Source organism: Cygnus olor, chromosome Z (genome assembly GCF_009769625.2).
Source record: "Cygnus olor isolate bCygOlo1 chromosome Z, bCygOlo1.pri.v2, whole genome shotgun sequence".
NCBI classification, from domain to species: domain Eukaryota; kingdom Metazoa; phylum Chordata; class Aves; order Anseriformes; family Anatidae; genus Cygnus; species Cygnus olor.
In genome coordinates this window covers 53,571,741-53,715,919 of record NC_049198.1, presented here as the reverse complement: position 1 = coordinate 53,715,919, position 144,179 = coordinate 53,571,741, and the positions used below count along the sequence as shown (strand labels likewise).

The following is a 144,179-nucleotide window of genomic DNA, read 5'->3' as shown; positions in this document are numbered from 1 at the left end:
CCATCTGCATGCTGGCAAAAACGACCTGCATGCAAGGTGGCACAAAGGCACAGTAACAAATACAGATCTAGCAAGCAGCAAAAAGTCTTTGAAAAAAAAAAAAAAGAATGAATCAAGAACTGCCCTGAACAAATAGTTCTGTTCCAGTAAATATAGGTACAGAACAAAAGCTGATTAATTATTTCGTGGCATCATATAAGGGATTGGGTTGGAAGGGGCACATAAGGATCATCTAGTCCAACCCTCTCCTATGGGCAGGGCTATCTTTCACTAAGATCAGGTTGCTAAAAGCTGCATCCAGTTTGACTTCCAGTGATGAGGTACCCACAACTTCTCATGGCAACCTGTTCCCATGTCTCACCACCTGTCATTGTGAAAAATTTCATCCTTATATCCAGTCTAAATCTACCCTCAATTTAAAACCCTGTCTTCTTAGTCACACTCCTGTAAAAAGCGTTTCTCTGTCGTTCTTATAACCCCCCCTTTATGTATTGAAAGGTCACAATAAAGTATCACCATAACGTTCTCTTCTTCAGGCTGAACAGCCCCAGCTCTCTCTGTCTTCGGAGGGGAGGTGCTCCAGACCCCTGATCATCCTCATGGTCCTCTGTTGGACCTGTTCCAATACGTCCATGTCCTTCTTGTGCTGGGGGCCCCAGAGCTGAATACAGTGCTCCAGGTGGGGTCTCACGAGAGCAGAGCAGAGGGTGAGAATCACCCCCAGCGAACAGCTTTTGGGTCTTTTTTTTTTTTTTAAGAAAAAAAAAAAAAAAAAAAAAAAAGCTTGGTAAAGTAAACTAATGTAGTTATTACCTGAAGACTCATTTATATACAGGTCACTTATGCATGTGCAAAGACTTCATCTGCTGATACTTACTATGACAGTTTTTAGGGGATCATGCTACATAGGATTTACAATAACATCTAGGCTAGTTTTGGACTCTCTTAAGTGGTGGTGTATTTAGCATTCTTCGTGATCGTCCTCCGTGGCTCCTTAGTATTATTTAAAACCACACATAATATTTTGAACTGGAAGTTGTCAGGAGCCATCAGAGGTCAAACTGCCCACTGCTAAGCACGCTAACCACAAATACTTTGAAAATGACAGAAGGTGGTCCTCCGCCTTTCCCTGGGCAGGCTTGGGGAAAGCAAGGTGGCTCAGTACCAGGCAGCTGTAGTGCCCTATCTGAAGGGACTACTGATGGGCAAGACAGCAGAGGCTGTCTGTGTAGAGAGAGAGACAGATGTCACCAGCCTCAGGGCCATAAATTGCACAGCCTGGGGTGCTGCCCTAAACCATCCGGGGTAAATGGGATTCTTTCTGAAATACAAACATAGGTATCATATTTATGAAAGCACATAAAGATTCCTCAGTAGGTGGTATATTTGAACTGTAATGTAAGAAACAAATTTTGAGAGCCCTCAGAAACATTGCTGGGCATTTTCACATTAACTGGTGCAGACAGACTTAACCTTGATAAAATATATCAAAAAAACAGCCTCTGTGAGCAACATCACACTGCAAGTTAGACATGATTTGGTTCCAAGTATTGCCACCTAACAACACACAGATGGAATAGCTGCAGCTGTATTTCCACCTCATTAGGTCCCAGTATTACTTATGACAATAACGGAATTCCACAGCAAAGCCGCACTTCACGGCCTGTGTCCGCCCCCGGGATTCGAACCGGCGGCTCCTGGCGCTCGAACACGCCGCTCCCGGGACTGGAACCCGCATCCTCCGGGGCTCGAACCGGCCCGCCCCCGCTCCCCTCTGCGTGCGCACTGAGCGGGGCTGCCAGGCGCAGGCGCACTGGGAGCCTCCCCCCACACAGCCCCATGGCTGTGGCCGGGCGCCGCGCAGGCGCAGTTGCAGCCGGGGGCAGTTCTCTCGATGGTTCGTGCCGTGGGTGGTGTTCCCACTGGAGTCGGTCTGGGCAGATGCACACGCAACGCAATTAACTCCTTTAGAGTAGAGCGAGGGGTTAAGCCATTACCAAGGGGTAGAGACTTAACCTCTCTCGATTTTGAGTCGTTAGTGACCTCGTTACCAGCTCAGTATGCGGAGATCCATCCGAGGACACGCGTCTATATGCAGCTGCCAGGACCCCAAACAGGCTCCGCCGGTCCGGGCGGAGCAAAGGGCGGGGGGGATGCGCATGCGCGGTGTGTGCGCGTGAGGCCCGTCAGACCTGCGCCGAGGGTGCGGCCGCCATGGGGAAGCTGAACGTGGCCGTGCTGCGGTACCTGAGCGGGCAGCACTTCAGGGTGCTCACCGCGGTGAGGAGGGAAGGGGAAGGGGAAGGGGAAGGGGAAGGGAAGCCAAGCCAAGCCAAGCCAAGCCCCGGGGGGAGGCGATAAGCTCAGTCTCTGGGATGATCTGGCGCTGTGCCACCCGTGAGCTCCCCTCCTGAGCTAACTGATCCGTTGTTCGCTTGCCCTGCTAGGTGGAAATGGGCATGAAGAACCACGAGATAGTTCCTGCCAGCTTGGTCGCGCCCATCGCCAGCCTGAAGCACGGCGGCTGTAACAAGATTCTGAGAGAGCTGGTGAAGCACAAGCTCCTGGCTTACGAACGGACTAAAAGTGAGTTTGGTTTTTGCGTTGGGATCCTTCTCTTGTTCCTCCCAATTTTTCAGCACCATAGCTTGGCGGAAGTATTATAGCTTAGCTTGGCAGAAGTATTATAGCTTGGTACGTTCAAGTATCCAGAGCATTTGCTAGCCTCATCTTGTCTTGGGCCTAGCTTGGGAATGTGAATTCTTTCAGCAACAAATGGTGTTGCTGATTTCTGAACTGCTGGTGCCAATAAAGATGCCAAGCCAAAAAGAAAGGAACAGTTAAGGATTTTTTGCTCAGTCAACAAATTAATGGAAAAAATAAATAATTGTTAGCTAATATAATGTTCAAGTTCATGTGGGAATCAAGCCGAATGTGTTACAGTCTTATAGCAGACAAACTGGAACAGATTGCAAAAGCCTTATACCTTCACCGAGTCAGAAACAACCACTAAATTAGTACTTATTCTGTCCCATTGTGTTAGTAGTGTTGGATTTCCTTCAGTGTTACACTTCCATCTGGCTTTGCAAGCATAATGTGGGAGTCTTCATGAAATTCATCTCCTTTTAGTCTCCATTTTTCAGAGCATTAAGGCTTGGTTTAGGTCTTTAAAACAATCCTGAATTCTTGCAGTGTCTCCTAAGTAATCATCCTTCAGAGTAATCCCATGTTATTTGAAGTATTGTCATTGCTTGCGTTAGCAAGGGGTTAACAAAATGTCTACCTTTTATCCAGTTAATTTTCATAAGGCATGCAGGAATTTAAACTTACTGTCAAGTTGGGTTGATGCTAGCCGACAGCAAAAATACTATTTGGGTACTGTGTAGCATAAGCAGAAAAAAGAAGAGAGACCAAAACGAGAAGTTCTTTTAAAAGAAATGTATCCATAATATGGAATTAAATGTTGTGTGATTTATTTTTATCTAGCGGTCCAGGGCTATCGGTTAACTAATGCAGGATATGATTACCTTGCCTTGAGAACTCTGTCTTCCCGGCAAGTCATCAGTTCTGTTGGAAACCAGATGGGTGTTGGCAAAGAATCAGGTAATTAAAAAAATGTTTTCAGTATTTAATTTTTTTAGAGGAAACATGTCTGTATTTTTGCTAATGTTTTGTTGGAAACTGGGTGAATTTCCCTTTGGATAGTCATATCAGTTAATCTGTCAAACCCCAAAATTTATGGGTCACTTGGAGTTCTGTGCGAGTCTTTTGACTGCATTTGAATTTTTCCGCAAGCGTTGTTCTACTCTGACCGTTTCGTACAATTCTTGGATGATTCCTTAAAAGGTATTTTGCAGAGAGGTGACAGTTGTCTCATGCCTTGCGAAGAATTTTGAAGCCTTTTGTCAAAAAGATTAACATCAGATTTTTCATCCCACCTAAAAAAAAAAAAAGTAATATGCAGTCCAAACTGTTGGAGTGCTATCTTGTTTTCTCGTGCTCATATGTTGATTGTAATTTGGCACAGCATGTCTTTTGTCATTAAAAAAATGAGCAGAGGATTACTGAGGACAAATAGTAGGAATGAAACATTAGCTAATTGCTAACGCTGCTTGAAGTAAGAGGTCCTTTGAGTTTTCTGTCCAGTCAAAAGAAGGAGGTCTTTTCCAGTGAGTTATTAAAACCACTGGAGTTCAGCATTTGCCCTGTGTTTCCCTTTTGGGGGAGCTTTTATTTGGTCTGTGCTTTACAGGTAGTCTGGAGAAATACCGGTCTATCCTGAGTATAGGAACGGTAAGTCAGAGAACTTGAATCATCTCAGTTCTTCATTTCGGTTACTTCTTATCTCCTAGTCTGAAGACGTTTCAGATCAGATTGATATTTCTACTAATGGAGCAGCATATCTTCAACAATAATTTCTACTTGTTTGGATCTTTAATGTATAATATACAAGTTTAGTTGTCTTTTCTGTTAGAAGAAGTGTAGTTGCCATTCCAGAAATAGCAGTTCTGAGAAGTCAAGTAAGATTTCTCACTGCACTGTTTCATTATATACCTGTCAGATACCATTTATTTATCAGATCTATGCTGCTGTTTTCTCTCGTAGATATTTATATTGTTGCAAATGAAGATGAGCAGCAGTTTGCAATGAAACTGCACAGGCTTGGAAGAACTTCCTTTCGCAGCCTGAAAAATAAGCGTGACTACCATAAGCACAGACACAAAATGTCATGGCTGTATTTATCTCGGCTAGCAGCCATGAAGGAGTTTGCCTACATGAAGGTAGGTAGTTGTTTGCACCATATTAACAAGGATGTGATAGACTGGAACGTACTTCTCAGATTATCTTCTCATCACTTCGTATTTGCAATACTGGTAGGATTTATGCTTTTTTTTTTTTCTAGTGGACTTAAATTTTGCATTTCAGAGAATGACAGTGCTAATGTATCTTGTATACTTTCAAGTGATTAAATCAAACTTTGCCATGGAAGTCATATGGAACTGAAGCAATTTCCATGAAATTTCAGGTGAAGCTGTCCAGTCATCTGAATCTTAATAAAGGCAGTGAATAAACTAGCGTCATTTCACTTAACCTTGTCTTAGAAAAGCAATGAAGAACATTCCTATATGCTAGGGAAAATTCGTGAAATATCTAGCGGTATTTTAGTCTTGTCAATTTAGATTACTTCCACAAACATAATTACAGAGTATTTGTTAGGGCTGTAAGCAGTGAGTTTCAAACTGGGAGGAGAGCTCACTGAGAGCAGCCCTGCAGAGAAAGACTTGGGAGTTCTGGTGGATGAAAAGCTCGACATGAGCCAGCAGTGTGTGCTTGCAGCCCAGAAGGCCAACTGCATCCTGGGCTGCATCAACAGAGGTGTGGCCAGCAGGTGGAGGGAGGGGATTGTCTCCCTCTGCTTTGTCCTTGTGAGGCCCCACTTGGAGTGCTGCATCCGGGTCTGGGGCCCCCAGCACAAGAAGCACGTGGGGCTGTTAGAGCAGGTCCGGAGGAGGGCTACAAGGATGATCAGAGGGGTGGAGCACCTCACCTGTGAAGAAAGGCTGAGAGTTGGGGTTATTTAGCTTGGAGAAGAGAAGGCTTAAGGGAATGCTAATAGCGGCCTGCAGTACTTAAAGGGGGCCTACTGGAAAGCTGGGGAGGGACTCTTTTTCAGGGAGTGTTGTGACAGGACAAGGAGTAACAGTTTTAAACTAAAATAATGGTAGATTTAGACTAGATATTAGGAGGAAATTCTTTGCTCAGGGTGGTGAGGCACTGGCACAGGCTGCCCAGAGAAGCTGTGGATGCCCCGTCCCTGGAGGTGTTCGCGGCCAGGTTGGATGGGGCTTTAAGCAGCCTGGTCTAGTGGAGGTGTCCCTGCCCATGGCAGAAGGGGTGGAACCAGGTGGTCTTTATGGTTACTTCCAACCTGAGCCATTCTATGAATCAAGTGAATGATTTGGTAAATATGGTTAGAGCAAGCTAACAGAGCTACAAAATACTATGGCCTACCTTTAGTTAATCTTTAATGTAGTGTAATACTGGATATTAATATTTAAGAAGAAACTTCTGCCTTACTGAAGCTGAGTGTGGATTACCTGACCAGGCCAAACTGTATTTACAAGAACTGTGGAACCTTTTTCTAACACCCTATTCCCAATTATCTGCTGGTGGTTTCTTAAGCTAACAGACCAGATACGATTCTGCTGTTTTTCTATTCCATTGTGTTTTCCTGCCACATGCAGGATAACTAAACTCTGGAAAATACAGAAGCATATTTAGTAGTGAAAGTTCAGATTGCTCTTCCTTCTTAAGCACACGATTTGATTTTTACAGTTAGCACTTGAATAATCTGTAGGATGCTGCTTCCACAATGATGCTGCTTATCTTAGATTTGTAGTTTGTCACGTATGTAATGTTTTCTTAATGGTTATCTTTTATTTTTTCAATATGTTGTCTTTTTCCAGGCTTTGTATGACAGAGAATTTCCTGTTCCAAAACCTGTAGACTACAACAGGCATGCAGTTGTTATGGAACTCCTTGATGGCTACCCTTTGTAAGTTTAGAAGCTTGAAGTCTCTGTTTTACAGAAACCCTAGCAATGATAGGTTCAGTAAGGCAGCAGGGAGGGCATTTTTCCTTATCGTATGAGTCAATTCTGACCATGCTGAGTAAAGCTGTCAGGCCCACGATGGCTAGGGTTCTGCCTCATTATATTTGGAGAAATTGGTGAGAGAAGGAAAATTAAAATGATATTTTTTTTTGTCCAAAGAGACTGGTGAAACGGACTTAATTTTTTTAAGTACAAATACATAGAAAAGAGCGATGTGATACAGAGGTTAGTGCTACAACCATTTTCTACACAGAAATGTATGTTCTATATGTTAGTGGTGATATTCAGTATTGAGTTGTATATCCTTCATGTTCTGAGCCCCAGTTCATGATCCATGATGTGGTAAAGTTTCAGGAAAGATCAGAACTTGCCATTCTAGAACTTCTGTGTTGTTTTTTTTTTAAAATTTGTGTGTATTGAACACCATGTACACTCTGTTTTTTGTTCAAGGAAGATTACTTTTCTTCGGTTGTTCAACACCCAGAAACATGAAAAAACGTTGAATTTTATATGTGAATGTTTTGTTTTGTTTCCATAGCAGAATGCAAAATACCTATTTGATACTCTGTATCATGTACAATAACAAAGGTTCAGTGTAATTAATCCCAAAGTGTACAGTTGAAGAGTTACATTGAAGAAGAGCCTTTTAAGACTTATCCTGTTTCCCCACCTTTGTTTGTTAAATAGTTCCACATCTGTCCTGTAGACAGAAAGCTTTAAAGTTACATGTGGGCATCTGCAGGGGAGGTTTGCCATGCTCTCCCTGTTCTGCAGTTTTAACCTGAAGGAGATGCTGTACTAGATGAGAATTATCTCAGATGATCAACATCTCAGAAGATACCAGTTTAGATCACTTCCAAATTCAAAGAACAAGGGATACAGTTTATGATACAGACCTCTGGCTATAAGAAATGTCACCAATTAATTTTGCTATCAATATTAAAATATTCAATAGCAGCCTATTACAGAGCTGCTAGAATTCCCTTGTGCTTTCTGTTAGTATGTGCAACTGATATATTCTCATAACACTGTAGTGTTGCATTCAGGCCAAAATATACCACAAAATAGCTGTAAATGATGGCTTCTTCTTGACAGTTCCTGGTATAATGAGACAGCTGCCTATTTACTCTGCTTGTAAAAATAAGGTGACGTGTATTTTGCCCACTTCTGGGGCAAAATATATACTTTGCTTTTACTGGTGTATATTCTGGAGTGCTTTAAGCTTTTTTTTTTTTTTGGCTTTTCCTCACCACCAACTTAGTCTTGAAAATATGTTTTTTTGTGAGGTATTTGAATACAGGAAGACCTGTTACCTAGAACAATCCAGACATAAACATTTGCGGATCTATTATTTAAATTAGGCAGCATAACCATCATGCGTGGTAGGAGGACAAGAGACAAAGGGCTTTAGTTAAAATGAGAGATTTAGCCTGGAGATAGGAGAAGGTTTCTCCCCATGAGGACAGTGAGGCAGTGTGGCAGAGGTTGCACAGTATGTCTCCATCCCTGGAAACTTCCGAGCCCTCATTGGGAATGCTCTGATTAGTCTCATCTAATCTTAGAATTGACCCAGCTGTGAGCAGAGCATTGGACTAGTAACTTCTGGAGAACCCTGATGACTCAAATTACCCTGTCATTCTGTCAGCTGTAACTCATATGCCTTGTCTATATTTTTAAATTAATTCCTTCAGGGTTCAGGAGATTTTCTTCTTTATTTAACTTTCCAGATGCCAAGTACACCAAATAGAAGACCCTGCTGCTGTCTACAGTGAATTAATGGATCTAATTGTAAAACTTGGCAATCATGGTTTGATTCATGGGGATTTCAATGAATTTAATCTCATACTGGATAATGATGATCATGTCACTATGATTGATTTCCCTCAGATGGTATCAACATCACATCCAAATGCTGAATGGTATGTACAAAGTTAAGGATGTATGCAAAATGCAAAATAAATCAGTTAAGTGCTGATGCCAACAAATACTCAACCATGATGTGATTTCATACGCCTGCTTCAAATTCTAATGTTTTCACTGTACATTACAAATGCTGCTTGTTTTATGAATGAGTGGAAAACTCCTTAGGATAAATTTGTAATTATTTGCTTCTCAGATAAAATTATTTCTTTCAGTTAAGAAATTAATAGAAATAATCTGTATTTATGTTTGTATACCTATACGTATGCTTTTTCACATGGGATCACTGATGGTTGTTAATTTTCAAATAAAAGACAAGAAATGCAGAGTAAAAGTTTGTCATACCAATAGACTTGATTACCTTGATTATTGCATTTGTACAGTTCTGTATTTTTTAAACAGGTATTTTGACAGAGATGTTAACTGCATTAAGGAGTTCTTTAAGAAACGCTTCAACTACGAGAGTGAGCTCTTTCCATCATTCCAAGATATCAGGTAAAAAATGCCAGCTGACTCTTAGTTCCCCCATGTTATGGTAGTTATGTTGGTTTTATGAGAAAAATGGATGCCTCTGAGAGATGCTTTTAAGAGAAGTGAAGAGGGGGAAAAAGAGCCTAACTATGCAATTTGAAATATTTTTGTCATTCTTACAGTAAAAAGGATTCATATTGTCTTCATGTCTTCATTGGCAGTTACTAAAAGTGGTTTCCAAAAGCTGAAGCACGTCTTAAAATCTTCTGCTGTCTCCTTTGTCTTACCTCTTGCAGCTAAGGGAAGGAGATCCATCCAAAAGCCATAAGTGTTACGGTGACGCAGAATTAGTTTCTCTCACTCTTAAAACCATATTTAACAGTCCTGGTGTATCAAGTATTAATTTAGTTTTCAATTTTAAATTTAATTTTCAAAATGCTAGTACACGTGGTGGCTGCCTCTTCAAATATTATCATCCTCAAAGTTCTCTTTCTAATGTTATTTGTCCCTTTTGAGAAGCAAACTATTTTCTTATGTATTTTAAGAGCAAAGCTGCTTCAGTTAAAGGGTTTTATACCACTCTGAGCCCTTTCTCAAAGGGGAATTGTCTGTGTGTGTGTCAACATATCCTTCATGGTTCTGTTTGCACAAGCATAATTTAAGTATTATATTTGTTAAAATCAAATCGTTTACTTTCAGTAAGTGCTGATTATGGAGATGGAATCATCTTGAATGAAAGTTTGGTTCTGTCAAGCCACATTCTGCTAACTACCCAAAGCCCGGCACTGTAATGTGTTGCCTGTGTTCCAATGGAGTATACTGTCTTTGTTAATAGCGTGGTAATTATAGTCTAACTTGATAGTATTTTTAATCCAAAATCTAGGATAATGATTTGATATGTTAAAAGAAAGCTTACTTCTGTTCCTCTCAGGAGAGAGAGTTCTCTTGACGTAGAGATTGCTGCCAGTGGTTATACAAAAGAAATGCAGGAAGATGATGAACTGCTTTACGCAGTGGGTTCTGATGAGGATGATCATACAACAGAGGAGAGGGAATTTGTAGAAGATGCTGAAAGTAACGCCAACATCCTCGGCCAAGATAAAGAAAACAGTGCAGACTTCATATATGAAGTGGTTTCTGAAAGCAGAACCTCCGAAGACTTGTATCACAGTAAAGATGCTGAAGCCACTGAAAGTAGTGAAAATTCACGAAGACTGAGTATGTCAGAGTTGAGTTCAGCCTTAGAAAAGGTTGAAGGGCAGCCTGTGCTTTGGAAGTCCAGTGAAGATGCAGAGAGTTGTGCAATTGGATTTTCTGAGCACAAAAGAATACCTGAAAATGCTGCTGAAAATCAGACGGGTCCAGGAGAGGACTGTAGTGGTAAGGACAACGAAGATGAATGCCCTGATCTGGTTGACTTGTCAACTTTAAATAAGGAATTGATGTCTTACAGGTAAATACTTATATTTACTGTCTAGGGGTGTGGTGAAATTTTCTTCCTTTTTTTCTTTATTTCTGGTAATAATGTTAGTAAAAGATTTGTTGATATTAAAATGCTGCTGCTGCTAAGTGACTTCTATGAATAAGTTTATAATTAGAATGCTCTTTCTCAGCCTCTGCCCCTCACTCAGCTGAAAACAGCAAGAACAAACTCTTTGGAATATATTATTCAAATATATTTTACTGAATGTCATACCATTTGGCTTTTAATGCCTTTACTGACACACTTGGAAATTCTTGCTTACCTTTAGGCTAACTCCTTTTTATATGAAATTCAAACTATAGTTAGCAAGCTCCCCCATGTACCTGAATGCATGTACAAAGTTCATACACCCTCTTTTCTTTTTGCATTTTTCCTTTTTTATGAAATTCTATGCCTAGGCAGTGTACAGAATCTGAATTAATCTTTTTAGTGTTCTGAAGCTTCTTTTTCTTACACTACTTTGTGTAGTATACATGTGGCTATTGCACTATAATCCTTCCTGTCATAACGTGTTTTTTGAACTAGTGTTAATATTTCAAATGTAAATGTTGTGTAGTACTCAAATGTTCTGCTAGCAGTTTGGATTATATCTCAAAAAATTGACTAAAACACGGTGGTCATAAAGGGAAATGATGTTTATCTCACTAAATGGAATAAAACATTAATTTACATATTTTAGAAACGAAGACAGTATGGTTCATATTGCGGAGCACAGAACAAGAACTAAAAGTACGTCAGCCAGCAGTGTTGGGAGCTGTTCAACCATTCCACCGGTAATTATTACCTAGTTTACTCTGATACTGTCTTGCCGTGTAGCTGTTAGTAGGTATTTGTAAAAATATCTTCTAGCAGTAACTGTGTTTAATTGATTACTACTGCGTACCTCTTTGGTTTGTAGTTCCTTGCTCACAGAAAAATAGGTCTGATACTTTCTAAGTGTTTACAAGTGAATTATATCCAGTGCTGTACTTCATGTGTTGCTCTTTGCTCTTTCACAAAAGCTCTACTCCAGCCTTAGCAACTTGAATTTCGTTTTTGTTGCTAGAAATGAATTCTGTTCCCAGTAATTGTTTTTGTATTTTAAATGTGCATGCTTGAGTAAAGATTTACCTTGGCCTTTTTTCGTCTGTCTTTCTAACACATCTCTTAACACATTTCTGAAACATATATATGAATTCCTTGTAGTCGTAGTGTCTTTGGCAATATGAATTTGACTTTTCAGCATTGTACAAACTAATACTTTGTGGCAGAATTTTACATCTTTCTTCATCCCTACTCAGCATACTATCCAGTATGGCTACCTCTATCACATTTTAACAAGTGTATCTAAATTTTAAATGGAAGAAAGGCCAGTTTTATGTATAAATAAATGTGTTAGGGGACAGCATGTTTGCAAGTTGTCTAAGACATTTTTACAGGACTTCATGTGAAGGAAAGAGAGAGACTTTGTTAGTCATCCCTGTTCTCGCTGGAGGACATGGCCTTGTATCTTCTTAAGGAGAAAAAAAATTAGCCTTGAATTATGAAATGAAGTAAAGAAGAGCTAGGATGACGGCTAGGAATTGCCTGGCTTCTGATCCACGCAATATATATTTCTTCCCTTTCAGTTTGCTAACCAAAATGTGTTTTCTTTTGGATTTCTTTTGGAATCTCCTATAGATCTCTATTTGAAATTATATTTCTGTACACCAGTAGGTGGTAGCAGTGGTCACTCACTGTAGAAACCTTCCTGATTGTTTAGCAAATGCGTGTTTTCTCTGTAGGCAGACACATCAAACGTGTTAAAATATTCAAATGGCATTTAAGTACCTAATATTCTGTTCTAAAAGAAAGATAAAAGCAGAAGCAGCTTTCGAGAGATTCAGCCACATAACATCCTGTGTCAATTTACTTTGTGTGATCTTTCCATTTACATGCTCTTACGCTAAGTAAAATGTTTCTGTCCATTGTTAAATCTTATTTGAAGTTTTGAATACTAGAACTAAAGGAAGGATATGCATGATGAGCTATTTGTAACATAAGAACGTGATTGCAAAACTAAAAACACAAAAGGCACTGCAGTAAGACCCACTGAGCTGCTTAGAGCCAATGCCTGTTATTGCTTCTAGCACTTCTCTGTTGTTTATACAGCTTTCTCAATGGAGAAACATATTAAAACATAAGGAGGTTTCCAGATTAAACACACAGAAGGAATTCATATGGGCATGTATAAACAATAGTAGTAATAGCAGTAGGTGCAGTCATAGCTGGGTGACTGTGCCAGAAAGAAAGCCTTATGAGTTACAGACAATAAGCTATTCCAGACAAAATAAAATGTCTTGTTGTGCTTGTACAAATCTTTGTAGGGACTGCTGTAATTTAATTATAGGAAACAATGCGAATTATGCAAAAATTTAAATAATAAAAAAAAATTGTTTATTCCTTTTGCTTACAGTCAGGCTTAGGATGATGGAGAGACTAGTGAGACTTGCATGCTGTGGTTGAGCAGTAGTATTTTGTGAATTTACATTTTTACATAGTGAAAATATCTGGTATTTGTATTGCAAAATTTCTTCTAGCAAGCCTTGTATGAACTGTGAAGGAAGTCATCTGTCCACCAAAGTGGGAGAAGTAGAGAAGCCTTCTTTCAGAGCTCTGCCTGTAAAAAGCAGAGGATGACAGTTGTTTTATTAACAGAAGAAAAACATCAGTGGACCAGTTTAAACCAGTTCTTATCAGCTTTCTACAGGAATTTCTTCAGGACTATTTTTAAAGAGCATTCACAGATTTAATTTCCAAAATGCTCTTGGTTAAATACTGAGTTCTGCTAAATTTCCTAGGAAAGAAGGACAGATCATATACTACTCTTTTTATTCACATTTTTGATAGTCAACCTGCATGTGGTAAAGCTTAGGAAACTACTATTCAGGTGAATACTATGTAATTACTGCAGCATTCCTACTGAAATCAGGATTGGGTACCTGGATTTATTGACTACCTTGTGTTTCCTTAATTTAGTTGTATTAGTCACAGCAATTTTTAAACAGTGTAACTTGCCAAAATAATTCTTTCTGGTTGCTGACTTAACTACCAACTTACTACTTCATGTGCTGCACTGAAGTTGAGCTGACAGTGTGATAAACAAAAACCAAGGCAACAGAAATTGGGGTAAATACAAAAGAAATGTTACTAGATCATGTGGTGATTTCGCACCAGTAGGTACCTTAGCTCCTCCATGCTTCTCTTAGCCCCATCCTCAGGTGGAAAAAGGGGGAGAAAACATGACGACATAAAAAATATTCGTGAGTTGTGATAAGGACAAGATCACTCTTTGTGCTGGAGCAAACTGCTCCAGCACGGGTCCCCCATGGGTGGGCGGCAGCTCCCCCCAGACCCCCTGCTCCTGCTGCGGGGGCTCCTGTCCACGGGCTGCAGCTCCGGCCCGGGGCCTGCTCCCGCAGGGGCTCTCCATGGGCCGCAGCCTCCTCCAGGCCACATCCACCTGCTCCAGCGGGGGCTCCTCCACGGGGGGGCTGCAGCGTGGAGATCTGCTCCGTGTGGGACCCGTGGGCTGCAGGGGGACAGCCTGCTCCACCAGGGGCCTCTCCCTGCACAGGCCGCAGAGGAACTGCTGCTGCCTGCCTGGAGCACCTCCTGCCCCCCTGCTGCACTGAGCTCGGGGGCAGTCCTGACCGTAATGGGAGAGTGCCTCACAGCAGATGAAAAGCAGAGGAGGGATTCCACATCACTGACTGCTGCTCTCTTAGCCGCACTTGTGATAGAGTTGTTTTCGGTTAGAATTGTACTCAGACCGTTTGTAATTCAAGTATTGTAAAATCAAGGTGCTAAAAAAATGTAGCCGCAAACCCGGTTATTATTGTAGGGCATAAAATACTCTCTTGGTCCCTTTTCTACTTACAAGATGTTTGTCAAATCTTCAAGCACAAGACATTATCATTTTTGTTGAAGGCACGTATTTTGCACTGAAAAGTACTGGTTCATTATGATTCCTGTAAGAAAGGCACTTAAACCCTGCAAGATATCACCTAAGATGCTTTTTATTAGAGCTAACACTAAAAGAAAAAAAAAATAGCACAGACGATCTTACACCCCTTCAAATGCTGGAGCCCTGAACATGACTCCAAACCACATACCAACAGTGCAGACCTTGTCTGTAGCAGAGGTTCTCCCCTTTCTCTCAGTTGAGATAGTTAAATGATCTTCTTAGAAGGAAACAACTCTATTTCTACTGTCAAGCAGAGGTGATGCTCTTATGAGAACTTCTTGCTGCTCTGTTAGATAAAGGCAAGACCACAGAGCAGTGGTAATCACTGGTACCAAGCGGAAGCTGCCTGCAGGCTCCTCTGTCACAAGGAGCTGGAAGGAGTTGACTGAGTTTGCTTCAGGCCAAGGGATTTGTGCAGCCCAGCACAGGGCAAGCCTGGGCAAACTCGAGTTAACCCTGGTGTGGATCACCAGCTGCTCAGTGCATGGTGGCCTTCTCGACAAGTTCACTACTACCACATGTTCATGTTAGTACTGAAAATACAGCATCATTATGATATGTCTTAGTATTAAATGATCTTCAAAAAGTTCTGATACTGAATTGTTTGTTTATTTGTAGGAACTGGTGAAAAGGAAGATAAAACGCCAGCTGACGAAACAGCAGAAGTCTGCTCTGAGGCGACGACTACAGAAAGGAGAGGCAAACGTTTATACCAAACAACGTCGAGAAAATATGCACAACATTAAGTCAAGCTTGGATGCAGCTAGTTTCTGGGGATAATTTATCATAGCTGCCACAGAACATGAGAAAACTCACAGTACATACAGCTGAAACAGTTACTTAATAACCAACAATTCTTTTATACAGTGGAGGAAAAGTTCTTTACAACACAATGTATTTCTGGAAATTAATAAACATCACTCTGGTTCCTCTGATTTTGTTTGCATGATTTTGTTTTGTGTTTCTAGTTAAAAACTATTGACTGTAATTTAAAAATAAATTAGTAGCACTAGGTAAGATCATTTAAATACAGTATTTCCAACAGTATCTTAAGTCAGTTTTACTGTTTTTGTATAGATTAAGAATCTTCTACTGTGCAGAGGATCCCTCTTTAAAATTTTTCCTTTATTCCTTAAAACTATTTTTTGCAATGACATGAAATTTAAATTTGAATTCTGCCCTCGTGTTACAGATATTTGATTTAATTAAAAATCACATGAAAATACGAACTGGTAGCTTGTAGTACCCTATAAAATTTCTTTTGAACCTGTACGAGGATCATCAAACAATATAATACACATTCTTTGAAGCAAGCAATTCTTATTTTTCCTTTCACTCCAAGATCTCGTATAGATCTTGTCCAGAAAGAAAAGAAAGAAAGAAGTGCTGTACAGATCTGGCAGTCACTCAGGTTCTGAATTTGCCTGTGCAGTTACCAATAAATTTAATTCATTTAACAATTTACATGAAGTGGTAAGCATTCTGAACTCTTTTCAAAAATATCAGCATGCATTTTATTATGTTATGTCCTGGCTCTCTGAAGACCTAGAAAAACAAGTACCTTGATGTATCTGTGATTTAGGTGAAGTAAGAGCCTTCCTACCGATGTATGACATGGTAAAGTTTGTCATCAATCTATAGTTTGCAACGTTTTAAATCTTACTTGCCTGGGGAAATGAGGGAGTTTGGATTTTGAGGTTGATTTTATACTCACACCTGATACTATCTATTCTCCTTCGCCCGAACTGAAAATCAGCTTTTAGTCTATTGAGGAGTTGCAGCCTCTGTCCTGTCTTGCAGCATACTCTGCTTTGAAAGTTTTTAACTTCTGTCTTCTTGCTGTTACAATAAAAAAGCTAGTCTTAGCTAGCAGCAGTATACATTCTTAAAAGCATGGCAGGCCAGTGCAGACATGTGATAGGTAAGAGTTTCTTTAGCATCAAAGCTGCAAGAAAGTCTGGTGACAGAAGTTAGGAAGTCCAATTAAATCTTACATGTAAGTGATTGTTAACAAGGTATGTAGGGCTGTTTCCTGATGCAGATAGCTCTTTTTAGCACGGGCAGAAAAGCAGCCTAAATGAATTTAATTTTATTTCCGTTTTAAATGTTAAGGGAAAAAACTTCTTTTTATGTTTCTACACTCCTATCTGTTAAGAGGTTGTTTCGGTGACTGCTTAACAAGATTTTAGTTGCCGCTCTTTGCATAAGATGTGCACGCACTTTTTGGCTTCTAATTTAGAACTTTTCACAGTGAGTGAATTCTTTCTGGTGCATGACCTTAAGTCTGTCTTGGTAATGGGTTCCAAAAATATACAAAGCCTGTCCCATTTGATTGTGCTCCATGAGAATAGAAAGGATGGAATGATGGAAATCTATGCTGTTTATTTTCAAAATGTTCCTTTAAAGCATCCATTAGCTCTTTTAAAGGTATTCTAATGGATGGCTGTAAGTTATCATTTTCATTTACTCTGCCAGACGAGACTTTTCAGAGAGTAGAGTTAGCGAGGGAGTTACAGCTTAATATATCTTTATTAAGCCTTTTTTTTTATTTTTTTTAAAGCAGCAGAATTCCTGAAATATCTGAAGTCATCAAAGGTCACAACAAAGTTTACACATGGAATGAACTTTAGAGTTCTCTTCAGAGTAAACTTAGGAAAATGCAGAGATTAAGACAATAGCATTATTGACTATCTTAGCAAATTCACCTAGCAAGGAATGTGTGGGTTATAACAAAATGGGTTTTAAATATTTCAGTAAGTGTTAGTTCATTATTTGTTTGTTCATTATTTTGTAAACAAAACCTGAAGATAAAGAGCAGATACACATTGTACAATGCACACTCTATAGATGAAACAGTATGTATTGAAACTTGCAAGTGATGGAGGTACAAGGTTGCGTAGCAGTTTTCCACTGCTGCATCCTTAAAAATAATAATAATTTATTATTATTATTATTATTATTATTATTATTACTGTTTGGGAAAGACTGGCCAGTAATTAAAGAACACATCCTTGCTTTTGGATTTTTTCCAGATCAGAAAGACTTTACTGGAATTGAAATAAAAGTAATCTGAGCAAAACAACTAATTTGTACAGTTTATGCCTCTTACAGAAATGTGTATAACAGCAGTGTATCTGCATTCGTGCTTCAAGCTTTTGCCAGTGCATCTGTGTCTGTCTTGATTGGAGTGCCTGTTCAGACCTCTGCACATCCCACAGGTCCTTTTATACATAAATAGTTTAATTCACTGGCATTTTATTACATTTATTGTATAGGGAGTGGGAAACTGCTTTTCAGTAAAACAGATTCAAGTTGGGTTAACCTAATACATCACAAGTTTAATTTTGCTAATTGGATTAATTTTCCATTTGCCGTTAATATCGTTCTTCTCCTGTTACATAGTTAGAGGAAGAAAAAAATCATACTTTTTATTGACTTTGTTGTTTTTAAACAAGTCTGCATGCTACCTTCATGCTATCGAGTTTAGTACAGCTTTACATCTTAATGAAGTATTTCCTTATATTTGCAATATCTTCGTACACTTTGAGAGTCTTGGTGAGCAAAGGAGTTTCTTTATTCACTTGGTATGAACCAGAGCAGTCTTTGTCGCAGCACATCGTCAATAACCTGATGAAACACAACTTCTTTCTCGTCGTGATTAGCTTCTCTCCCTGGCCTGTAGGTGGGTGTGTTTAACAAGGAAGGAGTAGGAAAGAGCCTGTCAGTCTGCCTTTACAGCTAATTAGCTCAGCATACCGCAAAGATAAGCAGTCCGGGGAGGTGGACCCTCCGGGGGGTCGTGGAGGTTGAGGCAATGCCTGATTGGGAGACGTGGGGAGATTCCTCAGGAATTCAGCGCATCAATGAGCTGCAGAAAGTTGGTACAGGACTTGCCTGACTCAGGCATGAGGGCAGTGTGTGGCTGCTTTCTGGAAAAGCAGAGCAGAGATGGACAGAACCTGGGAGTCTCTGCAACTTGTAATTGCCCACGTTCTGCCTCATCGAGACCCTGCCCTGGTATTTAAAGACTGTAAGTACTAAAGATAACTGTTTTACTTCCCTGATAGTGAATTTATTTAATTCAAATGTCTGTTGTAGCCAAAATATTAAGAGAGAGAAGTAATTAATTTGTTTGTATTTGTGTGCAAACCGTGAACTATCATTATTTTATCCTGCCTATTGAAGGCAGTGTTGCTGCTTATTTTTTAAGTTTGCATTTTCAGAAAACTGATTCACAACCTTTTCTTAGGATATTTAATTACATTCTAGTAACATGGTAAAAACTTTACTGCTTGACAATTTTGGAAAACTTTATGCCAACTCCTTTTCTGTGGTTAGTTTGTCCTATAAATTGTCTTTCTTAACTGTAGAACTGCAAAATGTCAAATATTACAATCTTTGTGTTTATACAGATACAGTGCAAAATGCTGCTTCTCAAGCATAAGATGTTTTCCTGCAAGTATTTGAAATGTGATTTACCTCCTCCCCCCCCGCCCCGCCCCATACCAGACTTGACTATGGATGCACTTTTTAAACCTTGCCAAAACTCTTCACTTAATTATTCTCTTTCTCCCTCATTTTAAAAACTGTCCCTTGTGAAATGTTCTGAAGTACTTTTCAGTAGGTGGCACATAATAAACTGGCCTGATGCATCCCTTGAAACAGTTCGATGCAGCTCACATCATGGAAATATGAGTATTTAAATGTGAATTTATGATTTGAGTGGGGCTATGCATGGAATGAAGTGCTATTTAATTAGCAATTGCTTAGAAAATACATCCACAGATTTCATACAACAGGAAAAAAAAAAAAAAAACTCTTCAACAGATCGAATGAAACAATAGTTAAATTCCATTGTTCTCACAGTTTTCTTCACAGGTGAATGAGATCTCTTAATCTCGTGCCCCCAAATCCCATACTACATAAACATTTTGATTGTAAAATTAGTATTTTGCTGGGTGCCATTTCAGTCTGAATCACTTAGTCAATCATTTAACATGCAGACGATGCTGGAGCAATGTTAGATTTTTAGGAGGGAGTTTTATTTATTTATTTATTTAACATTCACTTCTAATTGTAATCTGCTGTGTGACCTAAGGTACACTGCAGAGACATTTATTTAATCTCCACTTCATTCATTTGTCAACAGCTCTGTTAGAGTTAATAAAATCAGTCTCATACAATCAACTGTTCCCTTTTAAACCTGCTATAGAAGGAATAAAGACTTCAAGACATGGCTAGTGATGGACCTAGGGGAAAAACCCACGTACATCTGCATTAAACAACTCCATTTGCAAGATTCTTATGCTCATAGCCACACTGAAAAGTCAGAGGCTGACCCAGTAGGTCCCTGGGACTAAGTTGGATTTACTCTTGTAGAAGGATGCTACTCTTGTGTGACTGTAGTGTAAGGATCTGTCCCAGAGTTTAAGAGTCTGACATCTGTTTCTCAGGCCACCCCGCAGGAGGTTTTTATGCTGCTGGGTAGGTTTGTATTACTGTTGGAGTCTTGGGACCTCATGGTGCAGTCTGTGAATGTACACACATCACAGGAACAAAGAATTTGATCGGGGTGCAGTGTGGGGGGTGGGTCGGAGTAGAGGGGCATTCCCTTTCATAAGTTTCCACTGGTAACCAGTTCCTGCAGATCTACTGACAAGGCTTCTATTGAAAGTGTATGTACAAGCTGCTTGGACAATGCGTTTGTGACCACCCACAGATCTAAGGGAAGGAGAGATGATTAAATAGAAACAAAAGTGCAAGTGGGTTGGAGTAACTTTTTTTTTCTCCTTTAGATTTTCTGAGGTATGAAAAGAATTTTGAAGGCATTCTAATATAAATTTAACCTACGTAGGCTTGAAGTTGCTGTGAGTATGTGCCACCAATTCTGACTGGTGACAGACATTCATAGTTCTTTGTCTAGAAGTCAGATGAGAATTCACATGCATTCTTTTTATCTTCAGCAAAAAGTCATCTTTAGATTTAGGTGGTGACCATCTCTGACTTTTAATCAGATTTAAAGCAAGCAAGCAAGTATTAGACTAGAAAGAAGATAATGGCTCATGTTGAAGATAATGGCTTCAGTTCTCTATTCTTGGCGAGGCCAGGAAGGGGACCAGTAAAACTGCTGTATTGGACTTTCGGAGGGCTGACTTTGAGCTGCTCAGGACGCTGGTTGGCCGAGTCCCTTGGGAGGTGGTTCTGAAGGGCAGAGGAGTCCAGGAAGGCTGGGCGCTCCTCAAGAAGGAAATCTTAACGGCACAGGAGCGGTCCGTCCCCACGTGCCCAAAGACGAGCCGGCGTGGAAGAAGACCGGCCTGGCTCAACAGAGAGTTGCGGCTTGTGCTTAGCAGAAAAAAGAGGGTTTATAATCTTTGGAAAAAAGGGCGGGCCGCTGAGGAGGACTACAAGGATGTAGCGAGGCTGTGCAGGGAGAAAATTAGAAAGGCCAAAGCTCATCTGGAGTTCAACCTGGCTACTGCCGTTAAAGACAACAAAATATCCTTTTACAAATATATCAACGCGAAACGAAGGACTAAGGAGAATCTCCATCCTTTACTGGATGCGAGGGGAAACCTAGTTACTAAGGATGAGGAAAAGGCTGAGGTGCTTAATGCCTTCTTTGCCTCAGTCTTTAGCGGCAATACCAGTTGTTCTCTGGATACCCAGTGCCCTGAGCTGGTGGAAGGGGATGGGGAGCAGGATGTGGCCTTCGCTATTCACGAGGAAATGGTTGGCGACCCGCTAAGGAGCTTGGATGTGCGCAAGTCGATGGGGCCGGATGGGATCCACCCGAGGGTACTGAAAGAACTGGCGGAGGAACTGGCCGAGCCGCTTTCCATCATTTATCGGCAGTCCTGGCTATCGGGGGAGGTCCCAGTTGACTGGCGGCTAGCCAATGTGACGCCCTTCTATAAGAAGGGCCGGAGGGCAGACCCAGGGAACTATAGGCCTGTCAGTTTGACCTCAGTGCCAGGGAAGCTCATGGAGCAGATTATCTTGAGTGTTATCACGTGGCACTTGCAGGGCAACCAGGCGATCAGGCCCAGTCAGCATGGGTTTATGAAAGGCAGGTCCTGCTTGACGAACCTGATCTCCTTCTATGACAAAGTGACGCGCTTGGTGGATGAGGGAAGGGCTGTGGATGTGGTTTACCTTGACCTCAGTAAGGCTTTTGACACCGTTCCCCACAACATTCTCCTCAAGAAACTGGCTGCTCGTGGCTTGGACTGGCGTACGCTTCGCTGGGTTAGAAACTGGCTGGATAGCCGGGCCCAGAGAGTTGTGGTGAATGGAGTCAAATCTGGTTGGAGGCTGGTCACTAGTGGTGTCCCCCAGGGCTCGGTACTGGGGCCGGTCCTCTTTAATATCTTTATCGATGATCTGGATGAGGGCGTCCAGTGCACCCTCAGTAAGTTTGCAGATGACACCAAGTTAGGTGCGTATGTCGATCTGCTCGAGGGCAGAAAGGCTCTGCAGGAGGATCTGGATAGGCTGGAGCGATGGGCCGAGGTCAACTGTATGAAGTTCAATAAGGCCAAGTGCCGGGTCCTGCACCTGGGGCGCAACAACCCCAAGCACAGCTACAGGCTGGGAGATGAGTGGCTGGAAAGCTGCCTGGCCGAGAAGGACCTGGGAGTATTGGTTGATAGTCGGCTGAATATGAGCCAGCAGTGTGCTCAGGTGGCCAAGAAGGCCAACAGCATCCTGGCCTGTATAAGAAGCAGTGTGGCCAGCAGGTCTAGGGAAGTGATTGTGCCCCTGTACTCGGCTCTGGTGAGGCCGCACCTCGAGTACTGTGTTCAGTTTTGGGCCCCTCGCTACAGGAAGGACACGGACGTGCTCGAGCGAGTCCAGAGAAGGGAGACCAAGCTGGTGAGGGGTCTGGAGAACAAGTCTTACGAGGAGCGGCTGAGGGAGCTGGGCTTGTTCAGCCTGGAGAAGAGGAGGCTCAGGGGCGACCTTATCGCTCTCTACAGTTACCTTAAAGGAGGCTGTAGAGAGGTGGGGGTTGGTCTGTTCTCCCACGTACCTGGTGACAGGACGAGGGGGAATGGGCGAAAGTTGCGACAGGGGAGTTTTAGGTTGGATGTTAGGAAGTACTTCTTTACCGAAAGGGTTATTGGAACGGGCTGCCCAGGGAGGTGGTGGAGTCACCATCCCTGGAGGTCTTCAAAAGACGTTTAGATGTAGAGCTTAGCGATATGGTTTAGTGGAGTACTTAGTGTTAGTTCGGAGGTTGGACTCAATGATCTTGAGGTCTCTTCCAACCTAGAAATCTGTGTCTGTGTCTGTGTTTCCCCATGGGACCACGTCCACATCTCTTACAAACACATTACTTTTAGACCTTATTGGAAAGAACAAAATAAGAATGAAAGCCATTCAGGATCTACTTTGCTGCAGCAGCATCTACCTTTTTCACAATGTGGTCTGACTCAGTATGTCAATAGGACTGAATTTTGCTAGGGCAAGATGTCAGAGCAAGTCTGTTTGTCACTGCTCAGCACCACATACACTTTTTGTTCCCATTCCAATCAAGGGGTCTTTGCTTGCTCTGGCCCAGTGCTTTGTTCTGTTGGGAATGCCTCCACAGAGAGTTTTCTTCAGCAGCAGCAGCAGGGAGAGACAGGAGGTTAAAAAGTCCCTGTCCTCCTGGGTGCGGCTTGCAGGAGCAAATACAGTGAGTGGTGCTGTGCCTGCTGCAGCAGTGCTCCTTCTGGGCTAGCATCTCCCCAGCAGAGGCAGAGATGATGGGATTTGGGAAAGATTTGGGAAAGACCATGGCTGGGTGCCCTGGCAACAAGACAACAGGGATAGTTTGTTTCTCCCAAGTCCTCCATGCCATTAGAATGCTTCATCCTTATAGTGGTAGGCAATCTTTGGGAGGAAAAAAAAAAAAAAAAAAGAGAGAGAAATTGAAAAAATGTGATCATCTTTCCTAGGTTGTCCTGTCAATCTATAAAACAGAGAGGCGAGTAGGCAGTTGCCTTGCCTATTAAAATTTTGTTCTTACTGTCTGCACTGAGCCCGAGTGTTTGAACTGGTCATGTTCACACTGAAACTTCCAACTGGCACTAGATTTAAAAAAAAAAAAAAATTACCTCAATTTAACAAATTATTAATCTCTCTTTGAAGAGCTGTAATCTGTGATTTTTGACAAGATCTTGTGGTTTACCAGCAGAAGGGACCTTCTGTAAAAGGATGTGAGTTAACCACATTGCTGGTTTTGGAAAAATCTCAATTTGCACGTGTTGAGTGGAGACAATCCTCAGGTGTGAAATTCCTTTCCCTGATAACTGCCTGTCTGCAGGGAGGAACCGTGCCCTTGCAGTGTCTCTGGGCTGCTGTGAAGGAGCACGGTGGCTGCAGGGGCGCTCATGTCCCCGCACAACCACGCAGTGGGCAGGGCCGCGGTGCCCATGGCAGAGAGCAGGGGTCTGACCAAGGCCCTGGGGTGCAGGCCTGTCACCAGCCCACCCATGGGGGACAGGGAGCAACAGGCTGCAGAGGGACTGGCAGCTCCAGCAAGAATGAGACAGGCAAAGACATGAAGGAGGAGGAGGCCAGAAGAAGGAACCCAACGCTCAACTCGTGCTACTGCAAGAGTTGTGTTTGCTTTTTTGTGTGTGTGTTTCCCTGAACCGTGCTCTTTATGTAGCTTCCATCCCAGGTAACACAGAAATCCTAAAGATAATGCCTTCTACCATGCAGTCCCTAATTAACCCCAGCACTGGTCTAACTCATATGCTGACCTTATTACGGCTTTTTTTTCACATCAAAAAATATTCTGGTATCAGGTAGAAGTTACGATACAACTTGGAAAAAAGCTAAGTACTTCCAGAAAGTCTTTTTAACCCCTGACTTGAATTCATGGTTCCTAGCTGGATTGCTACTTGGTTGGTTTGTGAACATTTAGCAAAGTGATTTTGCATCAGCTGAACAGCGCTGTGTCTCCATTTCTTTTTACTGGCAGCAACAAATTGTTTCCTTTGCACATTTTACCAGCAAAGGTTTCAGGTCAGCGATAGATGGACAGGTTAGACTGTAGATGTTTTAATAAGAAAGGATGTTAACTTATGGGGATCTGTCCATAATTTTTAGTAGAATCAGCCCAGCTCACTTATCTTCATTTAACTTTGAAATAGATTTGTCAGTGGGTACCATGTTAGCTCTCTGATGCAAGCTTTTAAATTGAAGTGCAGCATAGCCAGAGTAAGTCAGTTGCCATGGAGAAATATTACAAGATTAAAAGTTTTATCCAACAGTCTTTTCCTTTCTAGATTACTGTTATTATTATTATACTATTCCTGTGCAAGTCAGATATACTTCTGATTATCACAAGAGATTGACCAATTTGTAATTATTTATTGCTATTTTCAGATATTGAAATTATACCAAAGTTCTTATCATTTTTCCTATGTAATGCTAAATAAGAATGTCGACCAAGCTAAGCTGCTCAGCAATGATTAACAGTTGTCTTCAGACTGTCAACTTGAAAACACCTGATTTTAGTATGCCTACTTATTCTGTTCCAAGTGATAACCTACTTACTCAATTCATAACACTGCAGGGATTGACTTTTTGCCTCAGTCCAACAGTGGTGTCAGTGAAACCCTCCCAGTCTCTACCCTTCCTTTCCCTAGCTGCATCTAAATCTGCTGTGACTATGAACATACCAATGGTTCACAAAACCTACACCATTGTCTGAGCTGCTTACTTCCAACGCCTTCTTCTTTCTTCCTTTACTTGGTAACACGTTCAGAATGGCTCAGGAGGCCATCCAGTTCATTTATTTAATTTTATTTTGTTCTTTTTCCAAATCCTTGAAGTCTAGGAACCGCCAGTCAGTGCTGGATTTAAGGTATTCAGTACCAATTAAAGACGTTGCTTCTCACAAATGGAGTCTCACCCCACAATCAGATCTTCTTTACCTGAAATAACATCTTGCTACTATTTGTGCCTTTTAAGGGCTTTAGACAAGATCATCTAGCAGTCCACTGCTAGATCAGCTCACTCATCTAGCACCCAAGTCCATTATGGAGAAGGAAGAAGGCCCCCAAAGTCCTCTCAGCATATTGTTGGTGTCCCAGTACGTGGTATTTGTTAATGTTTTTATATATATTTAACAATATGTCTAATTTCATTCTGGTTTAGTAGGGATTTGGGGCTTTTTATTTTTGTACATATACATGGAGAACAGAAATTATAGCATAGGGACCAGAATATCCTAATGAAATCACTGCTAACATGCTAATATATAACATAATATATAAGATAAATGCATAGTAAGATCATGGGAAAATTAACTGATATTGCCTACTCACATTTGTACCTCTTTTTCCTAAAGCTATTATTTATATGTTTAAAAATATGCAAAATGAATCAAAAGAGAAGCAATAAAACCTTCCCTCAAAACAGCTGGATCCCACTCCAATTGCTGCCCTTTTTTTCTAGAGATTTAAACAGTATCTCTTTGCTAGCCTGAGCCCAATTTAACAGCTTCCCTAAGATGTATGCATTAAGTTACAAGCCATAATAGGCTACAGCTGGGGAAGAGTGCACTTGTAACTTATGAACTTTGTTTAAACGATATAGTTTTACTGATTATGTGCCATGGCTTGATTTAAGACATGTAAGGCAACTTTACTAGCCTCTCACTGAAGAATCTTCTTTAATAGATTTCATATTACATATTTCTTTCTTTCAAAAAGCTTGTATTTTTCCTCTGCATTCACGTATTAAATTAAATCCACAAAGGCAGTTAAAAGGACTTTTAGAAACAGCTGTTTTAAGTTTTAAAATGACAAAGTAGGTGGTTATCTCGTGTGTGTTCTTTATACTCCACTCTCTCAGCAGTGAGACGTTGTCAAGTATATGACTCCATTCCACTTCAGTGGCAGAGTCACTTGGCTCCCACTCCCATTAGCCCTTCCAGTCTTGGACAAAATTCCCCCCTCCCAGTTGGCCAGCCTCCTGTTTAAGGCATTATTTGTTTGCCTTGGTTGAGGTGAATGGCTAGCCAGTATTTTTAGCAGAAATTCACAGAAACCTGGAGCTAATTTTTTTTTCTGGCATCAGTGTAGTGCAAACTTACTGACATAATCCAAGTTGGAGAGTTCTGTTTCCCACTTAGAATGATATTTAATTTGACCCACAGACTTCCTTGAGCAGAGGCAAGACTACTAATCGTCTGGAAAACAATGCTGTGTTATAATATGTGTTATCATTTCATCCTCTTCCAAACACGGTTCACATCAAACTGTATTTCTGAACTCTGTAAAGAGCTCAGGGTTCATTTAGGGTAAATGCAACAGAATAACCCACATATTTGTTCCACAGAACTTGCAGCCTGTCCCACATTCAAAAAAGTTAATAAAAAAAAAAAAAAAGTAAAAAAAAGTCCTTGGAGTCTAGGAAAAACTTCAAGCAGTCTACCAGGATTTGCAGTCTAGGACAGCTTCACCTGGTACAATGCTCAGCCCCTGGGCAAGAGGCTTTTCCAGCTGAGTAAAAAGCAGAGTAGAGAAGAAAAATCACCTTCTCACCTCTTAACTGGGCATTACAGCCAGGATCAAATAGACTATTGTGGAACCCTTAATATTCACAGATGGGAGAGTACTAAAGGAGGGTATATGGAATTCTTGCTCTTGAACTTGGTGATGCATGTACTACTATGAAACTCTAATTGAGAAAGATCTGGGGTATACAGTGGATAAAATATTGTCTGAATGGGGTCTTGGCATTGCCTACAATAAAATCAATACTGTTAACTAATTCAGCAACTGACAGTGTAAAAAATAAGTTGTTTGAAAGCATGGATGATTTAATCCTGAAGAAAATTGTTTGTCAGTGCATACAAATACTATAAGCATTATCTTAAAAACTCAACCACTTCATAGGTATCTTTCAAAATACAAAAGTCAATTACAAGAATGAGAGAATGGCCTTTCAAAATGAGATGTAAATTGCAGTATTCTGCTGCGTTAAACCTCTCAGATAAAAGCAAATCTTGCTGTTTCATTTATGTACTTCTGAAAATTCTCATTGTTTTCCATACTGCATTTTTAGACTTAAAGCCAGTTGGATGCAAAATACTGATATACAGCATAGAGATTGAACAACATTCTGCCTGGAATGTTTAGAAATGAAGGCAAACAATGCATGTTATTACAGGAAAAATGAATATTGAGAGATCTTAATATAACATTAGTAATCATGGTACTATCTTAGAATAGTAACTTAGTATATTTGAATGTGCATCTGAACATATGTATACATTTTTCACATCTTCCTAAACTACTACAAATCTATGTGACATATAATGAAAAAAAAAAAACACAAATTAGTGGTTGTCAGGCATAAATAAAATCAATTTTTTTTAAGTAGAAAACTATATACTCACACACGCACAGAATTTTTACTAGTTTACCTGAAATTGTTTTAATTATATATTTGAAATTGATATGCTGTTTTAATTTCATGATGATAAACATGCTGATTCAAGCTAAACAGTTGAATAAAATAAAATTAATTAAATCAAAACATAAAGAATTCTTGGAAAAAAAAGTTTGAGGCTTTGATATCATGTCTGCATTTTGTAGTTTAACCTAATGCATCTTCATGTTCATCATTGTTTTGAGGTGCTAGCTTTGGCTAGGGTTGAAAAAATCACAGCAAAAACTGCAGTGATAATTTGATGCTGCTACTACATATATATCAGCAAGTATTTCCTGCTACCATCCTCACAGCTAAGCCAGGTGTTATGTTTATCCAATTCAGTACAAACCCAGGCACCTTTAATTACTTAATTACAGAGATATCCAACTGCAATGTTGGATAGACACATAGTTTTCATTTGACAGAAATTCTAACCAGAATAAAAATGATGCTGCTCAGCTACTGTTTCGGTGTTAGTCGTATTAATTTAATCTGTAGCAGCTACTCACTTCTTAGTAGTCCTCTGGTAAAATATTGCTTTATCTGTAAAATTTGAGACAGCTCAAAGCATGTTTGAGGATTTCAGCTAGGGGAGGGAAATGTATTTCTGCTGGTGTACTGCAGTGAAAGGATAGCACTAAAAAAGTCTTTCGAGTATTAGTTTTCAGAGTGGAAACTTTCAGCCAAGTGAGAGGTGCAGGCTGTCCAAATGCTGAATTACCATCAAAAGGACTCATGAACAAAAATGGAAATTAAAACAGAAATTTTACACTCTGAACTCTTAATTTCTGTAAAACTAACAACAAAAGAGAAGCAAGGATCAGACACACAGCAATTTAGAAGGTCTCCTATTGCTACCATTGGTACTAAACAGTTTAAATACCTGTTTCTTTTATAGACCACTATACCAGTATAATTTCCTCTCGGTAAGCAAAAGCATGCATGATATTTATGGGTAGTTCCCCCCTGCATCAATGAGGGGCACAGGATGTTAAAATCTAGGGACTTGGACTGGACAAAAATTGATCAATAATGCTTGGGATTTCCCTGTGCAACTTTGCCAATTGCAGTGTACATCTTCTTAAAAGACTCAGCAGTTTATTACCTACAGAATAATCAATCTCATCATGATGTGGGAGAAATCAAGCTTTATTAAAATTTATTTATTTATCATTTTACCAAAAGTTGTAGTATACAGGTTGAATGATGAGACCAGAAGGAGTACTGTGGGTTACCTAGACCACCAAATTTGTTATTCCTGTGGACTTTGCATTATTGTTTTTAAAGTCTGCACTCTTGGACAACAGTTGTTTCAAAAACCAAAGCACTTTATGGAAACATCCTAAACCAGTGGTATTCTTAAAGCTGATACTTTCTGTTGCTGTCTACTTCAATACCAGTAAAGGACTGAATGTCACCAATACTGTTCCCCTACTGAAGCAACAGTGTCTACTGAATAGTCATGTTTAAACTTGGAAATTTTACATTCATTAATTTTATGTGCAAATATCAGTTTTCACTTAATGGGTTTAAAATTAGGTTGTTACCCAATATGTGTGTGCATGCTCTGTGGAGCAGAAGGTCTCATAAAAAAAAACACTCAGATGTTTACATCAGTGAGGTACTCAGCCAGAGACCAGTTTCTGAAGGTGGATTACCATTTGGAGTCTGTACTGGTAGCAGTTTCCCTGGCTAGTAGACCAGTTTTTCTCCCACATTCATCATCATTTAGAAAATAAGAAGTCAGTTTCTGTGGTTAAGACTTCCTCTATATTTCAGTTTTTCTCACAGCTGCACTGTGACAGTGGTTATCCCAACGTGTTTCCTGTTACAAATACTTTTATTCAGGTAGCTTTCTTCTTTATGGTGAAACAATATTCCAATGCCATGAGAGTTCTGCAGCTTTAACCACTCAAAATGCCAGAACTGGTAGGGGCCAACACTGCTGCTGCATCTGTGACACCATCCAGTGGCAGAGAGCAGTGTGCTCCAACCACCCTGCCTTGCCTCCCCAGAGCTCAGACCACGCTGCCTGCACTTCCTCATGGCTTGAGCACAGCAAGAAGGGAACTGGTGATGACCACACTCTGTTCGTCTGCCCTTGTCATGGCTAAATGCCAAGAAAAGCTGTTGTGCCAAGAAAAGCTGTTGTGCAGCTGCCAGAAGTAAGGAAACGGGCAATGACAATATTGGAGCTCACATTGCTCACCCTGCAGCAAACAGCAATGCCCTGTCCATAGATTGCATGTGAGCTACCACCTGGGTGACACTGTCTCAAAATTGATCACTTTTCCATTATTCCACTACTAACGAGCTCAGATGAGATGAAGAAAGGGGAAAATTATCTCTGCCAGTGATTCCTGTATGAACTAATACTTGATAGCATCATGATACTGAACCAGTATCAGTACTCTGAAGTAGTAACATACTGTTGCCTAGGGCTTCCATACTCCACTGGAAGGTCCAAAGTAAGAAATAGAGTTCTTACCTTCTGAATTTAAATTTTCAAGTGAGAAATGATGAATGTCATACACAGCTGTTTGGTTTTTTGTTTTGTTTTGTTTTTTCTTTTTTTTTTTTTTTTTTTTTTGCATAGTGTTGTGGTTTAACTTATCAGACAGCTAAGCACCATGCAGCCATTTGCTCACCCTCCCCCCTCCCTCTGTGGGATGGGGGAGAGAATCAGAAAAAAAAAAAAAAAGAAAAAAAAAAAAAAGCCTGTAGGTTGAGATAAAGACAGTTTATTTGGACAGAGAAAAAAAAAAAAAAAAAGGAAAATAATAATGATGATGACAACAGCACTAATACCACTAATGTATACAAAACAAGTGATGCACAATGGAATTGCTCACCACCTGCTGACCAATGCCCAGCCTATCCCCAAGCAGCCAGTCCCCCCACCCCGTCCAGCATCCCCATATTAATTGCTCAGCAAGACACCACGTGGCATGGGACATCCCTTTGGCCAGTTTGGGTCGGCTGTCCTGGTCCTGTCCCCTCCCAGTTCCTACTGTACCCCCAGCCTGCTCACTGGCAGGACAGTGTGAGAAGCTGAAAAGTCCTTGGCTTAGGGTAAGCACTGCTCTGCAGCAATTAAAACATCAGTGTAGTATCAACATTATTCTCATCCTAAATCCCAAACACAGCACCATACCAGCTACTAGGAGGAAAAATAACTCTATCCTAGTGAAACCAGGACAATAGACTGGTTTCTATGGCAAGATCTAAAGGAAAGACTGGTAGCTTTGACACAGGTAAAATGAAAATGTGTATGGTGCTCTTCCTTCTGTAGTCATTTCCTAGAAAAGTAACTTATCTCTAAGCTACAAATGGCTTTGTAAAAGGAGTCTAGATAAACTACACCTAAATTCTTTTTGAGTCCAAACCAAAAAGTGTTGAGAAAACTCCACCACAGAGTGTAAAACTTTGGAGCACTGGCTCAATAGTCATGTCAACTGGATTTCTGGTTTTCACATTTCTATTTTCACAATAGCCTGCAACTATTATCATCATAATATACAACACCTTTTCCCAGCTACTTCATAAAGTTTTGCATTAAAAGTCAGCTGCTTTCCTTGCATGACCATGTGGGTTTTTTTTGAGAACGGATAAAGAGAAATTTGAGTATAACATTTTCTCTTGTTTGAAAGTGAGCAGCTCAATGGCTGCTGTGATATCAAAGTTCCAACATATTGACTTAATAGTACAATGTTGCTGACCTGCAATTTATGTTCTACAGTAGCCTGTAATCCCAGAAAGTCCAAAACTGCAACAAAATCATATTTTCACACCAGCAGAGACAATCACAGACATTTTATTATTGATAATGATTTATAAATGTATCAAGCTCATATGTCTGCATTTCTTGTGTAACACAGAAAACACTAAGATCAAGGACTTGTAGTGCATCCTACATTCAGCATTTTTATGTCTTTGACAGTGAATGTCGTAGCAATATTGCAGGAGTTCTGGGAAAGCAAACAGAAGCAGAAGGCCATATTCCCAAGTGAAGGCATCATTGTGTATGAATCACTGAGCTCCCTGGGCCCACCATTTGTGAGCTATGTTACCTTGCCAGGAGGAAGTTGCTTTGGTAACTTTCAGGTAAGTGTCAGCTTCCAATCTTTGCCGGGGGAATTTTATCTATTTATTTACATATTTATTTATGAAAATTGTTTTGCTATAAAAGACACAGGGCAACTACTTCTGTAACAATGAATTCTACACTTGACTTCTCCAACCTCACTCTGTCCCAGCCCTCACCGATTTGACAGACAAGGTACCAGAAGGAAAACAACACACAGTTCTAGGAATTAATTGAGTATGGAATGATTTTACCAGTCTTGTCTCTGGTTTCCAGTCATATCTACAGCAAATGGAAACATTATGAGTAACTCAAGCATTTCTGTCAGTTGAATCCAAGACCAAAGTGTGTGTAGTTTCTTTCCTTCAGAAAATAGTAAAATCTTTTATGGTGGAGAAATAGCTTTGTGTGTGTTTTTTTTTTTTTTGTTTCGTTTTTTTTGTTTGTTTGTTTTTCAATTAAATGGGAAGATATTTCTCACCATAATGTAATATGCAGCATCCAATCCATGCTAAAGCTGTGCTAAAATATACAGAACAGGGATAAAAACTAACCAGATACAGATCAAATTTCACTTTCAGTGAAATAACAATTGAAGCTAAATTTGACGCCTTCAGTCTCCAGGAGGAGGAAGGTTGTTTTGTAAAGCACTCCACCCTCTATCTTTCTTTCAGTAGATAACAATAGCTTAAACTTTCGCTCCATCAGTATCGACACTATGAAACACCTACTTACTATGCAGGAATTAGGCCTGCGCAGAAGGTCTCAGAATAGCAGTTGAAGAATAATCTTCAACAACCAAATATTTGACACAGAATTAGAATTCTTCCCAGAACATCAGTTACAATTTTAGTAAACTACTTCAAAGCTCCCCTTTTTCACCAGGAAAATAATAGCCTCTTCATGGACTCTTCCGAACATTCCAGGCCTATTTTTCCTAATGATTCAGCCCTCACTATGAAACTGTTGGAAGCACAGTTCACAGAGTTGCTCCTAGAACTTCCTGAATACCAAACATTTCAGGAACATGTGATGACGCCAAAGCAAGATAATTGTCATTATAGTCTTTAAACTGTGATGTAAGAAAGGAAAACAGCATTTTTTTTACAATTTTTCTCTTTGCTAAAATCTTATGCTGCCTTGTGTGTCATTGACTTTATACATATTTTGCCAACATTTTATCAAGACCTGCTCCCTCCTTTTTTCTTTTTCTTTGTTTCTTTTTTCTTAAAAAAAAAAAAAAATATTCCCTGTGCATTACAAAATGCTGAATCAGGTATTTCTCTTATATAGCTGCACTGTTACATTCAGCCAGGAATACAGTTCAGAAGCATCTGACTGACACAGAAGCCGAGGCAAGCCAGCTTGACAGTGCAGTTCCCATGCTAAGCTGTTGCAGACAGACATCAAGAGATTGGTCTTATTAACGCTTTCAGGAAAAAAAAAAATATATATATATATTAGGAGCGTACAGAGGGTCTCATTGAAAATGTTTCAACAAAGACATGTACTGAATAGGTTTAGAACAATTTAGTAATAAATTTCCAATATCTTAATTTAGAGATATAAAGGATTTCAGTGTCCAGATCACTTAAAAAATACTGTAATTATATTTACGACACCACTAAATAATGGTAAGAAACACAACACAGGACAAAATACAAATGTCCCTGCTTAAGTCTTGTTTTAAATAATCCTTATAAAAATAATGTTCTGAATCCTTAACCCGAATGCTTATCTTGCCTAAAGACAAGCAGATATGTATTACATTATATACTTCATGGTACTTCACAGTCAAAATTGTTCATTTGCTTAGATATTTTAAAGATTTACTCTCCCGTTTTTGTTCTGGGTACTTAATATCAGGAATCATATACCATGACTAACTCTGAAAACTGCAATAATTTTCACTTATGACAAAGGGACCAACATAAGGCCCATCTAATCGGCCTCTGGCACCCCTCTTGCTGAACTCAGGCATCAAACTGCTCATGGTTTTAGCATATGTTTTTGTTTTTAATACCAAAGGGAAATATGCCGAATATTTTGACTTTATAAATGCAGTGAAAAGGGTTTGAAAGTCAAGCCTAGCTTTCATCTTTGCAAATGAGATCATCTACAGCAATGAATTCTTTTGAACAATGGGTTTGTAGCTCACCAAGGATAGAAGCAGTAAACATTCCCTGAACTGATGATTCAAATATCAAATTATTGTTTTCTTATGTACTTGCTGGCATTTCTCTGCTACTATTAATCAAAATAAGCTTTATAACGAAAGATTATATCTTTTATTAGACTAGGAAATATAGCTGAGAGCAAAAAATAAAAAATACAAGATTTTGAGTGCATTAGCACTTTTTGAATCTGGAGGACTTGAATACACACAGGTGTATGCAACTAAAATCTCATCCTTTTTTTTTTCCACGTTAATGGAAGTTTAATTGATTAAATAGAAGGTCATTACCTAGTGAATATTCCCTCAATTACATCCATAGATTTTGCTCACGACAATATTAATGCTATCAAAAGTACTACTAGTTTAAAGTAGTACTACAAGTTTAAAGTAGTACTACAAACACTACCTTCACTAAAAGTAAAAAGTACACAAGCTTCAAAACGTATGTAATGGTCATTGGTGACATTCATGGCGGTACTTTCAACTCTTCATCAACAACTTGTGAAGACTGGTCATAGCTAAATACAGTGTAGGAGATGTAGAATAAACATCCCAGACAGATATCTGGGACAACACACCATTCTTTAAGTTGAAGATTGTTTCGAGCTTCCCACAGAGTAAAAGTCTCTGTGACACTGTCACATTTTTCAGCTTCACAACCAGGAGGCTAAGAAAGTCACCTTTTATTTATCTATCTTTTAAAGAAAATCCAAGGCTGTATTATCTTCTCAAATACTAACTCTTCAACAAGATACATTATGCATGCCTCTGCATTATTTTAAATTTTCTTGTCCACTTTTGCCACAACATAAATAGTTTGCAAAGAAACTAGAATACGAGTCTGGAACATGGCTTCCTATGCCTTCATCAGTACAAAAAAAAAAAAAAACAACAAAACAAAACAAAAAAAAATTGCTTTTCCTAAGATCCCCATACTCTTAAAATAAGACCTATTCATTTACTAAGAACCCATAACACCCAAGGAGTGTCTTTTGTCTTTCCTGGGTCCCCCTGACTTGGTCCACAGCTTCAGTTCTGTAATGGACTAACCCACCACCAAAGTAAGGTAGTCTTATTCCACAAATGACCACACACAAGAGATGATCCTTTCTCTACTTTTCAGTGAAGAAAGGACTACAGGACAAGAGCTCCATTAGCTTTTCTATTAATGTAAAAATTCTCTAAATTATCATCAGCAAAGTGTTGGACACTTCTAAAAGAGATGAGAGTCAAAAAGAATGGAGACACTTATGAATTTAAAAATGAAAGAACTGCTAACTTCAGAAATTTAGAATAATGTTGTGGTAGAAAATCAGTGAAAGTTTAAGCTTTATGCATCTATTATTGTCTTTGGTTTGAAAATACCACATGTATTGCAAAATAGGGAAAACGTTATTCTTCTGCAAGCTCATTAAAATACTGATAGTACACCCAGAAAGTGCTGCACAGCTAGTGAAAATGGCTGGTAACTAGTATTTGAGCTAGAACACTTTGCAAGTGCTGGTATGAAGACAGACATGAACTCTATATATAGCCAATATAAGAGCTATATAATAGCCAACGAATTTAGAAACTTTTTAAGTCTCAATAAACTGGAATTATAAAATTAAATAACTCAAAGGAGTTATAAGTAAACAAAGTCTTTATTGTATGAATAGTACATGGTTCGTGATCTGGCCTGAATATTATTATATAATCTTAATTTAAATAAATTATGACTTCATATTTAATTCAAACATTCCTAACACCTTCCTTGTAAAGCCTGAGCAGGTCTTAGCTTTAACAAGGGGTCTGTTTAAAATACTGTCTACTGTCTAGTAAAGTTACTTTAATGCTGGTCATTTCCATCTGGAGACATACAAAAAAAGGAACACCTTTTTTTTTTTTCCCTGAATTGATGTACTCTATGATTTTTTTGCACTTTAACAATCTGAAGGACATTAGTTATATGTTACTAGCACTCCCAAGTGATATATAGCCGAATTAACAGTTTAAAAGACCACCACCACAACAACAACCAACCATAAAACAGAAGAACCATATCTTTCTACAAAGGACAGAATATTTACTTCTATATCCAGCCTTCATCCACACATGGTCTGGCTGACCCTTTACCATGAAGCAGGGTGAAAGATGGGAACATCTCTAGGTAGAAAAAGAGAGTGCAATGGTGATAAAGGACATTAAAAAAAAAGAAGGGCAATGAAGAAGCCAAGTAAATACATAAAGCTCCAGTGCTCTACTTCCCTCCCCAGCTCCAGGTTATAAGTTTTTTTCTGAAATTTACCTTCATAAAGGTATGACTAAAAAAATAAATAAATAAAATAAAATAAAATAAAATAAAATAAAATAAAATAAAAACACCTTTTCGTGCAGCCTGTGTGATGTCACTAGTTAAGGTCTCAGTTCAATTCTTGTTAAGGGATTTAACAAGGGCCAAAAATCAGCCATTTAAAATCAACAAGTACTGTCTCCCTGATCTTAAAGGTTTGAATAATTCAGTAGATGTTTCAATATTTTTTTCACGTGTGTATAAATAAGACAGCAAATATGGGGCATGAGGAAACAGCATAAATAGCATAGTGTTTGTTACCAGTATTGCCTGCAGTCAGCAAGGACCAATTAGGCTCACCCACTGTGCAGCAATATAAATTTGATGTTTGTTAAAACTTGCTGTTCAAAAGAATTACATGAGGCACAAGCCAAGGTAAGGCTAGTGTCTAAACTCTGAAACCACAGCACTACAAATGGACAAGGAAAATGTTAGTTTTCCTAAAGTGGCTGGCTCATATTGGTGATTAGGTAAAGAGGCCATGAAATCTTCCCTCACTGCTGCCGTAACAGTGGCAGCAAACACTTGTGTGGGCTTTCAGCTGCCTCAACTACCAAGCTGTCCAAGATGGCTGACGTAGTATTAGGGAGCTGCAGCAGTTCCTGTCCTGGATGTCAGGGTTAGGGAAGATAGCAGCAGGGCAGGAGGGACTTCCTTTTTGCCATTAAGGACAAGTGGGACTCCTTTTATTCATCCAGGTGGACACAGCTGGATAGCCAGCCCCTAGAAACAAAGGAATCACTGGAAAGACTATTGAAGCAGAGGTAGAAAACTTCACAGAGGGCAGGGGAAGTCTTCTGGGTCTGAAACGTTACGCCCAATGTTTTGGTCTAAGTGATTGCTCCACACACTTTATTGTCCAATGTCAGTTTTTTAACCTCCCTTTAAAGGCCTTTTCCTCTTTTCTCTGCATCACAGAATGGTTGAGGTTGGAAGGGACTGTCTGATCCAACTTCTGCTCAAGAAGGCCCACCAAGAGCGGGTTGCCCAGGACCATGTCCAGGCAACTTTTGAATATCTCTGTACCTGTCTGGGAAACCTATGCCAGTACTTGGAAACCTGCACAGCTGAGAAGTGCTTGTGTTCCAGACTGTGACCATTACCTCTTGTCCTGGTGCTGGGCACCACTGACAAGAGCCTGGCTCTGTCTTCTTTACACCCTCCGACCACCTCCCCACTGAGCCTCCTCTTCTCCAGACTGAGCAGTCCCAAAACTAGTTTCACTGGTTACAGGGATGATGCTTCAGTGTTTCAAGTCCTGGCAGGCACCCAGCAGAAGGGGAGGAGACAGCCAGGAGGTACCTGGCTTTGACTGTGATCCTCTAGGGTGACTTCAGGTCTTGCTGTGACTGGCAGCAGGAGGCAGGTTTTATCACAGTGCCCCAGCAGCGCAGCAGCAGTCTGCATGGAGCTGTCATGGGATTAGACGAAGCCAGAGCTGACTTGTGCACTTTGCATGTGCTCACATTGCAGGGGGTAATTGACCAGCAGAAGTGCATTTTACATACACAGGGTTTGGCCAGTAGCATTAATGCTTACAGCACCATGGCGTATGGGAGGTAAACTTGCTGTTTAAGACAGATAGCAATTATCCAAGTAGAAATGGGTTACAATGAAACATTCATGCTTTTTGAATATACTCACCTACTGAGAACAAAACTATCATCTTTAAACTAAATGTTACTTTCCTCGTTTTCTGCTTTTCAGAAGTACTGTGATGTACCTGCTTCATTGGGTCTTGCTCATTGCCAGCCATATTAGCCCAGTCAACGTCATCTTTTCCCTGTGGGGACCGAGGCTAAGGCTTTTTTATCCCTTTTCAGTTAAAATATCAAAAGTCCTAAAAAACAGCATGTTAAGAGTGGGCATGACTACCAATATTTCAGTATGTGTTATAGCACAACATCACAGAAGAAATGTCCCCTACCCTATCTTTTCTGGAGGCTGAAGCTCCTGAAGAGCTAGACCATTGGTATGGCTGGCTGTGAGATCTTCGCTGCATTTTCCACCAAAGCTTCAGCTTTGGATAATGCAAGGCTTCTTTGTAAAACTGAGCCAAAGAGTCATTGAAATCTTTGCCCTCTGAGAAAATATGTTAAGATTTTACCATTTTATTCCCCAGCAAAAATGAGCTCTAATCAGTTTAGTCCTTTTAGGACTGAGAAAATAGTATATAAATTAAAAGAAAAAAAAAATCACAGAGAAAAGTCATATGTCATCTCTTTAAAATATAATCTCCATTTTTGGTTTAGTTCTTATATCTCCCATTAAATTTAGTAAATTTTAAGTTGTTGGGTTTTTTTGTTTTGTTTTGTTTTGTTTTTTTCACTTCTTACAGATTTGTAAATCTCTTGATCTCTCAAGACTTACCATTTGCCTATAAATATATGCAGACTGCTTTTCTGGTCTTACTTAAAAGTGAATAGTATTCTTTTATATGTCATTTTACTAGTTTTCATCTGCACAAAGATGGTTTAAATCCAAATTCTTTGGCTTGGTTTATATTATAACATTTATTATTGAAATCATAAATCCATGTTCTGTTCTCAGATTTTTGGAAAACAGAGTCATGTGCAACCTGCAAGAGAATCTTTAAGCATAATGAAAGAAAAATACACAGTGATGAAAGACTTGACCTGGGCATCTTTAAACAGCTATAAAAGCATTAGATATTTTGCAAATTCAAGGAGACAGCAGCTTCTGAGAGAGCATGATAGGAATAAAATTAAAATTAAATTAAAATAAAATAAAATAAAATAAAATAAAATAAAATAAAATAAAATAAAATAAAACTCAATTTTCTTCTAGAAAACAATTTTTTGTGAATAAACTTGTAAAAAATATTATTTTAAATGGGATGGTAAAGTGGTTTTCTTTAAAATGAAAAAAAATATTTTACCATAAAATACAACAAGCATTTTAAACTTTACCATTACTTGTTTCAGAGTATTATGCTTCCATTTTCATTGCATATAATACAGTTAGCAGTTTGTTTGATGGAAACCAATGATTACATCATAATTAGAAGCCTCCCAGTAGTAAGTCAATACAGTGTATTCACACCTCTTATTAAAGTGGATAGAAGCAATCCAGCAGAATTAAATAAAAAGTTTTAGCTACTGAATATGTTAATGCCTGGAGGAATAAATAAATAATAATAGTAATAAAAAAAAAAAAAAAAAAAAGCTTGTAGAAGAATCTGTGGATATTGCTGTAACTGAACACAAAAGAGTATGCAGTTTATCATTTCAAGCATTGCAAATGAAAATGGATAACTAGTGGATGTATTAATTAAAGTAAGATAAAATCTCCAAGTACAGCACAACTTGCCAGCCATGAAGAAAGTTAAACACTCGAATTGTAAATGTGTTTATCAGTGTTTCTTGCCATCTGAAATACATTTAGGTATTTTTAAAAGTTTGCCTTCCTTCATGTCTAACAAAAATGTAATCAGGACATCTTTACAAAAATGGCTTTGGTCTTGATAACCATGGCAGGTTTTGATTTCCCCTGTTTTTTCACTCCATTCATAATATAGTAGAGGAACACAGTCACACATTGACTTAATTATATCCATAATACTTCATTTCTATATTAAGACAATTGAAATCAAATGTCAATTAGTTGTTTTGAAATACTAGGAAATTGCTGTTATAATTATTATTATTACAGTAAAATATAATATTTTTCTCAGCCCATTCCCAAATGAATTATTGTGTATACATGCAACTGGTGGGGTGGAGAGGCAGCAGCTGGAAGAATGGACAAATCAGATTTTGAGAGTGACTGCTTTTCATTGCAGCATCAGAGAAGGGCCCTGTCTGGTACTGAGTCACCAGCCAGGACAGAGCAGTAACTTAAAACAGCACAGAGCATCTGCACTCTGCTCTCCATCTTGAGTGCCTTACTTGCTTGTTCAGGTCCATACTGTTTCCCAGATTTGAGATTCCAGAAAAGTTTCACCCATTGGTCAGGTTAACATAAATCTTTGAAGGCATTTTTAAGCCTGCCTGAAAGCCCAGGGTGCAGTTTCATATGGATTTAATTCCCTGTAGTTGCTGAGACTCAGGCATTGTTGGTACTTTGATTTTTACTTTTAGCTGTCCATGGACACTATTTAGTCTTGTAAAAGCTGTGACATAATTAAAGTCTTGGGCTTGATGTAGGGTGTGTGGAAGAGTCCTGGTGACATATGTAATGCAAGAGGTTGGGCAAGATGAAGTGGGGATGTCTTCTGACCTTAGACCACAAAACTAGCAGCGTGACACTTTGTCTAGGTCACCCCACAGAGTTCATGTTTAAGAATTTCCCATACCTCCTAAGTGAAAAAATCCCAACCTTAATAAAATTATGAGCACATTGTTTGCTTGTTGAAAGAGCTAAGAATTTTTCATACCTTATTACAAAACCAAAGAAATTTAACATGAGCTGGAACGTCTGAAGATTAGACTAAATTAGTGAGTAGCCCCCTGTAAGACGTGCAAGGACAGCAGGTACCAGCAGCTGGTAACACAAGCAGCTGCTAGTTTAAGGAGCTCTGCAGCAAGGTGGAGTGAACAGAGGGTGACAACTTTGTTACAAAGTTGTCCCTTTCCAGTGGTCAGACCTCCTCAAAATTCCTCGCACGGTATATTTGGCTTAAAAGAAGCAAAGCACAGAATCACCAAGAAATCCAGTGTGACTCTACTTTACAGATGGCAAAGCAGACTCTTGTTCTGAAGAAAAAACAAAACAAAACAAAACAAAAAAATAAGATGCATTTTCACTGGAATATTTTTTTGAAATTTAATTCACTCCCAACATGGCTGTAGGTAGAAAGTTTGATAAGCAGTAAATTAATGCAGTAACTATTTCAGTAACTATTTACAAATTCAATTAAAAGCTTACAAAAATTACAGAATTTTGATAAAATAAATTAATATTTACTTAAGCCAACAAATTTTATGAAAATTTATGGTAAAGCTCTTTCCTGCTTGAAGTGTTGGTTTTCAGAAGTCAGATTTTGTGAGAAAAGCAATTAATAAGTAGTAGAAATCATTTAAAAAAAAAATCTAATTTATCTTTCTGGTACTGAAAGACAAAAACCACACATAAATGCAATGGGAAATACAGACTACGCCTGAGACCTGCAAAATTATTTATGTGCTTTTTCAGAGCTGCTTAAGCAGAGCAGAAGCAAGGCGAGATGCTGCAAAAGTGGCTCTCATCAACTCTCTCTTCAATGAACTTCCCTGTCGCAGGATCACAAAGGAATTCATCATAGAAAGTGTTCGGGAGGCTGTTTCCTCAACCAGTGTAAGTACAAAAAGAATAATAAAATAAATCAGGAGAGAAAAAACAAGTGAACGTATGTATGATCTTGTAGATCATCAAATCAAAGTTTCACGTAGCCTACTATCTCTTCTCTACCAATGATCAACAGATAGCGCGTGAGAAGAGTGTTAATGAATGAAATATACATTATTATTATTCTCCAAAACTAGTGGATTTTCACCAGCCAACAAATAAGGTTTTAGTGATTTTTTTCACCTTTGTGGTACTAAAGATTGTCCAAGTCAATTTTATGTTTAATATAGTCGTATTAAAACATCATTTTTGAAAAGCTGTGTTAGTCCTTAAAGTCTGCTCATGGTTTGTTTTCTCTGGTATACCTAGATAAAATATTTACAGTTAAAAAAAAATATTTACAGTTTACAACAGTACAATGTAGCAAGTATCATCTGAGGGTATTAGAAATCTTTTAAAATGAAAATATTGATTTGCTAAAAGGCATGTATCATAGATTAAGGAAAGATTAACTGATTTTCTCATATGTTTGCAGAAGACATTTTTGATAATAAATGTGGAAGAGATATTTAAAACTTTAGAAGCATCACTATTGTATTTTGTGACATGATCTGTAGTGTTCACCTTCTGAGCAGAAAGTGTTGTAGTCCCTCATGAGATGTACTTGGGGAACGATATAGAAACAGATGAGTGTAAGGAGGTCTGGTCTGTATCTGTTTTACAGATGAAAGAATGTTTTTCTTTTCCAGTATTGTGAATTTTATACATTTTAGAGGGACAAAAATCCATAAAAGTTAGGAAAAATAGAGCATGATTTATTTGCGTATGCAATTTAAAGGGAGTTTTGATTCAAGTAATTTATCATTTTTTATGGAAATTTTTGAGGTAAAAGGTTATATGCTTCACTGAGTTCTGCTTGGATTTCCTTAGGGATATTTAAAAGCCAGCATAAATATTGCAGAAGTGGTGTGTTAACGCTACAGCATCCAAAAGCCATAAATTTACTTGCAGTTCAGTGGAACCATATTGGGTAGAAATCTGTTTAACTTTCTTAAGTTGCCATTGAACACCTGGGGTTATGCAAAGGAATCTGTCCAAAATTATCTCATTCCTTTTTCTAGGTTTTCCCCTACAAAAGAGAGGGGAGAGAACGAATTTAAGTGAAACTCAGCCCCTTGCTCTACCTGGCTAATTCATACAGCTTTTGAATTATATTGAAAAATTAAATGTAAAACTATGGACCATGTCATCATGCTTCATCAGTATGGTCATAGATATACTTTATTAAATGTACTCATTCTATAGACGTACATTATGAGATACGAAACCTACACAGTCAGCATTTGGCTATTAGTATTTGGGTACTATTTGGGTACTAAGAATTTCTTAGATGCCTGAAACTAGACAGAACTGATTTAATTGAAGGGACATTTTGTTGACTCACCTCAAACTGTTATACTTAAGGCTTTAGATGGATGAGCAACATTACCACAGAGATTAGTAAATCCTGGAGCCAGGAGATGACTCTCCTATCAATAGAGCACTGGGACTTCAAAGATCAGTTAAAGGGCAGCAGGGCATTAACATAAGAACATTATATACTGCTGAGCCACCAATCACTGTCAGATTATTTCAGAAGTGCTCAGGAGGTTTGCTTTGGTTTATAAGAAAAACCAAGAACTGCTTCAAAAATCTAGTCCCTCATTATAGTCCCATTACAGTCAATTTATGTTAGGGCTGTCAAAGCAAGAGAGTATTTTATCTTTTTGACTGAGGAGGGAAAAACAAGTCTGGACAGAACAATAACAGATTGTTTCCCTTTCTTTTCTGCATCTTTTCCTTCCCCAGTCTCATATTTCCTTTTGTCTTTACACCTAGTATAAGCCTTTGTAGGAGCTCCAGGATGACCAGTTACTTCACCTATACAATTTTTCTTTTTGTAGAGAAATTAAAGCTTCCTAATGGCCTTTTTTCTCTCAAAATTATATGTCTTCTTTACAATAATGCCAGCCTTTTTTGGGGGAGTAGAAATAATCAGACTAGTGGCAGCCTGGCTAGACAGAAATGAAAGAATTCTTGAGCAGGTAGTGTGAAAATCACACCCACGACGAAGGGCACATCAGATAAACTATAAATATATCAGCAGAAAAAATATTTAAGGGTCAGTAGGAGCTGCATTGGAGGCTAGCTAGGGAAGCCTCTGGAGTGCTAAATGCTTACTGCAAAGTAAACATTAAAGCATTTCTGGTTAATCCCACAATTTCTTTCCTCCTACCAGTGACCAACAGGTCATTAGGCACTTTAGCACTCTGATTTTCTGTCACTCTGGGAAGACCCAGAAACATGTGAAGGCATTGAAATCTCTAATGCTAAATTCGTCAGTGTTTAAAGAGAAAGAAACCAGAGTTTACCAGTTGCCAGGGTCATTTCACAGTAATCAGATGGTACACAAAACGTTGGTGAAAGCAATAACATCCAAGGTAACTATGATTTACAAAAACAGACTCCCAAACAGTTTGCTGGGGAAAGGAATGGAGGGGCATTAAAAATGACTCAGGATTGCAGGAATAAAACATGTTAATAACTATAAAATATACATCACATCAAAAAGCAACCACTTGCATTCTAATCACATTCTCTTGTTTCTTCCCTAAGGGTAACCTAAAGGATGCTGATGACCCCAGTACTAGTATTGGAGCCTATCATTACATGCTAGAGTCAAACATTGGAAAGACAATGCTGGAATTTCAGGTATCAGGATAACAGTGCGGCTTCTGCATCATTCACAGCTGAATGAAGCAACTTAATTTCATTACTAATATCTAAAAGAACAATAAAATGCGCTCTTTTATTCCACATCCTGATGAAAAAAATGAAGATAAATATATATAATTTGAGAAAATATTCTGGACACTAACCTTATACTAGATGTATACTGGACTGGTGCATCCTAGTGAGAGAGCACCTGACTTCCTGCACTGGAATTTGAAAGAGAACCTAGAAATACTGTAGGAAGTGGTTGAGTCACCATCCCCGGAGGTCTTTAAGAGACATTTAGATGTTGAGCTTAGTGATATGGTTTAGTGGAGGACTTGTTAGTGTTAGGTCAGAGGTTGGACTGGGTGATCTTGGAGGTCTCTTCCAACCTAGACGATTCTGTGATTCTGTGAATATGGGTGAATAAATTGTCACACAGGGCCTAATGTAACATCTAAGGGCAAATATTCTTGTAATTCTGGTCATTTCAATGGAATGTTGACCACTTCTGATCCTCTGTCAGAGCCTTTTCAAAATTTTACACCAATTGAAAAAACCTTTCAGAACTGAAAAAAACACTTCAGAAAAGACTATCAAGACAATATCAAAATATCAATATCAAATATCAAGACAATAACAAAATCTCCAGTTGCTTTTTTGCAGTTTTCTAAGTTAACCAAACCATACGTAAAACCTCCATCCACAAACAGTTATTTCATATAGGTACCAATGTAGGTACATATTTCTATGTTTGCTTTTCCTCCATTTGATGAAGTATGAATTGGGGTGAAGTCATATAAACCTTAAACAGCCTGCAATATACTGTAAAGTTTTGCTTGAGGTTAACGAATAACACAAGGTAACCGGAAGTAGGTGCTATGTTATGGGGGGCCATTCTGCTTCACCTTACTGCTGCAAGCAAGACACAGCCGCACACAAATTTCAAATGAGTGGAGAGGGGGAGCAAATTTGGGAAAATAGTATGAATATTCCTAGAGCATGCCCATTTTGCACTGCATTTTTGCAGAAGCCTATGCATTCTAGCTGAGTTATAAGTAACATTTCATTGTGGCATATCTAACCCAGAGTGAAAAATGTCATCAAGGGAAAAGCTGCCCTATTTATTTAATATCATAAATAAAGATACTGCACTGGAAATCATATACTTTCAGGAGAGTCGCTGTGGCTTAAGTTACATCCTTCTGATGTCCAATCTTACTCCTTCTCCCATTCCCAAGATGCACTTCATGCAGGGGTGGAAGCCAACAGGAATTTGAGAAATGACTTTAAAAAATCAGGCTTTGAGAAAGAACACACTCAAAATGCAACCACATTTAAAGGAGTAATATGCTGTGGCCTACAAGAAGAGAGTTTTGTGAAAGAAAATATGTTTATAAATCCAAATCCAAAATTATCCTAATTAAAATTTAGAGTCTTTTCCTCACCACTTTGACAAGTAAGACAAGAAGCTTTGAGTGACTCGTGGTGAATGGAGTTAAATCCATTTGGAGGCCAGTCACTATTGGTGTCCCCTAGGGTTCAGTACTGGTGTCAGTTCTCTTCAATACCTTTATCAATGATCTGGATGAGGGGATCGAGTACACCCTCAGTAATTTCCCAGTAATTTCCATCTCAGTAATTTTACCACATCACAATGAAGGTTAGAAAGTAAGTAATTTAAAGCTCTAAATACCACAGCACTATGATTACAGACAAGGTTGTAGTGGTCACCTAAAAGCAAGTAAGAGCTTCTTTGCAGATCAATCTTAAATCTATATTGCTTAGAATATGATTATGGGTGGCCATCGTGCGTGCCTGCAAGTAATTGCAGTCCTGGAAACCTCGCATGTTTCACAGCAGGCCCCTGAATGTACACAGTTGTTTAAAGCTTCCAGTGTGGAAAGAGCAGGTGTCTCCCTTTTTGATTCAGGATCCTCAGGCAAAACATTCCTTTGCATGTAAAACGCCGCCCGCTTGGCGGTCACATTTTTTAATTGACTGCACATCCTGCATATGTGTGAAAACGTAACAGCCTGCTCAGATGTAGGAGATCTAGACCCCCCAAAGATTTAACTATCTGGGAGATAAATCCCTCAGTTTTAAACATTTACATCCCTCATCCCCACCACCAAATCTGGCTTTTCAGTGCTGAGCTGCACTGTCTGATTCCTCCACAAGCCTAGGAGGATAGCCTAAAACTTAGTAGCATGGTTTAGTGGTGGACTTGTCAGTACAAGGTTAAAGCTTGGACTAGATGATCTTGGAGGTCTTTTCCAACCTGAATGACTCTATGATTCCATGATTTTTAGTACTCTATTTGCATCAAAAGAAGAAGTCAGCTCCCTGGCTATAAGCCTTTCATTTTAACTTCTAATGGGATTTGGATTAATATTATTCCTTTATGTCATCACCTTTAAACACCAAATCTGCTCTATTTCTTTTTTCTCTTAAGTGAAAAGGTGTGTTTTTCAAAAATTTCAATCTGTAATCAGTATGCTTCCATTTTGCAGGAGCTGATGATTGTCTTTCAGCTTCTACACTGGAACGGAAGCCTTAAAGCCCTTCGTGAAACAAAGTGCTCCCGGCAGGTATGACATAACTAACATCTAAAAGTTGGCTGTGTGAGTGGGTAACTACCTGAGGTTAAAATATGTAAATCTATATACTTTCTGAAGTTCTGAATTAATGTATTTTTACTTTATTTTGATATAAGCAGGACTTCAGACAAAGCTAAATTTTAAAATACATTTACATGTTCTGTATTTGTCCCTTGTTATCACTGCAAGAAGCCCTGGACTATTTTCAGTTTTATCTATCAAGAAACAGGTAGAAAATTGACTGGAGAAAAACTGTTACCCCAGCATGGTTTGACTTCCATTTTTGGGAAAACATTTGTAAATGCATTAGATTGAAAAATTTCAAGACATTTTTTAACTTCCGAAATTAAGTTTTGTACTGTACTACAATCTACAGAAAAATATGCATTCGGAGTTTTCCAAAGGGAAGAAAATTACTTTTAGCATTTAAAAAGTCACCTCTCTTCAAGAAAAATCATAGGCAAATTTAGTTCCATCTTAATATTTTAAGCCTCTTATAAAGTAATTCAACATTTGATGGACATTTTATTCCCTTGTAGTGATCAGCTTATTAAAGATGTATAGAATGTTACAAAAGGATTGCTGTGTAATTTTTGCCCAGCTGAATTGTTCTTGAGGAAACTGTTGGGAAAAAAAAATAAAAAATTGTAACTAACTTCCATATCTGTTGTTACTTTCCTGAATAATAGGAAGTAATTTCCTACTATTCCCAGTATTCCTTAGATGAAAAGATGAGAAGTCACATGGCCCTGGACTGGATTATGAAGGAGCAAGAATCTCCAGGAATTATTTCCCAAGAGCTGCAAGTGGCTCTTAGGGAACTGGAGGAAGTCAGGAAAGCCGGGCAAGAACTGAGGTTCTACAAAGAAAAGAAAGAAATACTGAGCTTAGCACTGAGTCAGATCTACAGCGATCAAGTTATCACTTCTTCATGGGATGATCAAATGAGCTTGGCCCTACATGGCTACCAGTAACCTTGAAGAAGGTGTTTGACTTCAAACTGTAACATATTTGTCTAGGTTGAAAATACCCCATGTGTAAATTGGTAACATTCTTTTCCATGGACGTTTTAATTTCTGTATCTAAAAGCACTGATGTCTTTTTTGGTTTTCATTTTTATTTGGTGGATAGAAATATTCTTCAGGTCACACCGAAGCTACCACGAATATTCGATGTAGTACTGGTACTAAGATATATGTAAACCTAAATGGAGACAAACCACAGAAAGGTTTTCTGGTACTCTGGATTTTGAGTTCTGCAAAAAGGCTCTATATTCTCTTTACTGAAGATGTAAAATTGTTGTCAGAAACCTACAGACTGTTAGCAATAAAAGACAAAAAGGGCAGTTTAGGCACTGGTGCCTTTTTACTCTCAGACTCCTTCACAGCATCTGTGTGTCCTCTTGGCAGTGTTGAAGTTCATTTATTCTGTTTATTCAAGGGTAGCAAGAATCTTCCAAGCAGAAAAAAAAAAAAAAAGTTGCACACAACTATTACTCCGGATTCGATGTGCTTCAAAACACTGTTGCAGCCAACAAGATGTTACAAAGCTGTAAAAACATAAAGATAAGCAAAAATTAGTAGAGTATGGACAAAAAATGGTATGTGGTAATAGTCTGTCAATCAGACTTTTTCTTTATCTGCCTTTTCAAAGAGATTTGACTTACTTGCACTGCAACAAATGCCTACTGAGATTCAAGATCTTTCCTTTCCCCTTTCTGACTGTGAACATAATTCCTCTGCCAGAAGGTGCTGCTCCTGGAGCAAAGTCAGCAGCGTATGACTGCATCAGGCAAGGGCTCATAATAGCCGGCATGTTATTTTAGCAGATGATGAAGGCAGAAAGGTGCTAAGACACTGGACAACTAATCTGAGCTAATTTCTTTCTAATTCTGCTTCCCAGAAGCTTCTGCCAGAAGAATGGACACCTGGCAGAGCTGTAATTTAAATCAACCCAGTAGTATCAGAAGTAATTTGTAGCATTATTACAATCTATTTTGAACGTTGCATATTGTCACATAAAAGAGCCAAATAGTTCAACTGGAAGAGAAACAGGCTGGGAAAAAAACATTTTTGTCCCTTGTGGAAGTGGGCACACAACTATGTCACGTCTCATATTAAAAAAAAAAAAAAAAAAAAAAAAAAAAAGCAAGGAAACAGGTCAGCAGTAATAATCCTGCTGCAAAACTGTTCACACCACTGCTAGGGAAGTGGTCAGCAGTAACAATTCTGATGCAGAAGTATGCACTCCACTGCTAGCGAGAGGATGTGGGAAGACTGTACAGTACAGATGCCTAGCACAGGGGGAGCTAAGCTGCCTTTAGAGCCTACCTACGGAAATCACAGCTTGAAAAGGAACAGGAGTAGTGCAGAATTTGAGAAAATTGTGATGGAATTTTATTTCTGAAGGAAGAAAAACAGACATTGCTGTGTTCCTCCCCGCCTCCCCCTTCTTGTCTACTGTACATGAATTTTCCAGAGGAAAGAAAAGAAAGCAGCCTCCCTCCACAGCAATCTGAGATCTCTGCCTAACCTGATAGTGGCATGGACTTTAAGAGTCTCGGATTCTTTCTTTATGGCCACTGAGGAGGGAAGAATCTTAATTTATTGGCAGGAACCAACAAGTCCCAAGAACAGAAAATCATTTTGAAGCAATATTATTATGTAGGATGAAAAATGGGAAAAAAAATGGATATTGAGCAATATACTAGTTAATAGGAAACTTCAATTTTTTCTTCCTTTTGAATGACACATCAAAAGAGTGTACACAGCTGGCTGACTCTATTACTCAAAAACCACGTTTTATTAACTGGAGGAGTAACTTTTTCTGACTTCTAATACTTTGACAGGACTGTTTTAAACACACTCCTCTTTCAGGACATTCCAAATATACAACATTAAAGTGAAAACAATTTTCACATTGCATCAACAGGTTATACATACTGCCTTGTGCATTTAGGTTGAGTAATTTATGTAATGGTTTGTCTCCCATCAATGCAGTATCTAAATTATTTAAAACAGCAGATTATACACAAAGTACTGAGAAAAAAAAAAAAAAAAGGATTTCTGTTTGTTGATCTGATGAAGAAATAAACAATTACACTACAATGGACTGACTGATATTTCACCATTCAAGCTTTATTTTTCCTATTAGCTACTTCAGCTCTAAGGATTTCTACATAAATCAACGCATCAACATACAGACAAATAAGTCAGAAGCCACATCCCAGCTCTCTGTGCACTCTGAGCTAATGGGAAGACACAAACTAGAGGCTGCCTTTGCCAGGTTGCATTTAACAAGTACTGCCTACTTTCCCATTTGCACTATCCTCACCTCACTCCTGTCTCTCCTCATCATATTTTTATCTTAATATAAGCCTTAGCACGAGATGAGCCCAGATGTGGTCAGCACAAACTATGCTCAGGTACCTGGCAGAAGATAAGTGAAATGTTCCTTTGGATTACATGCTGTACATGTAGCATGGATTACACTGGCATTACCCTCAATAGATACATAGACACCTGCAATTTCTGGAAGTAACTATGTGTTGAGGGAACCAGACTCCATCCCAACTTTTCTGTAACAAAATACACCCATTTGCCAGCTGTTGGGAAGATGTATAGTCATCTTACTGTGCAACCACATCATTCCTTCAGAGGGACACTCAGATAAAGGATGCTTTGAAATTTCATAGAAAAAAATTCCTGTTCAGGGCAGCTGAGAAGCAAAGGTTATTGTAGTTTCTAATACGAGCCCTCTGAAGTGTTGCCCCTCTTGCTCTTTATCTTAAATTCTTAGCTACTTGAGGAGAGAATGGTACATGTGTATTTCATCTGTTTACATCACAAAGAGATGAAGTTGTATCAGGAGATGTAATGCCGTGAACACAGTGGAATGCGTCCAGAAAGTTCAGAAGTGATGACAAAAGTTTGCTAAATAAACAGGCAGACAGGGAAAACCAGAATCCTTTGACCCCAGACGCACACTCCTGTCAGGAAGCTTGTATCATTTACTTTGGATTAAAATTGGCAGAGAAGGCTTTCCCACCAGGCTATTTCACCATCTGTTTGTGAAAATATCCAGAGTATTTTTGCCTTCACCCTCTTAAAGAGAGGTATATGGAAGCTCTGCTTTGCCACATTTATCCTAGGTATTGCTGTTCCCACACACATTAAAAGATGGATTTTCAGGACCAAAACAGTGGCCTGAAAGAGGAAAAAAAGAAAATCGGTGTAAATGTTGTTGCTCACGGTAAGATGCAGCAGTTTACTGTGCCTTAAAACTTAGCTTTATTTTTGGTATATCCCAGTTAGTGCAATATTAACAACAAAGAACAACTGTGGAAAAAAAAAAAAAAAAAGCCAAACACTTTGAACACATTGGATTTAACAATCTCTTAGACATTTGACAACAGAGGTTGCCAAAAGCAGACACCAGGCTTTTGCTGACTTTGTTCAGATGAATGTTCACTACTGTCATCTACAACCTCAATCCTTTTCAAAGGAAAACACTGTGTAAGACTGACTGATGATCTCATCTCAATGAAACCAAAACTCTGGGCATATTTGATAATGTACCAAGTCACTGTCACTAAACTTGGAGCACCTGAGCCTGTTCCTCCCAGTCTTAGATTCATTAACCTTATCTCTCTCCCCACTCCGCCCCCCCCCTTTTTTTTTTTTCTTGAAGTTTATTCTTTGTTTTCTGTTGGTCAAGGTATTTCCTAATTTAAAGGAACAAGTAAGTAGGGGAAAAGGTATGTAAATCACAATTATTTGTACTCTCTTTGTGTGTACTTATTGTATTAATCTTTTAATTATAGCTGAGCTTTAAAATTACATATTAAGCCAGATTCTTCCTCCTCATGTTAAAGTGCCCTGGTTGTAAGATATAAGACATTGGCTTTTTCACTCTTCCGCACATGTAATTTTAGCTCTGCCCTTTATATGCATCACTTCTATTCACAACTTCTCCACAGCTTTGAGTTCCTGTATGACACTTCCTGCAAATCATGTATGGAGAAGTACATAGTAAACTCTAACTGTTTGGTAGGAAATATAGATATAAAACCAGGAATTATTTCCTGTGATCTGGAGGCCAGTTAGATTCACAGCCTACTTGGTTATGACAGCTATAAAAAGTTGTGGTACTGATTTAAAAAGCATGTACATTGGATTAATATTGACAATATTACTGTAAAACACAACTCAGATAAAAAAAATCCATGCATTAAAAAGTCAAGAAATACAAGTAATCATTGTGGCCATTACAGACATAAAAAATAAAGAGATTCTGTACAACAGTGCAAACAGTAAGGAAAAGGGTTTTAAACACACAATAAGTGAATTAGCCCAAGACAGCAATTGTAACCATTATTCATAAAGTGGCAGAAACCATAAGTCAAGGACCAGGAAGTCCCTGTGGAAGGCAGGTATAATGTATAAATGTATTACACATTTATCTATATCTATCCATATATGAATACAAATATATCTACATACGTATCTGCCTTTGTCTATGAAATATTTATAGTTAGGAACATATAGAAAACGTTTCATAGATTTTTGATTCTGATCTGAATTATTACATGTAAAATATATAAGCTGCCTGCAAGGCTTTGCAGTATCTTGTGCTCTCCTCCCCTACAGATCTCCTGAAGGATGCAAGTTTTCTACTAAGGCAGTCACAGAAGAATGATATTCCCCTATGCAAACTTTAAAACACTTAGCTACCCTTCTCTGCCTTCTGGAAATCTCCTCTGTGATTTTTATTTTTTTTTCTTTTGCACTGATTGATAAGGCAGGTAGAAAGTTTTATCAAGTTTCATTGACCTGCTCATCAACCGACCAATTGGAGAACACTTGTAATAAATAAATAAATAAAGCATGGTCCTAAATGCACTAATATGAAACTTACCTTAAATCCAAACATCAGTATGCAGATGCCCTCCAAAAATGTCTTTTATCACAAATTTTGAAGGGAACATCCTGTCCATTTAAAAAATAAAAAAAATATTTTTTTTTTAAAGAAAAGAAAGGAATTTAGTTAATCTGTGAATTAGGATTTACTTTCCTACTTTCCTTCTTTATATTATACAGGTATTTTACCTCAAGACTTGAAGGATGGAGAAATTGTAAATCCAGTAATTCCCTTACTATAAATGTAGTTAACAGTATAAATTGTCTTACCATTACCTGATTTGCTTCTGAATCACTTTAGATGTAGTACCGTTGAATCAGTAGTGTCTGTGCCATATTATGCCTGTTTTGGAATATGTAGAAATATCAAAACAGCTCTCATCCCCAGAACACATCTCAAAATATGGACTTCTCAGACAGCTGTCAGATGCAGACTGGTCTGAGCTCCACGGAATATGAAGAAGGAAGCCTGTGAAACCTAAATACATAGCATATTGACTTAGCTTACTACAAAGCAAGCACAGGAACTTCTTACAAACAAGGTGCAAGTAAAAATAACCAGTAAGTAGCAGGAAAATGGTAGCTTCTTTCTTTCATGCTGATCTATTGTAAGCGTTACTCCAGTCAACCCTTAATGTTAAACTGAAACAATACTGCTGTTATTTCACTCTCTGCAACAGAGAAATAACAGTCTGTAGCAGACCGCAAAACAGGCACTTGTCAGCGAATCTCATACTGCAGGCTGACTATCAGTCATGATTTGATCTGATCTGATCAAGTGCCACTGTAGAATGTATTAAGTTTTGCCCTCACGCCTTGCCTCCTACATCACTTTGGAAGGTGATATGAAGCCCTTTTTCAAGACAAAAACATGAGCAATTAGAAGTATGCAAAATATGATATGGGGAATAAAATTCCAAACATTATCCAGTGTAACTTCTCCAGCTTCCAGAGCTGGAAGGGAATCTGGCAGTGCCTTTTATTACCCCCCCCCTTCTTAGTTCCAAAAGGAGATGAAAAGCCACAAAATACCTGGCTGCTTCACCCAATATAGTGTTGCAAGTCACTTCTAACAGACAACAAGAAGACCCCATGTTATCAGTCAACAATGAGGTTACTCAATCCAGAAAAGGATAAAAAAGAGACCTCAGTTTATGCACAGGTGAATCACTAACTTTTTCTACAAAGCCGAACTTTTCATAAAGAAGAGTTATGGCAAGTGCTTGTCAAAAGATTTCATTGTTCAGGATTTGCTTGGCTGTGGAAACTGAAAATTTCAGCATACACTTAGGCTTCAATCTCTCATTTCGGAGGTGGATTGTCTAATATTTTTGGGTTACTATATGTGACTAGACAAAGAAAAAGAACTTGAAATCAACATTTTATATCTGTAACAAATTCATATTCCAAGATAAATTGAGTCCAGATTGAAATTCGCTTTGCAACTTCACGTGGAAGAGTAGGAAAAACAAAACAAAACAAATCCTTCAGCACTCACTGAATACAGGCTCTAAGAGAAGTAGAAAATATATCTGAATTCAAATCACTGCCCCAGACAATTTCAATTATAGATAAACCATACTGACAGATCCCACAGCTTTCAAGACAATATGCATTTAGATATAACTATGCTTACATCCTTTTCTTAACATCAGATCTATCCATCAGTTATTGCCGCCTTCTAATGTATTTCAAAACTGTTACCATATATCCGAATTTAGCCCTCATGAGATGATACAAACCCATGTCCTTCGGTATTTCCCTTTTAAATCTCTGATGACCCTTGTTATTCATCCTTTAGACTTTTTCCAGGAAAGACACATGCTAATTTAGTGTGGCATCAGAAGCTGTATAGAGTGGTTTGGTCAAAACCTTACCAATATAAAGCAGAACAGTTATTTTCTATGTCTAATCTAGAACACTCCTGCGTACAGATCAACTTGAAGCTCAGTGGGCAGGAGTTTGCAGCTGGATGACATTCTTGGGTGTTCTGGGTGTCCACTGGCTGCATTGTAGGTACCTCTAAATAGCGTACAGTGGCTATAAACACCTAATTTTAAATCTCCTGCAGGCTGATGGGGGAGAAAAATGAGGAAATAAATCATTCCGTTACAAAGCTGTCATTTCTGCCCCCAATATGCTGTCTTTTGTAAATTATTTCTGTGCTGGGAGTAAAGTACTGTGCTGGGAAGGACACATTTTTGTCACTGTGCTGTGAGTGGAGTACTGTACTGGGATGGAGCTAATTCTTTTCACAGCAGCTCATACGGTGCTGTGTTTTATATCCGTGACCAAAGCAATGCTTTATAACACAGCAATGTTATCAAGCAGTGTACCAAGTCACAGGTTTAACTAGTGTGTAGTAATGCAAAGTTCTGTCAACAACTGAACTCAGGAGGAATAACTTTCTTGTGGACTTCGTTCTTAGTAGCTTTTTTCATTTAGAATAAGAAAAATTTCAAAAAAAAAAAAAAAAGATACTCAAAAAGTCCTCAAAAATAACTTCTTGAGATGGTTACGGAGTATAGGAATTGTAGATAATGTTTTTCATGAAAGGCATAGCAATCAGATCTTTTTGTATAACCTGGCCTCCAAAGATTTGGTACAGAACTCTTGTTTGCTGGGCATCACCTGCAGTACACATTGAAACAACAGAATAATTAAGGCTTGTTGTGGTTTGACCCTAGAAGGATGCTTAGCACCACACAGCTGCTCGCTCACTCCCTGTCAGTGAGATGGGGAGGAGAATAGGAGGAGTAAAAGTGAGGAAAAATGTGGGCTTTTAAAAAGACAGTTAACTAGGTAAAGCTGAAGATGCATGTGCAAACAATACAAAATGAGGAATTCATTTGCTACTTCCCACTGGTGAGCAGGTGTTCAGTCATTTCCAGGAAAGCAGGACCCATCACATAGAGTAGTTACTTCTGTACTATATTTTCCACAGTGAAATTTTGCATGATACTTAATTCAGTAATGACGCCTCAGAGCTGCAACTTTTGACAAAAACTGTTCCACACCACTTATAATTTAGGAAGACACATTCTTTAAAATAATAATAATAATAATTAAAAATAATAAATAAAATTAAAATAATTTTAAAAAATCAGAAAGTAGACTCCTCCCCAGAGGACATAGGACAACATTATAAATCTTATTAAGAACAATTTTAAGTCTACATTTATTTGACAAGTTGATGCCATCTCTTTCAGAGTTATTTTAAAAGTTGTTTGGTGATACAGCTCTAAACAATCAGTATCATAGAGTCATAGAATTATAGAATCATAGAATGGCTCGGATAGGAAGGAATCTTAAAGACCTGGTTCCAGTCCCCCTGCCATGGGCAGGGACATCTCCCACCAGACCAGGTTGCCCAAAGACCCATCCAACCTGGTCTTGAACACTTCCGGGGATGGGGTGTCAAAAACTTCTCTGGGCAACCTGTGCCAGTGCCTCACCTCCCTTAAAGTAAAGAATTTCTTTCCAATATCTAGACTAAACCTACCTTCTTTTAATTTAACACCTTCCTCCCTTGTCCTATCACTTTTATGATAGGACATCTTTTTTGTAAGGCCCCTTTAAATATTGAAAAGCTACAATGAGGTCATCCCAGCCTTCTCCGTGTCTGTCATTACCAGTTCTCCCTTCTCATCCACCAGAGGGGGCACACTCTCCTTGGCCTTTCTTTTCCGGCCAATGTACATGTAGAATCCCTCCTTGTTATTCTTTGCATCCCTTGCCAGGCTCAGTTCCATCTGTGCCTTGGCTTTCCTGATCCCATTCCTGCACATCTGGACAGCATCCCTGTCCTCTTCCCAGGCCACATGTCCCTGCTGTCACTGCCTGTGCATTTCCTTCTTGTGCCTCAGTCTGACCAACAGGATCAGCCATCCCAATTTCCTACCCTCCATGCTTGCTCTCTTACACAGGGGGAGGGAGAGCTCTTGTGTTCTGAGAAAAACATCCTTAAAGAGCTGTCAGTTCTGTTCAGTTCCTTTGTCCTTGAGGACAGTGTTCCAGGGGATCTCATCCAATAGGTCTTTAAACAGCTAGAATTTCACTCCTCAGAAGTTCAGAGTCCTGACTCTGCTCTTTGCCAGGGCCATATTCCTCAAGACCACAAACTCAGCCAGGCACGGTCACTGCAGCCCAGACTACCTCTGATCTTAAACTCTTTAATGCGTTCATCTGCACTGGTGAGCACCAGGTCCAGTAACACTTGTTGGTTTGTCTAATACCTGGACAAGGAAGTTGTCCTCAATGCACTCCAGGAGTGTCCTGGATTGCTTACATCCTGCTGTGGGGCACTCCCAGTAGACATCCGGGTGGTTGAAGTCCCCCATCAGGATGAGAGAGTGCGAGTGTGACACTTCTTGTAGTTGAAGAAAGAAGGCCTCATCAACGGGCTCCCCTTGATCAAGTGGCCTGCAGTAGACCCCATCCACAAGGTGCCCTTTATTGGTCTGGTCCTTAACTTTTACCCACAAATTTAGAAATTACTCTTTTTGCCTTGGTCAAAAAGAAAGTCTAAATTACCATATCACAGTATGTATTCCTTAATTTCCCAGTTACACTTGGGATAACAAAATATTTCTGGTACATCACTCCTAACACAGAAAACAGAGGGATCTGTAACATCCAGGCCAATAGGACGGGAGTAGATTATGATTACTCTGTGATGGCCTAAGAGTTCTTCTAAAATCTGCAGAGAGGTGACTATTAGACTATGCACCATACTGACAAGTTTTCCACTGGCCGATAGCCAAAATTAGGGGGGTTGTATGTTTTTCTCATCACAAGAAGCCTTCTACATAGGAGTCAGGCTTTTTTTTTTTTTTTGTGCCTTTTGGCTCTTCCCAAGGAATCTCCAAAATTCTGAATTCAGCAGAAGTCCAAGTCACAAGTAGGGAAAAATTCCTTTTTTACAGCCCACTGTGTCATTGACTACAAATAAACACACCTCACAAAAATCCAGTTTAATACAGGGGGAGGGAGAAAAAGAAGAAAAAAGGAAATTTAGTATCTTGTCCCCTTCCCAGAGAAATGAAATACCTTATAATCAGGAGCCGCTGTTATTTGATCAGGTCTGCTGCTAGCACCAATGCAATTCTCTGCTGGCATTGCTGGCAGCTGGTTTGGCTGACACACCAGCCTCTGAACAGCTCTTGGAAGCCATTATTGTCACTTCAGGAAAACAGAAAATAGAGGACTCAAAACTCAGGGAACGGCTCACTTACTGCTTGTAAGCTCTGTGCCAGGCAGTAAAAGCAGTGCAGCTGTGACTGATGAGCACTTCCCCGTGCAAGCCTGCGCACACGCTTGCTCACTCTCGTTTTATACCTAGTGACTCATTCTAAATATTCTCTCTTACATGCTTGTGAGCAGTGCCTGTCTCTGCAGGTGGCCTTGGCTTCCCAGTGATCTCAGCCAAAAGATCTTCATGCACCAGGTGCTGGATATACCTGCCTCCATGCCCATCTGTCAGGGATGTGAGCATGGCAAGGACACCACTCCATGCATTCCAGCCTCCTCTCTGGGCTGTTTTTCACAGCTGACCCTTGAGAAAGGCCTGTCCCCAGCTGCTAGTGAGGGTCACTGTTGGAACGGCCAACTGTTTCCAGATTCTGAAAAATATTTTTTTCCTCCTCAGGAACATAATACATCACGGGAAAGAAATCCTGCTGCTCTCTCATCTACCCAACACACTCCACCATCCGTCCAAGTTTATATTATTCCACTCTTCCTTTATCTCACACAACCTACATGGGCAGCTTTCATTCTTAGCAGCCACACTTAGAGAGTATACCCAGGTAGACTTACTGCAGTTTTTGCCAATATCAGCAGACTGGTGGGTGAAAAGTGGATTCCAACATCTAGAGCTAAATTTTAAGCCACCTCACGCATCAAAATGTACAGAAAAGTAAGGACCAAGAGAGCTGGTCTGAGCATGGAGTCCTGCAGGCCAGCACAGGCCATGTTTCTCAGTGGCACTGTGTGCTAGTGCTTTCAGAAGAAAACACTTCTTCGCTTAATAGCAGTGGGTCTGCCTTAATGTGAACAAAGAATGAGTAGTACAGCTTTTGAGATCTTTATAGATTTGACATTTTAACTGGGAGGCGGTAATGATTTTCCCATTGGTCTGTTTTCCTGCCCATGTTTAGTCTATGGGCAAGCTGTCAAACTGTTGCAAGATTTAAGTGTTTTCTTCTGCTCTGGCAATGTTTGAACTATATACAGTCCCTCCTCAGATGCTGAATCTTACATTTTGCATAGAACATATATTAAAAGTCAGACCTCACATGATCATCAAGACTGGATTAATTATGCAATTTGTTACCAACTTGTACTGAAGAAGAAATAGGGCAATAATCAACACCTTTAAGGTCCTGATAAGCATGGAGGAGCTGATGACTGGGCTGCTTTTTCCAGGATGTTCTATACATAGATTTATGACAGGGCTACAGGGAAGGCACTTCCCTGGAGCAGATGTAGCTGTGATACAAGGAGGAGCTGGTGCAATCACACAGGTCACACAAAACTGAGCAGCAGTGGGACAACTCTTCACAGCAGGTGACCAAAGAGAGTCTGGGACAGCAATTGCGCTTTCTTTACTCCCTTCCTGCAACCACCTCAATGTCTTAATTAACTGGGTAATACACTAAGGTTACCCTTAAGAGAATTATTAGAAGGTAACAACAGAATTAAATATTTAGGAGAAGTTTTTGTATAAAGAGAAATTCTGTACAGCATCATACTGACAGACTTATTCATTGTTGTGAAGCAATTTAATGACCACCACCATAAGCTGAATAAATTACCATATTTTGCTCACAGAACTGAGCTGGCATACAACTATTTGGGTTTCCACTCCATCTGTAGACTGAAGCAACACTAAAAATTCAGACATTTAAATCCTTCCCCCACCATTATGGCCCTCGTGACAGATGCTCTAGATCTCCCCAGGAGTCCTGCAAATTGTGTTTACCACCCCCTCCTTCTTTAAACTTCCAAGTAGCATCTCCGTAAAAATCAGTAAGTACAAACAACAGTGTAATGTAAGAGTAATTACAAGCATACATATCTTTCTGTACAATATACCCAGATGTGGAACAGTAACATTTACCATGTGGTGGAATGAAGCAACTGTGTGAAACATGATACAGGAACTCTGAAGTCCAGCACACAAGTCCGGATGCATGAAACTCATACAAAAATGTATGGTTAGTGAGACAGCATTGTTTGAAATTTCAGAGTGCAATGAAAGATAACATCTTCCAGCATTGAAAAAATCCAGTTCATCAGAGGAAGGAATGTTCCATCTAATAGAGAACAGGTGAAAATAGGGAGACATCAAGAAGAACTCACTTTATGGATCAAACTTCCTGCAGCCCCTATGTGGTAAGCGAAAATAACTAATGCCACCATCATGTTTCATGCAATCTTGGTTTTATAATGCATGGTCAATTTTATCTGCCTCAGACACTGCAAGGTATTTCAGTCTGCTAGGAATATTTGAAAATGCAACGACAAAAAATAGATCACCACTGGATGTACAGTAAGTTCTGCAGACAAAGGCTCTAGGATGAGAATGAGATGCTAGTGTTTGGAGACAGAAGAATTTTTGTTTAATATTCCGATATAATTTAGTAGCTTAGTGATTATTTGAGAACAGGGGAGCATCAGTGCACTGTGTTATTCTGTTGAAATAGTAATTAGGTGTCTGTAGACAATAGATTGCATGTCAGTTTATATAAGGAGCTCAACATTCCCTATAGGTGCAAGTACCCAAATATATTTTTCTATTTTCCACAACAGATTTTTCATATTTGGTCAAAGTTATTTCCTTTATTCCAGCACCTGTTCCTGTCTCAGCCATAAAGGGATTTGCTCATAAATGTAACACCACTGCTCTAAACTAGGAATCCACCAGTTTCTCTCTGCAATAGGTTTGTCTGGTTAAGATAAAAATGACACACTTTTTAGCTCTGCAATTCAGAACCATATAACCCATATACACCCCTTCCTGGAGACCAAAACCTGCTGTGCCAAAATTCATCTACATGAAACAGAAGAAAACAAGCTACAAATACAGTGAGGAAAGAATAGGCCTCTCACACTCATGCCAACTTACTATTCTATGCTATTCAGGGCAAACTACAAGTTACTAAAGAGGTGTGGAAATTTTGCTTAAAGAACAACCTTTGGTATTCAGTGATTCCCTCATTTCTTCCTGTAATTTCATTATAGCCCAAGCTAAGAACAAACAAATTTTTTATCTTATTATTATTATCGTATTATCTTGCCAAACTTGCAGCTAAGGATGGAATCCTAATTTATTTTTTAAGCTCCTTAGTGAACAGCAAGTCTTTCATTTCCATATATACTGACAGAATCTGAGCGGAAGCATCAATATTTATACAAATTATCACACAATTTTAAAAAAGATCAAGAAAAAAAAAAGAATGCTAAAAGAAAAAAAGAATGTTTTTGATGTGCATGACAGACATAATTGGTCCCACTGATCTAGGAATGATGCCAAACAGCCCTGAGCACTATTCACTGGCACCATCCCTGTTAGCTACTCACAAATACAAAACAGGCTGCAAGTAGTGCAAGATGACAGGAATCAGAGAAATAAATCCATTAGAACAAAACTGGAGTTCGAAATACATGACAAAAAACAGTTATAGCTATGAGTTATGGTGTTGTCTGTGAGGGTCAGGTCTATGTGAAGGACCACAATAGGTTTGCCTGTTTAACTGTGGCCCTTTCATCCGGTGAGCACACCAGAATACACAGTGGTACAGGACGGAATTAAAAGTGAGTGGTGAATCAGCAACCTGAGTCATCTATGTTCAAAATAAACCTTCTTGTTTACAAAATAAAAAAACACATCATGCATAGTCTTCAGCATCTTCCAAGAGAATGTGTCCCCACTTCCCCAGCCCTGTTCCCTACAGCCCCCATGCTGCTGCTGCACTGAGCTCTGTTGTCAAGGATCACTCCATTCCTGCTTCCCATCTTGACACAAACTGCAATAAATTACTTCAGCCACCCTGATGTCCCTTGGAGAGGCAACACTCTGGGACAACAGCAATCCAGAAGGTTCCTGGAGTTCATTGATAATCTCTTCCTCACAGTGATAGAGGAGCCAATGAGGAGAGGTTCTGTGCTGGACCTCATATTCACCAACAATGAGGAGCTTGTTGGGAATGTGAATGTCGAAGGCAGCCTTGGCTGCAGCAACCATGAGGTGGTGGAGTTCAGGATCTTTTAGGCAGGGAGAACAGTGAAAAACAATCTCACAGCCCTGGACTTCAGGAGAGCAGACCCTGGCCTCTTCAAAGTTCTGCTTGGAAGAGTCCCGTGGGATAAGGCTGAAGAGGGGCTCATGAAAGCTGGTTAAAGTTCAAGGATCACCTGCTCCAAGCTCAGGAGACATCTACCCCATTGAACAGGAGGCCAGTCAAAAATGCTGGGAGGTCTGAGTAGATGAACAATGAGCTCCTAGACAAACTCAAAAATACAGAGGGTGGAAGCATGGACAGATAACACGGGAGGAATACAAAGACATTGTCTCAGCATCCAGGGATAAAGCTAGGAAAGCTAAAGCCCAGGTGGAATTGAATCAGGCCAGGGATGTCAAAGATAACAAGAGCTTCTATAAGTACATTAGCAACATAAGATTAGGTCAAGTGTGGGCCCCCTACTGAAAGAAATGGAAGACCTTCTTACTCAGGACATGGAAAAGGCTGAGGGAGTGAATGCCTTCCTTTCCACAGCCTTTACCTGCAAGAACACCCCTCAGGAATCACAGATTCCAGAGACCAGGGAGAAAGGATGGAGCAAGGAAGATGTACTCCTGATGGAAAAGGGTCAGGTCAGGGAATACATAAGCAAACTCAGAACAGATCTAAGTCCATGCCCCTGATGGGATGTATCCATGGGTGCTGAGGGGGCTGGCCGATGTTGTTGTGAGGCTACTCTCAATAATCCTTGCTTGATCACAGTGAGCGGGAGAAGTGTCCAGAGGCTGGAGGAAAAAAATTGTCACTCCTCTCTTCCAGAAGGGTAGGAAGGAAGATGTGGGGAACCACAGGGCAGTCAGCCTCACCTCGATCCCCGGGAAGGTGATAGAGCATCTGATCCTGCAAACCATTGGCAGGCACATGAATGACCTGAACTACAGAAGTGAAATTAAATGCACATACGAATCAAGAGATGCGCAGAATTTCACTAAAATTATGTTAATATACAATTGAGACACAATGATAACAAGAGACAACTTATCTTCATGCCTTTAAAAATTATGTCTCTTTTCTGTTTTCCTGAGGGAGCATAAAGTGGGGGAGATAGTCAAATAAAGGTTGCCAGCTGGACTGCAGAGCAAAAAAGAAGTATTTTATTTATACATATCTTTTTGTATGAATATCAGAATGCAACATCTAACCACTGGGTTTTTAAAAAAGCATCTAGAAAGAGACTAAGATGTTTAAGAATATTAGCTAATGGAACTCCTCCTGCCTCCTCCCCCTACCTGCTACTCTGAGGAAAACTGAAGCATTCTCTTCTCCCTGTGATGCCTCTACTTATTCCGCATTTTGATATATAGGTCTCATATGTATTCATACTGAACCTAAGTGTTAACGACTTCTCTGAAAGCCAAGACAGAAACCGAGAACACTTTACATCTCACTGAATGCAAACTGGCATTCTGCGTAATAATATGTGGGGAGAGCTAAGAGCAGAAATATTTTGAACATGCATTAAGAAGTGTTTTGCTTCTAGTGGCTGGGAGGGTTTTATAAGTTTCCCCAAAAAGGCAACAACCATTTTTGAGAGTTAAAGATACTGTGCTTCATTGTAACTCGAAGCATTTGCCCTCCAACATTGTCACAAAGTCTGGAAATTAAAACACCTGCCACTGGTTTTTCTCTGACCTCTCAAGAGCACACATGCCTTTGTGATAATACAAGCCAGGCAGGCCTCTAGGCCTCTAACCACTCAGTCACGGAGATTTTCCTCTGCCGCAGAGAACAGGTCTCTGCCCTTGGAAGCTTCCAGCTTATTTGCACTGTGCCGATACGTGTCTGGGCCTGTGGTGGGACTTCAAATTTTCTCATCTCCCTAATGCGCCGCATGTTGAGATTTTCACTGCAACGCAACCTACTGGATGCTGTGGAGCTACTTGTGACAATTTATCCCAGCATAGTACTAAGGCAAGGGCAGGTCCTGCTATGTTTTAACACAAGCAGCTTTACTCTGACTGTTTTGTTCTCAATTTACTTTTGACCTGCAGTGGCTAAGAAGCCACTGTTTTCATATTAGATGTATGATCTCTGGCAGTTTCATGTTAATCAGCTTTCTGAACTGTAGTTCTAGTCAGAGATTTAAGCCATTCAAGTGTCTCACTATACTACTTATTTATTTAAGATGGAAATATCAGTAGCCACACAAGGATTTTACTGGAATAATTAAGAGTTGGTTTTCATTACGACAATTTAACTTGGTGTTATCAGTTCAGCACAAAGCCATGCGAGGCATATTTATACAGTACACAGATACAGAGTAGCAAGAGATACACATACGGTGAGGCAGAAAATCTGGCAGCTACAGTAAAATCACTTAACCATTCAGAAACAGATTCACCTGACATATAAAATAGGAAGCTTGCTTAGCCAAAACGTGTCTGGCTACAACAATTCCTGCCTCTTAGAAACTGCTTGGAAGATTTCTCCTTACCTTGTTACTCTAGAGAAGCAATTTTCACTAGTATGGTATAGTATCTTGAATGTGCCTGAACTTCCCTCTCTGTGGGTTAAAAATGCAGCCTATGCATCTTTACCAGCTCAGTTCCTTTTTTCTTGGGTGGTTAAACCTCAGAAGTGATGGAAAAGGGTTGAGGGATGATAGCACGTTACAGCGCATGTCCTTCACCTTTCCACCAGTGGGAGTGAGCTTGCATCTCTTGTTACTGCGCTACAAAGCCTTACCCAAATAAGCATACTAAGGCTTTGTAGCACAGTACAAAATAATCAATTATTTAATAAGTCTGTGGGTTTTTATTTACATGCTGTACAGTACATTCAAAAACATTACAAATTGACACAAAACCAGCATATGTGGCTTACGTAGCAAGGGTTTGGTAGTGGAAAAGCTGCAGGGGTGGCCTCTGTGAGCAGAGCCCAGCAGCTGCCCCATGTCAGAGCAGAGCCAGCTCCAGACAGCTCCAAAGGGACCTGCTGCTGGCCAGAGCTGAGCCAGGGAGCAACGCTGGGTGGGCCTCTGGGAGAGCAGATTGAGGGAAGGGAAAAGACTGCTGTGCAACAGCAGCTGGGAGAGAGGGGTGACAAAATGTGGGAGAAGCAGCCCTGCAGCCCCCCAGGTGAGTGCAGCAGGAGGGCAGGAGGTGCTCCAGGCAGGCAGCAGCAGTTTCCCTGCGGCCTGTGCAGGGAGAGGCCCCTGGTGGAGCAGGCTGTCCCCCTGCAGCCCATGGGTCCCACACGGAGCAGATCTCCACGCTGCAGCCCGTGGAGGAGCCCCCGGTGGAGCAGGTGGATGTGGCTTGGAGGAGGCTGCGGCCCATGGAGAGCCCCTGCAGCAACACATGAGCACTCTGTTCCTGATGGACTGCAGCCCATTGGAAGGACCCGCACTAGAGCAGAAAGAATGGCATCTCATGGGAGAAACCCATGCTGGAGTAAAAGAAGAGTATAAGTGGAGGAAGGAACAGCAGAGATGAAGTGATAGGGACCCAACCGCCATCCTCCGTCAACTTACACTAGGTGGCAGAGGAAGCAGAAACATTGGAAGTGAAGCTGGGCCTGGAAGGATGAGTTGTGGGGGAAGCAGATGTTAATTTTATTTCTTACCATCCTACCCAATTTTTCATTGGAAATAAATTAAATTACTCTCCCTAATCTGGGTCTCTTTTGCTTACCAAATACTGTCATGGGCAATCTCCCTGCCTCTTATCTTGCTCCAGAAAGATTCGTCCTACCTTCTCCCTGTGTCCTGCTGAGGAGGGGGAGTGAGAGCAGCTGGGTGGGCACGTGGCGGCCAGCCAAGTCCAATCCACCACACCCAGGTTATTGCCAACAGCTGATTTAAAGAACATGAGAGTACAGACCTCTGCAGACAGAGTGTAAATTGCTTTTGCTAGGGTACCGATCACTCCTTGTTTATGACAGGAACTTGAAAACCTACTGCCTTCTAGGTCAGAAATCCTTCTTTTAAATAGAGCTCCTCTCCCGTATGAACAGTATGTTTGAATGTGAAAAGCAAGTAGTTAATGTATGGAGCTAACACTATTTAAGAGTCCCTATGAGTCAGAATAGAACTAGAAAGGCAGTTTGTGTTACTGCGTGAGGAGGAGGAAGTCTCAGGTTCCTGTGTCCGTCAGTGCCTGAACAAAGAATCCCACCGCCATCAGCACAGGGGGATGAAATTGTGTCCCTTTCTATCAATTGCATTGGGTGCAAAACTTCATCCAAAGTATATTATGCTTCAAAGAATTCCCTATTCACATGAAAATGCAAACAGCTAAAACAGCTTTCCACTTTCGTTATATCTTTTATGGACTTTCTCAGGTTACATTATATTTTTGTGTGTTATTCAATCTCCTACCCAGCATCATAAATAAATACATCAATATGCAGAGATTATACCATCCTACCCAAAATATGTTTCTCAAACCTTAATTATACCTTTAGCCTGCCACAGGCTTCAGTTCCCAATCTCTCCCATGCTTTTCTCAGTTCACTGCAGGTTTTTTTTTCTGATCAGAGGCCCATGAAACTTTTCACATCCTCTTGAGCACATAGAATTGCATGAACTTTCCTCTGTCCTATACCTGACAAAAAGCTTTCTCTGCTCCTTACTGCTGCCTCCTGGGAAAATTTGACAGTGCATACTTCCACTCCCAGCTGCTCCACCTGGCCTCCTCCCTCAGTTTGGAGATGTCAGCATTTTTTCTTTTTACTTTTTCCAATTTCTTTCTGCTGCTCTCCTAGGATTCCACTTATCCCAACCTTTGCTTAAACAATTTTAAACACAAGTGCCAAGACCTATCTTGAGACTAAGGACTGCGAGCTCTAACGCTGAGAATCTGTGAACTGTCAAAGTACTCTACTGTTCAAGCAATTCAAGTTCGTATGACGATCTTTTAGTGTTATTGTCTTTTGGTTAAGATAAGAAAGAAATCCAAAAATGGCTTTTACCTTTTAATTGTAATTACATACTGGTGAGATTTTGATGGATGGAATTTATCCATAAAGTTCTGCTGCAGATAAAATAGTGAGGTACAGAGTTTGTAACACCTTAAAAAAAAATTAATCAAACTTTCAAACAAAACTTGTTTATGACATTTTCAAAAATATCACAAAGAAAAGCTTATATTGAAATACTTTATTTCCATCTCACAAAAAGCAATAGTGTTTGCAGTACACATGCCTTTCAAATCAGTGCTGGTAATATGCAAAAACATTTCTCTGAAATATAAAGAAAATAAGCTTCTCTTCCCTTTACAAATGAAACAGACAACTTATTTTATATCTATCTATACATACACACGCACACACACACACAAACGATATTCAAATCCCCATCTGAAGGCAGGTATTTTACAACCTGAAATGTTACCACTCACAGTTCAGACACCTGTGAATTTACATTGTCTTATATATTTTTACAGTGTTTAAAATACAAAGACTAACCCATTACAAGTACCTACGGTATACAGCATTTCCAAATTAACTTTTAAGGTATTTTTCAGGGATACATAACTTAACCTTGACTTAATGAAGACAGGGCTCAGTTCTCACTGCAAAAATTTGTTTGACATTATATACTCAAACTCCTCCAGTCTCCAATTCTTTGAATGGAAAATCTGTACTTCGTTTTTACAAATTCAATTTGAATTACTGTGTTTCAATCCATTCAAGCCACTATATATATTTTTTTTTTATAAAACTATATACTTAAGATTGTATTGTGATTTGTTTAATGCCACCATTACTAATTCAGAAAAAGATGCCTGCCTCCTATTCTGCATCAAAGTTAAATTGTCACATATAAAAGTCAATATATCTACTACAACAGCAGATTTAAATAACACAGCAAAATTAGAGATTTAAATTCTTTAGCAATATGACCTGAGAGTTTACTATGGTAAAGGTACTTTCTTCCCCCCAGAAATCATGTGACTCCATGACATAAAAAAGTAACAAAAATCTTTGAACATTTAGTAGCATCTTGATGAAAATGATAGGTATAAATATAACTATTAAAAATAAGTTTATGTATGCACTTGTCAAAATGTCAAACAATAAACGTTTAGCATGTGGAGAACTGAATGTACTACATGACGCATGAATCAGGAATATGTGGAAAAGCTAAAATATACATGACTGAATGCAACAAGTGCATACAAATAAGAATGGTTACTGAGCATTAATTTAAATTTCAGAGTGCAAAGAAGAATATCTTCCAGCAAAGCAAAGGAAGGATGGTACAACCTGTCAGAAAATGGAATGTTCCACCAAAGGTAAAAGATACAGATTCAAGTTACACTTCCTACATCTGTTAGCCAACAAAAGAAAATTATTACTCCCATGATTAGTTTCTTCATAGATCATTCCTACAATGTATGTTCAGAATTAAGTGTCTCAAATACTACAAGATCTGAACAGTTCTCCTTTCTATGGTAGACAGTAACTTTCTACACCTTCTGAGTGCCAAGTCTGATAATTAATGCAGAAATTCCAGTCCAAACAAGCTGGCTCTCTAGCAAATGAGTGATTTCCATATAGGAGCGGACAAGAAGAAAGTTTAAGTTTCTTCTAGAACGATTAGTTTACAACAGAATGAGCTTGACATCAATACAATACTTAGGATGAGATGCAACATTATTTTATGAAAGTTTATGTATGTAGTAGTTCCATAACTGGAAAATTTATATGCTGAAGTACAGTTTTATATCATAGTTATAGGACGCAACAAAAGCCAACACTGCTCAGTGTACTCCCTCTGACAAATTTCAGCTACCTGTGAAACAATCTGTATAATAAGGACGAACCCTCAGCAATTGTAGTCTGCCTTCCCGTTAGCAACGCTGAATACTGCTCAGAAAAACAATTCTCATCAACCTCTAAGAACAAGACCTCAGTTGGCTCCTGCAAGAAAACAGGATGTTTGTTCTAACATACTGTCTAGCGTATCACTTCAATTATAAGCCATAAGGCACAATGACTATCTCTATCTCTATGACCAGTTACACAGAAAAACTAGACCTATTTTAAACTCCTTCATTACATGTTACTGTCTTTTCACATATTAGAAGAAGTCTCATGCTTTTCCTACACTGCTTGCACTTTTTCCATCTCTAAATAAAAATAAAAGCTGAGCTGGCAGAGGGAGCAATCCTTTTTCCAGAGACGAAGTTAAGAGCTCAATTGCTTGCTTACACTTTTCCTGGTAGGCTAATTTTACATAGGAAAAGTATTTATTTATAGAAGTAAAAAATATATACATGCATATTTGCTTTTCACCACAATTAGCTCTTAAAATAAGAAGTGCATTCATTATAAACAGAGGATACTGGAAAATAACAGACAATCAGTACATAATGGCTTTGAAGACGGTAATTGATGTAGCCCATCTGAACATATACTGTAGTTCCAATTTATTAAACACTGTAATTTTACATTGCAGGACATGATACAAAGCTAGTAGCATTTGAACTCACAGTTTTTCCCTGCAAAGCTCTTCTGCTGTAAAATAAGAATGGCCTAAGATATATAAAAAAAACATTAGCTCGGTAAGTTTTAGCTAGAAAATACTACGGAAATTAAGTAAAGAGGTCCTATTGGCTACAATATGTTTTTCATTTGACCAGAAGCCAAAGAAAACTCAAGGAACTAGCAAGATTTCATTCCTTTGCAGTAAGGCATGACAGATGTGGCTCTAAAGGGCAATTCATTGCTCATGCCTTAGCCATTCCAACCTTCATCAGTTCCCAATAATCTCACTAACAGAGGAGTATATTTAAGCATTTAACTTGGAAGAAGGACTCCAGCACAGTTTTTATTAAGGTTATAGACTCCGTGACAGAAAAATAATTTAAAAACCTCTACAACTGATACACTGAAGTTATTACCTATTAGAAAAAAAAAGCCATCAAATGCAGCAAAAAGTGAAATGAAAAATTATTCAAAAACCATCCCCCCCCCTCCCCTGACTTTCCAGACATTCTTGGTACAGTTTGCAATCTAAAACTCAGCTGCATGCTATTTCCTTGCAAAGAACTAATTATCAGTCAAGCATCTGAATAAAACCTTACACTTCTATAATCCTACAGCAGAAATCAGGAGGAAGATGGGATCTTCCTCCGGAGTTTCCATTTGAAATTTTATATGCCTCAGTACTATAGTCAGGGCTGAAATAAAAAGAAGTGTGAGGGGATAGAAAAGTGAAAGCATACTACTGTCTCCTCATTTAATATTAAGAAGTGACTGTAAAGGAAAATAGATGACAACTACATATATACACACAAATATACAAATATGGAATTTGTATTTCTGCAGAGAGCATAAAGGTTTAAAATAAACAAAGAAATAATACCACAAGACATGGAAGTTTGTAAAAAAAATAATCAGAGAGCATAGCTAATTACCATTCTAATTGCATAATTTATGGAATTAGGATAGTATGACCTATTTTCAGCGCTTACATTCCTTCTTCAGTACTTGTGAAAATTGCTCTTTTCTGGGCCTCTGGGGCAAACAAATGTTTGTGCACCCTCAGAATCTAACACACTTCCTAATAATTTCAAGATTAGAACTGCAGACATAGTTTTTAAATGTGAACTGGTGAAAACATAAGGAATTTCTTTTCCAAGAAAGAATTTCCCATTCTGGAAGGATGGGAAAAGTATGGCATGGCTTAAGCAATCACAGCTTACAATTTCTTCTGATTAAATAAGCAGCCAATGCTGCAATTTCATCAATTAAAGCCTTCAGTTTGAATTGCCTGTGACAAATTTTCACGTCCACTAATTTAACTCTCATTCAAATTATTATCTTCTTCAGAATTTGCTGTGACTGAAATTAAAACTTTGTGTTGTTCAAACTTTTCAACTTTTAACTGTTAATGTTTTCATATTGAATCACATATTGGATGCTGATAAGACAACGGGTCTGGATCTGCTTGCATCAATCCACAAAAGGTGCAACAGTAATGAAATGAACATTTGAAACATCAGAACTCCACATAAACAAGTATGATTACTCTTGCATATGTTTTATGTACATGCTATACCTCAAAAATGGCCTTTCTCACTGCTTTTGAAAGACAAGATTGTACAATTGGTATTTTGGCTTTCTAATGTGGCCCGTCTCTGCTTTTAGATCCCCCTTTTTAAAAAGAGTATGATGATTTAGATCCCCTTCTTTTAAAGTATGAAGATTTAGATCCCCTTCTTTTAAAGAGTATGAAGATTTGTCACACAAGGTTTTTCACAACAGTAGAACAAACCATTAAAATCTAAATGAGAAGCTTTCTAAAGCTATACTGGGTAAGCAATATACACAAATTATACTGTGATATCAAAGGTAACAGGCAAGGGAAAAAAAGCATAAACTTAACCAAATGAAGTGGCTGATACACTGACTTATTGCAGGACATCTGGAACAAGTGGTGAAATTAAAAATCAGTAGTCAGAAGTAGACAAATCAGTAGTCAGTCTAACAGATAAACCAGCCTGTTAACAACAACTCATGGCAGTTTTATGCAGTTGCTCACAGATCTATGCAGCAACATCAGTTACACTCCAATGTTTAACAACACAATTCTCAAAAATGTCTAATAAATTCAGAGTAAAAGTTCCAAGGCCCCATCAATGTTTTTGGAAATTCCATCTCTAAAACATTTGTTTTTGCTGTCTGGCTTTCTCCTTTCCATGCAGACTATTAGTGCCCAGCCACTTTAAACATCAAAGTGTGTATGATTAGCATGACGTATTATTCTTATTTTTCATGTAATTCCTCAACAACACAGTGAAAAATCAGAAGTCCAAACTGAATTCAAATCCAGACCTTATTTACCTCTCCTCAAACCGCTGTACTTTATGAGATCCTCTAATACTTATGTATCCTACGCATGACTTTGTTTCACAAAGCTTCTCTATCTACAAATGTGGAAACTACCTATATTTTTGCATTAACAAAGCCCTACTAATTACCCAGCAGTGTGCAAAAAGCTAACAGTTCATGGTAACTTTCTTTCTTTCTGCTCTTATCTGTCAATATCAACACGCTGCTGAAAAACTAGAACATGACAACCAAATGAAAGGGTATTAAATTTCATATATATAATATAATTTATGGAGATGTTTGGTCTATAGATGAAAACAGTTTCAGAATAAATACATCCTGCTCATAAATGCTTCAAGGGAAATCAAAATTTATGTGAGACATGCCCTGAGCTATCTAGACTCTCTAATAGTGCAAACAATGTTGCAGCAATGCCTGGTTTCACCCTGGCTTTTGCAAAAGAAACAGAGCAACTGTCCACAGATTTCCTAAATGGCTGACACTCCATAGTGTAACATGCACTACAGCCATTTTTGTAGCTTTGCTAAGTTCCTCTCCATCCACTGGATATTGAGCTGAATCGTGTCAAGTGCCTCTTTTACACAACGCAGTTTAGAACTCTCTTCTGACTTTGATTCAAAAAACGTCTTCACCTGCGTAACAAGAAAAAATAAAGAAAAAGAAAATGTTAATAAAAATCAACACAGACCTCAGAAATAGGTACAGAAGCAAAGGCTACACATGTGCTGGAAATAGAGAACCATACACACTTACGCAGCAAGCAAAATTCTCAGAGTTGGCTTCCCAAAATGCAAGAATGTCTTTCATGAGAACAGCAGCAACAACCCATTTGGTTTCAATAAATTCGTTTACCAATAAATAGATACTCAAACTTATCACATTAATTACAGAGCAATCACAGAGCACTCAATGTTCTAGAAAGAGAGGTTTTTTTGTGTGTGAAAAAGAAGTGATTGTTGCTAGTGACCCCATGCAGTCCTCTGGAATGACCCCCGCTTCCACTCAACATTTTAACTGTCAATGCTTACATTTAAAATACTATTGCTCATACAATAAGAAGCCATTTCTACCCCATTTTCTGAATGAAACATTAGACTAAACCATAAACCACTCTTGACACCATACATTCAGGGCCTTGTGAGGTAAGACTCAAATTTCTAACAACCAGTACCTGGATCTCAGCTTATACTCAACCTCCACAACAGCTCTCTGGGATTGTTGACGGCCAAACTAATCTAGAACAAATCTTAATGGCTCTCTGTGCCATTCCACAGATGCAGAAAGCATAGATTATTGACACTGTCTAAACCAGAATTTTGTTATTACTATTTTGGGAGACAGAGTGTTCCAGTGAACAGGAAACCAGAGCAATATGAACAGATAGCTGTGCTTGACTGTGTATATTCAGCTCTACCGCTGATTCAGAATGTAATCTTCAACATGCTTATGTACATACTTCCCATGTCTGACACAGGGATAGAAATAGCTGTATATCCTTGCAAGAGGGCTTTAGTGACTGTAAATAACTGTTTTCCTCTACGCCAAAATATCTGAGGACAGCACTGGCACTAGAAAGTATGATTTTCTGATTGATTACGCCACCGACCTCAAGTAGATGCGCCCTTGTAGCAAACTGAGAAGTTGATGAACTAATGATGTTCTGGATAGTATATGAGCCTAGATGAAACCTGAAATACAAAGAAGAAAAAACTTAGAAGCCATTTTAACATGCAGGTTCAGTATATACACACATTCTTATTTCTAACTCCTCTTCTGTTTCAGTATTTGGAAATCATTAGAAGCATCTAAATTCAAGTTTACATCTCTCTCTCTTTTTGAGGAGATACAAGGTGTTAGCAGCCCAAGCCTCAAGATGCCTAACCCCTATAGGGGTTAGGGGAATCCAACTTCAGAGCCAAAGACAAGAAAAATTTTCAAACTTCTATTCCAGCTCAAAACACTAAAGAACTGAGGACACCAGGCATCGAAGAAAAATGTCTACATTTGTGGTATGTATTCAACAATTAATCAAATTGTTGAATAAGCAATCAAATTTGCCTCCAGAAATCATTTCAAGCCAAGTAATTTTGTAATATTGATTATTAATTACTCCTGCTTTAGCAAGCAGGAATTTTCATCCAGGAGAAGCATTTTTAACAATGTGAAACTGTTCCAAATCACAACTAGGATTTAGAAATAACATTTTCTAAGTACTGTCAGCTTTTTGAAGATTCGTAGGCCAGCTCTGCAATTTCAAGAACAGTTAAGAGGAACATATTTCTAAAGCAAGTGGATTTTTTTTTTTGCTTATTTGGTTTTTGGATTATATAGAAAGGTAGAATAAATAGATGCTGAATGAACTGCCTGGGTTTACTTGTGAACGCATTTGATCCACAAAACATCCCACAGCTCCAGCAGCCATCTTAGTCAGAGACATCACTCTTAACAGAAATTCAAACCAAGATTTTCTAGAATAACTGTGAGGTTCTAAGAGGCTTCAACGTTCCATCAACTGTTAAGTGAGATTTCAAAATTTATTGTCCAAGTTACTTTTGCAAAGTCTAATCTTAAAACAGGCTTTAAAGTTATAATAAACATCATCTTATATGAAGCAAACTATTTATTCACTTGCACTTGATAATAGTGGTCCTTTTGGCAATGTAGGTGTGAAAAGCCATATCAAAAGCCTTACTTTCTTGTAAGTTTTTCCCAGTTCTCTTTAACAAAGTCCCAGGCCAACAAATATCCAGGGAAACTCTGGCTAACAGTTGCTACGATACGTGAAAGCTCCTGTGCCCTGATGACTTCTCCCTCAAGGCTGTTCTGCATTAACCTAGAAGACAAAACATACGAAAAAGGACAGGAAAAAAAAATCCTATTTATTCATATTTTCGTGTGGTTCTACTAGTAGCCCTGAATTCGATGGAAAAGATTATGTAAGAGATCAAACAACAATCACCTTCTGGCATCTAAAGCACATGGATGCTACATTTTATAACCACTGTATTCATTTAGTTTGAGTTTCCAAGAACACAGTGATCTTAGCTCTAAACCAAGTACCTGTATTTTCATTGCTGTTGGAAAAGATGGAGTAAATTTTCACAACTTGTAAGATAAAACAATTCACTGGTAAGTTAAGAGAGAAAAGCAGGAGTAACAGTAATCGCCTACCAGGACACACTTAGTGTCCTCCATGTAATACTAAGATTTAGTCTATAAAACGGTGTAAGAGCATAATATAAGGTCAAAGAAAGAAAGAAATATTAAAAAACAGCGCGCGCACACACAACCAGTTATTGTCTTGGATAAGAAGATGTAACAATCTCTGAAGACTCAGTGAGCAATCTGTTTTACCATTATCACAAAGTCTGCAATTTTCTTCACCAATAGCACAAAGCTTTTAAGTCCATTTTTTTTCTTCGTGTATATTCCACCTTGCCACAGTTCATCTTTTTAACCTACTCTATTATATACATTATTTTGAAGTGAAAAATAACAGGTTCGTCATGTTTATGGAAGCCCGTACAAGATGTCTGGCTAGATTTTCTTTAGTATTCAGATTTTTTTTCCTTTTCAACAATTAAAAAAACACACACACAACATTTAATTTACAACATAGAACTTTGTGTCTTTCATACCAGATGAGCTTTCTGACATCATCTGTGCTCGCCAAGGCTTCAATCATTTTGCTTTTCTCTGCTTCAGAAACTGAAGAGGAGTACATCTTTAGGAGGAATTCCCAGCCTTCATTAGTTTTGGCTCCAGTTATAAATATGGCTTTCATAAGATCACTAGGCAGACTACAGGGAAAAAAAAATCAAAAAAACAAAAACAAAACAAAAAAGGGGGGACAAAAAAAGTTCATCTGAGAAAAGAAGGAAGAAAAGTTACAAAATGAAAAGATTAGCTTGAAAGAGATACCTCTCATTTTTGCAATTTATTTCTGTAGCAATTTTAAGTTTGCTGGACACATGAATTCATGCCTTTCTAATATTTTAATTCACTGGGAAAAAGCAAATTATATTAGTCATATGAAAGCACAGAAAATGGTACAAAAATCAGTGTCATTTTCTATGGCACAAAACAGACAGGAAACCAGAGAAGAATGAGTTCTGCAAGAGACAAAGGTATACTTTGATGCTGCTACTAAGTAATTATCCTTGAGTATGCAGCTTAAGAAACACAGATGAAAACAATTTGTAGATGGTTTTGCAGTCACATTGGAGACTGCAGAACAAAATTTTAAAATCTGGCACAGTTTTCCCTCTCATCTTAAAACAGCAACTACTTTTAGACAAGCAACAGTAAGTGACAGAATGAAGAGCTTTATCAATATTCAGATAGCAGAGTAACAGGATAATACGTAGGTAAAATAGTGGAAGCCCATTTTTGTGGTACCTCATTGTTCCATTAGACTTCATCCACTTCTCAAACATCTCAGTGGCAGCTGTTCTACATTGTCTTATATCATGGGTGCAGGCAAAAGCTAGTAGTATTGACCGGAGCTCTCGTTCAGACAAAGTCCCATTATCTGTCCAATGCTGTTGGTCAATTTTATTTCCAAGCAGGTATTCTATTCTATACTAAAGGAGGAAAAATTATTAGCAATAACTAATTCTTCCCAAGAGAATTTTCCACATATAAAACTTAACTTATAACTTTGTAACTGTGCAAGTTAAACATAGTAGTTTTGCCCCATTATCTATATGAATAAATAACAGATACCACATAGATCTGAAAGACAGGCCAGGTCTACATTTATGTTACACAGTCAAACTGAAGACCATTTTTCCAGCTACTGGAATTCAAAATCATAGTCAGCTCATGATCTCAACTAACTACAAGTTCTGTCTGTTTAACCGCTTTTAACACCATCGAGTGACAGTTAACATTCCTTAGTTTAGCACAGCCAAAGCTTTATGCCTTTCTAGTTTTGTAGCTTGGAAAAAACAAGGTGCCCCACCAACTAGCACATCTCAGCTGAGACATTCCAATATAAACTATTATAAATTAATAGAAAATGCAGGCAACCATAGCTTGGGCTGCTTTTTACAGTAGATAATGATTGGTAAAATCCTTGAATAAATACTAGGTAAGAAAAAAAAATATAGCAGTTGCTTTTTTGTTTCTTTCAAGTTTCCAAGGTTCGTTTTAAACCTGTGGATAAATACAGAAAGGAGCCTTCTAAATATCAAGGCAGAACAGACAAATGAAAGACATTTCCACAGCAAGAACTGAGACTACACTGTTATGCCTGTAGCACCGTATCATGTTAGTCTAACACACATCTGGAATGGGACAATGTGTATTGTCACATGACATGATGTGTCCATTAGTGTATTTTTATTTTCACAAACAATAGTTTTGCTTTTTTTTCTCCCCTCACTGTGTCTATGTAAAGCAATTGGATCAATGATCTCCATCCACTTTAGTGATTTTTGGAAATAGCATTTCCGTACTAGAAAGCGTCATAGACTCTGTATTGAATTGATCTTTATACCCATTGCTGTAAATCCCCAGACAACACTGGGTTAGCACTGCATTACAATCCCTAAAAAAAATTGAAAAAAACTAAAGTCAGTCCACAAAATGTAGCATTGCAGTAGATCTTTTCTATTTAACAAAAGCATGTAAGACTAAGAACTGTCTAGAATCCAGTCTATCTTCATGAAATTACTGAATAATACATTCAACAGGCAACACTAATTAAACTGTAAACAACTTTATGACAAATTATTTTAAGCCATATTTTCCAAAAAAATAGTACATACCATCACACGTGCTGCCAGTTGTTGCTCACCCTTTTTCTCTAAAAGGTTGTAGATAAGACTCAGCTGAAACAAAGCTTGAGTGAGTGGTGCAGTACTGCTCTCTTCTGTAAGGTAATCGATCAGCTCAAAGGCCTTTTCCAAAGGCTCTTTTCCTAGACTGTAGGTCAATGAACACAAACATTAAAATGATTTAAGTGATGCTGCCTGCTTTACCCAAGTTACAATGATCTTCATTACACTAGCAGAAGAATTGATAAATAAAGTAGTAAGAAATGGTTTCGATGTCAAGGTTTTTATAATATAATATCAGCAAGAAGATAGTGATGCTAACACGCCTTCAATTAACAAAAATGAAAATAGATAAGAAGAGGTAAAACTGATTTCAGAAAGTATTTATCATAAAGAGGGTATTCGGATACAGGAAACAACTGTCTAAAAGGCCATCCAGAACATTTGGCTGTAGTGCTAATGGAGAAAGACAATATAGGAGCCAGTAAAAAAAATGAGAAGCAAACAGCTTCTCTAAGGTGAAATATTCATTAACAGAGTGCAGAAAAATAGCCTTCTATGCAGACTATAAGACACCAAAGGAAACAACGTCGTCCAGCAATGGAAGTGATCATATGTTTATGTGATTTAAATAAGCGGATGCTGATATAAAAAAAGTCAGGGAGATAACACGTAACACCAATACGGATTCATCAGTGAAATAACTTTTTTTCTTTTTTAAGTTGGTGATGGTTTCAATAGGCTAATGAAGTCTGAATTAAAACTTCTCTGAAGCTGTCTTCATCTGAACCCAGATCTGATTCTCATTTGACTTGGAGAAAACTTAAACACATATAAAATACATTTTCCAGTATAAAAACCTTACCTTGCAAGGTTGAAGATATTGTTGATCAGATTAGCTCTGTCTTTAGCACTCAGAGCAGTGTGGTTTTTTTTCAGCAGATCAATCAGTGTTTTCCAGTCTTCCGCATAGTGTACTATGTAATAACCATTCATGTCCACGTTGAATTTTATCCATTCCACCTCTTCTGGAAGTTCAATGACAGCTAACAAAGACAACCAGTTAATAGCAGACAAAGGTGTAGCACCTGTCCTTTCAAATCCAGATCTGTGAAGTAGACTGGTTCTAGAGAGTTAACAAATCTTTTCTGGCTCACTAGTTCCCCCTACTATGAGAGGGAATAGCTAGCAAAAATGTTCTAAGTGAAAGCTTTATAATACTAGTCTGTATATCTTCCTTCAGTGCTACATCTGACTGACTGAATAATATCATAGTCTGACCCCAGTTGCATCTATGCACTCTAGAATACAACAAAGGAAAACAAAGGAAAAACAGGGCACATAATGCCTTGTGGTCACAGCACAGTGAAGAATTTTAATAGGTAAACCTGTCCTACCCAGAAACAGAAATCGGAACATTTGTCACTGATGAAGACTGTACAGGATAGCTTGGACACATCTTACTGCTCTGGAGATCAGAATAATTATTTCAACATGCCAGATCAAACCTCAGGCTCAAGAAGACAGTGAACAAAGGGAGCATGATTATTTACAGTCAGGGCTTGCGAGTAATTTTGTATTCTACCAATGATCCTACCACCAAAAAGAATTAAAAGGCAAACGTAGCTTACTGAATACTGTTGTGGAAGCTCCAGTATGTACACTAAGTAGCTTTATTTGGTAAAAGTAGTTTTAGATGTGGAAAGAAAAATAAAAACAAAAAGCGACAAAATGCCCAGGGCACACAGGTTTTGTCATTATTTTTTGTTGATTTTTCATTTTAACTGGAAAGCAGCTTGCATTATGTCAATGACACTGCTGGGTATCTACTTAACAAATTTTCTGTCATGACAGTTAACTAACTTATCCAAGGGAATGAGAGTACTGTTTCCCATTCACTGGCACTGTTTCAGGAGAAATCTGTCCCACTTAAGTTTTCATGTTTAAAACAAGGCAACAATCAGAGAAGACCATTCAGAAAGTGAACAAGCTAGCACCTTAGTCACACAAAGTGTTTGGATGCTATGGTTTATTCAATACAGCCAAACTATTCACAGCAAAGTGAAAGAGGGATCTCATAGTAACACAGCACTATAGTAACCCAGCAGTAGATGATAGAAGAGAGACTAAGCTATGCTATCTCAAATGAAAGCATGCTTTCAAATTAAAAAGGTAGATAACACAGGATAGGAACAAGTTAAGTTTTAAGAATTTTGACTTGATCATAAGTAAATTTATGAGGTGCTTTCATAATGAATCCATATCCAGTCTCAAGTCTATTAACATTGCACAAGCAAACCAGTTAATAACTCATAGGCCTTTGCAGGCCTCACTAGTTAAGAGATTTGCTGTCCAGTTCTCCTTTAAAACAACCCGGTTTCCTCTCTGCCCACTAACACATACAACATATAAACAGTGACACATATCAGAAAAATAAATAGACAAATGGTGGTGACATTAAGTTGGATGAAAGGACATGCTCTAGATTCAGAGTCAGCTAGATACAAAAAAAAGGGACTTTGGGGATAAAGGAAACAAAATTCTTTATTTCAATTGATTCTATAATTCCTGCCAAAAATGTCAATGTACATAGCATTTGTGATGCCTCTGAAATTTAGTGAAATTCTACCGCAAACTCTTTTGTACTATTTTCCTACTCTCATATCCTACACATCCAAGTATCTGCAGCCAATGAGGAATTAGTAAGGTGAACATGAGAGTGCCAACAGGGACATTTAAGGTCAAAAAGATGTAATCAGTCTGGTTACCTATTCATTCTAATAAGATCAAAAACACATTCTGTTAAACAGCTTTATTTTTCCATTCCGATAATTCATAAAAACTGCTTGTAAACCTCCAGCTCAAATTACAAAGCCCAGGAATAAATGCGTGTTTTGTAAAAGCAATGTCATAATAATAAAAAATTATATATATATTTTCTTTAATTATAATATTTCTAGAGTCATGTTGGAGGGCTGGTAATTTGTAAAAATCAGTAAATGGCAAAAATGTCAGGATCAGCTTTAAGCATTTTATTTTAATTTTCTATGGTTTTATTTTGAACAGCAGAGGTGGGAGATAGGTTTATGCGTTAAATATAATTGCAAGTTAAATACGCTGAATTGTAAATTCAATGAAGGAAATACATAAGCAGATGTAAAACAGTGAGCCAGACCAGCCTAAATAAGAGAGAAAAGCTACTCAGTCAATGGGACCAACAGGGAGACGGCCAAAATGATTTTTACACAGTACTACATAAAACTGTATAGAAGCTATTCACTTGGCATGGAGAAAAACAGGACTGAATTAAACAAAAGTTATATGGACTAGCAATTTAGGATTCAAAAATTTTGCTAGGATTTTGCTGCAGCAAAAGCAGGGTTTATGTGAAATGATCTAAGAGTTTCAAGTTGTACAACAGCTTTCTGAAGAACTTAATCTGTTCCAGGTGGAATACTTTCTTGTAACTTTAAACAAAGTAATATTTGAGCGGAAAACGACTTCCTTACATTTCAGTATATTGGCAGAGCAACTGTCACAGTACTCACTCTCCAGAAGACATGCAGTTCAAAATGTTTTGTGCATGCACTGATGAGAAAAGTACAGGCTTTAACAAACTGAAAATCTGCTTCTGTCTCAGTTGCTGCCTTTTACTTGTACATAAAATGCTATGGGCACTCAACTCTCTAATGACACTGTTTGATGACACTACTAGTAGTACCTGGCTCCAGATGTCTGCAATTACTTTATACTGTGTGTCTTCATCTTCACATCTTACGCAAGTGTGTGCTCAGAAAGACCTGCAATCTGTAACACATACGTAACTTGCTTCCAAAGTTAAGCCACATACCTGACTTCTGGTCCAGTAAGTATGCGTTAATACAATGGGTAAAGTTGCACCTATTAGTCATGTAGGTGAGAGGAATATGCCACAGGTAACTGCAAAGGAAAGCAAATATTTACGGACATATTATTTACAGTTTATTATTTGTTTTGAAGGTTTGCTGAGATTTTAATTTAAAACATTTTAATATAATAAAAGTACCAGAACCACATAATGCTGTGTGACAAAGTGTAAACCCAACACACATGGCATCAGAATGTGATCAAAGAAAACATGTACTACACATACAGCAATTTCTTTTCTTTTATTCCCACCATGTTGAGAAGTGGATGAGTTTCCTAGTACTTCTTCCTCAGTTCCAGCCTGCTAAGTACCTTGTCCAAAGTCATATGGACAGAACATCTCAAAAATTTAGCCAGTACTATTTTTACTTCAGTCCAGTGTTCAGTCTTCCTTAAGTTTTACAAGTATCATTACTTTTCAAAAAAAATTTAGGTCGATTCAAATACAAGTCTCAAATTCCAAATCATGGTAATAGAAACCATAGCTGACTGCACACCACCAAGACTGACCCAAGTGAACTGCAAACTGGAAGAATAAATGCTAACTTGTCTCACAATGATAATGTCTTGTGTATTTAGAGGAAAATACAACTTTAAGTGAGGCAAAACAAACTGTACATGTGTTCCCATTTTGACAGGGACCATTACTGTGAATGACTCAGAGTACTCTTCTTCAAAAACTTTTCATGCACTTCAAAAACTTTTCATGCACTTCCCCAATTGACATCCACTAGACAGAGAAGAATAATTAAGCCTAATAATCCTTTCCTTCTTCCCTTCCCTTTCAATCACACATTGTTTTCCTTTTTTCCCCACAACAAAAATAAAACATAGCCCCATAGCTTACAGCATTTCAAAAGACAAATCCCTTTCACAGGCCTGATTCTGCAAGATGATGCTAAGGACTCAATTACTGTTAAGACCTCAAACAACTGAATAAAACCCCCAAAATCTCAAAAGGATTCAAACTTACATACTTTGGTTTGCTATGAAATACAGTTAAGGTTCATAACATAAGATACCATAGAATCATTAACACAGAATCATTAAAGTTGGAAAAGACCTTCAGGATCATCTGGTCCAACCATCATGTATTTGTAACAGATTTATTTTCACTTCAGCGTTTATACATAAACTTTTTATTTTTTGGTACAATGGAAACTCAATGAGGCAGCCATCTGCTGTCACGCATTAGTACCCTCTTAAAATTTTTACACCAAGAAAGTTTTGATTCTAGCTTTTATACATTGCTCTAACAATGCACAAGACGCACACTGAATACTGACAGAAAGGAGCAGAAGCTCTGAATTAAGTGCATCAGCAACTTCTGCAATGTACCCTTTTAATTTAAATTTAAAAGCTTCAGAAAAACATGTAAATGAAAAACTGAGCTTACAAAGGAAGCCCACAGAGTTTTAGCAGTTGCTAGGGTGGAAATAGGCATGGATAATCAGTTATTTTTCAAGGCAGATGCTAGGTGCATACACTTTTATGCCAAATTATCTTTATTACTACCAGCATTCAGACAAAATACCAGAACCCCTGAACACAAATAAGAAAGGTACACGATACAAAAAAGTTATCTGCAGATATATTTTAATGTACGGAAAGTAGTAAGAAGGTGATTACTTTGCATCTGATGTCCAATTTTCTGGTTCCACACGATATAAAAATTTTTCCTGCTGTATAGAGATATTCCTTCCTGTTCGGACAACAGTCACCAAAGGAAATCCTTTATTCAGAATCCACGTTTTCATTAACTTTTTTACATCTAGCGTTCCATTGGTGATCTATAAAAAACAATCATAGTATAACTGGAAAACGGCAAATTTTAAAATTTTTACAAAAATACAAACATTTTTAAATCTCCTTCCTTAACTTACCACATAAGTAGTAGCAACATTCTGTATTAGTAAAGAGTCACTTTGACACTGAGACTATAAATTTCATGAGCAATAAATTAGGGGAACAAATTGTTTTTATTTTCTCAAGCAGAGACACTCCTTGTTAAGCAGTGGTAAGAGAAATTAGAAACATTCGATAGGTGAAACTGGTATGTTGAGAAAATAGAGACAAGAATGCTCTGGAAAATGAAGTTATGGTAAGCTCCCCAGACCTAACCCAACTTCCTCACTTTCTCTTTCACTATTGGTATTCTGGTATTTTATGCATGTTTCAGATCCTGCATGTCCTATGTGCATGTTAAAGATCTTTTTTAAATTCTGAAATCATTATTAGAAATTGAATTAAAGTGATGGTGTTTGTATAATAAAACACTAAAGCAATTCTTTACATTCAGGGCTTTTTTTTGTATTTTTTTTTTGGCATCCCACCTACCAGCATTTGTATAGCTTAACCTCCTACCTCTTCTAATCTTTCAAGAACTGTCTGCACTACAACATCGCCACTGAGGGTCAAGTACTTTATACTGTCTACATATCACTGCCTCTTTACTAGCAGAGATGATCGTCCAACCTGAGAAAGACAATGCTATCTCTAACTTACAAAAATACATTTTAGGTGGGGCTAACAGGAGCATAAGGAAATTAATACATTATTATTTAAGTTGCATATACCTTTTACCAACCCATGCTGTCTTTCTCTAGTTACCTTTGTCAGCATCTTATTACTCACTGTACAGATTCAAGTCTTCAGTTCAAGTCACATTCAGCTTTTCGGTTATAGCCTGAAGAGAATGCTCAGGTCGATCTCAGTGTCTATAAAGACCTTATGGAAGGGTGCAAAGAGGACAGAGCCAACGTCTTTTGACTGGTGCCCAGTGGTGAGATCAGAGGCAACAGGCACAAACTAAAACACAGGAGGTTCCTGAGCATCAGGAAGCACTTCTGTACTGTACTGGTGACTGAACATGGACACACACTGCCCAGAGAGGCTGTGGGGTCTCCCTCCTTGGACATATTCAAAAGCCATCTGGAGATGGTCTGTACCTGGGCTGGACCATGATGGCCTCTAGACATCCCTGTCAGCCTTAACCTTTCTGTAAAAGCAATGAGACGTACAGCCTGGGTAGGTATGACTGTTAACCAACTGCCTGAGTGTGACTGATTGAGAGTTTGAATGTGAAAGACTACCTATAAAAGCAAAAGAAACTAAGAATTCGAAGTAGAAAAATAAAAATAAGCGGACAGAACACCAAAACAAATGAAAATGGATACAGGGATAGTACATTTCAGTGAATTCAAGGAGGCAACCGGTGAAAACCAATGGAAAGAAAGTGCAAGAAATCTGGTACCTTCTCAGGGAAGGACTTTTATTACAGGTCCCAATGTAAGTTAATGTGATGCAATACCAGACCAGTCCAGTTAACCCATAAGCCTTTCAAAAAAGGACATAGGAGTGTACATGAGGTGCAGGTTAATCAAAACAGAATTAACAGTATTTACACTTACATAAAAAACAACACAACAACAAAAAACAACCAACAAAAACACATATACAAACACAAAAATCCCAAACCCCAAAGACTCAGGCACAAAACAAGGTACAACCAGCTATGGACACACAGGAAAAGGGGAACAGTGTAAGCACATCACAGAAAGGCAACTTTCAGCAGATGAAGCTGCCCCTGCAGTATGCATGAAGGGTTGGAGGGTTGGTCAGAGGTTTCATTTAGGAGAGGTGTATCTACTTTTCATTGTAAAAAAAACACAAACAAAAAAACGTAACACTTAAAACAAGAGTTCTTTACCACAAGAGAGTCAGTCTGATACCAAAAATAATCCATCACTAGCTGGCAAACTAGTGACTGTGGATAACTACATAAACAAATTTAGAGCCACCCCGACAAGAACTAACAATGGCTCCAGTTCTGCAAAAGTTTAGATATCATATGATGGATGCCAACAACCACAACTAAACATTAATATCCTGCCTACCACTCAGTTTCTATGAGGGAACCTCATACGTATTTCAGAGAATTTAATACATACCACACAGAACAGAGACAGAGAGATGTGTTCCCTTCCTTCATCCAAACAGCTTAAGATCAGGGATACCTAGCAGCTCACTCTTGTTGGCATCACAGAATGGTTTGGATTGGAAGGGACCTTAAAGATCACCTGGTTCTAACCCCCTGCCATGGGCAGGGACATCTTCCACTAGACCAGGTTGCTCCAAGCCCCATCCAACCTGGCCTTGATCTCTCCTTCTCTCTTTCTCCTTCATGCCCTCCTTCACACTCTCCCCATCAAGTGCTCCGTTCTTTGCACTCCCTCCCTCTCACTCTTCCCCCACTTCTCTCATCCTTGCTGGCACACTACCCCTACCCAAAGCTCCCCCCGCCCTCTCCCTGCCTCCTTGTGCCCTCTTCTCCCCCCGACCCTCCCTCCCCTGCTCACCCTCCATTACACATCCTCTCACAGCCTTGCTTTCACACCCTCGCCCTCACTCTTGTGTACCCCTCTTGCCTGCCCTCCCATCTGAGAGTGGCTGAACTAGGCCATCTGAAAATCTGTTTCCATATAACCCCAGCTCTGCTTGTTGAAACAGAAGCTTCCACTGAAACAAAGGTACGTGAAGATTGTCTCAGGATGCAAATATTTATCGACAGACTTTGGATTCAGCTCCATTATGAAAGGAAACTTTTGTCCTGCATTTAAGATGACCAGTTTTATTCTGGCCTTAACACACTATCAGTGTAGCTCAGGGAAGGATATATATATATATATATAGACGCTGATATAGACGCTGACATGTCCACACATGGTAGATATGGTAGTGTTTACCCACTTCCAGCACTTTTTTCGGATGATACTGAATGGAGTCCTAAAAGCTACAACAACCTCCGTATTTATATGATGGAAATACAATAAGCAAGAACTTCAGAATATTTATCTGGAGTATATTATCCCATTTTCTTCATAAATTAAGAAATAAACCAAAATTCACAACACATTTTGAGAAGTGAAAAAAACACAAGCAGAATATTAAAGATGAATACCTCATTCATGCTGTCCCACAAGTCATCACTCTGAGCAGATCTGTAGTCATGATTATGCAAATATACCTCAATGCCAGCTTGGAAAACATCCTTTGTGAGATAGTGCTTCAGCATCAACAGAAGTGAAGCCCCCTACAGGGAAGAAAAAAGAAAACATTGGTAAATTAAAAGGTACAGGTACTCTTTCACACTACAATAAAGGTATAAAAAGGTGGCAGAAGGTGGCAGATTTTATCCCCAATTTTTTTTTTATTTTATCCCAAATTTTATTTTGTCAGAATAATTACCTTTAACATCCAATTGCTTTGGAAAAGTATTTTTGAGTATTTCATAAACTTCAAATATGCTTACAAAAAGAACTAATACCATTTGAATTTTTTTTTTCCCTGTTGCTTTGGAAAAAAAATTTTTGAATATCTCAGACTCCAAATACAGATATAAAACAGGCTAATAATGCTTGAATTCCCACCCCCTCCCAGTTATTATCATCTAAAAAATACTGCATTCTAATTGGTAAGTCTCTGCTGGCTGATTTATTTCATTAGCAATACTCTTCTTTATGATACAGAACTGCACTTATGAGACAGCCTTCGAGAGTTATATGACTTGCATCTACACTGAACAACTCAGCTAAGAGTAGTTCCAGTTTCAAAGTGGACAGGAATGCATAGACAGAAAGGTGTTTTTGTTGTTGTAGATGTCTGAAATAGCTGAACAGCTGCATTTCTATTTCCATATAAATGGCCTTACATCACAGCCATGAGTAAATAAGTTACCTGAGGATTTGCATACTGTACACCTAAATGCAGATGAGCAGGCATATCACAAAGATAAAGGTACACTAAGTTTTTCATAATATTTTAAAGAAAGGATCAAGAAAACATAAGGTAGATTTTCATGAGAGCATGTACGGTTCTCATACACTCTGAATTCTAGTTTGGAAAGTAACGTGTTGCCTGAAACAGAAAGTTGCCTGAACTCGGTTGATTTAATTATTCACTAAACTGTAGGAATACCCCTTACTATAGATTTTCAGAACATGGTCATCATTTCCTCTCTTGCATGAATCCATACTTAATCTATAGCTCTATGTCTTTGTTTTTCTTTCTGCCAAAGATAACCAAACACACTGTTGTTGTAGGTGGATTGTTCTCCCACCATGATGGGTTATTGACAGCCTGTAAAACTACCAGGCTAAAAGAATTTCGTACAACAATTTCTATTTCAGATAATAAAATGCAGAGGCCACCTATTCATCTGTATCAGTTTGTAGTACAGCAAAATAAAGTTGTATAATTCAGTAACAGTCACCCTATTGGCTGATTAGGAATCATGTTACAAATGCCTTCCCACTCAAATTGCCAAGGGCATTAGCTAAGATACAGGGCCAAGAGTAGTGGAATACAAACACAGTGTGAATGTAGCAAGAACTGTGCAACGAAAGCCTCTGAAACAAAGAAGACAGCCATGAAAAACCTGTTTCTAGCAACACAAGGGCTAAACTTGTCGTTTAACTCCTAAACTCCAAGATGTAGGTTGCTACATCTCTATGGAGGAGGCGCACATACTTGCTAGTACCAGTAAACTAATAAAGTAATTGTCTGAATATAACGTTTTACTAATGGACTGAAACTCCAGCCTAATCACTTTGAGAATATTTCCATTAAAATCATACAGTTTTGATCAAAGATTGACAGCATTCTAATTGCATAAGTTACACAGCTACAGGCATGATCATGAATGTTGTGTAGCTTCCAGAAGCTCACCATAAAGGCAACTAATTGAGAGAGAAACCCTGAAGCCTGAAATAACAGCCATGCCTTCTGACATACAACTTAGGGACAGAAACCAAATTTACTTCAAAACCATGGGAAGCTGAAACATCACATCTCTGTTCTTGTAATTCAGTGAACACAGACCAAAAGAAACGGATGCACATCACTGTGGTTAAGACCATCTGGCATCTCAGAATGCTCAGGGATGCCAGACAACAGGTTGACCAGCTAAGAAAGCAGAGAAAACAAACCAAGACAGCTTTAGGAGGTGCTTTTCATCACTGAGCAGAGAAAGATGCAGCATTTGACAGTTTTCTAATGAGCAGTAGCTCATTAGAGCTAGTTTCATATTAGATGAGACTACAACCATGGTGTTGAAAAAAATGACAGCTAATCCAAAAGAGCTTTCCTCCCATACTACCAAACTCAAGGTACACGACATCTAAACCTGAGACACAGTGAGTAAAACTTTGGCAAATGCAACTATTTGCTTTCCCACGCATTTCTAAGTGAGGCACTGTGAAGTTTAAAAAAAAACAAAACTCATACATATCCCTCACTACAGATTAGAAACAGATATAATATAGTTGTAGACAACCAGGATATGCTGTAGAATCATCTTACATTCCAGAACGCAAGTCTCCACTCAGAAGATCTCTAAAATATCGTTTTCAAAAAGCAGAGTAATAAATAAATAAAGATGGGAGAGGGTCAATAAGTGCCTTTTTCTTACTCTTTTCTTAGGATCCTGTGATACTGTTACAATCTGCTATCACAAACAGAATATATAATCAGCTGGACATTTGTTTCACCCATTGGGTTCCTTCTTACATCTTCATGAATATTTTACTTTGTGCTGAACCATGCACCAAACAGAAGTACGTTAAGTAAAGACACAAATGCAAGTACATAATTTTAAATGCATATTTAAAAAATAAATGAATAAAACTATGTAGATGCTCAGAAACACTTCTGAAAGATCCTAGGTATTCCCAAACAACTGCCAGTACATGCCTACTTACTCTTGATCCCACATTCATTTTTACGATAGCTAATACATCACTTTCTGATTATTTTGAAATATTTTTGAAGTTACCTTGATGTAAGAAAGTGCATCGAACATTTCTTCAATTTGCTCTGATGACTGAACAGCCGAAGAGACTGGATGTGAAGAATTCATGGAATCCTTCATCATAGCCTTGAATATTAGATTTAGGAAATCTTCATCCTACAAGAGAAACATCTGTGTCTGAGAAGGTAGAACATACAAGCGTTTGAGAAGCTAGAACATACATGGCAAGCAGAACAGTAGAACTCGTCTTTGCATTGCTCTTCCATTAGTGTGAAACACCATTGCTTGCCTTCTTGCCAATGGAGGCAGCAGAAGAATTATCAGGGTAGTATTCATGATACCTAATCTTTTCCTTCCAGATTTCAGTAGTGGAATCTCACGCTGGTGTTTACATTATCATTCAGACCCTTAAGCTCTTGTTCCAGTAATATATCTTCAACACTAGGGATAATAAACGTAGCTAATAAATAAGTATGTGCTCAATTTGGCTCAATGTTTTTAGTTCACTTTGCAGGGAATGCAAAGGCATTATTTCTGTAGACTGCTACAATGTTAATGCCCGAAGTCTAATAAAATTGACTACAATGATGCTCATGCACATGTAAACAGCATCTTATGTAGCGATCTCAGTACCAAAGCCTCTTCCTTCTTGATGAAGGATATGGGTATTTAATACGTTGTTACCATAATGCAACATCCCTCAACAATTAAACATTTAAACTATTTTTAAAGAAGCTGATTGTATTCCTATTTATTTCATTTCACTGAGATTTAACCAAGCAATTCTCTTTAAAGTTTCCATACAGCAGGAGTGAATCTTAATGGGTTACAGAAAATGAAGGAAAGACCTGTTTTATAGGACAATCAAGAAATTCTTTGAAGTTGAAAATTTAAAGCTATTCATTTTGAATGCAGTTGTTTGGATTGATTTTTTTTGTGTTCAACAAAACACTTTTTGGCACCACCAAGTGGTGAAACAAGATGTAGGTGAAGGTACCTTCTCAGGCACCTTTCAGAACGAAGTACTGAAATGGAGGTGTGTTCTTGTTAGAATACCAGGCTAGCTTTTTGTCCTCCTCTCACCACACGTGCTCAACAAGCAGGACAACTTTGCAAGCATACTTCCAGTGAGCACCAAACAAAAAAAACAAATGAAAAAACTTAACACCTAGTTCCAAGAAAAAACTCTACTGAACCAAGTTTGCAACCCAAGTTTCTTAATGCAGTAAAAGAAGGATGAATTAAATACTCAGAATTCACACCCAGCTAGGATGCTGGGGACACAATCCAGCAAGTAGGAAACAGTCAGTACCAGTCAGGCTTTTAATCCCATGACTAACGCAAATTGTGTAAGCACTCCTTGAAGTGGAATCTGGAGCCCTGCTATCTCCTTTCCTAGGAGATACTCTTTACCTAGGATGAAGAGGTAGTCTCTCCACTGCCTCCTCCATGTAGTTCCACCAGTCTTCCCTTCTTGGCCTGAATTCAGTGACAGGAATGCTTTACAACAAGAGGGGAATGATCAAGTTTAAATCCCTTACGTTTTCCAGAGCTTTTCAGAAGCCATAGAAGCTGAGTGAGTTTTCAAACCAACACTAGGTTATACCAAAAAGCTTCCTTCTCTCTCCTTCAAACACATCTGTAAAGTGCCTGTTGGAGCAGTGCTTTGTACAATGTGGTGTAATTCCACGCTATCAGCATCCACTGGGTCGGACTATAACATACTTTTAAATCCAGTCCCTGACTCGTGAATCCCAAACTGATTCAGACACAATTACCATAATGATGGAAAGACAGAAGTGACTCCGGGCATATTTAGTAACCTAAAGCTCTGGTGATGCCTAAGGCTACTGGAAAAAGTGGAGGAAAAAAACCTTGGTCAATGACATACCTGGGCTTTCCTTGTAAACTTTCAGTTTTAACCTATCTATATATAACACAAAGACTGTATTTACACTACCACCAAAGTTTAAAAAAAAAAGACCCACCCAAACAAACAAATGAAAATCTACTTCCAATATAATGAAAGGCCCTATGAAGGAGAGGTATAATACAAAATAAAGAGATATGAGTGCTACTCGAAGTGGACTTCTAATATGAGTTTATAAATATCAATCCTTTATGGTCAACATTAAAAAGCAGATCTTATTGAAGGTACAACAAGTCTAGTTATAGAAAACACTTACTGAATGTAATTCTGGAAAAATCTCCTCCATGGCAAAGTACTCCATGAAAGTGGCAAATCCCTCATTCAGCCAGAGATCATTCCACCATTCCATAGTTACTAGATTGCCAAACCACTACGAAAGACCAAAACCAATTATTTTTCTGAAATAAAATCAAGGAGTACAGTGACACTCCATCCATCCTCAGCTTTATTTTGTGACAAAAACAAATTTACTCGAAACCACAGTAATGCTGTTGCATGAACAACTCTGTAATTAGACGGTGACAGAATTGCACTTTGCCTGTTGCACCGGAGAAGAATACTCTCGCAGGTATTCTGAAAAGATAAAATGCACAACCCAGTAGCAGTGGAGGCAGAGGTGAATTTAATAAACAGGATTGCATTCAAAAACAAACAAACAAAAAAAAAAAACAAGAACAAATAATGACCTCCCCAATCTAGTAATACCTGATGGGCAAGCTCATGAGCTATCACTGCAGTTATTAGCTTTTTATCCCTTGCTGAAGAAGTTTTACTGTCATACAACAGTGTTGTTTCTCGGAAGGTGACCAAGCCCCAGTTTTCCATTGCACCAGACTGAAAATCAGGAATTGCTACCAGATCTGGAAAAGATTTGAAGGAAGCTATTGAAAACAGCTAGTTAAAGCTGTTTAAAGCTAGTTAAAGCATATTTCAAGTCTATCTATTCTATGACATAATCCATAAAAAAAACATTATTTAAATCCTGTGGTGTGGGCATGCACTCACATTTCAAGCACAAAAGCCTCATGGATTTATAGCCATGTTTCTTTAGCAGTATTCTTACACAAACGACTTAAAGCACTACACACTGACTTTAGATCTTGCATGCACATGACTAACCAGGAAATGCAGCTGCCACTACTGAAGGTGGCATGTTAGATGACTGCATTTAATAACCTTTCCAATCACAGTAATACATGCAGAGAAGTCAGGTTACAGATTTCACACTGGTGAACACTGTTCTGTCTGAGAATTCTCTATCTCCCTATCAAAGGGCATCACATTAAATGTACACTGAATTGTTTCTTTGATGTTACATACAAGTATAAATAACCCATTCTCAAAAGTTAACAATTTTCTGGCTTGTGGATCACTTGGCATGTATACTTAATCAAACATGTAGTGGATTTTGAAAATAATGTTTGGGCAACCATATTTCAGAGATGTTTTATTCTATCTTATGTATTTATTTATTTAAAAGACACCTGAGAAGAATTAAAATTCCCCTGCATTTCTCAGAATTTATTAGGGTTTCTTTTTGTGCTTAAAAAAGAGTTCAAAAGAACTTACCTAATTTTTCAAGAGGGTAATTTATTGAAAAGTACTTTTGATAAAATTCCAGAAGTTTCACTGCTGTGTTTAGAGCATACTCTACTTGGTTTATATGCTGTGGTATGGCATAGACAGATACCTAGTCAAAACAAAGAACAGAATAGACTTTGAAACTTAGAGCTACAAAAACTTTAGATGTTGCTCTATCATGAAAATAACTTTGATTAGGTTACAGGTTCATCCACATTTAGATGCATACACAAACACAAAAGACAGTCTTACAGTCTGGAAGTCTTCTTACAGTCTCCCTTGGACTATCAGACCCTCTTGGCAAGCAAAGAACTCACTAGCTAGACTCTACCCTGAGTTAGTATGATCATTTTCAGACTTTGTCATTAAGCTAGTAAATACTACACATTGCTAGTCTGTTTCTGTCTGGTGCCTTCTAAAGCTCTACTAGACTTCCTTAGTTTTGCTAAACCTTGCTTGGTAAGAATAAAGGAGAAGGACAGTGAAGAACCACCCTCCCTCAGACAGAATACATCATTCATTCTTTTTCTCTTCTCCTACATAGTTCTATGATACCAATAACCCATGCAAATAATTCTGTTATGGAGAAAGGTAAAGCACGCCATATAGACAGTTGTTTCTCTCTGCAAATATGAAACATTTCGTAGAGCAATCAATTTCCTCCCAGGAAAAAGGCTATAGAGCTGAATAGTAGCCACAAGGGAAAAAGAAAAACAAAAAATTCACCTTTTCAAGTTACATTATATGCAGTCAATCCTATTCAGCTATAATTAGAAATACTTGTCCAAAACAAAATTAAATTGTATTGACCAGCATCCTTACTTCTATATACTAGATTAAAGAGATATAGATCATGACATTGCTTCACTAGCCTGGAAGATAGCAATTTTTAGTAGTTTTGGAAAGGGCTTCTTCTCCTTCTGTAGTGCTACTATTCCCTCTACAACACCACACAACTCTTGGCTCTTTCTAAGTACCTACTGACACTTCCAACATTTCTACACACAGTTCCAGCTACAGTCATTAAAATCACTGCCTACCTGAAACTCCTGCATTTCTTAAAATAAGATTAAGGAACAACTCCTAGTACTATCATGTTTTCATATTTACTTACTTAAATGGCACACATCGCAGAAACTGCTCACTTACTCTGCAGTCCATATCCATAAAAATAAATAAATAAATAAAAACTGACTTATTGAAAGGCACAGTTTTTTTTTTAGTTTTTTTTTTTTATGTAACATATTTGCTGCTCTACTTGAACACATATGACAAAGTGTCTTGTGATGTACATAGTATGTTTGCTTCCCTTGGGAACCATACTGTTTCTGTACATCTTTTGAACAATTCTTGGTTCCGTGACATTAATCCTTCACAGATCAAGTATTAAAACCAAATGTTTAAAAAGCTTCCAGTTATGAAAGCTCTTAGGAGTTTTAGATTTTGTGAATTTCTACTATGAATAAGCCCTGATGTTGAGTCCCACGCTGTAGAAGTCTTCTCAGTCTGGTATAAGCCTTGACATCAATCCAACCTAAAGCATATGGTCATTGTCCAAGATAAGTATAATACTGTACCTATGATAAGTATCAAAAAAAACAAGAAAATAAATAAATGGGGTGGGGGTTCATGGAGGGAGTCACTAGGTCTTGTAGAAAGTTTGCGTTTGCTCGTTGGTTTGTGGATTTCTTTTTTTAAATGGTTTTGTTTTCTTTGGCTGCACTGGGAAGTGGGGGGGGAACCTTACACGAGGAATAAACGTACCAGACTCCCATTAGTTTCTCTACTGACGTTTTTCAAGTCTGCAACAACAAAGGCTACCAGGTAGGTGCTCATCTTCAAACTCACAAAAAATTCATCTTGGACAATTCCATTTGTCACACGAGTAGTGGCTTTCTGCAGGTAAAAGGAAAGTATTACTAATGTAGACAAAAGAACACTAAAGCATGCAAGGAATCAGTGTTAAATTAAAGAATTATTTCACAAGTGGCTAGGAACAGTTTATAAGCAAACCTGAAGAATAAATTTATATTTTGGTTATGTTTCAGTAGGACAGGTAAGATCCAAAATCTACCCATGGTGTAACAAAGCTTGAGGAGACATGGAACATGTAAGCCTATATAACCCAAAATTACTTATCAAGCTTTTAATATGCAGTATTAGCAGACAACCGCATTGTTGGAGATGTCCTCTATCTCTTTTAATTCATACTTAAATCCGCAGTATAATCCAAAATCAACAGCAGGATTAGCATTAATCCACTGTAGGCACAGTTCAGCACAGGCTGTAGGCACAGTTCAGCAAAGTAGGCACAGTAGGCACAGTTCAGCAAAACCTGAAAATACAGGCACTGCACAGATTAAATATTTGTCTCTTCCCAGACACCTCTTCAAGAACAGGAACTAAGCATACTAAATAAACAAAAAAAAAAAACACACAGCATGACTCCTCCCTCTGCCTAACCCCTACCAATTGGGAGAAATTTCATTTTAAAAAGTTAAGAAAACCTAAGGTCTCATTCACTTCAAAGCACAAACATGTCCAGTTTAAACACACACTGTCAAATATAACTGCCCACTCAACCTTCTGAAGTATGATACCATGGTGTATCTTAAGAATACTTCTTAAGAACGCAGAAGTTTTTCTTTAATATTAGTCCTGGAAAGCCAAGCTTTACACCTAGAAGTAATTCTTTGTATAGTCCTTCACAAAGAAATTACATAAAGACAACAGCTAAATGTATAAAATCACTAATGCAGAACAGTAAAGGTTTGGAGACAGTGACAGTAGTACGTGTCTTCTGAAACTTCATAGATATGTTTGTTTCCAGAAACCATGAGCATTTAAGAAAAACATCAATAACTCTAGCTTTGGACAAGACTATTTCAAACCAAACAACGACCTAACATTTAACTGTCACAAAAAATTAACTGCCAGCCTGAAAGAGGAATGTATGTTTAATCCTGAGCAGAGCAATACAATCATCTTGTCTGGCCACTGTGTACGAACAGAATTTCCTTCTTGAATTTCTTGAAAACATTTATAAATTTGTCTTTACTACAGCTTCATTATCATAAAAAGTGATACTGTACTTAAGGGGACAAAGTGTTTGCTGTGGCTGCAAATAAACTGTTTCAAGTCAGTTATCCTCATTAAAAAATAAAAAATAAAAAAATAATCACAAAACACAAGCCCAAAACTCATACAGTTTACTTCTAACTTGAATGTGTGTCAGCCATTAAATATTGCCATATTAGCTGTGCACACACTAGTTGAGAAATCCTGCTTCTGAGATCTCCTGCTCATGTAAGTATTTATAGAAATCGACGAAGCTCACCCTTTAACATTCTCCTGGATAGAGTAAAGAATCTGATTTTAATTGTCTCCATCCAGTACAGCCTGTTCCCAAGACGTGCAGTTATTACAGGAGAAATTTCAGTTATTTATTTTTCCTAACAGAAGTTTAAGTGTTTATTTTCAGAAGAGGGCCTATCCTAGTTATGATCTCACCAATGGAATATGCTTTATGCAACAAGATACCCTTATCCACATTTGGTATTTCTTTCTTTATGCATACACAAATCAGCTCACTAGCCTGAAGTGTTGCATTGGGATCCCATGCTACCTAACAGAATATCTAATCCAGGCTAAGCCTGAAATGTAAGAGTTCGGCATGTGCTAGAGCACTTGGAAGATGAGGGACAAAAAACATGCCAATAAAAAGAAGGTTTGCATATAAAAGTTGGTACTGCTACAGGAGAACTCATTGATGCCAGGAATGTTCTTGAGGTAACATACTTTTCCACAGAAACTCTTGTCTAATTTCTTTGTTTTGTACAGTCACAAAAATAAAGATTTTACTGTAATTCATAAGCATGGGAGAGCAAGTTTTCCTGACAAGTTATGAAACCCAAAGGGACCACTTCTAAACCCACTAACTGCATGTTTAGATATCATATAACAACAAATGAGGAAACATACAGGATCAAGTTATCAGGGTATCGAGTTGAGGAGAGAGGAAACAAAACAAAAGTAAGAAATGTTGTTTGCAGTATAAACACAAATGAGTAACTGTTCTAGAGATACTGTCCATTAGCAAAACTATCAATTCACTTGCTCTGTGTGTTCTTATAACTTCTTGATAAAAATCAAATTAAATCTGACTTAACCGTTTGACATGAGAACTCGCCTTTGGTTCTCAACACTAAACATACAACTTCACTGCTGTTAATGTCTTTCTCTGATATTCTCTTTGTTTTACGTAAGGACGCCTTCTCAAATCTTTATCATAAACACAACATAATAACCGTATTTTAAAACGGAGATGGAAACAACAAGAAAAAAATGCAAATTATAGTTTTTGAAATGTTTTGTCTGCTGTGCTCTTAAAACATTTTGACTCTATCAAGCTCAGTAATTGGTACAGAGAAAAAAACAGTGGGCAAACCAGAAGTGCAGCAAAAAGTATCAGATACCAGGAACAAATGCAGCAAGACAGAAGTGGACTAAAAAGCAGAGAACCAGATGATGGAAAAAGCCTGACAAGATGGGAGAGAAGGAGAATTCTTAGCTTGAAAGGACAGGATCTTCTGCCTATGGCACTCATAGGTAGTTGAAGAGATGTTCAAGGCAGAAGCAGCAGCAGCAGATTTGAAGGTAACTCAAGTGGTATGACAAACACGAGCAGTAATCAAAATGCCAAAAAGATGCAAGAGACATATTCAGAAGGGAATTTAAGATGCAGGAGTGCCATAAAAATCACTTGAGGAATGACTATGTAGATCACAACGCTGGGAACAAGGAAAGGCACGCACATTTTCGATGCAGTACAGGAACCGCTGAGTATGTAGTTAAAGCAAACAATAGGGAAAATCTGTAATATCCATGTTTAAGATGATGCAAATGTGCAATACCAACCCATTTTTCACTGCAATTAGGAGTAAAAGGACAAATTTCCCAAATCTCCATTTTTCAAATGGCTTCCCACCTCCTTGAAAAATGAGCAATGCAATGAATACGACACTGCGGCTAGGAACTTATATGTAAATGTGTCCTGAAGTGAGGTGGAAGAAAAAAGATGCATTAATGATCTAACTGTAAAAGCACCTTATCAGAATGTTTTCTCCATGTGGATGATAACTTGTGGCACATACACACACAGAAAGAGCTACCAACTGCTTAACAGCGCTTAGAGCTGAGCAGGAACAAATGAGGTGGGAAACGGCTCCCTCCTCAGTGCAAAATGCCACAGGCACATACCTTGCAGGACTGGCAATACAAGGCAGGCGTTATGGAAAGATGCAAGGTGAAGGCAAATAACTGTCATTCTTTCCACATTTAAATCGTATGTCTTAAGGTGTGGGAGCCTGACTAATTAGAGGAAGATCCTCTGACAAGAAGCAGTAACTCACTGAACAGGAAATACAGAGTTGCATTTTCAGGCATATTAGTTGGATCAGTTGAACTCAAAAGTCACAAGTCTTGGCAACACAGAGCCTCAGCTACAAGCAGCTCATCTGCTGATTCTCTCAGGAAGGTAGAAAAGCCTGCTTATACATGCTGATGCTTACTGTTGAGTGCATCAAGTGACCTATTTGCATAATCTACAAGAAGATAGTTTGAACTTTCGAAGCCTTGCCCGATACCACAAACAAATGCAGTAGTTTCCCAGGTGACTTCTTCCTGCACAAACAACATTGCACAAACACCTTGCACAAAAGACATGAAATCTAAGTGAAGTCAAAAGAGAAAGGGAAGTCAATGGAGCGGCTAGATTAAATGACAAAACAAAGCATTTACTGAAGAAAGCAGGATGGAGGTGCTGCACAGACACACTGTGAGAGAAAAGCAAGGGAAGTAAACATGCCTTGTGTTACAGTGAGGGCCCTTGCTTTCCCTTCTGGAGAAATCTATTATCAACCACAACTGGCATTAGCAGACATACTAAAGGACAGCAGACCAGTAATTACTTTCAAACTTCCAAAGAGGAATTAAAGATTCCTGAATAGGGGAAATTTCCAAAATGAAGCAAAAAGTCAAGCAAATAAGTAAATGTTAAAGGAGAACACAGAACTTAAAAACAGATAAACTAAAATAGTAGCACCCAGCAACCCCCCAAAATACCATCCTTGATCTTGAATTATCCCCAACCATTTTCCTTAGATACCTAACCACATATGACAGTGAAGCAGAGTTAATCATTATTTTTCCCCCATTTCATCTGCCAGTCATTACCAGTCAAGAGGGCAACTAAGCCACTTGATGCTATAGGTATACCAGGTAATTCTAATAGAGATGAAAACTGTCGCGTTATAGAGATGATCATTCCACGAGTTACTGAAAAACACTTTAAAGACAATGCAGTCATTGGTCATAGCCAGCATTGGTTCATGAGAGTCCTGCTTAACAAACTTTATTTCCTTTTACCATGAAGTTACCCATCTAGTTGACCAGAGGAAGACAGTAGATCTGACTTGGGGGGGGATTTTAGCAAGGCTTTCTATGCTGTCTCACACAGTATCCTTCTGGACAGAATGTCCAGCATACAACTAGATAAATACATGATATGATAGATAAACAATTGGCTGACTGGTTAGGCTCAAAGAATTAAAGTAAATAGGGTTTACATCTGGATGGAGGCCAGTTACTAGTGGGGTCCTCAGGACTCCATTTTGGGGATGGTCCTCTTCAATGGTTTCCTTAATGACTTGGATGCAGAACTTGAAGGTAAGTAAGTTTAAAGGTGAAGTTTAAGTAAGTTTAAAGGTGAAAATAAACTGGGAGGAGCAGTTGACTCCCTCCAGGGTTGAGAGGCCTAACTGAGAGATCTTCACAAATTAGAAAGCTGGGCAGTCACCAACAATATGAAATTTAACAAGAGCAAGTGCTGGATGCTGCACCTGGGACAAGGGAAACCCTGGATATAGGCAGAGAATAGGGATAAGAGGCTGAAGAGCAGCCCCACAGAAAGGAACCTGGGGGTTTTGGTCAACAGCAAGTTGAATGTTAGTCAGCAGGGTGCCTTGGCAGCCAAAAGGGCCAGCCATATCCTGGGGGGCATCAGGCACGGCATTGCTGGCTGGTCAAAAGAAGTGATACTTCCTGCTCTGCGCATGTGCAGCCTTACGTTAAATACTGTGTGCAGTTTTGGGTGCCACAATATAAAGAGAACATAAATCTATTAGAGGGCGTCCAAAGGAGAGCTACAAAGATGATGAAAGGTCTAGAGGATGGGATGCATGAGGAGTGGCTGAGGTGACTGAGTTTGTTCAGCCCAGAGCAGAGCAGGCTGAGGGGAGGCCTCATGGCGGCCTGCAGCTCCCTCACAAGGGGAGCGGAGGGGCAGGCGCTGAGCTCTGCTCTCTGGGGACAGCGACAGGACCCGAGGGAACGGCATGGAGCTGGGACAGGGGAGGGTCAGGCTGGGTCTTAGGGAAAGGTTCTGCACCCAGAGGGTGGCCAGGCACTGGGACAGGCTCCCCAGGGCAGTGGTCACAGCACCGACTCTGCTGGAGCTCAAGCAGCATTTGGACAGTGCTCTCAGACACATGGGCTTATTTTTAGGTAGTCCTGTGTGCAGTCAGGAGTTGGACACGACGATCCCTGTGGGTCCCTTCCAACTTAGGATATTGTGGTGCAGTAGAAGAGTTGCAAACACATATATTCTTGGCAAGTACTCATGATCTGTGGAAGGTATGCTTAAGAGCAGAATAAATTTTAAGCAGCTATTTGCAATTTGCTCAGCAATATCTAAACACAAGCAGCAATGACAAACAATAGTTTGTCTGTATATAAAAAAAGATAGAAGCTGTTTTATGAAAATTACGTTAACCACTTGTCCAACTTCTGGCAGAGGAAAGCAAGTAACCGCCCTTTCTTGTTTACAAAAACAGACAAAAAAAGGAGAGTTGTCAAGCAGCTTGTATAGTGATTCTTTCAGTGAAGAGAGCAGCCAATAATGTCCTCTTAGACCTGGATATAAACCAAGGTGCTGGAATCCTATTAAAGTAATTGTTGAGAATCACCACAAATCCATGAACATTCATTTTATATGAGGAAGACACTGTTTCACATAGGTACAATTATCAGTTTGCTTTTCAAAAAAATGTGACAGCTACACCAGCATCTGAGCCTTTGACAGCCTACTGGCACAGTATACATATATGTTTCACCAACACTGAGGGCATAATTGTTTTCACTATTAATTAGATTAATATCAATATTCATGAGTTTCTATTGGGTGATAAAAGGTGGTTATGCTTTTGATGAGAGAGGACCTAGTTCAGATACAGACTAGGAAGTAAGTTAGTCTTGATGGTCTGTCTAAATGAATTAGGTTTCTATTAAGGTTTCTCCAAACACTTAATGGCATCAAGCATCACCATAAAATTCAGATATGCTCGTAGAAGATTTTAACTGAAAGGATCTACCTGAAGGAATTTCAGATCCTTATTTGAATTCTGGGGTTGAGACCAGGGGTTTACACCCTACTTTTGAGCCTCATTCATGCTCAAAAGTCCACCCTTCTATATCAGGCATAGCAGAGACTGCTCCTAGTTACTAATGATACAGAAACTGTTGATAAAGACATTCCAGTCTTCTGCAAATGTGCAATATCAGCAAACACAGAAACCTCCAAAGAAAACCTCAAGTGCTTTTGTGATTGTTATAGCCAACAACAAAATCCTACAAGATTACAACTCATTTACCCTGAGCAGGAATCCCTTCTATAGCCATTCAACTGTCACTACAATAACATCCCTACATTATATAGTGCGTTAATCAGTCGTTCCCCTCCCCCAGGGTTACTTAGCTCAAGTCCTTGAGGAACAGACATTTGTTTTATAAGAAAGTCAGAGTGTACAGTTTACCTTCTCAAGGCCCAAACTAGATGATCCTATGATTCTAATTTACCCCCCGAACATTAATGCAGCAAACACAATGCAAAGAACCTACACAGATTACCTAGGAGATAGCTCTACTAAAATTCCTGTATAAAAGTAAGTACCTTTGGCATATTTGACAGAGCAGTAAGTTTCTCATCTCTCTTGATCTTGATTAAAAAAGTAGCTTTCAATGCTGGTTCATCAAAGCATGGAAAAGCAGACCTTGCTGCCAGAGGTTCAAACTGAGTTGCTGCAAACCACCTAATGAAGAGAGTAGAGAAGGGCAAATTAAGAGTTATGAAAAGGATACATGACAGTTTATGTATGATTGTACACAGTCATCTTTCCCCGCAAACCTTGTAACTGCTTGCTATGGAAGAAACTTTCCAAATGGCAGATGATATGGTTGGTCCATTTAGAATAAATGTTTCATTAGGATTATAAAGAAGTCTTTTTGAAACCAATGAAACTTATCTATTGGAGAACTAATCTCCTTGGCTGTTTTTTGTTTTCTTATCCTATACCTGGATTAACACAATTAAAGAACAGTCACCAGACCAGTGATCTTTCCAGAAAGAGGGAACAAAGCTTAAAGGAGGCAGAAGAATTTAATCAGTGGACATGCCCACCATATAAAATGTTTGAAACCTCAGCAGCAGACATAATAACAGGGAAGCTTTTCCATCTAACTGTTGTGCCTTCAGCTGAGGATGCTCTTGCAGTTCAGCTGTCTTCCTGCTCACTTTGCTAGCTAGCGTATGTAAATTCATGCACTATTGCCTCTAACACAACAACTAGTCATATCACAAGAGAACCTCTCAAACATCTGTGTTCCTCCTCAAGTGTTTTGATATTAACTAACTCCAGAAATTACAGCTTTTTCTAGAGAGTATCTCTGACTTGTGTTCTGCTCCCCCAGGACAACCCTGGGACCTAAACATGAAGTTCACCAATTTGTCTTCCATTTACCAGAGATAAACAGTTTCTATTTTAAACCTACTGCCAAGCTCCTCACGAGCTTTTGCGGGTTGTCTTTTATTTTTCTCTGACTCCAACATTTTGGACCTATAGCTTTTCTGAGGAGGCATGTCACTGTCAATTCATAAGATTTATTCTCCTAGTCTGCTTTCAACTTTAGTCCTCTTTCCCATCAACCACAATCTTGAAGTTCACAAAGATCCAATCTGCATAAAAATATAAATAGGATGCAATCTGTTTATGTTTTTTTAAATCATATGTTATCAAAATAGCCTGTATTCCTAAAAACACTGACCGTAAGCATACAAACGCAACACCCTGGGAAACAGAGGCATGCAGGGCAATGGAAATGATGATAATCAGTAGAGTTTACTGGAAACTATTTATTGAAAAATATGTAAGTTAAAGCATCCTGTCTTTGAACAGAAGCAGGTAGCGCTAGACTAAAGGTGGACAAAATCCTCCAAACTTACTCAGATTATCTTTTTCCTCTCCACATACAAGCTCTTTCTACTACTGCAAATGCAAGATGACAAAGCTTCAACTACATCAGACTACAAAAAAGTATGAAATCTCAAGAAGTAGCTATTAACAACGCTTGATGTTATTTTTGCCTTCTGCAATCTTACTGCAAGACTCTACTCTTATCACCATGAAATATGGAGTGAAATGAGACTATGTCTTTCAGGGCTTGTGATAAGCTATTTATATCTACTTCATTTCATCTCGTAATTACGTTCTGATGCAATGTACAGCCTTTGTGATTTTTTATTACTTAAAGAATTCCAACACAGAAAGACTTTTGGCATTTTTGTTATATTGTCAGAAGATTGAGGCACAGCAGCAGTTTCCCAGGAAGCAGCAGGTTCTCACTAATCATTACACATACAATATCATGTATTAGTATATGAAAGGGCTCCTCCTGAGCATAAGAGGCTTATTGACAGTGTGCTACCTTAGGGATCTGAACCTTTGTACCTCAGTAAAGCATCTTCATCAGACCTGGGCAAATTGAAACAGATCAGAAATGCTTTAAACCAAAATTCTGTCCTTAAAATCTTGACCTCTTACAGAAAGCCTCCCAGACCACCTCACATAAGGACCAGCTGAAACACATGGGAGTAAAGGGGAGAAAGTTTCTGCATCACTCCACAGCTGCTGATCACTTCAAGAACCCAGTTCTATTCCACCAGTTCTTGCATATATTTGAAGACAGCTGCTGCAGACAACCTATTTTCTTGTACGTTTCAGCAGTATGTTACAGATCCACTAGGACTTAGCTATGGGAAGTTTTAACAGCAAACTAAGTAAACTTCTGAAAAATAAATCAGTTTTAGTTTAAATATCTCGTCAGCGCCTAGAGAGGCCTGCTGAATCTGAAACAAAATGTATTTATTATTATTCTGTAAATAAAAATAGTATATCTTTCACACGTTGTGCAGCTTCCTAACAGTCCATGAAATCTTTACAACGAGCAGTTTTTATTTTAAAAGATGGCTACCCTTCATGGACTTGAATAATTCAAACATGAGCAGCGTAGTTATTGTATTTCACTGGAAAAAGAAAAATTATAACCAGTTTGCCACGTTTTATTCTTCAAGGAGTCTCACTAAAAAAACAGAGCAATAACTAAGAGTCTTGTTTTAAGTCAGTGAAAATAAGTAAAATATCAGTGTGATCCCTTCTCCAGAGGACAATTTCAGTGGTATTAATTATAAAGTTTGCCTTCTCCTTTCAGGAAACAAAATCTACTCATAAGTATTTGGGGCATTTCCATACAAATTCTCTGCTGTTGCAAGAATGTGTAACACTGATAACATTTTTTTCCCCTTTTCCATGCTTTTCCCTTTATGTACCATTTCACTTTTTTTTTTTGGTTTAGGTCTCAGCATTTCTTAGAACAAGCTGGTAAGTGTTTATTCCATTTAACAGCCATTTTGTAGGCCCCTCACATCTACTCTCCTGTCAAAGTGAACTTACCCATAGTGCTCTTTTCATCTTTCTTTTGCACCGTTTCTAGAAAATCTGCATGGACTATTATATGCTAACGAAGGCATGAAAAATCTTAAGTACACAATCACGCTAAGGACCATTTGAAGTAGCTGGTGGTGGGTAGCTATTTTTGTTAATCTTCTTGGTAAAAAGCCCTCATTCTCCACACTGGTGGTACTATCAACTAGCTAAGGACATTTCCAAAGAGAGAAACTAACAATTAAACAACAACAATAAAAAAAACCATGCTATAGCTACCTGTAAGCAGCATACAGCATTACATTAAACTGAGGAAGAAGCTGCCCTCGCTTAATGAACTCATCCATGAAAGACAGTTCCCAGGCATTGCTGATTTTAAACACTGATAACTTGCATCTCCCTAGCAGCTTTGCTTAAAGTGTCAGCAACATAAGAATAAAGTGTTTTTTTTTAATCTCTAGACTTAAAACATCAGGAGGTTAAAGATTCACTTTGTTCGTCAGGAACCAGTCGTACAAAACATTCAATAGAAAAGCTACCCTTGTTATTTCTACTAAAGCACAATCTAGAAATGACAGAAGAGAGTAGCAATATTTGCATGCATACCTTTGTTTAGATTTCTCATCCTTGTAAGAAATTTTGTAGAAGCCATAGTAGGTGTCCGATAAATTAGACGAATATTCTATGTTGACAGTATAATTCTGTCCTACAAGGAGAGCCTCAGGAGCCATGACTGCAATCTGGTCATGCAATGGATATTCCAGCAATTCAACTGGCTTTGCTTGACTTCCTCCTGTTGAAGTAAGGGATGCCTTGGTGATATTAAGTCCTGAGCTGTGAAGCACAATCTTCCTAGTTACCTGGAGAACATTAACCACTATCTTTACAGATCCTGAAAATTTCAGAGTAGTAAGGTTTGGCTGCAACTCAAGATCATAGTGCAGTGGTACAACATCAGAAGGAAGTCTCATTTTCGCCCACGGAAACAGTTTTCCATTGGTTGCCAAAGGGTATATTAGTTCCATTGTACGATTTTTTTTATGGCAGCCTTCTTTGGTAAAGGTACATTTGGGAAGAAGATAAATCACCATTATTACTGAAATCGCAATCACAAGAACAACAGTGCAAACCGCCATGGTCCTTGTAGAGGGCACCGAGCATGATCCATCTGGACTTTGTCTATAGCCAGCCATGTTATTCCGGAGACCTGAGCTTCTGTTAATGAAGGACATTCCCAGCAATTTTGCTGATGACTCATAATCCTCTTCATCATCATCCATTTCATGCTCCCCAAGGCCACGCACCAAGAGCCGTGAGCTTCTTGGTTCATATTCAACTTCATCAGGCTCCAGGGGATGTAAACAAGGCTCTTTTGCCAAGTCAACCACATCGGGCTCTTCCTCAAACATACTGTTTTCAATCATATTTCTGGGTAACTGAATTTGATCTGAAAAAAGAAAAGAGCGTATGTTACGTCACAAACAAAAGGCATGACTATAATACCTTATAGACAGTTTATTAAGGTAAAGAACAGGAAACACTGTTACCACACATACTATCATCAGGAGCTCTTCAATTTTCTTCCTCGGGCTTGTTTTCATTAAACCTTGCCAAGTTTTTCTGCCTTTTGGTTCAGTATCTTGCTCCCTTCTGGGCTTCAAGATGCTTCCGTTGCGCATACTCAGTCACATCTTGCACCATAGTTTGGGATCACCACATTTCATTCCCAGTTCACTAATGTCATTGCCCTGGCTACGTATCTCCTACCCCAAATAACTCTACTTGTATTCAACTAAATTAGGTACACTGAAATGTTTTTTATGTTGCAGGGTAAAGAACGGGCAGCCAACACAGTTCTTAAGGTGCTTCTAAATATGCTAGTTACTAAGTCGTTGTTAGAGGAGAATATTTGCCAAGGTGCTGGCAGCTATACAAATAAAATATCCATTTTACATTTTTTAAACTACTGTTTTTAATAAGCACCCAAAATAAAGATGCATCTCCCAAGGCAATATAAATATTATAGTTAAAATTGATGACTTCATTCTACCAGCATCAGGTACCTTCATCCTTCATGTGCAGTTATATTTTGATCAAACTTCTGCACATCTGTAACTGTTTATGTAAAGTTACCTTTCAGTTAGCCCACTCAGTGAAAAGTAGAAAAACACTGTTAAGAAGAACTGTATACAGGTTATTGGACATGGAGACAGAAGTTGCAACCTTAGAAACTAGGAGTTTTGTTTTTGTTTTTTTTCCTCCTACTGTATTTCATCCAGAGCACTGTAAACAACACAGAAAGGTTGTTGATAGGTTTTGTTGTTGATAGCTTTTTTCTCTGGACACCACAGAGCTGTCTGGAGAACAAAACAACTCAAATGGAAAAGCTATCTATACGGAAGAGATTTCTCAACCAAAGAGTGCAAGAAATCCCATTACCAACTTTTTAGGCTCTTGCAAATTAGTTAATTAGAATAGTGCCTCTTCACAGCTTCAAAAGGAGTAGGCAAAACTTTTGTCAAACTGCATGGCTTTGGATATAAAGCTAAGCTCTTTCAGACATGAGGGTCTATTGTTAGCCAAACAATTATCATATCACATCTCAATACTGTACATCATTTTCAGAATGAGAAAGAAAGTTTTCTTTCAATCTAGAACCTATTGAAAAGGTTTTAGAAGGCTTTTACTAATTTCTGGCAAGAACGTACTTACTGCCAATCTATATATAGAGGGATATCAGTGCACCTATAATAAAGATATATATATAGCTAAGGTCCCCTTCAACATTTGAGGTTAATCACAGAACCACAGAATGGTTTGGGTTGGAAGAGACCTTAAAGATCACCTGGTGCTAACCCCCCTGCCATGGGCAGGGACACCTCCCACCAGACCAGGTTGCCCAAAGCCCCATCCAGCCTGGCCTTGAACACCTCCAGGGATGGGGCATCCACAGCTTCTCTGGGCAACCTGTGCCAGTGCCTCACCCTTGTCATGAAAAATTCCTTCCTTATATCCAATTCCAATCTACCCTCTTTCAGTTTAAAGCTATTACCCCTTGTCCTGTCACTACAGACCCTGGTAAAAAGTCACTCTCCATCTTTCTCATAAGACCCCCCCTTCTGGCACTGGAAGGCCGCTATAAGGTCTCACCAGAGCTTTCTCTTCTCCAGGCTGAAAAACCCCAGCTCCCTCAGCCTGTCTTCATAGGAGAGTTGTTTCAGCCCTCTAATAATTTTTATGAATCTTGATACTTTTCTGCCAGTTCTTTCAGATTAAACTGACAGGGTATTCAGATAGCTTCAGAAATGGACTCTAAAGGCTTAAAAAAGTGTGTGTGTGAATGGGGCAAAAATCGTACCCATACAAATCAGTACGAGGAAGGAAGGTGCATTGGTGAATTGATCAAGCAACACGGAAATGGATGAAAGCAAGTCATTTGCTGGCATTATGATCTACCTGCTCACCCCTTGTCCCAGCATAAATGTACTTTTGTGACCATGAATAGGATCATAAGGACACAGGACAATTGAGGTTGGAAGTGATTTCAAAAGATCACCTTCTCCAACCTCTAGGTAAAAGCAGCCTCTAAAAGGGCTTGAGGACAGAAACTTCTCATTATAGTGCTCGTGTTCAAGCAAGCCTTTAGGGTGTGATTTCAGTTCAGTGGTCCAACACTATTGTTTTGGAGCTGGAGCATGTTTACTCACAAGCTTGACCAGCAGGGCGAGGGAGGTGATTCCCCCTGGCTCTGCTCTGCTCTTGTGAGACCCCACCTAGAGTGCTGTGTTCAGCTCTGGGGCCCCCAGCACAAGAAGGACATGGACCTGTTGGAATGAATCAAAAGGAGGGCCAGAAGGATGCTCAGAGGGCTGGAGCACCTCTCCTGTGAGGACAGGCTGAGGGAGTTGGGGCTCTTCAGCCTGGAGAAGAGAAGGCTCCATGGAGACCTCATTGAGGCCTTCCAGTACCTAAAGGAGGTCTACAGGAAGGATAGGGAGAAAAACTCAGCAAGTGTAGTGACAGGAGAATGGGTAACAGTTTTGAAGAGGATGGGTTTAGATGAGATATTAGGAAGCAATTCTTCACTCTGAGGGTGGCAAGGCACTGGCACAGATTGCCTGGAGAAGCTGTGGATGCCCCATCCCTGGAGGTGCTCAAGGCCAGGCTGGACGGGGCTTTGAGCAACCTGCTCTGGTGGGAGGTGTCCCTGCCCATGGCAGGGGGTTGGAACTGGGTGGTCTTTAAGCTCCCTTCCAACCCAAACCATTCAGTGATTCTGTATCACAATTGGAAGCCCCGCAGAGCACAGAGGACAGAAAGCTAAGTTACCAATGAAAACATACAGACAAACTAGTGAAAGAAAAAAAAAGTGGAAAGAAAGTATTGTGCAACGGAAGATCTTTTACAATTCTACGCAAGAAGGGCTTTTCTAGCAGTTCCTTGTTGCTCTTCAAATCCATTGGCTAGCTTCAATCCCATTTGAAAGGAGACTGAAGGATAACCAAATTCCTTCAAGTCCCAACCCAACCCCACCCCAGAACTGCTCACAGAAGACATCCAAATTTACATCTGCTATACAGGAAAGGCAGGTATTAAGACTCACATCTTAACCACTTGCAAAGGCAGCAACCAGTCAGTACACAGCTCCAACCCCAGCCATGGCAAGTGCTGCAGCTGCATGGCCAGCAAAAGAGGTAGAAGACAGGGGAGGCACTGCAGAAGGAAGGAGGAGACAGATAAAGAACATAAATCTGGCAGAAAGTAGGTTTCATCAGCTCCGCTGCTCATAGAACAGTTTGCTTTTTGAAGAAATTATTCTCTAGTTAAGTTTCTTCTGAAGCCAATTACCTTAATTTTCAAATCTGCATGCAAGCACTAGTAACTCATCAGGTCAAAATAATTTTCTGATCAGATTTTTCATATAATAAGAAAAACTAAAACAAAATCTAGTTTCAAGACAATTCATAGTTTTAACACCTAAGAATAGTTTCTAGGGAAACAACAGTTAAAACCAATTTCTGTGGATTTTTTTGGCAAACACTAGAAGCAACCAAGGCCTCAGTTGTTCTGCCGTGCTGCAAAATGTCACACTAAATTACCAGTTTGATCTCAGGCTATGAGATCAGAACTGCAATGAAGATCAATGGCTTCACCAGACTTCTATTCTCCACTTAGAGGCACACAGACAAAATATCAGAAGGTTAACTGTTACTAATGCTGACTCACGTGTTCACAGAAGCATAGAAGTCCGGCTACTTTTTCAAAGAGGAACCATAGCAAATACGTTTAAATCATTAATGCTCAGATAAACTGTAAAGTGTTTGCTTCCTGATGGTTCACAGGGATTTATAAGACAAGAGTGAGAGTCATCCATCACGGGGATTGAACTGTTATGACCTTTCCATTTAAACCCATGAGCTACTACAGTGAGCTAAAAGGCCCACAAGAAGGACAAAAAAGGTACTCTTAAACTGCAACAAGCCGTAAGGAGTATGCAGCAGCCCAAAGAACAATATTGCAACCATCACATTTCACTGCTGTCTTACACACAAACACAAGTATAGTCAAGGGGCAAACGTAAATTCAGTGACTCATGTTGATTAATTCAGTTTCTAATTACAATGCAGAAAAAAAGAATAATTGCAAGACTGGGGAAGTTTAACCTATACAGGAGCAGCATGGTTCCAGTGAACCACTGCCCTACCAGTTGTAGGTACACCAGATGCACTGTGCTCACACTAATTCACAGCTAAGGAAACATGGACCCAAGTTGCTGAAATGCACTACAAAAGTTCTGTCATCCCAGCATGGTGACTTAAAATCTAAACCCTTACTAAACATAATTTCGGTCTTAGAGTGGACAAGGAGGTTAAAGAAAAGTCATGGGGCTGGGCCTAATGTTGCTCCCTAGTTAGCACTAATGAAATGACACTCAACCTGGTTTCTTAAGGCTCTCCTTGCCGCAACTAAAAACTAAAACACACCGAAGTAAAAAGGAGTTTACATGATTTTTCCAGAAATTCATTATTTGTAATGTTTTTTAATATCTTCCTCAATGTGATCTGTATCACATATAGGAGAAAAAAATGGGAATACTCGTGGTTTAGAAGCAATCCAGAGAGCAGATGCAAGGTTAAAACTTAAATGTGATAGACTAATCCAGGAAAGCAATCCTATTATACTTCAAGATGAAAGAAAACAGACATTTTCTCAAAACAGCTGTTTATGAAAAGGTTTTTTCAGTCCTGGAACAAAGGTGCCTGAAAAACTGTTGTGACAGATCTCCACACTGCAATATTCAGAGGACCATAACAAGCCCAGTCTGTTCTTTTCTTTAAAGAGAGGAGAATGCTTACAAATGAAAGTCACAAATAGTTACAACACGACAGGCCAATAATAAAATAAGCTTGCTGTATCTACTACATAATGCATAATTTACTATATAAACGTGATCAGTGTAGTCATATCTAGGTGTTAAAAAGTGGCATGACTTAAAGACACAAAGCATCACGACCTCTCATTTTCCAGACTGAAGGGTTGGAAATGACCATAAGAGGCAAGAGGCATTTGGACAATGCCATTAACAATATGCTTTACCTTTTGGTTAGCCCTGAAGTGGTCAGGCAGTTGGACTTGATGATCTGTGTAGGTCCCTTGCAAGTATTCTGTTTTATAAGTGCTGCTTGAATCAAGCAACCTCTGGAAATACGTGTAATTAATCAGAACAAACTACACTGAAGAAGGTCCCTTATCTTGCTTCTCAGACAATGTATAAAAGCTTCAGACAACAACATGTAACAAATCTTATTATGAGTGATGGTGATATATATTATCAGGTCTGGTGTCTGATTTGAAACTGAAAACTCACTCTAATTTTTTACATTAATTTAATTGGTCTATTCCCCAGATTTATTCCCTTTTAAAATGTACGTAGAAAATGCTGTGACATTTGTTCTTTTTTCAGCCTTCCATATCCCAGTTAAGAGGTTAAAATATTAAAAATAAATCCAATCAATCCCGCTGGTACAGTTAGTCAGACCACCATCACTTTTTGAGACTGTAAGTTCATCACAATATCATCTTCAATTAATGGGCAGGTGTAATGCAGTATTTTTACTAAAAGAAATAATTACAGTAGCACCTATCATTTTGCAGCAACTGAGCCCTTATCACAGAGATACGCACAGGAAACTGTCCATTACCCCAGAACAACCAGGAAGCCAAAAAGCAACTGGGCAGCATGTTGTCACAGACCAGCAGACGTAGTAAAACTCACGGCCAGACCAAAAGGTTCTCTCTATAAAGCATGCCTACTAAGCTGGAGTAAAATTTGATTCCCACTGCAGGTAAAACCACTTCAATACATTTTAAGTAATAGGAGAGAGGTACAGAGTTAGTGTTGTGTAGGAACAGAAATTTACTAATCTGCCAGTGTGTCTGAAAAGGGCCCATCATGGAACACAGAAAAACTGAACAAATGACTTGTTTTGCTACCTGAGGCTGAAAGTGAGGCACTTTGTATGGAAGGAAGAGCACACCATCCTCAGATAAGCAGACACTACCAAAGCCACGCATGTTCCAGGGAAATGTCCAGTGACTCAGCAAAAGTGGATGGATAAATTTATAAGTTTGGCATATTATGCATTTAATAGCCAATGTCTTTCCCTTGCCTTGATATGTTTTGACAGCGAAAACAGGAGTACCTGCTATTTCAGCTGCGCCAGTACCAAGAAAACTCAAGAAATGTACAACAGGGAACTAGTTAGTCTATTATTGATTAAAACAACATAACCCACACAAACTCAGTCACTCCCCAAGATTCAATGGAAGCAGAGAAGAGCACAGCCATTCTAACGGCTTGAACATTGCAACTCAAATTATGTACTAAGAGATAGCTGCACTAAAGTACAGTCCTCAAACAAGCAACTCACTGATATTATGTCAAATAACTCTGTGTAATGAATGATTTCAGGAAGAGCTAATGATGTTTATCAATGGGGATACATTTACCCAGGTCCACAGTACTTTTTACATACCTGATTTTTACATCCATCTTTTACACTGCTGAACTTTTCTTTAGCAGCATCAGCTGCTCACCAAACAGCAAATCCCACAAACAAACCACATCAGTTTTCTCTCCAGGAAAGACGTGGCATTTCTTAAGACCGTACAACAGGGCACAAAGTAACTTCAAGGTATTATTTTCCTTTTAAAGATCTGTTTTATATTTGTTGTTTATTTAATGGTCATGTTTGCTAGAATCAGTGGTGAAACACTTGCAAGGTATCAGCATAGATAGCAAGCAATGAACCTGCTACCATGGTGGTAAAGTGAGGCTGAGGAAAAGATGCCAGCCAGAACAAATACTGTTCCACACAGCGAAGGCTCCACCATTCCTTTGGCATTCAGAAAATTAGTTTCACACTCTTCAGCTTAGGCAAACAGCATAAAGGTATATGTATAGAGGACAAATATAATGTATATAAATATGTAATAATGTACACAAAGACTGTACAAATGTTACTGTTTCTGAAATGATTTAATCCCTCTCAGTAACTAACATCATGGCACAAGGAAGAGCCAATGAAGAAACTGCGGAAATAACAACATATGTGAAGTCACTCCACTCTTATATCAAAAGCAGTATTTCCAGCATAAACTGAAATATAACTGAAATATAACTGTTCATATAACCGTTGTCAACGAAAGAAAAAAAGCTTGAAAATTAGATATCAGAAGAATGTTTGCTGTAAAACCTAATTCACTAAGTAAAATATGAATATGTTTCATTTTATCGTATCTGAAAAACAAGTTTTGCAATCATTACACTATCAGAAAAACCCACGCTATTATAGACAAGATAAAGCCATACAATTTTCTGAGCTAGTGCCTTTAATATTCTCTGTGCAAACATCTATGTATACCTAGCACTACAAAACTTGTAAGTAATATTCATTTGTAAATAATGCATATTTGCTGCAGAATCTGTTCTTTAAGAAAAGGGTAAACATGTTACAGTACAGTATTCATCTGTACTTATGAGAAGCAAAAACAAAAATATACCTACTTTAGATTTACATAGTGAAATTTTTCACACATCTTATGTGTGAAAGACTAAAAAAGAGGAAGTTGCGTTACATAGCTTGAAAACAGGACAGAGGAAAACAAGGTAGGGGAAAACAGCAGAAATGATACCCAGCAAGCTTTCAAGGATTATATGGATTTGTTGAAACTAAACCAATGTTTAAATTTGATTTCAATTTTAAAACAAATGTTCATTTTAAGTGTACAAACCATCAAGCATGTGATTAGAAAAAAATTATTCATAATGCATGGCAGGAGAAAAAAGGCTCAACTTGACTTTAGGAACAAAAATGTATTTTTTCACATTGAAGAGTTGTCTAAAATGTGACTCCAGACATTTGGAACACTGAGAATTTGGCAAAACTATTAAAAGGTTACGCACTGTCTCCTGAATTGCCTATCCCCAAACCTGCATTGACAACCTCAAATAAAAGGAGGACAAGGACAGGAAAATGTTCTGTTAATGTTTCACATATCTCTGAAATGTCCTGATTAAAATTTCAGGAACGCTACTCTAGAACAGCAACATAATATACTGTTTAAAGTTTTTGTTGACTCATTTTGGCATAGACCCATCTTTCACATTTACCTAATCAAAGCCATAAACCTTAACTTACATTGAGTTACTTACTACATATATCATTGAATTGTAAAAATAAAACCTATATGGCCAGTTTTGCTCCTCTTAATGTTAGTTTACTAACAATACGGCTTAATAGGAAATCAATCAATCTCTAAAAACCTGAACTGCAAAGCATTAAATCTTTCATGGAAGAGAGGAACACTCACTCGTACACCCCATACTGGACTCCTTGTACATCTTCTTCCAAATCCTGATTTTATTATCAGCCAAAACTATTGTTGCAGTTATTGTTCCTGCCACAGGTGAGGGGAAGGAATGGAGATTGGCAGCCCAAAATACCACTCCAAAACATAGGTTCAATTTCACAGGTGCTAACACTGATATACAAAAGCACTTTGCAGAAAACTGAAATCCTACATACTGCACTGGAAATTCTATATAAATGCAAAAGGTGAGAAATATTTCAGAAAGTGCAATCATTTTCTCAGTGGAGACTGCTTTCTTCAGCCAATTAAAGAAAAATCACTAGTTCCAAACAACACTGATTAGAATTTTCATTACCATAAACCAATGTTTGAGCTTAAGACAACAGGTACAACTTATCCAATATCTTTTCAACAGTTTAAAGCCATAAAATAGCCTCGGCTCACCGAGAAGCAGGGACTTAGCTGGTAAATCTCCAATTAAACATCGGAATTGGTAGCCTTTGAAAATGCACACTTAAAATTTCATACCTAACATTTTCAAAGAAAGCAGCTTGATTTTTGTTTTCAAAATATAAAGACAAAATAAGGTCAACTCCCCTAGTTAATGCTACTTACGAACTGCATAATCGGGTAAGTTAGAAAGGAGTTTCATGAATCAAGCTGGGAAGGAAGTGTTTCAAACACTCCACCCCACTTCACCACTTCAGCAAATGAGATAAGACAAAAAAAGATCAAGAAACGAAAGTTAAAAACTTACTACTTTTACAGTATTTTATATCAATTGACTAATGAAAGAGAAATTAAGACTGTAAGAATAAAATCCTTAGAAGTGATGAATACTGAGGCAATGTTGCTGCTTCTAATTCCCCCTTCCCTTTTTATTTGGATATGCATTTGGGTGATACCTGTCTATTATGTCTTATTTGTATGCTGTATGTTAAGATCTTTTGCATAGGATTTGAATGCATGGGTGACATTATCTCAACCATTAAATGAGATCTGTTTCCCCCCCGCCCCCCACAAAGCCATCAACGAATACAAGTATAAGTGATGATTTCCTGGCTGCATGGGCCAATAACCACCCAGTTTACATGTACTTAAAGCTCCTCCCACCTACAGCCTTCTTTAGGCTCTCTGTTTGGATGCAGCATCAGAGTTGCCTTCTGTGTTGTCAATTTCAAAACCTGCTGATCAAATCAGAATTAACCTCAGTTTTGTAAGAAACCTGGAGCATAATGCTTTAGAAATAGTTAATAGTCTCAGGAATTACGGACAAGAAAAGTCCCCTCGGCCATGTAGTAGACTGTAGCAACAAACATGTTAGATAAGCTGGCAGCACTTCTGGTAGCACTCCGCATATCTCTAGCCTTAGGACTGGTTGCTTGCTTAGGTGAACCATTTTTACGTCATGATCTGAACAAAGAATTATACAAAAGACACAAGTCAATTAGTCAAAACCAAATGGACTTAGAATTAATCCATACTTTAAGTTTTAATTCTCCGTTGATGCTGCATCAGGGGCTGCGAAAGAAAAGCATGCTTTCTGAGCATGGAGCACATCAATGAAGCAGAAAACGGATTTTAGACAGCTAGCTAGTGCAAACAGTACAAATAAACAGACCCCGTCACTCTAATGCCTACAGCCAGGATGGGAGGATTGGAATGGAGCCTTTCAATCCACCCAAACACTGAGCACACAGTAACTTCATCACCTGTTGAGGCACTGAAAAGGAAACCACCTCTCTTACTTCTCAAGGTGAATTCCCAGCCATCCCTGCTGAATCTGAAGACTTGACAGGAGGAATTTAGCACTGCCCACAGCCAGTGGAGCTATGTAGTCCAGTCCTCTCCGTCACAGACAGCCAACTCAACTGATGGTCAATCCAGACTTTGCATGTAGTCCTATTCTCTACAAAATGTAGAGAAACCTGAAACCGAGCCTACATTTTCTTTACCTTACCATTAGCACCTTCTGGTCTATTTCACTGATTACTCACCACTTCAAGGCGAGTCTTATCAGACCTGATCAAGTAGACTGCTAAACTTTCACAGCCTCTCTCAGTTTCTTTGCCTATGGCATACTGTGTTCCCAGCTATCAAAACCTGGTGGAACAGCACATAATGAACATCATTGTGTCTATTCCCTTTCCTGGATCACCACTTCCACCTCTTACCAGAAAGATATATTGACCTCTCACCACATCCCCCAAATCCTCCATCCTTCCCCAGTACCTGTGTCCAAGACGTCTCCGAGAGAGTTGTAAGCTCTGTGTTCCCCTCTTTGTTCCTCTTCTTCTTGAGGAAGCAGGTCTTGGGCTTCCTCTTACTGCTAACCCAGCAGAAGATGAATGATTGAAAATGTGATCCTTTTCATGGCTCATCCTACTCCTCTGAGCACTGAAGTGGACAGATTCAGTAGAAGCACCGTATGCCTATTTTCTGCAGCAGTAACCAGAGGAGTTAACTTGTGTTTCCGTATTTAAGAGCCTGGGTTGGTCAAGAACTCTGAACAAACTCTTGCTTTACTTTAGTTTCTAAGGAGAGATTCCCTTCACTTCTAAACCCTCCACTTTCTAACTAACTTCAGCTCTGCCCCTCTGACACAGCATCTCAGCTTGCCTGCATAGAGGCTGAGGACTTGGTGCCCCTTCAGAAATAACCTGAGTGCTAAGTGAGTCCTTAGACTGCGTGTAGACTTTTAAAGACTTTTGTAGGTCTTAGATTCCATTGTTAGTAATATATTTGACACACACACACGCAAACACCCATTGCAGAAATCTTTTTAATAGTTAAAATACTTCTAATTGCAAAGGTTTCAGCAAGTATAAAAACTGACGCTAATCACAAAAAAACAAATAGTTATTAAATTACTAAATACTGATCAGAATACTAATTACTACTAATAATAACTAAATACTAATCAGAAACTTTTCTTCCTTCTCCCAGTCACAAGAAGCAATACTTGCCCCTGTATACAGTAGAGTATCCAAATACAACAACAGTTAACACAAGGCAGTGAGGCCCAGTTGAAAGGATACAACCCGAGAACTCTGATCGCCTGTCCAGATATGATGGTTTGGAACATAATTTCTTTCCTCTATCCCCCACTTTTGCCCTAACCCTCTCTTTTGAACCTATGGTATGGGTATGGTTATGGTTGAGCCCCCGTTTGCACACTGAAGCTCTGCAACAATTACTGCCTGCTACTGTACTGGTTCTTAAAAGTGCCTGACAACTGAGCTCTAGGTTTACCACAGCTGTCAAAAAATAGTACCTTAAATGCAATTCATCACAAGTTTCCCAGAAACACATTCAATTTCTTTGCACAATACCACGACACATAATAGTTATAGTCCTGGTCAATCAAACGTACCTACTCACGGTGGGAAGCAAAAATTCAGTAGCATTAACATGAGTAATGCATCTGTATTTACACAAGAAGCAAAACTTGACACTTTTTATTTAGACCAATTAAAAATTCTTCCTTGCTGCTGCCTTGTTTTGTGACCAATCAACACTGAGGTGCCTAAGGCAATGCCTGAAAATGCTGTACTGCCAAATGCATGTATCTGAATATTTAAGCAGTTAAGCAGGGAAAAGACATTATCAAGAAAGGAACGCTTTTTCAGGACAGCACTGGAAGAATATATGTAAACACTTCTCACAGAAGCGCAGAGCAAATAAATGCCTCAAGACTTTGGAGGAAGTAATAAAAAACCTTTAAGTGGAAAAAAGTACTTAAATATCAAAGATTAATTTTAAAAACTGCTCTGTTGTGTTTCTGTAATACCACCCAAAAGAAGCACTACATGATTTCTAGATTTTGCCCACGGACAACTGATTTACAGCACAGCCAGTAAATAATCCCTGTTGCTATTTTCATGTGCAGTACACAGACACAGCTCCCTGGGACACAGGAAGTCACTTTTAGAAAGAGTAGGAAGGGACGGACACAAGACTCTTGAAGTTCTCATGTACCCTGCATATACTGGGAAACCTATGCAAAATCCTAACCAAAACCTTGTGCTTCAGTGCACCAGACAAGCAGTAATATTTCTGGATCCCCCCCCAGTCCACAGAGGAAACAGGGTGGTGGAAAAAATTCTATTTGTTCATAGCCTATATGTAAGTGAGTTCCTCATGTTATGAGATTTCTAGCTCTGAAGCTTGCATAGAAGTTCTATGCAGGGACATACAGCATGGATCCCACAGATGACAAATGTAAACTCTTAGATTCAAGACATTCAGATCTCTGTGTGCATACACTATCAGATTTACACACACAAGAAGTTAAAAAAATCCCTTAGTTATGAAGTCTGCTCTTCAAAAGATACAACTATTCATTACTGGAGCAGTGAACAAGAAAAAATTTTTTTTTTCCCTCCTTTGGCTGCAAAGCTGTATTTTGTGGGAACAGTGCTTCATCACCACTTGAAGACTGCATTACATTATTTCTTCTAGTGGGTAAATATCCACTAGGTATTTAGAGTGAAACAATTTAACAAAGCAGTACTTTTAAAGGAGACAGATTTTTCATCTTACTCTTTAAACGTGAATCATAAATATCTAATTTTACATTACACACAGTAGAAGATTGTCATACAGTACTTTTATATATTAAAAGAAAATGAAATAGTATACATAGTATTACTCGATCACAATCTGGACGTCATACTTGCCATTTATCATTCCAGTTTTGAAGAGAACTTTCCCTTGTCAACAATGAATGAATTTCAGATTACTTATCACAAGCAAAAATAAAATAATCACATAAACTTGTAACACAGAGCTTCATCCATCTCTCTCAGGACGTAAAATCTTTTCGGCCTGCTCTAAACCAAGTACTTCTTGGTTTATGATCATTACTTCTTGTCACATCAGTTTAGTTGCTCCTTCAAAAATGTAAAGTACCTCCTTGCACTGTTGTGCGTTGGGCTGTCTCCAACTAGTCTATAAAAAAAAAGTCCATTATTTGTTTATTTAAAAAAGAGAGAAAAGCTCATTTCATCTTTTCAAAGTAGCATGTTCAGCAAAGAAAGCTAATACCAACAAGCATGTTAGTCATGCTAAGATTCTGACTACAGTTTTCCTTCCCAAGTCACCCTAACTGTTCCATGCATTTCTAATTCCTTCTGAGGAAAAAAATTATAATTTTATGCTATACAGAGCAATTATTTGCTGTTGCTAAAATATGAAAGCATGCAATGCCACTCACGTAATTTAAACGTCAACATCTCTTCAACGTGAGGAAACATATATTTATATCCTTCAGTCAGCTTAAAAACAAGGATACAAATAGCTGGTGGAACTTCAGGGAATCAGAAGTCCCACTTGAAATCATTTTGCCCTCCTTTAACCTACCATCCTGGAGACAGGACAACAGAATGGCAAAGCGAACTCTCTCTAAGAAAAAAAAAAAGACACCTGAAAAGAACCTTGCAAATGTAGAATCGACTGCTCCAAAAGTTACAGGTAATAATAGAGAATCTAGACTGTCAAAAAAATTGCAGTTCCCAGTTGATCATGCAGAAAAAAGCACCCAGAGGTCCCAAATGCACCCACATGCGACAAGGCCCCAGTTCCTATGGCACTTCCAGAGATGGCTTGAGTTCAGCTGAGGCACCCTTCTCCAGACGAGCAGGATCCAACAAACACACGCACAACTCCTTGACAAAGGGCATGCAAAAGCCTGACGGCTATCCCAGCTCTGTGGCTTCCTTATGTAGATGCAGGCATACACCCTCATCTTCCATTTGTGGGAGGAACACCCTGAGCTGACAGTACCTCCAGAATGATGGGTTTTCCTCAGACAGACATGATCAAAATCAGAGCTGTGCACGAGTATGTGCTCATTAAAGGCTCGTGCCAACTTCTTCATTATAAATAGGACCAAGGCATGACTGTAAATATTTGCTTTGGATGGAAACATCTATGGAAACATTACAGGCCCTACTCTGAATTTTCAAGCTCCGAGCTGTGTTCAGTCACTACACATAGAGGCAAGAGACAGGAATCGTTCAGAACTGGGCATTAGAGAGTGAGCTCAAACCGCTTCAAAAAAGCTTACGGATTTTACTCACAAACAAAAAGGGCTTACATGATTTTCCATACTCCCTCACAAGTACCTCAGTTGGTTCCACAGCAATTAATACCTATAATCGAGGGCTGTTGAACCAAAGCAAAATGACTGGTTCAGTTAAGGTACAAAGTTAATGTTCAAAAAACAAAGAAGATATTCAAGTACCTTCCGAAAACAGTGATACAAGACAAACCCACAGGAATCCACTACCAGTAGAGCAGACTGGGCCCGCAGATGTCTTTCTTGGTCTGTACATATACAATAAAGTCTCTTGAAATAAAGTTTCATATGACTGTCACCCAGTGCCAAGAAAATTTGCTAAAAAGCCCTGAAAGTTTAAAAACCATAAACAACAACGGAAACTGAAACACAACTTTGCTCTCTCTCTCTACCAAAATCCCAATGAAAATTATTCCACTTTTACCATTTGGGATTGGAAGTGTTTCTATTTGAAAGAAAGAAAAGAATTGCCAAGTTTTAGACCTTTCCAGAGCCATGTACAGACCTGGGTCCACTTCTGATGATCAGTAAGAGCTGTGCAGGTAAATTCCCACCTGTCTGTGAAATTTATGCACTACTTACTATGTTTCCTAGTGGCCTAATAGCAACACTCTGCAACAGCATGTGGGAAACTCAAATTTCCTTCATGAGGCTTTCAGCATCAAAAAACAACAACACAAGTTACAGACAGTATAGCAGTAAGTCTGCAATCGAGAATGATTTCCCACCTCCACCCTCCCCAAGGATGTAACCATGAGAGCGCAGCACACACTTCCTTCCCCCAGCCTTACTGGCATTATCTAGCTTTAGACTTCATGCAAAACCTCCCACCATTATGGCTATTTCCCCCCTGACACTGTAAACAACTTGCAAAAGGACAGACTAGTACAGTCTCAGGGACAGCATTTCAACTGCATCAAACACAACTGATAGAGCCAGCTCTCACAGAAAATCCAATACTGCATTTTTTATGCCTGTTTTGTAACTGTTTTTTCAGCATAACACAACACAGTACATTAAAAAAAATACATAAATGAAGGAGCAGTGAGGAATGATGCAAGCACGTACAGCAGCAACATAAAGCACTTTGGTGTTAAACCTGAGAATCATGCAAATATAACAAATGTCTTAATTCTTGAGAAAGAGAAAGGTGGGAGGGAGAGAACACAAACCAACGAGGTTGGAAGTGATGACATTACTATTCCTACCAGATCATATCTAAATTTCGTGACATTTGAAATCCTGTCTCAGATTTAACATGCCACTAATATAACCTTCATAAATAGCATTACAAGTTCTTAGTTTTCAGCAGGCATGGCTCAAAGGCAACTGGCAACGAATAGGGACAATCTAATAAAGAGCTACATGCACACACTACAATGCTCATAATGTAATTTTCTCTTAAATATGCACAGCTTGCAAGACCCACAGAGGGAGGATTTAATCAATATCCAGAACATACTTTACTCTCTAAGATAGCTTTTACATATGTTACTATGCACCTACAGAGAGGCCACAAATTCAGAGCTCCATGTCAGTAAGTACATGCATGACTGCCATGGTGTATAAAGCGCATATACCTCCAAACAATCATTACTCTTAAACCGGAAAGGCAACTGCTGTTCAATGCAAAATTTTAACCATCTACAGTCCAAGGTTTCTGATTGCTCTGCTTTGAAGCAAGTTGCACCCTTTGAAATTGCGATGGCTTTGGCTATGATAGAATTAGTTTTCTTCGTGAGAGCTGTCATGGTGCCGCGCTTTGGATTTGAGGCCACAACAGTGCTGATAACACACTGAGGTTTAGCTGTTGCAGAGCAGTGCTCCCGCAGAGCCTGAGGTTCTCCAGCTCCTGAGGCTGCCCTGCACTGGGAGCTGGGGGGGACACAGCCAGGACAGGCGGCCTACACTGGCCAGAGGGATGTCCCATGCCATGTGGTGTCACGGTCAGCAATAACAGCTGGGGTAAAGCAGGAGGAAAGGGGGACATTTGGAGTGACGGCGTTTGTCTTCCCAACAAACCACTGTATGTGATGAGCCCTGCCTTGCTGGGAGTGGCTGACACCTGCCTGCCGATGGGAAGCAGAGAATGGGTTCCTTGTTCTGCTTTGCTTGTGCGTGTGGCTTTTGGCTTACCTAGTAAACTGTCCTTATCTTAACCTGTGAGGTTACTCACTGTAACTTACGGCCCTCTCCGCATCCCACTCCAGGCAGTAAGCAAGAGGCTGTGTGGGGCTCAGCTACCTGCCAGGGTTAAACCACAAGAAGAAGAAAGCTTAAGCAGAACTTTTATTTACTGGTACAAGCAGCGTATGGGGGCAAAAGCCCCACATTTCCATAGGAGGGAAGCCACGTATATTTCAGTACAGAAATAAAAGATCTCATGCTTGCAGTTATTTTAGATGTGTTAAATCTTATTTTTAGAACCTTTTCATAAGAAAAACATTTCTGAAAAACAAAACCAAGTTAGGCTGCTCCAGGACTAGTGTCACCACTTTCTCTCTTGGTTTAATGAACTCAGAGGGAATAATCCAATAGAAGAAAACACAACCAAGAAATATTAGGAAATATGACGTATTCCTACAGAAATCCCTGTATCATACATGTGCCTTGCTGAACAGAAGCAATAGGTTGGCTAACAGCATGCCCTTACCTCCCATGATGTTACAAGATCACATTTACACATTTTTAATAGACCAAAAACACACATCTTAACATATAAGCATATGTACTTTTATATAATCAACATAATCATTTAAGAAGAAAGAGAAACATCAAAGCCACTTGTGCTTTGAGCATAAAGCAGCATTTACTAGTCCTCTTAGTATTACTTAAGTACAGAAAACAGAACACATTGACACAGGAGGAATAAATTCTAAAAGCCTTACATAAATCACAATCTCACTGAAGTAAAGTGGGTGTTTTTCAGTTATAGCTAAGAGGTCTGCACCCTTCACTCACACAGATAAAGACATTTCCATTTGGCAGTCATAAAAAACAGGACAGGCTCTGTTGCTTTTTGAGGTGTTATTACTGAAGTGCAAACATACATGCTGACCCTCTGTACAATTTTACTGCAAGCTTTCACCAAAAGGCAGGCACTACAGGAAATCCATCCAAGACACAAAGTAATGGCAGTATCCTAGTGACAAACACCACTTTGCAAGGGACTGATTTCAGGAGACAAGCAAGTCTACAGGAGCAACCAAACTGGTAGAGGTTTACAGGAATCCGTGCAGTTAAGTATGTATCACTGCTTCTTTAATTGGGTCACAAGGGAAGGACAAACAAAAAATGCACAAAGCAGATGCTAGTTTGAAAAAAAACACATAATTTTTTGTATGATCCTAACGAACTGTTTTTCCTGAATTGTAAAGGTGGACAAATGCTACTTTTCAAACCAAAATAAACATGGCAACCTAAGATCCAAGCCATACAAGGTCTCTCTCTATTCAACTTCCCTTCCTCCTGCCTGTAGTGGAAGGCCTACTTTTGCCTTTTTGTTTTGTAATTATTTTTATTCCACTTACAAATGTGAGATCAAATATTTCAGTAGCAAGCTCCTGCATGTAGCTTAGAGCAAAATTCCACCAACAAGGCTGTATGATGGAAATTAAAACAATACATGGTTATGTGTTTTCAAACCCTCTCTTATCTTAAATTGCCATAAGAAACAAGAGCCGAGAGTGTAATCTCATTTAAGCCTCTGTTTATTTGTCTTGGGTGCTTCTGAAAGACTTCCTTAAAGCCTTTTCCTGATTTTTAAGGAAAGCACAAACACATTTTCTTTGGCAAGACCTCAGGCTGAAGAACCACATGAATCAATTACATTTCAACATCTAGCAATAAAGTTTTAAGTAGATTGGCACATAATTATTGACATGTCACTTCAAATCACTACCATTTTTGCTGTCAATAAAAATAAAATGTTTCAGAAGATAAAAAAGAGAGTGACTATCATTTACTGAATCCTTTAGCTATTCAACTGGCAAAAATCTAAGCACATAACTTTCCCTGGAGGTATGTAGAGATTACTGGAGAATTTAAAGCTACCCAATTCAAGCTTCGTCCAGATTTTGACATCCAACATAGGCATATCATGTCCATTCACACTTTGCCAAATGTTGTCAGTTTTCAATCTGCAGGACTTCGGCTTCCACAGCGAGAAGTAAGGGGGAGGTGGAGGGAAGGGAAGAGCAGAAGGTTGTTTTAAGTGACACTACTCTTTAGCTGCTGGGAGAGGAAACCTTACACGAGCCCCAGCAGCACTAAGGCAGCACTCTATCCTCAATCACTGATTAGGCAAAATGCAAGGACATAAGGGAAAGAGGGCACTGAAAATTAATGTTATTAGATAGCCTTGTAGTTTCCTGTTTTCAACCTGATCAAGGGTATGTTTTGCAATTAAAGTGATAGAAAATCTTTGACCACAGGGATCTAATGAAAAGGCATCCAGCCTTGGGGACTCACTGGAAGCTGTCTTAAATTTCTTGAGCTTCTAAAGCTCCCATATTCGGGGCTGTAGACTATCTTCTTGACTACATATAGCCACGGCTGATGAATGCCAGGCTGTTCACAGCTAAGTTCGAAAAGATTTCTGAGCCACTTATCAGTTGTTCTGTAGAAATAAAATAGAGAACTCTGCAGCTAGTGGATTGTTAGACATATTATAAGACTGCATACAACCCAGTGCTTGCCTAGTTGGCTTTGTTTGTTTGTTTTCTTAAGCAATAAATTCCAACTATCAAACCCTCTCATCTTGAGCACGTTCTAAAACAAACAAGAAAACCCACCAACAACAAACGAGAAAGCCTGATGTGCCTTTTGGATTGCTATTCTTACTTGATACACATTTGATAACTCCTACGATACACAGCATAAAAATACCTGTAAGTCAGAAGCAAATGAGTATCTGTCAGACTTACTTTACGACAAGACAAAGCACTCCAACAGAGAAAAAAGGCAGTATGCCTGCATGGTAGCTCAAGAAATACGGAGATCTAAGTTGCTCCAAAAGCTGTCACATACTCACTGTCAGCTTGAAATCAGCTTCATTACAGCCACCGCCTCGATGGGGAAGGAGACAGCCCAAATATCAGACACTTTTCAGAAGGTACCCAGGGGATTATCTCTTTCACTCTGTGTCACCACAGAAAAAGCAGGTGGGAGAGCTGCTGACTGCGCAAAGTGCCAGACCGATCTGTGCATCAGATAAACATGCCCTGCAGGGTTTGTGGAAGGTTTCTGCAGAAATACCAGCAGGGTCACTCTAGAGCCAGCCCTGCGAGAGCTCCAATCAACAATCCATGCCCACCCGCAGGTATTTCAGTCTTGTGAGTACTCTGGGTTGCTCTGACCAGAAACGTAGGTTACCCTGGCTTCATCACTATTACTAGATTTATACATATTTCAAAACACAAACTGCTGCCAATAAAAGGAAGAAAATAACAAGGTGAGAGGAAGAGATACAATGGGGGGAGAGGGACACAACTCAGTTCCTCTCTAGACAAAGCATATAAATAAAAAAAGGTGGTTAGAAATAAGAACTTTTGTAAATCGTAGACCTGTCAATGACACATCCCCTTAAACTAATGCTTCAATTCTGCTCCACAAGTGTTTTTTTCCCTTCATTCATCTTAATCCCACAACCACTACTTCTGCAGATGAAAAGTTGTAATTCCCTGCATTCATATACTGCCCATTAATAGCTGTCACTGCTTTACATACATAAAGGAGGAAAAAAAGATATCACAAGGAACGTAAAGGATATTGACATTTAGTGTAGCCTCTTCTATTCTAGGCACCATCCCTCCAGCTCAGCAGCAGCCTGAACTTTTGCCAAATCAACCAACAGAGTTGCCAACAAGTCAGTTGCTGTGATGGAGCCTGCTAGCTCAGAGTACATCATGCAGAACAAAAACAGCGCTCCCACCACTGCAATGCAGACCACCATCATAGTAGCATCACAGCATCATAACCACGGAAAACAGACGTGAAGGAAAATTTAAACTGTTTCCTTGAATTGTTTTTATTTTTTTTCCCAAAGTTTAACAGGTTTGCACGCTTTAAACAATATTATTTAGCTCTTATCTTCCTCTCATTTACATTTTATTTGCTGCAGCGGATATTTTGTGATGGTCCCTTTAATCACTTTCCAGTTGTGTGTAAAATAGCACTTTACTCATGCACATCTTCATACTTAAGAGACTCACTTGTGCCAAGACCTCATTAATATGCCTGTCAGCGACAAGTTTGGATAGTAAAACTGACAGCTCATACAGCCTGCATTCACAGTTCCATTTTCTGAAAAAAAAAAAAAAAAAAAAAACTACTCTTTGTCTTTTTCTTTTACCTGCAGAAGCTTCAGCTTAGAAGTAATGAGGGTTTTAAAGTATTCTGAAGCTTTTTGGGCTCCCACAAATACAAGCCTGGCTGTTCCAGAAAGATTGGTTTACGTGCATGAAAAACAGTCACAAATGACTATCGATGTATTAACAATTCATTATTACAGCAGAAGAAATTGTTTTCAAGTGTCAGATTTTATACAAAAGGAAGGCTTAAAACTACAGCAGTGCTTGGCCCCAGAGCAGTAAGCAAATGAGGCACATTCTTAGCTTTAACCACAAGTGGTTCCCCTTAAAAGTCAGGGACACTGTGACACGGACGTACGGTTAGACAAGAACTTGAGTGCTTGCAGAATCGATTCCTTCCTTGTCAAAGAGTGATTACAGACCAAAAACAGCTCTCTGCACTCAGCCAGGCTCAACAAGGAGGACTAAAACAGGATCTTCCAAACAGTGAAACTTCATGAGGAAAGAAAAACTTAAGACTAAAACACTATTTCCACAGTAACAAGAAAACACCAAAACATCTCAAATTTCTGTGGGACTAGGACTCCTGTCTCTAGTTGTAGTGAAGACCAGGGCAGCTGTACATTACCCCAAACAAACCAACCAAAGAACTGGGCACTGAGATATTGTTTGAGCCTCTTTCACGAGACAATGCTCACCATGGGCTTAAACATCATCTGTGCCTCAAGGAGGCAAGCAAGCACATCCTATGACCCTGAAATCCCTACCTCTGTGATCAGCTCAATGAGTTTTCTAGGGCTCTTCCCTCTCTCCACATCCCCTTCAAGAGCCTCCATCTGTTCGCTTCCTTTCTTCCTGGCTACAAGGTACAAAATATTTTTGTGGTTCTTATAATTTAAGTTCAACATACCTCCACTATTTAAAGCAGTACCAAAAATAGTGAAAATGCAGCTATTAGCATGTACTTATGACTCTAAAATATTTAGATACATAAACACCAGCTCATAAATATTCTGGTGTGTTTTAAAAGTTCACTGGATCTCATTTTAAGGTACTGCTGGGCACAAGTCCAACAGTACCTGCAAACAAATTTGTCTCATAGCCAAAGAATTAGTATTGCTTTCGCTCAAAGAAAACCTAGTATTTTTGTTCTTCTACATGATCTCTGCTATTGTACATCATGAACAAAAATGTACTTCACTGTCCAGCTAAGTTGGAAATTCACTGGACTTTATTTAAATCACTGTGTGAGGGAGGACAAGGAAAGCTTAAGCTGAATTCATCACTGAAAAAAAGAGACGTGCGCTAAACAGAAGTAATCCTGGCTTCTTTAGTAGGTAATTATCATACACATTGGATATGAAAAAATATTCGGATTAGCTGTTTGTTTAGTTGATAACAGGCTTTTATTCTAGCTTTTATTAGTTTTCAACGTTTTCTATAGCTGTCATTATAGGGCTTTATCTCATACACGTGCCTGTGGCCTCGTAAGTATCAAACGGCTGCTGGACTATGCGTGCACCATGTTGCCAGAAAAAGAGTCCTGGAATACTTTTCCAGACAACAGACAGCTCAACAAAAGCTTTCAACATTTTTGACTCATTAGCTATCTTGCAAGTGGAATACCATCTCCTCAGCAAAAATGTACTAACAGGCAACCCATGCTGAACATTCATGCTCTGAACTTCAGATGTAGTTTTAGCAGGGCAAGACATTTTCAGTCTCTTTCCAACTCAGTGTTTCCTCTTGCCAAGAGAGAACACTTTAGACAGATTTCTAAGTTCTTTCAACTCTATTCTTCTCTTCATATGTTCATCTACTCCCCTCCTTATTCTGATCATCAAATTACTTTTCTTTCTACAACAGACGCTGGAGTACTCTGTCCCAGTTATGTTGCTAACACAATGCATCCAGATCCAAGCTTGCAGAGTAAAGTACTAGCAGAACAGGGCACGTAATTCTTTGTCTGTGTATATACAGTAATGCAGCAAAGAGAGGGATGACCTCTCGCAGCTACACAGACTGTATCTGAATTACTTCATTTATTTCTAAGCATTCGCTGCTAGACAGAGACCTCACAGGAGTGCAGTAAAAGCAAACAAATACCCAGCTCATTGAGAAAAGGGGTTCTAGGTTAGCTTAGCTGACACAAGAACACAAGCTACAGATGTTAAAATATGGCTTTGTGGAAAGACACCATCTAGCAACATGGATTTGAACAATTTAAGACGCATTTAGAAACATATAAATGGAAGCAGAAAATTTTTGTTGGTAATATTTGATTAGAGCAAAATGCTGGGATATGTAAAACAAGGGAGAAATAAGACACTTAGCACAGACATCTTAGACTTTTTATCTATCATCCTGCTAAAACAGATTGTTCAGTCTTGCTTTAATCTGTACTATTAGATCCTAAACAAACGGGAAGCCTTCTGGTCCATGACACAACAACATACAATAATGGACAGTTAAGGGTAAGCATTACCCTTAGGCTTATCACTTAGGCTTATCCCAATACTTAGACTACGCACACAGAGCATGCTCCCGCAATCTCCTGTATGTTTCTCCTAGCACTAGTGACACAATGAAAGAAAACGTTTCAGCATTGGCAGGAACAAGCTGAAATAAATTTCGCAAATTATTTTCTTCCACAAATTATTTCACTACCTTGCTTGGCTTATTTTTTTTTCCTTCTGCAAAAGGATTCTGTACTTATTCCCATGATAACCTTTTTATTTTGTTCATCAGTTTAGCTATGTAATGAGCTTTCATTTAAAGCTTCCATTTGCTGTGAAAAAGATTAAAATGATTCAAAAAAGTTAATGAAAGTGATTGTTGTTTGCATTTCAGCATATTACCACAAATTACTCTTTGTGTACTTCCTTGATTTTGTACATCACCTATCTTAAGTGTAGAAACACTGCAACAGCATGTTTCTCATTTTCCTTGTATATCAAATGGGAAAAAAAAAATTAAAGCTTAAGGTATTAAACAGGAAATGGTGAAATAATTTTTCAGAAATATATACAATCTAAAAGTAAAAACAGAAGACTTGCAAAATATTTTGCAATATTGTCCAAAAGAGACATGCCCCAAATTACATAACATATCCCTGTTAGTCAGAATTTCATCTGTTATCACTGGAAACATTTCACTTTTTTTTTTCCTGAAACAGTTTAGGTAACAAATTACTAGTCAGAATTAATGAATTCTGTTCACTACTTTGCAGTTCCCATTTTAGATGGATTTGAGATCACACAACATAAAACAAAATCATATGCAACAAAAACGAAGTCTTGCATCCACTTCTAATTACACTAACTACTCACATTTCTGAAGAAGTCTCAAATTAAGAATGGTTACCCAAAATAGAAGAATTTGGCTTAAAAATAAAATGCTATTAGTAGCATAAATGTTCCTGAAACATTCACTAATTCAGCTATTCCAGGCCCTAAGTATAGATCTGCGATGAGGTGTTCATCCGGAGCTACAGGCCTCAAACATACCTCCACCTACACTCCCAGGAAGGAGGGAAAGGGTAGCAGAGATCTCTCCAGCCAGGACTGGACCTAGGCTTCTAGTGAAGAGGTGGGACAACGTGATGTCAAAGAAGAAAAGGAGGGAGACTAAATGCTATTTGTAATTTCCACAAGTGGGACTAAATGCTATTAATTTCTGCAACGGAAACTAAACTGCTCCCTGAAAACCTTAAGATTCAACCTGTTCCCTCTGTTTTACAAGGGTAAGAACCCCAGAGAGCTCAAGAGCTACAAACATAACATTTTCAGCTTCCTGTGATAGTCATCTTTCCTTTTGAGTTTACACAGCACTTCACACAGGAAGTCAACATATAGATTGACAAAGAGAACTCATTACTACCGTGTAAGACCAAACCAAAAACCTTTCAGTTACTGTGCAACACAGTTTGCTTGTAAGATTTGACGCCTACAAATCTGCCTTCCAGACCACCAGCACAGAAATAAATACTCCATTCAAAAACTAATAGCGTAAGCCTCCTCTTCACTTCAGATTTCAGCAGTTGTTGTTGAGCACCAAACACACAAAAAGATCATCAAAATAACAAGCAACATCTCTGCTCTAATCTTTGCACATTCTCTTTAGTCTCCCTTCCATCAGAGGCAGCTTTCTGGAGGAAACGTATTGACTAATGCCAGCCAGCTCCAGGTTTTCTTCCCAACAGTCTCACCACCACCTCTGGGCCACAGCTTTCACTTCAGGGAACGAAGTCAGGAAGCTCTGTGCACGACCGACCAGTTACTTCTCAGTAGTAGCAGAAAGCACCCTCGAGCTGAGTGCTCAGGCCACAACACCACTTCCATTTCCACAGATGAAGAGCAGACCTTTTTGGTGTTTTGTTGCACAATGCAGGAACAGGGTTATGACAAACAGATCTTAAAGTGACAGCAACATGGTGGCTGCCTCTCTTAAGAGGAGGGAAAAAGACTTCGCGAGATGACTGCCTCTCAAACTGCATTAAAGATGAAGTCTCTTCACCGTGAGTACAGGAGCGTAGATTACAACTCTGTGACTGCAATTAGTTGAAAGATCTAAAGCCACGATTAAGTAGAAAAACAAAATACCAACTGCTTGTACAAACTGCAATAACAACACAGCAAAACATCCCCTCTACAGAAGTGTCGTTAAAAAAAAAAAAAAAAAAGAAGAAGAAGAAAGAAAAAGAGTCAATATCGGTAGTTAAGCCAACAACCCCAGAGTTCTGGCTGCTAACCTTCTGATTTCAAACTATGAGGTGTCCAAGTTGTAGTTTTAGTGTATTTGAGAAGGGGGAAGCGTAAAGTAATAACGACACATTTCTCAAGTAACACAGAAAAGTTACTTTTTCGCTGCATGTTTTTTTTTTTTTTTTTTTTTTTTTCCCTGAATCTATCATAAGTTCTGTCCGGTCACTGAGGAATTAAAATGCACTGCAGCAAACTCTGCCTCACGCTGGAGGTAGGGCCAGCCGGCATGCCCGCAGTGTGCCAGCCCAAGCCGTGCAGCAGCAGCAGCCCAGGACGGATGTTTGGTGTGTGCCCAGAGCCGTGCCCCGGCTCCATGTTTGGCTGCTGCCTCGTCTCCGACCGAGCGCGATCCGGTCTCGCCCCGGGCCGAGGGCGCCGGGGCTGCACCAGAAAAGCTGCGACCACGGCGGGGACCGGCGGGCATGGAACAGGAGGAGGAGGAGGAGGAGGCGACTCCTTAACCCTGGCAACACCAAGACCCGAGGACACGTCCCAAGCCGCGGGCAGGGGGCCGCCGTACTCACCGCTGGGGAACGGCTCCATCTTCCTGCCGGGCTCCTCCCGCAGCCCCGACGGCGAAGCCCTGGCAAGACGAGCGGAGAAGGAGGAGGAGAACGAGGGAAGAGGAGGAGGAGGAGGAGGCGCAGCCGCCGCTCTTCAGCCGTCCTCCCCCCGCCGCCGCATGCTCGCTCCCCAGCCGCTGCCCTGCCGCGGATCGGGCCGGGCCGGCTGCAGTCCCCGCCCGGCGCCGCCCCTCCGCCGGCCGCGGGCGAGGCAGGCCCAGGCCGCGGCCCCCCGCCGAGCGGCTCCCCCGGGGCCCCGCCGCCTCCTGCCGGCTGGGCGCCCTTTGGAGGCCGGGGCTGCGGGGCGCAGGCCGTGGGGAGGCCTTAGGGGCGCGGTGCCTGCCCGCCCCCAGCCCCCGTTCTCGGCGTAAAGTGCCATTTTGTGGGCTTCAAGGCGGGGAATTTCGGCCGGTGGCTCAGGCGAGATGGCTCAGAATTTAAAGGCCCCGTGTTTGTTCTGCCAAAAAAAAAAAAAAAAAGACGAAAAGTCTGGCCCTATGTTTCTTCCTCAGCTTTCCGAGAGGGCTTGAGGCACACAAGAGCTAGACCCCTATTACCACTCCTGTGCTGCTTCATAAACCTGAACAGGCACTTTTCCACACCTCAGTGACTTACCTGCATTGACCATAAACTAGGTGTTGGTTATGTTTCACATTTAAAATTAAATATTAGCCCCAACGTTAGGCAGGCTGCTGTATGATTTCAATGACCACTCGCTGCAATCTTCTCACAGCTGCAGCATGACACTCCTTTTAATAAGACATCACAACAACTCATCCTTGTAAGAAAGACTTTATATTACCAACTTATTAAAACAGCAAAGCATTTCTTTTAACAGCTTTAAATGTCCTGAGAGGCTACTTTTCTAAGCACTAACCCTGCCTGACCTGTATTTAAATACATTAACAAAGCATTAATAAGACCACAGCTGACTCTGCAGCACTGGGATCCTACACGGTGTCACACAGAGACTGCAGAGAGGCCTGGGTGACTTTTCTGAACTCTCAATCACTTCCTTTCACCATTCTTCATTTTCTCAATCCAAAATCCTTAATTAGCATGATACATCTCTGTGAAGTAGAAGAGCCAAAATAAGGTCATGGTCATGAGCAGAAATTTCCATATCTGGATGTTCCTATTAAAATCAATTTTCAAAAGAATACAGTGAGAACTATTCATACAGATAAAGTTAGGTATAGAGGTAATTTCATAGTTCTTATTCATATCCATCCAATATTAGATGAATAAGTTTCAGTATAATTTATATAAGCACATTTAGAGCAGAATTAGAACTGAAGCTCCAGTTTTGCTGGGGCTGTTAAAATCAAAAGGCTAGAATTTCTTCAGTATGATAAAAATCTGTGTCCAAAAGTTAGAGATCCTTTTCACTGTAAAATTCAGCTTTTAGTCATGGTTCTAATGGTACAAGTGATTTATAAAAGTGAAGAATGTTAAATTCTTTTTTCTGTCTTTAAACCAACAATTACCATGCCGTCTCTTTTTTTTTCTTTCTTTTCCTAAAATACAGAACAAAACATTTATTTAAATGCTTGCAGCCCTAAGTGCACTCTTAAAACGTCTGCAACAGCTTATGTTTCACCCTTGTTTGGCAGCCTGCATTCAGCAATATCTTAGCTGAGTCTTTTCCATGGGATTGCTAGCAAGCCTGCCTTTTTCTCATCTTTGAAGACCTGCTTTCCCTAAACAATGTTTGAGATATTTCAGCTTTTAAACAGCAGGAAACATGACTCAGACCTTCTTTGTTCTGGTTTATTTTTCTGGTCAGAGGAACAGAGATCTGACCCTATGAACAGCACAAGCGTCAGGTAGACAGTTGGGTGCCTTTGATACAGTGGAAAGTCTCCAGTTGTATACAGCTAGATCTGTACGCTATAATGGGACATAGAGGTTTGTAGTTGAGAAGTTACCAGGACTCCAGAGGTTCGAAGGCAAGCAAGTTACTTCACCATCCTTGCTAAAATATGTCAGAGGTAGCTCACGCTCAGGTGTGGGACTGGTGAAGCGTCTGGCCAACAACCTTAGGAGGAAATGCAAAGATTGCCCCAACAAATCTTTGTGCCTAAAGCCTGAGCAGAAATGGGGCAGTTCTCTCTATTCCTTGACTTATGTGGTTGATACCACAGGTTAATGTGTTAATTTTCTCCCTAATGTGAGGCTTTGTGTTTAAAGCTGAAATTGTTTCATTGCTGTACGCACAACTGCATAGCTCTGACACCCTCTCCCACACCTCCAGCCAGTACAGCTGTTGGTAGCCAGTGTTTACTCAGAGTATTATCCCAAGTAATCCACAGCATTATGTTTTCAAAATAGACAATAGCTTTATCTATCTATCTATCTATCCATCCATCCATCCATCCATCCATCCATTTATTTATTTCTGTGGGTGTTTTCATACATGAGATAAGCAGGTCCTTCCACAAAATCGTCATTGCTATGTGTTTTATCGGCAATATTTCCTAGATCTACCTTTTTGAATAGTTTGGCCTCTTTCTGTGTCTCTTTCAGAAGTTTTGAGACCATTGATTGACTACAACACATTTATGATAGGGAAAACATCTCAAAGGCAATGATATTTCTAACAGTTACATGAAAATAAATCTAAGAGAGGAAAGTACTGTAAGTGCCTTGGTGAGAAAAAATATTCCACCATGAACTAAACACCAGAGAATCCTTGCACAGGAACAATTATAATTTTGTATATAGAGGTACATAAGAGACAGGGAGCATTTAAGTAACCAGTTGCAAGAACATCTTCAATCAAGAACTTGAAATGAATCAAGAGATATAAAGACAACCACATCTTATTAATTCCATTGCTCAAAAAATTATTTACTTTAATTGCATAACTGTATATTTTCTTAGTGCCTAGAAAATATTGTATTTTCTATGGCCTAGAAGAAGGATTTGTCAAAGTGACATTTGCAGTTCCATTCTTGACAGCCACATAGAAATGACAGTGGCACATAAGACCCTTGATGGATTACAGTGCTACAAAACAGACCAAGAGCCAATCTTAGGTGTGTTCTCAGGAGGAAGAGTCATGGGTTAGCACATTAGACCATTTTATTGTAGTACAGACAGGTTGCCTGTAAATGGTCTCTATGCTTTGCTGTTTTTGTTAAGTCATAAAAAGAAACAAAACATTATAAAAACTTCCAGGTCATAAAATTAAATCTGTTGTTTTTTCTCTTCCATATGAAATACTTCTAGAACATTTGTATCTTACCTCTAGACTGTAAAGACTCACATCTTATTTTTGATTTTAAAAAGTGTTCTAACAAGAAATTATCATGTATTATTAATACATCCACCAAGTAACACAGAAATGACTTGCCAGCTTTTGTGATCAAAATACTACATAGCATGATTGAAAAGCTGACTCTTCTTAGATGATATTAGAATACAATTATGCATGATAATTTAGGCCGATCTAACAGCTTGCCACTTACCCAAATGGCCATGTCCTCCTTCTCCCTGCTCAGCTCTTCCCCTCTGCCTACAGCTGTCTGATGCTCTCCCTGCTTACTTTGCACCAGCTCTGATGCATGCCATTTCCCTTGGCAGGCTGTTTCAGCTCTTCCAACTCCATAACTTGGCATAAAACTAATTCAGCAAATCAGTGGATAGTTTAATTCTGAGTTACAGATTTTTATTGGAACCTGCAAGGAATCTGGATAGCATTAGTAAAAAGGAGGGCTTAGGAATATGCAGATGAGCAACCTCAGCTCAGAGTGAAAGGCAAAGAAGAGAACGGAGATTCTGCACCTCTGCTAGGGGTGAGCTGATAGACCTGCACACCTTTCTATGGCAATCCCCTCCTTAGAGCTCAGTTCTGCAGCTTTCTACAGGTATGGCCTTAGCCCTTCCTTTCCAGTAATTCACTTCTCAGCTCAGTTCAGGAGGCTGTCAGTTCCTCTTATCTATTACTAACTGAAATTTTATAGCATTGAAAATAGCTGTTTTTGAATAGTGGGGGAAACCATAATAAACCTGAGAAAGAAGCTTTATAAAGTAGGAAATGTAGCCAGAATAAATCCATGCTAATTTTGAAAACACTTGACATTGGCAAGACTTTTTTCCTATTGAAGTCCACATCAACTGACATGTACAGCAATAAAGTCACAGCAAGTCAAGAATTTTGAGAACTTTAACTATGGTGCTTAAAGAGTACATTATAAAAAGGATGCTTAAGTATCCTGTTTTTCATAGCTGTAATAATACTGCAGAATTAAAAAGTGATCCATGTTCAGAGCTCATCTTTGAAACACCCCATTGGGAAATGATTAGTATTATTTTCTGCTTCTGCAAACTGGGAAACTGCAAAAGAAAGATGAAATGAAAGTGAAATTATCACCCACTTATAAGAAGCAGAGTAAAGCTAGCACTGTAGCTCTTGATGTCACATGCTTATTTGTATTTGTGCTGGTATCACAAAACAAAGTGGTGTAAATCATGGAAGTGTTGAAATAGGAAATATGAGACTGCTGCATCACCCAAAATAGAAAACTTGTCTTATGATGGATATGTCCATAGAGCACAGAAGACTGTGGCATCTGGCTGATGTTTTATTTATCTTCCATACAGCAGGAACAAGCACAGAGGATAGCAGGATAGTCAGGGTATTGCTACAGAACACATGCAGATTGTTGTGCATACTTTTCTGGAAGGTTCAATGTTGACATTCCTATTTTGTTTCCAGTTGTGCAAAGCTTTCATGAGTGTAAAAACCGTTGCAATCATCTGACGAAGAATGAATCTCTTAGAATAGAGAAAATTGTAAGAAAACAATGAGAATAAAACTTCAGTAGCAAAATAATTTTGCTTAGTGGTTCTCTCTCATAGTCTTAAATTATGTAGTAAGCTGTAGAGCTTTTACTTGCACTGCAAATGTAGCTTTCAGTCAGACAACATAGGTTGAAGGACAGAGATCACAGAATACTGTAAAAAAGATGCACAGGCCAGTGGTACATTTTAACCCATGCTAATCTAAGTTGCAGCAGCTCAAGAGTACAAGGAGGCATGAAGTGACACCAGTATTTTTCAGCTCTGATTTAAGTATATATTCAGCAGCTAAAGTTCCTTCCACTTTCCTGTGGTGAGTTTTGCTGGTGTTTTATTTCTTTCACTGAAATCCATATATATGTTGGCAAAGTTCCTTTAAAAACAAATCATTGAAGAAGGCAAATAACAAGTAATATGATAACACCAAGTTGAAAAGAGATAACATTACTTCTAATTACAGTGTAAGTATTCTGTTAGGTTTTTCAATAAAAAGTGAAAACAATTTCAGAAGTTAATACAACCCCTTTCATTTTCTCTATCTTAGGCAATACTTAATGCTTTTCTCTCTTTTTTTTTTTTATTCTTAACAGTCATTCTAAGCAATAGATTGGACTTGGTCCATTTACACAAGAAGCCTGTTGGGGCTTGTGTGCTACTGTGATGGTAGTTATCATTTCATGAGAAACTTATCAGACAACTGTTACTGCTTTAACATTATACTTCACATTCCATTCATTGAGAAGTCTCTCCATACATTCGTTTCACAGCCACATCCATAAGAAACACTGATTTTATGAGATTCTGGTTATTAGAGTAGTAGTATAATTACAAGATTTCTACAGAGAAATTCAATGCAATCTAAATTACAAATAGTAAATAGTCACAGATAAGCTATACATTCACACACACAGGTATGCGAACTCTCCTTGTAGTGACAATTGGAAAAGATAATTATGGGTAGTGTACAAAATAATGTTGTTTTAAAAATCAGCACGCCACTTGGTCAGGATAAGCTCAGAGTAGTGGATAGTATAGATATGAACTGACCCAAATAGCTAAAGAATCCATATGGTTTTCCAGAGGGATAGTTCTGTCAGGTATCCAAAATTTTGTATGGGTTCGGAATGCATGATCCCTCCACATCCGTCTTTGAAGGCAGAGAATAACTACCAGTTGGCAAAGGACCAATAATGCATAAAATATTTTTGTGGACTTAAGACACTCTAGTACTGAATAAGTTAACCTAGAACAGCTTTCAAGTATTGACAAGCCCTTGCACTAAGAAACAAGCCATGTTGTGGTTCAGCTTTACTCAGGAGATATATCCAAAGATCACATGCTCATATAAAATGGCTGGTGCTCCCTTTTTTAACTTGGCACCTTTCATGTTAGTGGTTCCTTTGAGACTGAGTCATACAGTGAAACAAGATATTGTCATGGGACTCAAAGACAAAGAAAGCATAACTTATACAAGAATCAAATAATGTAAAATGTCAGTCGCTCGGAGTTAAGACAAGTTCTGCCTACTTTTATTCCTTCACTGCAATGTTTTTAAATGCATCAGTTTTTGAAAACTTTTTAGCTAGACTCTAGTTTTCAAGATTTTGTGCATATTTTAGATTGTGTTAAGGGGCCACATTACTGATACAAAAGGCTAGACTGGTGTAGTTCTATTTGATTTTAGCAGTTTTACGGTGATTTACAAAACCTCAGCAACTAACTCCATACTTTTCAGGCTGAAGACTAGTTTTTCCACAGCCTGTTATGGAGAAATCATCAGGTTGCTATCTTCCCTGCAGCTGAAACCATGGAATTCATACACACATACCTGCACATTAATGGCAAGACTATGCTCATTCCAACAGTGGTGATTTCTGTCCAAGTGTAAAATCATCACCTTTATGACTCAATAAAATCTCGCCACCACAGCTGCCAGTAGGTAGAGGAGAAAAAGAGCTCTGCATTTCACAGTAATTTTAATTGTCACAGTTTGGTGAACTGGGATACCTCACTGCAACATTGCATTTCCAACACAGTCTTCTGCAAAATAAATAGATAAATAAATAATCATGATTTACATTTCCTGGAATGGCCAACTGCAAGTACACATATGCAATTACTAGTCTGCTCTTGCAACATCCTAGCTAGCTTCCCACAATACCCGCAGCATATCTGGCACTGTGTCCCCATCATAATTAAAAGGCCATGCTTTCTATCCTGCTTCCTCCACCCTCATTACCAGTGTGAGAAACATAGGAGAGAATCTAAATGATGGTTCAGGAACCCTGGACCAAGCTTCTGGGAACAGTGAATAGAAAATGCTCTCCTAAAGCATCCAGCTTTGAACTTGCCACAGTAGTTTCTAGCCTTCAGTGACATATCAGCAGCAACAAACAGTAAGTGGCATACTGCCAGGAATGTTATGGTTACCCTGGCAGTCTCTTATCTACCAAAAATTAAACACAAAGTTGAGGGTGACATCCAAGAGTCTTATCATCCTATTTCTGAGGAATTCACAGGACTTCAGCTGTGTGTGCAGCAGCCCATTTGTGCTCACTGTTATGGAAACCTTAGCACTCATCAGGTGCTACCTTGGCTGGGCACTGAAAAATGGCTTTGGAGAAAAAGAATGGACAATGTGATAAAAGAAGATAGGTAGGACTATGCTGTGACTAAAACTTCTAAAGCACTTTTCACGTCTGGAGGAAATACTGCAAAACACTGAGTGAATACCACCAGATGCTCATAATATTGGAACAGTGCAACGCTTGGTGGGGTGTCCAGCTGGAATGCAGAATACGTACTTCGAAATACCAGTGTGCTGTGAGGTGATACAATACTAGGAACATGTAATGTAATCACCATTTAACAATGTGAGGGGTGGCCCACTGCTTGTGCAACAACTGCCTGGGATCACTTAGCACCGATACCCAGCAGTATGTTTCAAGCAGAGATACTGCCATATAAAACAAACTACAAGCTACAATAGTGTCACATTTCTTTGGGAAAGATAATAAAAGAAAAATAAAATCACCATACCAGCAGACGAGACGTCACTTCCATATTTTAGCAAAAAATTGTGTGAGATGAGCATGTGCCAGAGGGACACTGCTATTTAAATAACAGCATTGGCACACACAAGCTCCTTCTGTGCCAGAGGCTTCTGGGCATGCCCTCGCAGGGCAGAGCAGAGAGGAGCAGCAGTTGCACCCGCAGAAATATGAGCTGACTATAAGCAAGTCAGACTGGGTATGGGAAGCGGTGGGAGCATGCTGCCTCCTCTAGACAGTCAGCTCAATGGCATTAGTGGGCACCTGAGCCACATCGGAAACGTGGGCTAAATTGCACAGAGGTTTCTGCAAAGGAATTCCCCTTCTAAAAAGGCTTACAAACTCTATTGTTTAGCTGCTTACAGATCCAAGTGTAAAAGAGAAACCTGGGAAAAAGATGAAAAATATTTAGGCATGAAGGAGCTTCTGAGCTCTCTACGTATGTTGTGATGGTTTTAGAAAATGTAGATTGGTTTGAGATTTGAATGCACTTAACTTTATCTTTTCATCAATTGCTGTTTCCATAAGCATCAGAAAATACCATCCAAAAATAGTTGCCAGGCTGAATAGAAGAGCTTTTTTTCCATTCAGTAACTTACAGCAGGAAAAAAAAAAAAAAAAAAAACTCTAACAACTCTATTTACACCAGCAAGGTGAGATGACATCATAGCAGCTTTATTTTAAGTCTTTCCCTTAGAAATCTACCAGTGAGTTGTGGGGCAGAAACACAGTATCTACAGAACAATCTTAACCTGTCTTGTTCTGGTAATATTGAAATATTTTAACTTGCCTAACTATCTTAGAGATCCACTCAATGTTTGGTAAATTTCCTCATCTTAAGAACAATATAGTTGAGTTACAGGACACGTATAAGCTTCACCTATTAGGAAATTGGAGCCACCTTGACATATGCCTTGTACATTCAAGTGTGGAAAGGCTGACAGTGACAAATAGTAAAAACTTACAGGAAAACTGATGCAGTTACTAGAATTGGTTTTGAGTTTTTACAGTAAACTACGCATTTCTCAAAAAAAAATATTTCTTGTCAAAGCCTTGATAGTAGTTTACCACCGCTAAATACATCACTCTACAGTTATTTCCTGCAAAATGATATAGGGAAAACATGGACTGTACCATGGAACAAATCAACTACAGAAATGGAGAAATACTAACTGAGCAATAACTGGCTCTTGCCAGTAGCAAACCCTCTGATTGTAAGTGAACATCAAAGAAATTGACAATGGCTAAGGGGAAGGAACAAGCAGACTTTTACTGACAGTGAGTAATACATTTTTAAATCCTGCCTACCTTGTACAGCAGGGTTATTAGGAGGTGTAATTGGCTGTAAATTTTTCATCTTTGCTTAAATCTGAAGTAAAATATTGCTATATATGGTAGTATTTGTCAAACTCTGGGACCCTAAACTACTTTGGGAATGCAGCATATTGGGGACTATCAAGGAGCAGCTCCTCTGTTCTCCTTATTTGTTAGCAGTTTTCTTTCTCCAGGGTGTATAAATGAGAACTGGCTATAATGAATGGCTATAAGTTTCTGCACTAGCTATCTACCTTTTCTTGCTAGTGGCAGAGCTCTTCTCCAGCAGTGACATGCAGACAATGAACTATAGCTGATTCTCACCTCTTTCCAGCCTATGATAAATGAGCTAAAAGCAGTTGCACTTGCAAAACCATGTCCCTAAGCACCATGTCCAAAAAGATTTAAGCAACACTGTTTCTATGTTGAAAGCATAAAAACCAAGATCATTAATGAAAGCCTTTCAGCCAAACCTTATGTGGAAGATGAGCCATACACAGCAATGTGGAAAGCAGCTGGAGACAACTGTGTGGTCAAGTGACAGGCAGAGCATCTCACACCTTCCAGAGTGAGTTGTACGTGTAAGGCCAAAAGGATCTTTCAAGTTGGGCATCCATATTGAAGCATGTGAAATCCTTAGACATGTTGGAAAAACTAGCTGCAAGATCTTAGCATTTCATTGTGTGAGGCAGCTGTATACCTCATGAGCATTTCACAGGAATAAATCAATTTATTTCCATTGAAAGCCTCAATATATTAATTTCTAGCAATCTTAAAAGTAAGACTCAAAGGACACTCTAATTCCTAACTAAATTGAATAGAGTATACAGGATACTTTGTTGGCTAAACATCTTTAAAGCAACATACCAATGGAAGCCCTCTAAAATGCTGTGCTATGGGTTTTTGAATAAGTCAGCTAACCTTCTGAGCTTTTACCAATTACTCACTGATCTGGGGGGCAAAGGAGTGGGAGGAAGCATGGTGTAATATTGCATACTACCTATGTCACCTATTTTGAAATTCACCTTTTTAAAATTAAAAAGAAAAAAAAAAGGAAAAAAAAAGAAACACTATGTACTTCTATCTAGAGGAAAGAGCCAAATTGAGAACCTGCTGCATAGGGAAAGAGGAAAAACAGTATGCTCTTCTTCCCCAGTTTCTGACATGATCAGTTCAAGTGAAATTAGCTAACCCAGTGAGAAGAGTCCATTTCAGGGCACTGTTGTAGAGAAAAATTTCAAGGGGAAGTTTAAATAGACTGTGAAGTCTGAACAGAAGGGGAAGGGATGATTTGGGGATAGCAAAATGCAGAAATGATATGACCTAAATTCATATAGCAGGACAGCGACAGATGGTCATGTGTTTTCTGTAGGACTGCTTCTCTTTAGCAAATCATTTCTTTATGGGAACACTTTTTTTTTTTTTTTTTTTTTTTTTTTATAAAGTCTCTATGTTCTTCACCCTTTCAGTCTGCATCCAAAAACTCTTAGCAATGTCACATTCACTTCCTTGTCCGTGGTAGTTTTACCCTGCTGTGCAGCTGAGCTCCACCACAAACACTCTCACTCCCCCTTCTGAAAGAAAAAGGGAAAGAAAATGCAATGGAAAGGGCTCAACAGTTGAGATAAGGACAGGGGGATCGCTCAACAATTAAGGTCACAGGAAAAACAGACTCAGCATAGGGAGATTAATGTAATTTATTGTCTATCGCATTGGTATCTATCATATTGGTGACGGAGCACTGGAACAGACTGCCCAGGGAGGTTGTGGAGTCTCCTTCTCTGGAGATATTCAAAGGTCATCTGGACGCCTACCTGGGCATCCTGCTTTAGGCAACCTGCTTTGCCAGGGGGGTTGGACCTGATGATCTTTCGAGGTCCCTTCTAATCCCTACAATTCTATGATTCTGTGATCACAAGCAGACTAGAGCAGTGAGAAACTAAAAGCAAACTAAAACCACTTTCTCCCCATCCACCGTCTTCTATATCCTCCTCCCAAGTGTTGCAGGGAAGTGAACGGGGAATGGGGGCAGCGGTCAGTCCCTGATGCTTCGCCTCCGAATCTTCAAGACCTGCTCCCACACGGCTCCGTACCACGGGGTCCATCCATCCCCCAGGAGCAAACTGCTCCAGCACGGGTCCCCCACGGGTGGGCGGCAGCTCCCCCCAGACCCCCTGCTCCTGCTGCGGGGGCTCCTGTCCACGGGCTGCAGCTCCGGCCCGGGGCCTGCTCCTGCGGGGGCTCTCCATGGGCCGCAGCCTCCTCCAGGCCACATCCACCTGCTCCAGCGGGGGCTCCTCCACGGGGGGGCTGCAGCGTGGAGATCTGCTCCGTGTGGGACCCGTGGGCTGCAGGGGGACAGCCTGCTCCACCAGGGGCCTCTCCCTGCACAGGCCACAGGGGAACTGCTGCTGCCTGCC

General features: G+C 39.1%; 3 protein-coding genes across 11 annotated transcripts; 2 read left to right on the top strand and 1 right to left on the bottom strand.

Annotated features, from left to right (window-relative positions):
* Positions 1-2,129: 2,129 nt before the first annotated feature.
* Positions 2,130-15,404, top strand: RIOK2 (RIO kinase 2). Of its 5 annotated transcripts, XM_040541365.1 has the most exons (11): positions 2,136-2,268; positions 2,318-2,322; positions 2,443-2,586; positions 3,487-3,603; positions 4,606-4,874; positions 6,468-6,556; positions 8,341-8,532; positions 8,936-9,028; positions 9,936-10,457; positions 11,167-11,260; positions 15,091-15,404. In XM_040541365.1, the coding sequence occupies exons 3-11, from the start codon at positions 2,454-2,456 to the stop codon at positions 15,250-15,252; spliced, it is 1,671 nt and encodes a 556-aa protein (XP_040397299.1). In that variant the 5' UTR covers positions 2,136-2,268; positions 2,318-2,322; positions 2,443-2,453; the 3' UTR covers positions 15,253-15,404. The 5 variants fall into 5 exon arrangements, with proteins under 5 accessions (XP_040397298.1, XP_040397301.1, XP_040397296.1 ...); XM_040541364.1 differs by lacking the exon at positions 2,318-2,322 and having other exon boundaries at positions 2,130-2,280; positions 2,448-2,586; positions 3,490-3,603; XM_040541367.1 differs by lacking the exon at positions 2,318-2,322 and having other exon boundaries at positions 2,130-2,280; positions 2,448-2,586; positions 4,606-4,781.
* Positions 15,405-17,959: 2,555 nt separating this feature from the next.
* LIX1 (limb and CNS expressed 1) lies at positions 17,960-49,299 on the top strand. 2 transcript variants are annotated; one of them, XM_040540642.1, is made up of 6 exons: positions 17,960-18,502; positions 31,850-32,013; positions 41,656-41,796; positions 44,443-44,538; positions 47,055-47,132; positions 47,855-49,299. In XM_040540642.1, the coding sequence occupies exons 1-6, from the start codon at positions 18,421-18,423 to the stop codon at positions 48,113-48,115; spliced, it is 822 nt and encodes a 273-aa protein (XP_040396576.1). In that variant the 5' UTR covers positions 17,960-18,420; the 3' UTR covers positions 48,116-49,299. The 2 variants fall into 2 exon arrangements, with proteins under 2 accessions (XP_040396576.1, XP_040396575.1); XM_040540641.1 differs by having other exon boundaries at positions 47,831-49,299.
* An 18,148-nt stretch (positions 49,300-67,447) lies between these two features.
* Positions 67,448-132,779, bottom strand: LOC121061586 (leucyl and cystinyl aminopeptidase). 4 transcript variants are annotated; one of them, XM_040540639.1, is made up of 19 exons: positions 132,554-132,766; positions 109,607-109,716; positions 105,610-106,450; positions 102,177-102,315; positions 94,934-95,065; positions 93,158-93,278; positions 92,294-92,448; positions 91,845-91,958; positions 89,683-89,814; positions 86,812-86,943; positions 83,481-83,641; positions 81,796-81,884; positions 78,811-78,991; positions 77,937-78,093; positions 76,564-76,748; positions 75,804-75,965; positions 74,858-74,998; positions 73,772-73,853; positions 67,448-72,797 (listed from the first exon to the last, which is right to left on the bottom strand). In XM_040540639.1, exons 3-19 carry the CDS (start codon positions 106,425-106,427, stop codon positions 72,666-72,668), a joined length of 3,033 nt encoding a protein of 1,010 aa, XP_040396573.1. In that variant the 5' UTR covers positions 106,428-106,450; positions 109,607-109,716; positions 132,554-132,766; the 3' UTR covers positions 67,448-72,665. The 4 variants fall into 4 exon arrangements, with proteins under 4 accessions (XP_040396573.1, XP_040396571.1, XP_040396572.1 ...); XM_040540637.1 differs by lacking the exon at positions 109,607-109,716 and having other exon boundaries at positions 132,554-132,779; XM_040540638.1 differs by lacking the exons at positions 109,607-109,716; positions 132,554-132,766 and adding an exon at positions 121,538-121,637.
* Positions 132,780-144,179: the final 11,400 nt, after the last annotated feature.

What these genes read in the sequence shown, in the direction of transcription:
- RIOK2 (XM_040541362.1), top strand. Translation starts at nt 2,215, where the DNA reads ATGGGGAAGCTGAACGTGGCCGTGCTGCGGTACCTGAGCGGGCAGCAC. An exon ending in CCATCATTCCAAGATATCAG is followed by an intron (nt 9,029 to 9,935) that starts GTAAAAAATGCC and finishes TGTTCCTCTCAG; the next exon opens with GAGAGAGAGTTCTCTTGACG. An exon ending in GCTGTTCAACCATTCCACCG is followed by an intron (nt 11,261 to 15,090) that starts GTAATTATTACC and finishes GTTTATTTGTAG; the next exon opens with GAACTGGTGAAAAGGAAGAT.
- LIX1 (XM_040540641.1), top strand. Translation starts at nt 18,421, where the DNA reads ATGGACAGAACCTGGGAGTCTCTGCAACTTGTAATTGCCCACGTTCTG. An exon ending in GTTGCTTTGGTAACTTTCAG is followed by an intron (nt 32,014 to 41,655) that starts GTAAGTGTCAGC and finishes GTGCTTTTTCAG; the next exon opens with AGCTGCTTAAGCAGAGCAGA. An exon ending in AGACAATGCTGGAATTTCAG is followed by an intron (nt 44,539 to 47,054) that starts GTATCAGGATAA and finishes TCCATTTTGCAG; the next exon opens with GAGCTGATGATTGTCTTTCA.
- LOC121061586 (XM_040540637.1), bottom strand. An exon ending in GATGAGAAATCTAAACAAAG is followed by an intron (nt 102,316 to 105,609) that starts GTATGCATGCAA and finishes TCTCTTCATTAG; the next exon opens with GTGGTTTGCAGCAACTCAGT. An exon ending in TGTGGGACAGCATGAATGAG is followed by an intron (nt 83,642 to 86,811) that starts GTATTCATCTTT and finishes TGTTTTTTATAG; the next exon opens with ATCACCAATGGAACGCTAGA.